Genomic DNA, 127,750 nt, shown 5'->3' with positions numbered 1-127,750 from the left:
TGCTTACACTGCCTTTCAAAGTCCAAAGGCTGATCTCTTCCCAGAGTGTGAACCACTGTTTGCCAGCCAAAGTCAGGTCAGCATGTCTAAACCAGAGCTAGAGTCATTCAATTCGATTGACTTCATTGAGAAAGATAGTTGGGATGATGAAATAATGTTAGTTTATGTTATTTTTTCATGCCCATACAAGTCCTCAGCCCACATGGACTTATAAGACACCAAAAATACAGTTGGAGTGGAAAAACATTACCATTATATTGCAAACAAATAACATAATCTTCTTTACAGAGACCTTTGGTGAAATTCTGCTTCACTTAAGGCTCTTTTCATCATTAACCAATATGTTTATGATTTAGGTCTGTACACAGTAGCACACCATATTCTATTATACATAAGATTATACATTGACCTCAGCATTATTAATATTATACTTATTTAGGCCATAGAATGTTAGCTTTGTTGCCCAACAGTAAGCAGTGTTTTTCTATTTCATAAGCTCAGCCCTTCCTGTAAGTTTGCATAATTTCCATGTTTATTTTGGTTTCTCTGCCCCCCCCCCCGCCATATTTTAGAAACAAAACACAGCTGGAGAATCTAAATTGCTCATAGGTATGAATTTGAGTGATCGTCTGGGAACCTGTTATGAGTGTTTCCCTGCCTCAAGCCAAGTGTAAGCTGGGACAATGTCCAGCTTTTCACAACTAAAAAACATTAAGCTAGAAATTAAATAAACAAATGACTGAACAGCAAATTAATATTAGAATTAGAAGAAACTCTATACTGATTTATCCTCCTCTCTTAGGCGCAAGTTGCTGGCAGAGCTGGTGGAGGATGAGAAGGTTGCCATGGAGATCGCCCGTCTAGAGGAGGAGTTTCGTCGTCTAACAGAGGAGAACCGCACCTTGATGACCGTCCACAACGAGCGCGCTCAGCAGCTGGAGAGGCTCTGCTTGACCAATCGAACGAGGCAGGACTCCTCGTGACCTCTGACCTCTGCGGAACCTGAGGCCTCCAGAAATCCAGCTGACGCTCAGGCCCGGACACCATGCAGAAATAAAGGCACAGCTAGTGTTCATTCTTCATAACAACAGTCAGTGAATCAGCTACAGAGAGGCGTTGTGTTTATTCATGTCTGAGTCATTTGTTTGAACCACAGACTTACTGTCATCATCTGTGTTCAGCTGTTGTAGGGATTCTACCAAGACCATGACACAAGGCCACTTTTCTGGGTTTTGCTATTACGTGATCTTGCAGAACATCCCCAGTCGCCATTGCAATACCTCACAGTATATATTTATACAATGTCAGCTGCCATGAATGACCAGATATTCTGATATCTGTCTCAGGTCCTGTAGAGACTCAGATCTTTTACCTGAGGTCTGTGGAGGGAGCCAAAGGTGGTATGATGTGGTCCAAATGTTGTAGTTTGAGGAGTGTTTCCCCTCCCTCTTTCTCTCTCTCAGCCCGTCACTTGCCTGTCAAGTTCCTGTTATGATAAAAAAGGAAATGAGACAAATGTTTAACAGAGTGTCAGGGATCGGGAAATTATAGCCATTTGTGAGGAACAGCAAAAGAAGAAGATATTTCACAATATCTGTTGCGACACAACACTGTCTGAGTTGTACATTTTTTTGATGTAGCGTCTCACACACATGTAGAAGGAGAAGTATACAACAAGATAAACTGTTGCTTATCATCCTCGTCTATTAATAAAATGCATTTAATTTAACACTAGCATCAGTTCCTTAGTTTCATTTCTCGCCATGCTTTTGTGTTTGTGCAGGCTTTATGACCATATTGTGGTGCTGACATGGAAAAAGGAACTAGTTTTTTTTTTTTTCATGAGGAGATTAGCTCAGTCTGGAATTCTGAAACAGTCATCTGATTGGCCAGTTTGACACTGGCAGCCTTCCCTCTTCCTCCTTCAAATCATGTGACATTTGACAACTGTGCTTTGTGGAAAAGCTTAGTCCACTTTGAAGGCGTGCTTTTCCTTTATAGAAAAATTGCTTGAAAGTTTATCATTAAACACATTTTCTGGCAGCGTTCCTGTGCCTCTATAGTCATCTTTATCATAGTATCACAGATATTTAACAACTAATACATGGTCCAAACTGCTGCTGACACCTCAAATGCCTATAAATATATGTTGAATATAAAGACAAATAATCACTTATCATAGTTGTGTACTCTTTTAAAGCCGTTAACTTATTGTGCCTCTGCCAGCAAAGCTCTCTCTCTCTCTCTCTCTCTCTCTCTCTCTCTCTCTCTCTCTCTCTCTCTCTGACATAAACAAACACATGACAAAGAAAACTGGAACTGAAAAAACAGAAAGGTATGCTGCCACCTGTAAAAAATAAAAACAAGATATGAGTCCTACTGAGAAATATTCATCTTCTGATTAACATAATAGCCTCAATTGTCTTGCAACAAGTTTAATTTTTCTTTGCACAACTTGTTCTCAAAATGCACTGCCTGTAATTAGTCAAGTAAGTCAAGACAACTCTAAAGACACAGACAATAGATAACATCCTGTTGGGTTTATATTCCCAACCATCATCTTAATCCCTGAATTGTGTTCGGGGTATTTCTATAAAGGGATTTTCTGGGAAAAGCCTGTTAGTTTACCAGACAAATGCAAGGGTGGGATTGGAGTGGACGGGAAAAACTGCTTGCTCATCCTATATCAGCAGCAGTCTATGAGTCAGCGCTCTGTTACACCCAGAGCTGTTGCAACACACACACACACACACACACACACACACACACACACACACACACACACACACAGACACACACCCACACACACTCTCACTCCCTCTATCTCTCCCTCCCTCTCACATACTCACACACAAGCCATATGACTGAGTCAAGCTCAGTTTTTAGTTTGTACCAGAGTTGAGATAAGGCTTTCTGGGAAACGTAGCCTGGTTGAACGGCATTCCATTTAGAAATAGCCATGTGTGCTCAGCAGCTGGGACTTTCTTTAACGCTCTAAGAAACGTGGATATATAAAGTCAGCCTTGTAAGGTAGGCAAGTTTTTGTTGTTATTTCTATGTATAACTTTTTAAGTATGTATAACCTGAAAGGGGAAATGTTACCTACAAGTTTGTATGTGCGTGTGTCTATGTTTATGTGTTTGTGCTTACATATAGATGTCCCTGATGGCCACATCTGCTCCCCGGTCATCTGTGTTTACATTTGAGTCTACAGTGCATTCCTCCCATGTGCTGCGCTGCCTGGATGAGCAGCGTCGCCAAGACACAATGTGTGATGTTACTGTTGTGGTGGAGGGTCAGAGTTTCAGAGCCCACCGCTCAATTCTCGCTTCCTGCAGCGAGTACTTTACGCAGAGGATCTCCTCCCTCACACAGCATGGAGCGGTCATCACTCTGCCACAAGAGGTGAGATGTCCCCTCACAACAGGTAGAAATTAGATACACACAAGCTGTGCTACCCAATAACAACAATGGGTAAAAATGAAGTGAGAAAAATGACTGAACGGTTGATTTCCTCAATAAGTGTTGATGGTACAGCTGTATGAGAGTTATTTGATGGTATCATTTTTTATGCTGTTTAGTCTAAAATCTATTTTTATTTAAATATTTTTGGCCTACAGTATTAGATGTTTGATTATCTGACAGAAAATATAGAAATTACCGATTGCAATCCTTGAGAATTAACTTGAGCATATAAAGTGCTCATTCATGTCACTTGTCCTTTTTTTCCAGGTGTCTGTGGCTGGTTTTGAACCCTTGCTGAAGTTTGCCTACACATCTAAACTTCTCTTTGAGAAAGACGATGTCTTAGAAATACGTAACTCCGCCTCCATTCTTGGTTTCAGAGACCTAGACAAGGCATGCTTTGATTTCCTGCTCCCTAAGTTCTTCTCCAGCAGCAAGAGCCCTGCCCCAGTTCCGAGAAAGACCTGTTGTAAGAAGAAATGTCAGAGGCGATTGTCAAAGGAAGACTGTGCCATTGACTCTGTTGATGTGTTGTTGGATGAGAAAGAAGTAAAACCAGTTGCTGACTCACCAACTCAGCAGGAAGTGGCTTGGCACTGTAACAAATCAGTGAAGAGCAAAATGGGAAGTCAGAACGGTGCAGGCACTCTTACACCTGTAGCTGAAGGGACAAATGGTCGTTTTATGCAGTGTCCTAAGTATCGCAAGTTCCAGCTGGCTTGTGGTAAGGAAACTTGTGTCACAGAGAAAAGTCTGAACAATCCCGTAACAGTAATCAAGAATGACTTTGATCTCCCCTGCTCCAGCAGTGTGAACAGCAAGAATGACATTGAATTCCCTGGTAATTCAACCTCTATTTCCACCAGGCAGAGCAAAAGAGGGGCTGATGAGCCATGGAAAACTGAAATACATGACAAGAAAAAAGGGGACGGCAGGGGAGGGGAGGTTGATATGATTGAGAAAGACACATATGAAAGGCAGAGAAAATGGAATAAGAAGGAAAGAGAGATGGAAATGGATGAAGACATCAGCTCTACAGACAGATCCAGTGTCAAGGTAGTCTCGTCAGGGCGGAGCACAGTGCTGAGTGAGATGTCATCAGGGTTAATGTTGCACCATTGCCCCCTGACGACCTTTGCAGAGCGCCCTGCAATCACTCGGTCACCGGGGCAAAAAAGGTCCGTCATGGACAGTACTGAGGGCAAGAAAACAAGGGACTCTGGTGCACTAGCGCCAGGGTCCATTCATCAAAAGGCAGATGATGAGATACATTCTGGCTGGCAAGAAAGACGACAAACTGGCAGCATGGAGAGAGCGGCCCTGTCGGTAAATAATGCCAGAGACAGGAGCGCCGTGGAAAGGGAGGTGGCCGAGCACCTGGTCAAGCAGCTAGGCTCTGACATGGGCTTATCTCAGCTGAATTTCCAGGACCCTGATGCAGGAAGTTCCTCTGATACAGGGAGCGGACGGGTACAGAGCACATCTTTAGAGTGGCTGAAATTCCATAACCTCAGCTCCACAAGCACAAGCTGTCCCTTTTACCAGGAGCTGGACCAAAGGAAATGTTTATGGAAGGGAGCAGAGCTGTCGGAGTGCGAGGGGGCATCGCAGTCAGGTGTGTCATCCCTCAACTCAGGGGAGGATGGAGACTCAGAAACGGAAACAGAAGGAGACAGTGAGTCCTACACAAGAGAGAGGGCCAGACAGGTGAGCAGTTAAAGCATGAAACAAGCCTGCTAAGGCCCTGCACATCTGTTTTGTTTGTTGATACGTCTGTCCTGCTGCCACCTAACTGTGAAGTTCATGTGCTGAAATAAATCTGTGTCAAAAAGGGTCAGCAAGCTCACACAACCTGTAGATTACTTTTCATTATGTTTGTTCAGAATCCCTTCAGTGCTAAGTTAATTATTCACCAAGTAGAAATGATGATGTGTGTGTGTGTACGTGTGTGTACGTGTGTGTTGCGACAGTGTGCATGTGTCTTGCTAATTAGTTCAGAGTCCAGTTCATCCGAAATTGACAGCTCAGCCCAATGAGTTAACAATAACTACAGGCGACTCAAACAACAGGTTTGAGGAACGTCTCATGTTACTGTTCAGAAGGTGTGAACAGTGCAGTGAGTGTGCAGACAAAGCGAAGGTCATTTCAGAGGAAAAACCGTGCTTTTATTTACTCTAGATAAAACCTTACATGATTGATACTGCTCCAGTAAACCAGTGAGTGTACATTTCCTGTCACACATTAGCAGCAGCAATAACCCAGCACCCAACCACCCTCCTCTTAGAGTTAGAGTTAATTATTAACAGCTTGGTAAAAATATAACTTGGTGTCTGAATTCCATATCCATTTTGACTTTTGCCTCACTTAACTGTGTTTTATTCAAATACAAAAAGCTCCACATGTTTTTTTGATAATTTCATATTTTTTTATTTTGTCTGACAAAAGATTCTATAGCAACTACCAACAACACAGAACACACTACATTTTGTTTTCCACAATTACTTTGTTTGTTCTACTGTTTGCAAATGTCAGCAAATGACTTACATTGATGCTCTTTGGTAACTCGGAATAGCTACTGTTAGTTACCAGGGAAAACAAAAGCACTATCCTCATCCTGTTTTGGATGCGCAGTGGGTGACAGACTTCCTTTGGACCTTCATTTTCCTAAGAGATGGTACCCGGTGGCAGACAAAATTGCTTAGTAAAAGCGAAGCTTATAGGGATCAAATCTAAATGTTGATGGTGTTGTTATTCTATTGCCATTACATTGTACAATCAATATTCATAATGATAAGTTATGCACAAATATGTGTCTGTTTGTTCTCATCTATATTTCTTATGATGTTCGGACAAGCAAATTAAACCTGTCTCTACAAGCCTGTTGATTTAAAGGTGTGTGTGTTCGTGTGTGTGTACTATAGTCACACTCCTATGTCATCTACAGCTTGACAGCATACAAAAAGACAAAAACATTTTTAATATATATATATATATATATATATATATATATATATTAAAGCATTGATTTTTGCTCCTTCAATGATGCTGATACCTTTGTTACCTTTATTTTCTGTTTGGGCGTCCATAGGTGAAGCTGCCTTTCTCTGTAGAGTGGATTGTGGATCTGAGCAGGAATGACTTCCAACAGCTGCTGAAGCAACAGGTTTTTACGCGGGAACAGCTGGAGTTTGTCCATGATATAAGACGGCGCAGCAAAAATCGCCTCGCAGCTCAGCGTTGCCGCAAGAGGAAACTAGACTGCATACATGATCTGCAGTGTGAAATCAATAAGCTGGTAAAAAAAAACACATGTTTTTTTCAAATCAGTAAACTTTTATTAAGCACTTCTTGTTTACAGACATGTTAATCATGGTGTCTGTACTGTGTTTCACAGAAGACAGAGAGGGAGAAACTAATGATGGAGAAGAGCCATTTGAGCCAGCTGAGGTCAAAAACATATCACAGTGTCTCTGCATTATGCCAGAGGGTCTACAACGAAGCCAACCTGCAGCCAGAGCAGCTCCAGGTGTTGGCCCAATACACCTCCCCGAACTGCCCTCTGTCCTCTTTCTTTCCTCACAAAGATGCACTCATTTCACAGCCTGAGTTGCTACTCCAGCCTGAGGCTTCTATCTCGGCCTGTTTTGTCGGCCTTGATAAGTCTGAGGAGGCTTCGTCCAGCTCAAAAACAGATACAGTCACAGGTGATGGTCAACATTCACTTTAGATACACACTCAGCGCACATACATGCAACACATTACTAGTTATTAAACGGTTCCCACTCTATCATACAATATTTAAAGACATTGCCACAGATTATGGACTAAGTACAGGCTGCATAGTAAGGTAGTGGTATACTTGTGATACATTTATAATGGGAAGGCCATAATCAGCACATATTCTCATTAATTCCTGCTAACTTTTCAATTTAAAACATACAACTTAAATTAAGAGGTCAGGAATATATTCCAGGTGTCCAAAACCATTAATTTACGTTTCCACCAATTATAAGTCTCTGATGACCTTCTGTAGCAATTTTTTCACACTTTGCAAATGGATTTTTAGACTTGACTTGACTTGTCAGCCACGGTGCATGATGAGAATGTTAAAATTGTAACACTGAGACAATCACAACTTTAATCAGAAATCAAAGGGTACAATGGTCTCGTTATTTATAATGTGCTTCACTGCTTAATTACCTCAGGATAACTCTCACACGCAACATATGTACTTTAATTGTTTAACATTTATATAAAGGTTCTCAGGTGTTAATAGGAACATTCAGCATACAATACCTCTTGCAGACAGTGCTGGTTCTCTCTTTAGAGTGCAACACAAACCAGCATTTTGCACTAAAGCCATACAACACAACAAACATAATGTGGCATGTTTACCTTCTGGTCATATGTCTGACAAAGATATTTCAGACCGTCATTGTGGTCGTCTGACCACAATGACACAGCTCTCCTTGGTTGCACACCGTTCTCTGAGCTTGGCCTTGACTCACTTAAACAGACCTCACGAATTTGCCTAAAATGTTTAAAGTGCTGTCTAAAGAAAGTGCACCTTAGCAGAGCTTTTATGCTGAACATGGACAAAGCAGCAACACTTTTAGGAGAAAAAGCTGCCTCACTCAGTGTGATGAAAATCATTCCCATAATGTGTCCCACATTATGTGTCTGCCCTGTATTGTGGCAGGTATTGGACTCTTTTTATATATGCTATGGAAATATTGTGTGTTACCCAGCACAACTTGATTATCTTTAACACCCTTAATTAAATTACTGTCAAGTGAACTATGTAGCATTACCATGCAGTACAACCATATTGATGTGTCCTGTACTATCAACACCACAGTTATGTTTATTAATTATTTACTCCATGTTGTGTAGTTCTTTTGACTTTCACCTTTAACCTTTCACCTAGTTTATCCCTGCTTATGGTAGATCTTTGACACTCAGGACTCATTACAGAAAACCAGTTTGCAACCTCCTCATGATCAAGTTTCACTGTATTATATATGCATATATTTATAGATTTCTTTACAGCCATGATAATCACAACTGTGCAGCTGGTCTTACATTATTTGTGTAAATATGAAAATCTGTTATACATTGATTTTATGAGGAAATGTTGAGTAACCACATTGTATTTTTAAGGACAGTGGGGTTTGAGGGTGTTATTGATGGTTAATGACATAAGAAGTTGTTTTTTTCTCCCACCAAGCTGATTGCAGACTGCTCAGGTAAAGTGCAATGCATGATAAAGCGGGTGCTTATTGCCCTCTAGTGGCAGTGCCTGTGCAGTCACTAGACTGAGAGCTGTATAGACGTGTACTACGGTGTGTCTGCAGCACACATTGCTCTACGACCGCGTTCCTTTATTTTTATTGCATAAAAAGGGCTGTATCTTTCTATCATAATGTCAAAATGGATTACTGAATTTTTTTAAGCAAAAGTGAAAAAGAACTGACATTAAACATTGAACATTAAAAACAGAAAATAAAATGCTCCAAACAGTAAAAGATGTTTACTATCATCCCTCAGTTGTGAAGATGATTCTTAGTGCAATGCATTATGCAATATTATTTAAAAAAGAAAATGAAACACAACAGTAAGGTTAATGAGATGTAAAATCAGTCAGTGTTCAGTTTGCAGGATAGCTCAGCTCATAAGGCTTTCAGAAAACTCATCTTTCAACTAGGACAGATATATTAATGATTGAATACTGCACTTAGTCTTTCATGTTTCTCCTGAATCTCAGTCACCCTCTCCCACTTAGTCTCATCTCTGTTACCTTTAAGTTTCTCTTTCTTTTCACTATTTCTTCAGTCCTCCTCTCCCCCTGTCTGTCTCAGGAGGCTATTTTAGTTATATAGAGACTGCAATTTCATCTCTCAATTTTTTTTTATGTGAGCAAACATAACGTAATAGCTCCCCAGATGATTATACTAAGATCTGTGAATCACAGTAATGCTGGTCATTCTCACTTGCTATTCATGAACTTATCATAAAGAGAGAGGTCAAGCAGGTGAACTTGGCCTAATAGATTTTGGCACTGGGGAGTGGGAACCAAGAGTCGCTGAGGTCCCAGGGCTTAAGGATGAGAAAGTCACCCTAATAAAGGTAATTTGCTTGGGAAAGCATGCATGTTCCCACGCTGTAATTAAGTCTCAAATCCAGTCATTCTCAAGTGGTTGCACTTCATTTTAAGACATGTGTGTGAGTCTGTTTCTACAGCTAAATCCAACAGCGTTTATATTTGTTGTTTTTTTGTAGAAATGAGACATCTTGGGAAACACACTATATGAGTCATGTCTTAGGCCATACAAGTCCAGTTAATATGATTGATGTGAAAAGTAAAGGAGTGTGCATTGCCTGCGCTGTTACTAATGTGACAACAGATGGCACCACATGAGCAGTTACTGATGTTGAGGGCAGGGCAAAAGACTCTTGATCAGATCAGATCAGGTCAGATTAGGTTTCTTCTGTTATCTTCTTGTCGCTGCGTTACGTAAATTGCCTCATGGTCTCCACGTGATTAAGTCGGCTGAATGTGTTTTGATCTTATAGAGTTATCATTTTTGATACCTGGGAATTCTGTCTGGAAAATATTTAAAAGGAAGTCGAATGTGACCTGTTTAATGTGTTTCCTTCTGTTTACCTGCTTGCACCTTTTGTTGAGCTGCCTGTCTTATGTTGCTGTAAGATTTGAGTATTGCATTTCTCCCATCTCATTTTCTTCTCTTGCTAACTGCTTCTCCTCGTCTCTCTCTCTCTCTCTCCCTCTGAGAGAATATGTGGGTGTTTTCTGTAGGTGGTTCTCTGGCAAAGCCTGAGCACTAAAGAGAACACAATATGCTGGGCTAGTAATCCAAGTAATGAATAGCTAGATCTGTGCCAGCTGTTGTCATGGGAAGAGTTAATGGACGAAAACTTTGAGAATATTGTTCCAAATTTAAATTAATTGTTTCAATTTGTTTAATTGTAGTGTTTTGTTTTTAATTGCATCAATGACACCCACTCTCACAACAACAGCTTGTTTCGTAAAGGAGTGTGTAGGATTTTTAGGAATCTAGCGGTGAGGTTACAGATTGCATCCAACTAGTACCCCTCCGCTCACCCCTCCCTTTCCAAGCGTGTTTGAGAACTACGGTGGCCTTCAGGTAACGTAAAAACTCGAAAGGCTCTCGCTAAAGCCAGTGTTTGGTTGGTCCGTTCTGGGCTACTGTAGAAACACGTCGGTACAACATGGCGTATTCCATGAAGAGGACCTGTTCCCTGTGTAGATATGAAGGGGTGATTCTGAACTAATGATAACGTAACCATTCTTAGTTTCAGGTCTTTATAAACTAATGAAAACAACTATGAATATTATGTTCACTTCCTGCCAATACATCCCCCTAAATCCTACACACTGTTATTTTGTGTTGAGTTATTTATGTCGTTTAGATGAATTCAGAAGACAACATTCTTTTCTTCCAAAGTGGATATATGTCGCTTTTGGATCAGTTGATGGATTTCTGGTGGTGATGTTTTTAACATGAGCCAAGAGCAGACAACCAAATCTAATCCCTCAGGCAGAGAATAATCCACGCAGTCATGTGGCTTCCTAATGAGAACCTGTGGGTCCTTGATCAGTGAGGAGACGCACACACACACACACACACACACACACACACACACACACACACACACACACACACACACACACACACAACTACAGCATGTATGAACTGTAAGATTAAATGGCAAGAGTACACATTGTGGTCACATTATTGTGTGACAAAAACAGAGACCTGTGATATGATTTAATTTATTTTTTAGTACTTTACACTAAATATTGAAAAGAACAATGCACAAAAGGCATAATCAGCAGTTTGTCTCAGTTCATTTGTGAGACAAAACATTCTATTGTTGTGCTACACAGAATGTATGTGTGCATGCAGTTCTTTCTAGGATAGTGTAACATCATGCTGATATCCAACGACGTCACACACCCTCATGATAAGCCCAACTAACAATGTGAAATTGTAATCCTGTGCAGAGGTCATTGTTCAGTCCCGTCAGGGCCTAATGTGCATGCTGTAAATGACCACCAAGAACTCACACAAGAACACATGACACTGTTGTGATCAGGCGTATAAATACTGTGCAAGCACTGCAGACAAACAGCAGCCGGAGGACACAATGTAGCATACGTCATTAAACATTTCCTGCATATTTGTCTCAATGGCAACAGTCCACATAATGCAATTGATTTTATACAGGTCTGGCACATTGGACACCCAGGGACTTGAGTACATGTATAAACTTTAGTTTATCTAAAGTTGCAAACACAAAACTTCACTGTCTTAAGTTACACTAAGAAAAAAAGACAACATTGAGCAAAGTGGGTTCAATTACCTTTGACATAGTACCAAGTAAAACAGAGGTGCAAGGTCACTAAAAAGAGGAAAACAACTTTGTCGTAAGATCAATAAAAATACAACATCTCTGGGTGTGTAGTCGAGCCTGTGTGGGTTTATATAATAATGCTGCAAATACTTTAGGCTATGTGAATCAGATAATGAGAGAAATAGGCAGAAGAGGGGCTGGGGACATATACCGCTAAAGAAAGACACTGAAAGCAGCCACATTTCGAGAGGACAGAGAATTTTTCAGGATACAAAACAATAAGGATGGAGTGTAGTGGGAGAGGAGAAAAAAGATACAAGGACATGGAGGGAGAGTGTGTGGGTATGGGTGTGTGTGCTTGTGCCTGTATGGGAATAGCTTCTCACGGATGTTGAGGATAACCATGAAAAATGATCTAGTTACCATGGATACACAGGGTTAGGCTTTGGCAAGTGAACTCATGAGAAACTCCAGTTTACAACCAGACAATCACCATTTTCCTTCTGATGAAAAAAAACAAAAAACAGACGCACACATAAACAAATTAATCTTAACTTTGGTTAAATGTTACAGACAGATATAGTGGTTATGGAGGTGAACTTTGTGCAGAAGGACAGCCACTCTCTTCCATTAACAAACAATCATGTCTAACAAACCTTTGATCACCTCAACCTGAACTACTCCAGTGGAACTAGGAGAAGACTAGTAACACTAGACAAGCTCCAGGCTGTGTGTGTTTTCAACTGTCGTCCTTTCTTTGCCTCCGACCAAGTTGTTGCTATAAATACCAATGTGTTGCGACTTTCTCAGTAGTAGGACAAGTTTTACACATAATACATTAACTAGCATTACTCTCATAAAAGCATGTAAATAACTTAAACTCATAATAATAAACCATGTATGTGCAAAATTCACATAATTACACTGTCAATATTGCTTTCTTTGGCTCTTGCAGAATAAACTGTAAAGGAAGCCTGTACGTCAACCACACTGTTTTTTGCACCGAGTTAAGGTGGAGGTAAATAGAGAGAGAACAGCATCACAATCACAGTTGCTTGAAATAGTGAGGAACCAAAAACACAACTCCTGTTTGTCTTTGGGCGTGTTGCATGAGGCACATTGGGAGCATTTAGTCTGTTTGTTCTGTTTGGTCCAGCACGTTGAGTGCCACTTGCCAGAACTTCTCCAACTGAACTTAGAAGAGCGTGTAATCTTGAGCAGCTGAAAAGAACAGCTCCTGTTTTATACATTTAATAACCATGCCAAAGAGTATAGAAAAGGGCTGAAGTTATACTTGTGTGTCTGCCAAAAGAACTTTTAACTCACAGTATGAGTCACTAAAAGTCGCGCTTCTTACTTCTTAGTCCATGTGATTTTAGTTTACAAACTCTGTTTCTCTTGTAATTGGGCTCTGAGAACACAAACAAACCACAAACACTCACTGAAATAAAATCTTCAACCCTGGTTTGGACCAAAAAGGCCGATCTGTACTGTGTGTGCTTAGATTTCCTTAGAAAGTCTGGGTGGTGTGCCTGTCCCTCTTTGTTCTACTGTCTTTCCATTCTGTTCTGTCTCCTATCCTTATTTAAAGCAGCCAGAGCAGCTCATTTGCCTGTCGGAGTGAAGCTGAGGTGAGATGGTGTCTGGTACCACGCTTTTCAGGATGTCGTTCTCTGTGGCCATGATGTGCTTTACCAGGAGGTTTGCAGCTTCAACAATATTGAGATTATCCTAAACGAGAGAGAAAACTGTCAGGCATGGGTCTATAATTTGTATTTACTTCTCTTTTATAGTCTGTCGAGTTTAGGTATTGTTTCATAGTCGTATTTCCTTAATTATATATCCTGTTTGACATTTTGATTGGTTATATTTGTATATGACAAAAGAGAATAAAAAAACATCTATGATCCCGATACAAAATTGTGTCAAGTAAACAAAGTAAACTACAATTTATGGACTATTGGAAAAAAAGGATTTTAATGGATCTGTTTGGGATCCAAAACAATCATCTCAGCTATGTCAGTAAAGCACAATGTTCCAGCTTCAGCTGCTGTACCGCTAGTATGCATTCTGTGCAAGCGTTAACCTACAGCATGTTCTAAATGTGGGTAACTAGCATGCTATCATTTTCATGTAATTAACACCATGTGTGCACCTTAATGTGTCTCAAACTATTTCAAATGAATGCTGCAAACATTTTTTTGTAACTGCTACCAAAGAAGAACGTGAATGTCTGTTTGCATAGCCTACTTCTGACATTTCTGGCTGAACCTGCACCTTATAACCTTTCAGAATGTTGAGTCTTGATGCCACAAGAATAGCAACGCACTTATGCAGCTCCAGCCTTCAACACATTAGTGTCAACAGAGGATGTGTGAATGAAAATGATTTTTGTAGAATATATAGCTATAGAGTTTTTGGATTAGTATGTGGAACGAGGGTAATTCAAATTGTCATGGATTACAGAAACGTATGTTTTGTTTAGAATATTTGGCAGCTCCGTCCTTACAAACATATACTATACAAAAATAAATTGTTCATATATAAATGTTTGAAATTCTAGTCAAGCATGTCCTATATCATAAATACCATAATATATACTTTATGTGATGCACAAAATACCCAGAATTTTCTATTGATTAACTATTTTTTCTTTGCTTGGAAGCAGATCTCTTTTTTGAACACCAGGCAGATAAATCAGTTAACAGTCCTCTAACACTTTTAACTAAAATAACTTGTTTTGACCCTGCTTTTCAAATTCCTCTTGCAGAGCCACTTTCCATGAGGATATGAAATTCCAGTTGGCTCTGTGGGGATGTTTTTCACTGACAGTAGAGATCATCTCCCAATTAGGTCACTTCAGAGTGTCAGCCGCTCACTGCAAGGGCCTACCATCTGGCCCATTCATTAACATGTTGATGAATAGAGCAATACTTTGATGTTTTGGGAAACCCATTCATTTGCATTCTTTAATTATATGAAAAGATCGACACTCTCATGTCAAATATGAAGCTAAAGCCTTAGGCCAGTTAGCTTAGCTTAGGATACAGTCTAGAAACACGGGAAAACAGCTAGCCTGGCTCTGTCTGAAGGTAAGGTAATCTGCAAACCAGCACCTCTAAAGCCCAGCCAAGGAAAATACCTGCTCATAATCACCCATAAAAACGAAATTTTTTGTTGTTATAACACTTGATGATGCACCTGAGCAGCAGTTGTTGCTAAGTTTGGGGCTAACACCTTCACCCTAATCAGCAGGAGGCAAGAAACACATGGGAACTGAGCTTGGGTATAGAGGAATTGTAACATTTCTAAATAGCATAAACTGAACACATTGCACTGCTACGTTCTTACGTGCCCAAAGGCATGTACTTTGAGTATAACACGTTATATGAGTTTTTATGACATTTTTCTAACATACTAAATAGTACTATGACTATTTACTTGCATACTTTATATGATGTTTTTATTTAAAACATTTCATCACTTACTATACAGTGACTTTTCTAATTACTTTTTTATGATTTTTTTCAGGCATACTATACGGCATTTTTATGATGTGCGGCCGATGCTTATGCCCGCCTGTGAGTCAACTTAAGCCTGGCGTGCCGCTAGGCTTGCAATTCACTGGCCGAAACCCTGCAGTTTGTAGGCAGGGTTACCTTTAGACAGAACCAGGCTAGCTGTTTCGCTTCCAGTCATTATGCTAAGCTAAGCTAAGCATCTTCCTGCTCCAGGTTCACGTTTACAGACAGATATAAGATATAAGAATACCTCAGCCCTGGTCTCACCTTAGCCGAGGTCTCAAACCAACCGACAAAGCCATGGTCCTTGCAGAACTGGTCCATTTTGATGCCATTGTTGGTCAACTCCCTGCCCTGGTCGCACTTGTTAGCCAGGAGCACAGTGGCAATGCTCTGTCCATTAGTCAGCAGTAGTTTGGAGTCCAGGTCCTCTTTCCACTTGATGACGGCCTCAAAGGTTGTGGACCGTGTCACATCAAACACTATGAAGGCTCCCATGGCTTCACGGTAGTACACTCGTGTCATGTTTCCAAAACGTTCCTGACCTGTGATGAACAAACACACGCACACAGGGAGCTTCATTCAATAGTGTGGCAACACTGTTTTTACGTCAGCCATCAGTTTGATAAGAGCCTCTCATTGTTTTGCAGCACAATAGCTAATGCAGCTGGCATTTAGCTGTTTTAGACCTAATGAAACAGCACATTCCTGTGGTCTTACTGTCACGTTGCACTTAACTAGATGGTCAATGCAACTGCTTGTTCCTGCTGATAATAGGCCTACTTAAATTACACCTGTAATGCCCGACGTGTTGTGAAAATAAACTTTTGTCCCAGACGGAAGCGGTATTCTTACAATAAAATATAACCATGTAAAATGTCTGTGTCCAGCTATGCATGTATGTGTGTTCATCCATGCTTGAGTATTGTGCAGGGAATAGAAATTAGGTGCTTGAGGTGCAAGTTAGAACAGCTGTCAACAAGACATTCCCCTGGGGGAGCTCTGCCGTCTAATGGGAGTACTTGTTGTGCCGTGTAGGTGTGTACATCCTGCTTGTTTTACATACCATGCCCTCTCAGCAGAAAATGTACATGGTTAATAAATATTAACTTATGAGAGTCCATTCTGGCTTTGCTAGAAACACGACAAAATGCTGCCTCATGAGTAAGAGGAAACAGAAAATCGGACAGGACATGGATGGGTAACTTCCCCCTTTCGTGCAAGAGAATGTATGACTTTCATTGCTCACAAGAAAACCTCATGTGCAGACAGACACACGCATCACACATGTCACTTGACACGCTGTCATTCAGTAAATTTATGGTGCAATCTCCAGCTTTACATTACTTCAAAGTACAACATGTGAAATGTACAAGAAACCAGAATTCCTCAGCCTCTACTTAGTCTATTCCTGCTCCTCCTCACAAGTATATGAGACTAAATCAGATGTGACATATAATTGCATTTGACCGCTTGAAGCATGTGTCTGCATCTGTGTGCGTGTGAGTCACTAATGATGTTTAGATTTTTATTTTGGCTACAATGACACCCATGTGACTGGCCTTAAAATCTCCCTCACATGGGCCTAATCACATGAAGCAGCATCATACCTTGAATGAATGACTGAATGACAGTGTGCTGGTCTTCCCTAAGCACCATTGGCATTGTGAGCATGTACCTCAACTCACCACCAAATCACTTACACAGTAACTAAGGATCGTATAGAGTTCAAAAGTATCCTCTCAATAAAGATCTGGCCAGAAAGCCAGATGTTTGTGTGTATGTGTGTGTGTGTGTGTGTGTGTGTGTGTGTGTGTGTGTGTGTGTGTGTGTGAGAGAGAGAGAAAATACTGCTCTTCACAATGACAGTGCGTCTTCGAGTTGTGAATGTTTCAAAAGTTTACAAAAATCATGTCTCACTGTCATTTTGACGATAAGTCTTATCTTCCCAAACCATCAACTTTTCAGGAACTATGACAAACTGCTTTTCAAAACATGTTTACTTTGTTTCCAATGAGAATATGAAGCGGTCCCTTAGTTCTTGCACATATTTGACATATTTAACACGAAAATATACTTTAAGCTTTAAATAGTGTGCAATTAAAATGCATCGTATCAATCAATGAGGCTGACCCTAGCTGCAGAACTTAAAGTTTGAATTATTGAAGTGACAGCAGGAGACAACTGTTCATACCCAGCAAATAAAAGACAATTCAACTTCCTATTCTACTTCTTCACTGCCCCACCTGCAATGTCCCAGAGCTGGAGCCGGACCGTGTCAGAGTCCCAGTTCAACACCTTCAGGGCGAAGTCCACACCGATGGTGGCCCGGTAGTTGGTGGAGTAGGTCTGATGGACGTAGCGCCTGATGATGGAAGTCTTCCCAACCCCCAGGTCTCCGATAACCAGCACCTTGTACAGGTACTCCTTCCGGAGGCTCTGCATGCCGTTGCTGTGCTGATTGGTCATCTCACTTGTTGGATCTCAGGCGCAGCAGCTTCCACAAACTTTGACTCGATATGAGCGCAGTTTGGGGCTTCGTCCCCTCTTCCTGTCCCGTGTGTCTCCCTCTGGTGGGAGTAGGAGACGTGTGATCAGCTTAGGGGTTGTGCTTGAGAACTTGTGACCTCGGAGACGTGCACACGGTTTATTAAAGGCGCTGCACAGTTCCTCTCCGCAGCGCAATATACTGCAACTTTATGTGACTTTCTCAAATGTTAACCCTTTATGTGCTGCGTAATAGTTGCTTTCTTGTTTGAGTTAGCCGAAACAACAATACGCTTTACACTGCAAAGGAGAGCAGGAAAGGGTGATACATCCTGGCCTTGTCTTTTTTGTAGCCTACAAGGTGTCCTCAATGCTAAATGTAGCTACACTCCCCATAGGTTGCCATGCCCCTATCGTCTGGCCAAAGAGGGAATGAGCTCCTTAAATGTATGTGTAGATGCAGTTAGAAAAGCAGTGGTAATGCAATTAATGCAGTCATGTCAGTTAGTCATCGCCATGTAAAACTGCTCCGATTCTTGCAATGCAACTAGCAGGAGAAAGCACACAGTAATTGTTAGATACGAGTGCTCCCATTTTAGACTTTGTTAAAAGGCATTTCAGGTATGTAAAAATCTTTATCCAATATACGTATTCACCATACTGCAACACTGGATCAGGCATGTCAAACACAACAAAACATGCCGTTGCAGGTTGACATATACAGATTGGCATGCTTCTCTCACAGACCTGGTACTATTTGCCATATCTCCTAACTGGAATACACAGAGTTTCAGTCCATTCACATAGACAGACAGATGCAAAGAGGAGAGCAGACTCTTCACTCAGTCTGTAGCTTCAGCAAAGTTTGCACTCTTGTTTGATTTATATATTTAAGGAGGACTTTAATCAGAGAGGCAACAAAGAGACCCCATGCCTTCAAGCTTGTAAACCAAGACAGAAATGTATAGCACGCAATAGTCTTTGTTGTGTGACTCTAAAGTACTCTGTAGGAGTGAGAGAAATCATGGTTATGGTTGTTTTTAGGCTGTGAGTTGTGCAGTTGAATTATTACATGCTATTGACAATGTGCCTATATTTTTTTTTCATTCCATTTATATCAGTGAGGGTAGACTACAGTATGTAACAGCATACCACCATCAGATTTCAAGGAAAAACAACGAGTTGGTCCATTGAGGCCTTGATACCTCCCTGGGCTCTTCAAAGCTATTACGCTCTAATGATACACTTTGCCCACCATCTTCTGAATGTTAATTTCACTGAACAATTTTGGTCCACAATGCACTGCATAAGATATTATAATACGTTATTTAATAAAGAGTGCCCCAGAAACCCTATTTCTTGTTAGGTCTATTAATTATCGCCTATTTGACACAATTATCTTCTTATTTAGAGAAAGTGTATAAGTAAAATCGGCTTAGGGGGTGTATAAATAACTACGGCTCCACATGATCCAGTTTCTTAAAAAGAAATGTGACTCTTTAAAACACAACAGCATAGAAAATTCGATTTTTAAGTGTCATTCAAAAGTAATTTTGAGACATTCTCTTCCAGTAAATTACACTTTTGATTTTTTAATAACTGATGAAAAATTCCTACAATGTAAATAAAGAGCATTTACAGAGAATTACAAATAATTGTAAGAAACTGCATTGCATTTGGATGGAAACCTTTAATGCAGCACAAGTTTAAATAGTAAATTCTGGTTATTTGAAAGGCAGATGAAGAGATAAGATGAACAAATGTCTTCTGTAGATTATATCAGTGAATTATTGACATAAAGCATATACACCTGCAAAATTGGCACAAACCTGCATGCAAATATGGCAATTGTCTATGGTGATTTTTACATCAACAGAACAGTAGAAAAACAGTGCACATAAAAAAGAAAAAAACCTGAATACATTCCTGCCTGTGTAAACATACAGAATAAATAGGGATTGAAGGACAGATAAACAAGCATAAACTAGCTCCACTTGAACATCATCATCTGCTAGCCTTTCAACCCCTACTGTCATTCATCTACATCCTCAGAGAGGCCAAAATGCAGATACAAAAAAAGTATATTCATTGAATATTTTCAAGCATAATAAATAACATAGTCAAAATGTCATGAATATTATAAAAAAATAATATATCCTTCTTATAATACCTGAAACATGAGCCCATCTATAGAAACACAATGTCATTTACTGCAAGAAGACATTGGCACATATGTAGTTAAAAAGCCAGGCTAGAAACTGCTGTTTTTCAACAGATGTCAGAAAAATCTGGCACACGTTCTGTTTGCTTTTCTCCTCCTAAAACTAATCTTAAAAACACATCAATATACACACACTGATAGTATCATTATTTTGCTACTGTAGCTATTCATCTTATTGGTTTCACATTTACAATATCAAAAAGTAATTTATTACAAATATAACTTAAATAGTGCAACCAAATCTTGACATCATGCAAACTGGAAACATTTTGAGCCAACAGATGACAGCAGTTGTTCAGTAGGTAGGAGTTGAATCAGAAAGTATTTCGGTTCAGACACATCCTGAGGTGGTAGATCATTTTGGTCCACTTCAAATTACAACTTATCATACATTCAGATAATTCACATCTAAAAGAAAGAATTAAAGAAGTCCATAATATCTTTAAAACACCTGATGGTGTCTTTTGTTCTCAGGATGGTTTCATTCTCAGTACAATATTCTTTCCAAGAAAAGGGAAGGCTGTTGAGAACACTCCATTCAGAAAAACCTGCTTCCTGATTTGCATACAATAATGCAGCATCTATACACTTTCTATTCTAGCATCAGGATACAAAATGCTTGCTTATGTCGTCCAGGATTGACAACAATTTAGAGGGCAAGAAAAATGTGTCACACTTGACCTTTTGATTTCAGACAAAGTTATTTGAGCTATTTTCTTCTGGACAGATGCCTTCATGCTGATACAATCTGCATCCACCCAGGTCTCAAAATATAAAAAAATTTGTCAACAGCAATTATATACAGTAAGCAATTAAAACTAATTGGTTTATGGTAATTTGAGATGCAAAATATACAACTTAAATACAACTATATTGAGTGTTACAATACCTGCACTTACCTAAACAATTCAAATGCCATTTTGAGAGTCCACGTATGAGCCATTTTGGCATAATACAAAGAAATACTGAACATGAATATTTGGTAAATTTCCCCGCTTAAGATTGATAACCATTATATAATGAAATAAAAATGCAAAAGGCAATTTTACATATGCTTTCTCAGCTTATCAGTATTTTCTTTGAGATTTGAAAAGTCAGATACCTGTGTCAAGCATAGCATCTAAAAGTCTGTAAAATGCCCATAAGTGTGTTTCAGTTTGTCAACTTTTTTACTCACTTGGAGACAAATGATGAAGCACTGACAATGCTCAGCTTAATTTCAGCATTTAGAATTTGTAGTCTTGCCAATGGTATTTCTCCAATATGTGAGTGACTTCAAGCCAATCTGAAAATGAAATTTTAAAAAACAGCTAAAATATTCAGAATATCCACATATAGAAAGGCATCCAAGAGTCTGGTCCGGTCTGAAGCATTTTCTTTAAAAAGAAATACTCCATATAGAGTAAAAACAAGGAGAAAAAATGTATAGTGAGAGCAGGTTTAGAGAGAGGAGGAGCTCTGGCTGTAGTGTCTCAGCAGCAGCTGGTCATACTCGGCCTCAGAGGCTGGAGACAGCGAGGGCGGTGAGCTGCCGCTGGAGCTCAGAGATGAGTCTCTAAACGGGGAGGGAGGCGTCAGCGCGACCAGCTCCTCCATATCCTTGGCTCGCCTGCTACTCACGCAAGTCCCGGCCAGGTGCTCATAAATCTTACCCGCTGGTCGATTCTCGCAGAGATTGGAGACGACCGCAACCTCGGCATATGTGGTGACAGTGGAGGTGGCCTGCCTGCTTCTGGATGTGAGGTACTGAGGTGGGCAGGGGGCGGCATCTGCAGCTGCAGGCAGAGCGGTGGTAGGTGAGGGGTTGGCGGGGACTCCCCCTGGCAGCATCATGGTGTTCAGCTCGCTGATGTTGGCAGTGAAACGATTAACCACACAGCTGATTTGGTCCATGATAGTGGTGCCCTGAGCCTGGCCACCAATCATCCCTATGCCGATGTCACCCACGCCTATGACACTAATGTCCCCACAGTCCACCATACCAACACCCTGGCTGTTGTCCCCACCTCTTCTCCTGACCCCAGCTGGGTTCTCAGTCTCGTAGGTGGGTAAGGCTTGTCCATCCTCTACATCATCTCCTCCCTGGAAACCCCTTGCTGATGGAGAGGGGGAGCAGCTGAAGGGTTGAGACACCTGTTGCTCTTCAAACTGCTCTTTGACACCTGTATCCACAGGTGCATCTCCTCCTTTAGAGAAAGGCTTGATGATGGCTGTCTGGTTCGTCTCGACTACCTCCTTTTTCTTGACATGGAATGACATCCTCTTCCATATGTTTGGTCTGTAGTTGTGCTCATTCTGCGCCCATGTCACCGATTTCCCATTGGAACTGCAAAACACAATTTTGTGTAATTACATTACACAAAATTACATTTGATGGAAGATTATTATAAATATGACACATTCAGCGTGTAATACTGCATATAAGACATTATTTGTAAACATGTACTGTATATTACTATCATTCCAGGGAAACTTTGTTCAAGTTCTACTTCTTTCTACCATTTCTACCATCCCCCGTTCTATCTTTTGCTGTCTGAGTAATTTTACATCTCCCTCCATTTTGGTTTTTATCTTCCCTAGAAAGAGAAATCCTTAAAGGCAGTGCGTCACCACTGGGAAAACTTAACCCAAATGAGGTAGCCTTTTCTCAGCTCAGGGAGCAGTTTTTTTTCTTGGCATATCAAGCCTGTTGTAGTGGATTCAGCTCTGATTTCCCAAAGACAGTTTAAGAAGGAACAGGGATCGTTGTTTTCTTGGAAATGTCTCAGCAGAGTTTTAATCTGTATACATGGACTCATGGACAGAAACACCTTAAATATATGGGTGTCAGTTTAGTACTTCAGATTATGGGTACTATAGTTTCTCTGCCATGTCACTACACACCTGCAGCTTTTCCCTCTTAGCTGTCATCTTAGCTGGACCATCCTTTTGGACCCTAGACCATTACTGAAAAAAGTCCTGAGATGAGGTAAAATGCTGAGTGATTGCAATGCAAACTCATCCAATTTAATGGAGTGATTAAGGCAAAAACTAATAATATAATTTATAGGATTTTGACCCTCTCTCAACAATCTTTTGCTACATTTTATATAATTATCAATGGCAAAAAAAGAAGAAGGTGACATTATACAAATACTGGGGATATACAGGAGAAAACATTATTTAAGAGTTTCAAAATGCAGCATATATAACATACAATATACACTTTGTTTTGCTATAGAAAGTTAATGAGAATTACTTTAAGGAAATTCTTCTTTATGCAACTGAGCAAAGGTATTTTAGACACTAGAGGAGTTAATTTATTCATTGCTTAATACCCACTCAGGTCCCCCATATACCTGATGTTGTCCTGCACAGAACCACGGCGTCGAAACAAGTTGGCCATGCTGCTAGAGGATTTGCCAGTCTTGGTCACTTTCTTGGCATCACCTACATGCATGCGCACCACTGTGGATGTTGTAAAAGCACTTCGGACATTTTTCTCAGGCTTGGCGAGCATGATGTACACCTGAACACAAAAATTAATATCAAAAAAACTATTAGCATAAAAATGAAAAAGAAAGATTGACAATGAGTAGATTCTGAGAATTTGAGTTTCTATTTCTTACCTTTGGGACAAACATGCAACAGAGAGCCACTGTGGCACTGAGGCTGACACTAAAGCACATGGTTATGATCTTGTAGTTAGAGCCAAAGTAAATAGGAACAAAGGCCAGCCAGATGATGCACGTGGTGTACATGGTAAAGGCAATATACTTGGCCTCATTAAAATTAGCCGGAACATTTCGAGTCTGTAAGAGAAAGGGAAGAAAGGACATTTTAAAGCAGTTTAAATTGAAGTAGAAACAACAGGATACAAGGGGAAGAAAAATGAGAAAAGGTCTGAGTGCAAACAAAGAACATTATGAGCCTGATAGAGAAAGTACAATGAGAAGTCCTGTGTGTTATTAACTACTGTTGTGCTGAGGTACCTTGAAGGCGTAGAAGGTGCAGCTCAGGATAAGCAGGCCATTGTAGCCCAGCGGCGCCACCACCCCCAGAGTGGTCAGATTGCAGATCAAGTGCACCTCACGGATACTGGGGTAGTCATAGATCACCTTAGAGAAGAGAATGGGAGAGGTCACTGTAGCTGTATAAGTAAATGTAATTGAACATCCCCCACACTGTAAAACACACACAAACTCGCACACAAACCTCTGGTGGCTCTATGATAAAAAGTGCCACAATAATCCCAAGCTGCAGCAGTATGAGTAGGAAGGCGATGACCAATTGTGCGCAGGCGGACATAAAGCGTGGCTTCTTGGTGCAGATCTTCTTCTTGCTGCCTGCCAAGATCCTTGCTATACGGTTGGTCTGGATCAAAAATAGATCAAATGGTTATGCAGGCTTCACTTACATCTACTGTGGATAAAAACGCTTGTGATTCATAACAATAATCCCCTTTTCAGTTTCCAGATCTTAAACATCAACCTCTGCCCACACACAGATACACTTCTACCTTACCTCCCTTACAACTGTCCAACTTCCAGTCTCTGGAAGTAGCTATGTTGCTCCAGTGCTTATCCTTAGATGCCTTTCTATTATTGCTAAAAAAACAAAAAACCTTTGGATTGCGATAGTGTACAAGTTGTATGATCAAATTTAATTTCACATGGAAGGGTGTCACAAAATGGAAGAAAACAAGAATCTTAAATCTCAAAGCCATTTAATTTAATCTTTGATTCGAGGCCGTCAAGATAACTTTTTACGGTATGGAATAGTTTGATACGCTGTAGAGTTCGATCGAACAATCAAAATCGGCTAAGTGTGGTACCTTTGGGCTTTAACTCACAAAGTTTGACAGAAAGTGAATCATGATACTAACTTGTACTACTTACACTGGGTTACTTCATGGCAGCAAAACAGAAAAGAAAGTACCTTGGTGACCAGCGCGGAGTAGCTCATGGCAGGGGATAGGCCGATTCCCAGCCGCTGGAGGTAGCAGTAGACTATGTGGGGCTTGGCGATAAGGCTGAAGGTGCACAGATAGCCCAGACATATTCCAACCAGGATGATGTAGCAGAGCTCACGACTGGATGACTTGACCACTGGAGTGTCCCAAAATCTACAGATGGATCAAAATATATCTAGGTTCACAAAATTGTTAAAAGGCAGATGGAGCAGTAAAGGTGTTACTTTTTAACCCATTACTGCGTTGGTTCATGTTATTGCTATTGAAGTTGGATCAATTTTGACACATTGATTTTTACTGTGTATGTACATGACTAATAAAGCTGTAGGATTTAATTACTTGATGAAGACAGAAGTAACAAAAAGTGTAGCCATAAGGCCCAGGCAGGAGAAGACCACTGCAGCAATGGGCTCTGGATCTCCCCAACGCACATACTGCACAGGGATTGGCTCACAACCTGCAGGACACAAAGGGATCATAGGTAGCAAGAAAACAAGACACAGACAAGTTTGATTTGTCTAGAAGAGTGATAGTATAAGGATGTTTGTTCATGTATTTGTATGTAACAGCTTCAGAGCTTATAGTGGATGCAGAGAAAGAGATTCACTCATACTGAACAACAATTAAGTTGTTATGTGTAAAATATTCAGTTTATGATGCAGTAGTCATGAGAGCTGTGAAAAATTAAAGTGATCTGTAAAGGAGAGATGAGGGATCATAAAGAGATAGATCAGAGGGATGACAGGTTAAGCACACAGCTGTTCTCCTCAGGAAGATCAACATGAAAACTGTCTTTATTTGTTTTATAAATCTACAGAGGAACAGGATCGGTAAACAATAATTGATTACAAGAGGGTGAGAAAAGGGTTTGAAAGTGTTTTTACAGACTTTGGAGTTAAGAAATTTGGCTGCAGCCAAATCCCAAAAGTATTTGTGTTGATTTCTGTGTCAGAATGTTTGCCAGTTTGTGGTAGGGGATTTTGGGTGCATCATGAGTGCATGACCCAAATTCAAGGCTCTTCTGGTCTGTTTGGAAATCTTCTATGGGCGAGTAACAGACACACAAACAAAGTACATTCACCAGTGAGGTCATCAGTGGGCCAGAAGCCAAGGACACAGGCTCGACAAGTGTACTCATCAAACACAAACTCGTTCTCCTTGCAGGGGGTGCAAGTCCAACAGCAGCTCACCTCTCCTTTACGGATCACCTGGACACGCACACACACACACACACACACACACACACACACACACACACACACACACACACACACACACACACACACACACACACCAGTATGAGAAGGGCGGAAAGGTCTCAAAGCTCCAGGATTTGAAATGAGGATTTCTCTGTCAGGGGATCAAAGGAAGAAAAAAAGAGAGATGTGTGGAATATATTTATCCTCATTATTAAACATTTTTTTTTATCTTTGTCTTATCAGCCCTTCAGTGTGAAAATAAGCTGAGGAGAGAGGAGGCATGGTGGGTCAGTGGTTCATGCTTTCACTTGCAGAAAGTTCTGGGTTCATATCTCTTTGTGGAACTTGCATGTTTGCCTGGGGTTCCCTTGGGTGCTCCATTTTCCTCTCACTGTCTAAAGACATGGAGGTCAGGAGATCTGGTAACTGCTCTTGAGTGTGAACATTTTACATGTTACTGTAGTTCTATGATAGGAATCTGGGACAGGCTTTGTGGACGGGTAAAAAGGAATAGTTTAGTGAGCAGAACTCTGAGAGAATGTGTGAGGTATTTTTTCTTTAGAGAAATACATTGCCGATCTGATAGGAGCTAGGGAATGACTGCTATCTTTTGTCAAGCTCAGCACAGGTCAGAGAGAGACAAGCAGTTGGTAGATCGCAAAGCTAGGAACGTGGGCTGTGGTGTAAGGTCTGAAGGTGTGAACAAGCAGATCTTCAAAGCATTTGTCAGGAGTTTTGAATTCCCTACAAGCTGCCACATTATCTGGGAGTCAGTGTAGAGTGTGTAGGAAGGGTTTAATGTTAGAGACTTTTTGGGATAATTAAGAGGAGACAGACTGCATTGTTCTCCATGATTTGGAGAAGCTGCAGGGAGTTACAGAAACCCAGATGGGACATGATTAAAGCTTGAACAAAGAGCTTTGCTGAGTCCCTGGTGGGGTGTTGGAGGATGTGATTGGATTGATTTTGCAGATTGCAAACCTGTGGTCGCCGGCTATGGCTGCTGTGTGGGTCTTTTCTTCAGTAATATTATTATACTGTGTGTTCTCTGGTCTATAGTGAATATTGCTTGAAGAGGTTGATAAATACTCTCCTGCACGCATGCAAAAAAAGGTAGATACAGTTACAACATTTGTAGTTACTTAATAAAAATGTGTTGAAATTTTAAGAAATTAAACAAATGTCAGACTGTGTGTTGGAGTGGTGCATACCTTGATCTGTGCCTTCTGGCAGGGCTCAGAGCAGACTGACTGGATGATGTCACTGTTGTTACTCCAGATTTCCTCATCGTTCATCTTTAGGCCACCCTGATCCCAGCTTCCCACATGGATGTAAGAGTACTCATCCTCGCCTGTGCGCTTGAAGTTCATGATTTCATACCTGAGGCACATATACTGTGAGCATGAAACAGCAATATACTGTATATGTGTATATATATATAACATTTCTTTCTACTTTTTCATTTCCCTCTTTCCTTCCCCAACATAATCCTTACCTGCCAGGTGAGTCTCCATTCTGGTCAAAGTGGATGGTCTCCCCAGACACACCAGTAAAGTTGGTTCTCATCAGGAATTCCAGCAGCTTGCGGCCATCAATGGGTCGCATGATCTCACACAAACCCTGTCATCAGGGGAGGAGCGAACACGGTCAATACTGTCAAGCCCAATGTGAAAGTATAAATGTGCACATTGTTCATTATGGTACCTTATATCCTGGACAGAGGGATTGCTGCATGGCGTGCAGACCGTAAGCCATAGAATAGATGGCATTTATGACGAAGCCCATCTTGGTGTCTTGGGCATACTGATGGCGCAGAGACTCTCTCCCTGTGGAGAACAGAGACCTGCTCATAAGAACAAACCTAGTCACTGTAATCTAAACTGATGTTGAAACATTTAGGGATGTGAATACAGTGAGACGGTGTGTAGAACGTGATGTTGTACTAACAGGTGCAGGTGCGGTTGTACATGCTGCTCTCCTGCGGATGCCCCCTCAACCTGCACTGGAAGCGATGTTGCCAGAACTCGGGGAACCAGGGGTTTCTCAGGTTGGCGTCAGGCTTCAGGTTCAGGTAATAATCGTCGAACCATGTCACATATGCCGACTTTAACTTTATCGTGATTCCACCAGCTGCCTCCCTCTGGTAGCCATCTGTCACATCAGACCTGTCTGCCCAGCCATCACTGGACAGGAGGAGGAGAAAGAGGGAGACAGACAAGGTACAGCACGTTGTTAGTTAGAATAAGGATCGGTCTACAAGACTAAATATATATTTATTTTTTTCCGTTTTACTGGGTTTTTTTCTTTTTTAATTCCATCTAAGATTTTTGTTTTTTCTCTAAGGCCATTGATAAAAAAATGTAAATTGAAATGTTGAGATATATAGTAAATGCAGACATCAATCACATATTTTTCTATAGAATATCTTTCTTACACAGAAACTATTCACTTACATATACAGCACATTGAGTACCATTTTAGCATCCTGCTAACTTTTTCTCAATATTGCAACCCACACCAAGATTTGACGGTTGATTCAGCACCATCACTCAGCAAGACTTGACTCAGGAATACCTGTTATTGTCTGTTATCTGTAAGGAACCGGTAAACCTGACACAAATTTAAAGGCACAAATTCTATTGTCCATTACAAGGGAGACCTCTCTGTAACATCTGTCCTCTTATTTCATACTAAAGTACATTGCAGCATTCTGATTATGACATTGATGCTGAAGAATAGCTCCAACCCTAACCAACACTATACTGGGGTTCTTCTATTAGCCTTGAACCTGGTTCACAACTACACCGTAACAAACTGGTTTCATCAACAGAAGAATAGCAGGGTGGCTGACATCTTGAAATAGCCCATCTCAGCATTCCAGGATGCAAATCTTACAGAAATACCCAACATTAGCTCATATTAAACAAGTTGAAGTGAAATATCTCAGAAATCAAGGATTTACCAAAATAGAGGATTAGGATACAACAGGTTATGTAGTCTATGATGTTTTAATAAAGAGGTACATGATAGCAGTGCATTTTCAATGTAGCCTGCTTTGAAAGGCTTTAGTTAGTGCCTAAGTGTTACACAGATTGAAAGAGACAGGTGGTGCGTCGCAAAATGAACCTAATGAATGCTCTGCAGAGAGTTACAGTAAAATTAAATATTTATTATGATGACTCAGATGTACCAACACAAGACTCACTGGGTGATACAAATAAAAAGTATTTGCTCACATTGTGAAGTGTCTTTTTAAAATGTTCATGTGCAAAGATTACTTGAAATAAACATCAAGGGATCAAAGGTTGATGGTGCTGGCAGGACTTGGCTATGCCGTTTTGTGTTGTATTGTTTTATATGTATTACTTCCATGGTCACATATTTTTGTTAGCAAAGTTTGCGTCCATTAATAAGATCTCTATGGGCTCATTAGCTGTGTCTCCAAATACATCGAGACACACTTAACACACGTAATAAGGATCATACTGATTTTCTTGACTTTAACAACCCTAGGAGGCCTGCATTGCAGAAACATGTGATTTCTGTGAACCAAACTGCAGAGCATATATTGATTTATAACTTGGAAATGTTATGCAAAGTATTCATTATTTGTTTCATTCTAAAGGCAGTTTGGTACAACACCTTCTTACTATAATTACAAAAAAGACCTGATGCTCAATGAATTTCAAACACCAGACATACACCATCAGACTGCAGCGTTTGCAAACACATCTGATCTGTTATTTATTCAAAAACACTGTGGGCTTGGCCTAAAAAAGCTGTCTTGTCAGTGAACTGAATAGGTTTCTACTCCGTCTATTATCATTCCTCCCACTAGACGCTTGTCTACGATCAACAAAGACAGAGGGCTGATGATTACACCTCCACACACGTGCATAAATGGGAACACTCATACCTCGCTGACACAAAGAAATGCACCCATCTCCTTCTAACTGGCAAGAAAAGCAAAGGAAGTCATTTTTGAAACTGCGCTAACCAAGCTCGAGTTATACAACAGTAGTGTGGGTGTTTTTTTATTTTTTTTATGATGCTTGGTTCTCTAGGTGAGGTAGGAGATAATTTTATAACACATCCTTAGAGAAGCGAGCACAGAAATGATACACTGGTATAAAAAGGATAGGAATGGAAATGAAAAGCATGGATGGCTTTGACTCTGGATTGTTTGAATCACTCTTGAACGAGAGCTCTGAAACCCACACAGCGACCTTGGAGGGCAATATGCTGTATGCAGCGTGTTGCTACACCACCTACAAGCTCGAAGACACACACAAGTGTGTGCTCACACATACACACACTTACTCACACGTTGTGCTATTTTTTCACCTCATACAACATAATACTGGTCAACTATCCAGCCGTATATTTTCTGAGTGGATACTTTGCATGGTAGTGGTACGAACTTGAAGCTGGAAATGGGTCCATTTCTAAAATTAGATGTGAAAGACAAAGTGAAACAGCTGTCTGAAGCAACCGTGCCAATTTCATTTTAACATAGTATAGTTTAGTATAGTATAATTTTTTAGTATAGTACGTCACAAAAAAGTAATAGTACCGTTTAACGTCATCAAAAATCATAGTTTATTTTGCCATAAAAAGTCACAGCCGCTTTCCTAAGCTTTTCAGTGGGAAGCACACGCAGTGACACAAAGCTACTGGTCAGAGGACAGATGCCACAGGGTAGTCAAAACCTTTTACAAGTCAAAATAACTGTAGGTTACAGTAGCCTATGGACTGTCAGAAAATGCTAAATCATGCACATATGACTCGAAGCAACCAATACTTAGAAGACTTTCTTCTCAAAATATTACAACTTTTTCAATGTTCCTGCCCTAAGACTGCGTCATTGACAAGGATCAATGGAATCAGAATCAATGGAGATTATTTGGAATTGAATTAGCAGATATGTGGAAGTGCATAATAAGAGTAAAGCATAATAAAGTTCCCCCTGCTTCCTCAAATTGATAGAAAATGCCCAATTGATAAATTTAAAAAGATTTGAAACATTTTAGCAAGACAAACCCAATATGTGACACATGGATTAAACTCTAATAAAAAATGTTTCTATGATTAAAATAGTTTCTACTTTGATATGAAAGACCTGTTCGAAATTGTGTGAATTTTTGTGGCAATAAACTAGGGAGTTACACCAAATGTATAACAAGATGAAGAGTGTACAGACATACTAACAGATCTTTGAGGCCTTACTTAGGCTCAGCTGTGAGCTACATGCGGACAATGACAATGCTAACATGCTGATGCTTAGCAGGTAATGTGTACCATGCCCACCATCTTAGTTTAGCATGTTAGCAGCATGCTAACATTTGCTAATTAGCAGACACAAAATACAGCTGAGGGTGATGGGAATGTAATTAGCTTTGCAGTTTTGTGAAAGTTGAAAGTGTCCAGTACATGTACAAACAAATCTTAAACATCAAATATTGAAACTGAATTGATTACACTGAATCCTCATCATCGTTGAAGAGAAATCGGTAGCTGTTGGCAGTGGACAGCTTAGTTTACAAATACCAGAGTCAGTAACTACAAACCTTTGACTTTAACTCAACTGTACGGGATGATTTAAATCAGCAAAGTGCTTCGCGATTTACACCTCTTAACATACAGTGTATCAAAAAACGTATTGGACCAGTTTGAATTTTTGACCTGATGGTAGGGCTTGATGAAAAGTTAAGGGATCACCAAAGTTACTAAAATTCATCTTGAGTGCGACATAAATGTGTGTCAAATTGAATGGCAATATACCCTATAGTTGTGCAGATTTCGCCATTGATTTCTGTACAAACAATCTAAAGACAGACAGTGGCTTGGATACAACGGTTCAAAAGCAGTGCTGGCTACAAAACAGCAACCAAAAAAAAGAGATAATTATCTGCTCCTTATCTGCAGTCTCTCTCTTTCTATAAATGGAAGTATGAATGCACTGCACACACACGCACAAAGACCTGGTGACAAATCCTCCAGGCTATCATCAAAAGGATAGTTTGTGAGGGTAACAATTTACCACCTTAACAATACATTTTGTATCTAATCACCAACAAAACAGAACAGCAAGGAGAAAAATCTTAACAAGTTAACTATGATCTTTAATAACGAACAGATGACACCTGTCTGGAAGCCCTGTGTGGTAATATGGATGAGAGAGCATGATGTTTAGCAATATGTAGTTCAAGGTTATTTTATGTTTCCTGCTGTCAGATTTGAGCGACAGCCTACATATGTGGCTCCTAATGAGGGAAGGCATTTTTAGAACACGAGGGACAAGACTGAGCTAGAGAGCTAACCCTTAAAATAAAACACGTTATTCTCGGAGAGAGTGAAACCTCCTGCTAAATCAACCCCTTCTTTCACACAAATCTTTCTTCCACTTGTGTTTTTAATTGCATATTGTCTCTCCTGCATCGTATGCCCAGTCTTCTGTTCTGCCTAAATTAACCTTTGAATGAACCATTTGAAGTTGTAATATATCCATAAAAGAAAATTGGAAAACCATCACCATGCCTCATCTATTCATTTGTCTATTTAGGTGGCCTCTTTTAATAAGAAATCCCTGATATGCTGACTTTATTTGACCCCCAGCTCTAGCTCTTTTTTGTTGTACTTTTGTGACAATGAACATAACAATATTATACTATTTAATATTGATTTATGATTATTTTACTGCATTTCTCTATATGGATTGTAGGGCTGAAGGATGGTCTTACTTAGAATTATTATTTGGAATGGTAAATAAAAACAAAGCAGGCTTGGTTAGCCTTTCTTAATGATAGCAACAAGTGCATCGATACGGACCGAATCAAATTTGAAGATAAACATACATTTGCATATTACTAGTGTGATACAAGTCTGTGTCACAGTGTCACTGTCATGGAATCACAAAAAAAGTTTATTAAAAATACCTTGACCATCCCAGACCACCATGAAGTTGATGGATGCGATGAAGATGATACTAAGAATGACGATGAGAGGACAAAGATGGCCCCAGTGAAAACAAACACATCTTGTCTGATGATGCTTGACATGAAAAGAGTCTGGATTGGAAATGAACAAAAAAAAACCTGAAACACAAAAACTTCAGTCAATTCTTTTAGCCTCTAATTGAAGCAAAAACACGTCAGAAATTCTACAATTCTCCACTCACCTTCCAACAAGCAGAAACTCTCCCACCAGACGTTGTCGTCTCATGGCCATCAATATGCCTCGGACCGTCATGCCCTCACAAAAACAGGCCACAACCCTGGCTTTGGGCAAGTGGGCTCGTAGTTTCTGCAGTAGCTTATCAAAGCTCTGTTCCCCAGCGTTGCTGTATATCTTATCAGAGTGGGCAATGCAGATCCCCTCCTTTGCTGCCATGTCTTTAAATGCTTCCATACCACTCTCACCATAATTACCTATGGAAGGGAATACATGAAAATAATTTACTGCACACACAAAATCTGTGATTTGTTACCCAATTAAAGCAATCAAACCACCAGGATTCTTTAAGAAAGCAGTTTAGACATTTGGCAGTTGCTTTTTTTATTTTTTGCATTATCAAATCCTTCTATACTATATTATACTTATTTTACAGTGCTATGTTCTGTAAACATTTATGTTTGTTTTTGTTTTTTGTTTTTTGTGCTCCACTCTTTCACTCTGGCACAAATGCTCTCTTGTGATTTTGTGAGACACACACAGGCGCACGCTAACACAGGGTACACGATCAAATACACTGGTGTAATGCCAGCACAACACTTGGGAATCGAGTAAATTTGTCCCCATTATGGCAGCTGTCAGGGGTTACATTCTCCTGTTTTTGCTGGAAATGAGGTCATCTACTCTCTGTTGCTAAGCAAGTGTACTATCACTCTGGGCATGACACTGTTTGAGGCATCCTTCTCATTAATACTACGAGTATGTTTTACTCCCATGCGTGGCATGCCTCCTGGAGTGATAACATCTTTTATATGTTTTACTGTACTTTCACCTCAATTCAACTCTCTGTTAATGTGGCTGATGATGTTGCCATTTCTGTTTGAATTATAATTATTTTGTTTTCTTCTTTGATGTTTCTTTCCTTTCTAGGTCTAGGACTTTTTTAACCTTCTATGCAGTCAACATTGTAAATAAGAACACGTTTGTTGTCTACAGGTAAAGGCAAAATGTAATGCAAAATAAGATGAGCGGTACGGTGTTTGATAACCACAACCATAACCACTGGGTTAGTCTGCATCATAAAAATTAAAACTAGGGCTTTTCTTACAATGAGAACTACTTAAGACTTAAGGTTTTATCCTGGAAGAGAACATTTGGCATGCAAAAGACCTTTTTTTTTTTAATCCTCCTCTGCAACGGTTTGGTATCTACAGTTTAAGGAATAAACTGGAACGATCCAGTCAGGATTTAGCACTCATTCTTATCAAGTGGGATTTATTTCATAAACATATGGCCTTGAGACATTAATAGATTAAAAAAGAAGCAATAAATTGAGCGAATTAAGAGCATTCAAAATATTTTGGTATTTGATATTGACAATGATGCCAAAACAATATATTTTGTTTCTGAATAGGTGGGATTAGTGATTCAAGGGCTGGGTCTTTTGAATTTGTGATAACCCTGTGTGTTGATGTTGCCTAGATGTCTACAGCAAGGGGGTGGGGTTGCTTTGGGGTAAGAAGTGGTGATCAGCCTTAACTGCACTACAAAATATCATATTCACTTGTGGTGACAAAAAAAGAAAATGTTCTTTTGTATTGTAATCATCCATCATTCCGTCCTTAAAGGACAACAATAGAGATGCAACTTTCTCCGCCTCTTTTCATATGTTTTTTTTTTCTCTTAAAGCATCTATACTTTTTACTGAATCAAAAAGTAACATATAGATAGGGAAAAAAATAAAATATAATGCAAATCTGATAATAAGTAACTGTTGTGAGAATGTGATCAGTGGCTTAAGCCTTACTGAAATCAGTGGACAGAGCACCATGATAACCAGAGAGTTCAAAGCCCTTGGCAGATGTTCCCTGGGAAGCTTTGCCAATGATGAACAGGATTACAGAGAATATATAATCACAGCTAATTTCACATGGATTTCTTATTCATCCCATAGATATAATGGCCTCCACTGTACAGCAGAAACAACGAGTAGCATGGTATGCGTGGCACTGCCTACAATAATACACATACATTGTTTTTCCATTTCTGGCCCAATAGAGATTATTATAAGCTTCACATTGTATAAAACTAAAAAAGATTGAACAGATGCAACTGATAAACAGGCAGCTCATGAGTGTAAACATCATAAATGTTGTTTAATACATGTGTAAATAATGATGAGATAGGGAGATGAAAGGAGAATGATAGAAATGACAAATGTAAGGAGGTAACACACATGCATGCACAGTCTTACCCTCTGTGTGTATTGCGGACACGAAGCTCCAGTTGTATTTTTTGACAATGTCCACCATGGCTTTGGCCTGTTGCATATCTGATGGCACCACCCTCATGAAATATTTAAACAGGCTCTGTTGGAAGGAATTTACATGTTCACAAGTCTGGCAGTATTCTTGACAGCATGTCTACCAGTTACACATAATAAACCCAATTACAAACCCCATTCCATTTTAGATGGATGATGGATGATGTTTAGAGCAAAGGAAAATGGTGATGTTTTAGCAGGATACTGCACACAAATCTGGTATACGCATCCTGTCTAATGTTACATTCTTTAATATATTCTATCTGGCCTTCAATCATCAGCTTTCCTTCTATTATGATGCGAAAATTGTCCTTGAGATAGGCAAGGAAATATCTGCTTTTGTTGTTGTCAATGGCTACATTATCGTCATCATACAACACAGTTATTTATTTATTGGTTTATTTGATGAGAGACAGTGCACATTAATAAAAACACAGACATCTTCTGTAGTCCCAAGAGGCAGATGTTACAAAATAAACCTAAAAACAGAATATAAGATTAAATTTACAAGGTTATATAATATTGACGCTTTACAAAATGTGCACAAACAATGAAAGACGTGAGAGTATTAATATACGTACTATCATCATTCAGGAGACTCTTATACATTGTCAAGTACTAACAAGACATGCAACACAGAGGCTCTCAAATTCAACACACACAAAGCAAATAAAATGAGGGATAATTATGTTAAAATAGAAACATGGACTAAAGACAATATTATGCTGCATTGTTAGAAACTAAAAAACATCCATGTTAGAGTTCAACACGGACAGATTGCATGTCAGGTTACTTTGTAAAGTCTACACTGAACTTAACAATGTAAAAAGCAGACTTAAAGTATCTTCAAGATGATTTCCATCAAACCAGTAACTACCCAGAAAGAATACAAATATCAACGTTTGACATTTTTGCTTGTAATTCAATGTGAAGGTTTGAAGTTTTCTCAACTTTGATGTCATTGTTTTTATTAATTGGTCTTACCTTGTCACTGAGATCCATGCTGGTGGCCGAGTAAGCGATCTGTGGGATGTTGAAAAGCTGGAGGAGATTTTGCACCTGGATGGCCACAGAGCTGGATCCTGGTCCAATCAGTCCCACAATGGGCTTCTTCGACTGCAGCAGCATGCTCCCTGCCTCGGCAGTACACCTGCCCTGGCTCTCCTCCTCTTCGTTGAACACTAGTGTGTCCCGAATGAACTCAATGCTCTGCTCCAGGGCCACTGCAGAGTGCCAGCATGAGTCCCTGGTATAGACAGATGGAGTTCAATGTTGTTTAGGCAAGCAGAATGGGAATAAGGAGATGGCTTGGAGGAGCCAGTTGGATGCTTTTTAAGAACATAGTCTGCACCTCATGCTTTTGAAAAAAAATGAATCAATTTTTAGAGCAGTGAGAAATCTGCAATCCAAAGTTCAGCCAAAGCTAATATGAGCTTTCAGCAGTCTGAGTCAGTCAAATCAATCCTCCAAATCTTTTTTTAGTACAAATTTGTCTTTCTTTGTTTCCTTGCTGAGATGCAATGGTGAGATACTTCCTGGTAGTCACATGTAAGTCAACATCAAATCAACCATCAATCAGCCTCTTATTGGTTTCAGCTGAACTTTAAAGGTATTGTTGTGCTGTGGATTCTGTCCCTCATTTTTTACAGTGTAGTTGCGCTTGGAAGGGTTCACTTCACAGCCTTATGGGGGTGGAGGAATGATTGAGGCAACTAACTCCTTCAACATTCATATGACATTTGAGTGGTGTAGTACCTTTAATTTGAAATAATCTTCACCTATCCTTTGAATTTAAGACAATATCTCCAACCTGTTGACTTTTTGTCAACAGGTCAGATTGCCCTGTTTGTGTGACCTGTGGGTCTTAATACCTGAAATTCTGGATGCCTGACTCTGTCTGGTTTATCTCATTGCTTACACTCATAAGTTATAACCTAATTCCTCCAGCCACTGTTCACCTGTGTGTTAGCCAGCCCTCCTCAGTTACCTACAGTCTCCTGGAAGTTAGTCTCCAACTGACTTGATCCCTGCTCATCTAAAGTCCTACAAAAGGTATTTTAAAGGAATAACAGTTTTATGCCAAACCTCTGGGTATTATCCCACTCATTGTGTGATATATTATATGTTTAAATTAAGTAATAAAGTTAAGCTTCAGGAAGATTGCTATCTTACTCTTGCTATTCTGTGTAAGATGTACTTTGTTGTCTTTCTGGTCTCTCTCTCAGACAAATTTATCACAATTCTTCATTGTGTCAACACATGGTCCTCTCATAATTCAACATTATAGGTCCTTAACAACAACAACAACATCAGCATGTTTGTGTATGGTTTCTGACCTGATCTCGCAGCCCAGGGTGATATTCGGTAGAATAGCGGGGTCTGCGTTGATTCGATCCAGAGTGTGCAGCATGGCCTCCACTCTCTGGATCCCATACTGCTCACGCACCGCACCACACTTTCGCTCATGAACCTGAACAACGTTTTACACAACTGAGATTACTAACATTTATCCCATATATACAGGTGGAGAAAGTGAGCACATACACAGAAACACACAGAGCATGTACCTTGTCTGCAGGTGGTTGGTGGTGGACGGAGAACAGAGCTCCTATGATGATGTCACCAGGGATGTGTGTCAAAATCCTTCTCTCAGTGTTCTGAGCATTGACCCCACCCTGCTCTTTCAGGCCCAGCCAGCTCAGATCAGCTCCCAGTAACACACTCACTGCTACCAGCCTCACATATAACCCTAATCTATTTCCCATCCCTGTGTTCCTCCTTGCACCTCCTGTCATCCTCTGTCCTCTTAGAGCTGACGTTCAGATGAATGTGCTGTCTTTGGCATGGTGCTTGTAGTGCCTGGGGTAAAGGTTGGATTCCTGAAGAAAATTATAGGGATTGGTAGTAATTGAACTCAGTATGTAGACAAGTGTAAATGTAAACAGACAATACACTAAGATTTTTTTGTATAGACTTACTCAGTCGAGGCGCACATGTATTTTAAAGGGACGGTTCCATGTAAGACATTTGGTTGAAAGAAAACAGTTCCTACCAGAAACACCTCACGACAAAGTCTGTGGATCATTTTGAGTAACCACGTCATGGTTTCTGGAAATAGACATTGCTGTTGAGTTTTTCAAATGTATTTTTATTTTTTTTGCACTTTAAGCACAAAAAGCCGAGTGCCATGTTGTCGAGAAAGGGCAGACATCTCTACAGCCGATATCTCCAAAACTAGGCAACTCACAACAAAATAAATAAATAACACTTCAGGTAAAAAAAAATATAATTTTGATTTTGGGAGGAACTGTCCCTTTAATTTTTTTCCTTTGTCCCTTTTGTACAGTTATCATGTGGAGCAAAGAAAAGTAGGTTTGGCTATTGAATCACAAATCATAGCTTATGTAAACTTTTCCCTTCATACAGCCCTAACAATGTCATCAAGTTGCTGTCCATGGTGCTGGAATTATGTTGGCAGTGACAACAAAAAACGGACATTTTGACTACTCGTCCAATGAAGAATTAACAACCTGTGTAAAACTCAGTCTCAATGAATTAATTATGCGAACAGCATACCCAAACTATACAGACAACTTCAGCCTACCTGTTTTCTGTCAGCAGCCTTGCAGATGCCATTCCTTTTGAGATCGTTTCCATCACAGACGAGCAATAAGAAACGCGTTGCAGGTTTCTGCTCAAGCTGAGCCTGCCGCCTGGTTACAGGAAACTGCAAATAGCAGCAGATAATATAGACCGTTATTGGAACATGTTTGACTTACTGACGCACACGGCGCGCCCCCCCTCCTTCTCCACCTCCTCCTCCTCCTACTCCAAAACAGTGGAGCGCATGGAGCATCAACAGTGACTAAATGAGCATAACTGTAGAAAGCTAAGGGAGGCGAGGCTCATATGAAGGATGAACGTTAAAGATTCACATCCTTAACAAATACAAGTTAAAGCACCAACAGTGGCGTTTTTTATGGAACGTGATCATCGGCGATTGGGACCCAGTTCTCTTTCTCTTAAACTTGTAGTTCTTGATGACACCAATCCCTCTCGTTTTCACCGTTTTAGTGTAACTGTGGTAACCGACTCGACATGATCAATTAATAATCAATCAGACACTGAAACAGGATGATTCTCTTTAACTGGAAAGTTACATTTAACATTTCAGGATTCTTCTCCCGTCACTTTTAAAAATCGTTGATAAAGATACAAAAAACAGCGGCCATATTCGATGTCTACAGGTTGGTATGAATGGCTTTGTTTTGTGGCTGACCTTATGGTGCCTAAGTTCAGTTTGAAATTGTATTTTATTATATTCTCCTTAATGCTTTATGACTTTTCTTTCAATATTCAGTTAGTCATTAAAGTCTGTTCAAAGAGACATGATTGGGGTTCTTCTGAATGGAAAATGATAGCGTCCGGGACAGAAAAGATCCTTTAATGCACTTCCACTGAAGCCCTTTCCCTTTCTTCCCTCAGGTCAGAATGACTCCAAACATAACTAAAGGTCCCTTTGTATAATACAAAGTGTATTTCTCAAACACTTCAATAGCCTGCTTCTTTAAAGATCGGGACCCAGTTCTTGAATCAAAGTAATTTAAATGGAAAAATAATCAGTGTTACCAAACCAGAAGGTCTTTGTTGTTAGAGAGGGAATAATATTGGTTTGATAAAGAGGTCAATTACGAATAGGTGAGATACAAAGTATCCTCTCAAACTAACATGCAATTAAATTATAAAACGATGTTTTGTGACACTTCGCTTCATATGTAGTGGAAAACCAGGAAATAATCTGAACATAGCAAATCACACAATTGACATGTAGCTTCAGCATGGTGACAACAGTGAGTGAAAAATGTTGTATCTTCATTTGATACCACTAACTAACAAATCATGACCAGGTTAGGGAATGCAGCAAGCATTAGTGGTCCAGATGATGAAACATCCTTAGAAAGGCTACACCACACGAGAAAACACATTGATCTATGCAGTTTGGGTACAATGACATATGAGGAACTCACAGTAACTCATTTATATAGCTTCATCTGACATGTGAACAATCCAGTGGTTTCTGGTGTAAGATGCATGCATCATCAGGGCTTTCAGCAGGCTACCAGCTAAATAACGTAGTTTAAAGTCACAGTTAATTAGCACAGGGGAAATGAAGTGTGAATAAGCTAAGATGTGTGACGCATATTCAATAACGACAATCTTTACAGAGGATGTTTTGAAAATCAAAGGGAGCTCAAATGTGTGATTGAAGATGTTGCTACATGTCGATTCATTACCAGGAGCCAAATTAATGATTTATTTTCCTGCAAAAGTCTGGTTTGTTTCGTTGCCTGTGGAGACAGAGAAAGAGAAGATGGTGAGCGGTCATTTCGATAGAGAAATGGGTATTGGAATTAGTCGCATGGCGCCATCTGGTGGGGATTTGTCTGCTGTTATCGACGTTCCTGCTCTACAAATATCACTTTTCAAAGAGTTCCAGAAATATTAGACTACAAGTTTTACTACGAGGGCACACAGCGGCTATGGTCTTAGGTGTAGAAGACCATGTGAGCAAGTATACTGAGAAGCTCAAAAGTCATCAAAGTTGTCTTCACAGAAAGCGTACAAATATAAACCACATATTCTTGCTTTAGGCAATAACTTGCTTTTATCATACTTTGCTTGTTCTCAGTGAATCCCTTGTTTTAGGTTCCTGCATTAGTTTACGCCGAAGGTAATAATTTCCGGTTTTGTGGGGTCATATGACCACACAGTCAAAAAAAATCCACTAACGTGATTTGATGAAAGGGATCGTTGGAAACACTTTGCGTGTGACAAAACACCAAAAATATTACAGTTTTAGTTTTTGACAAATGTGCAATTAAAACTACCTTCTTTTATATGTTTTTCAAAGCGTTTAAAAAGCTCTTTGAATTCAAACTGGGGCTTATTATTCATTAGCCCACTTGACTGCAGTGTGTAAATATGTTGGCCCCTTAGAAGTTTAATTGTTCATTTGTGGATGGCCACTGGTGATTTGACTCTATTACGTGTATTTTATTTCTCTCCTCGTCCTCTGTCTCTCTCACTCTGTGGTTCCAGTATTGACGTGGGGATTTAATTCCAAGAATAACAGTTTACTTTATTTGAAGCATCATGTGTTTGTGGAGACATCATGAGGTCCGCCTGTGTTGCAATGACTCGTCTAATAAACCAGACCGCGATCCCCAGCATACAACCACTGTAAAATCATTGTAACAACACAATATGGGCTTATATTAGGACCCTCAGTTATTGATATTATAGGCCTTCACATGCCCCTATATGACAATCAGGGATTCTTGTTTTGAGTGATATCTTTTAGTTCTATCATTATATAATTTAAGTGGAAAGTGAACGCTTTAGGCCTTTAAAAAAAATCCCTATTTAGAAATGCTATACTCAATATACGTCACAGTAATTCCTTTTTTTCTCTCTGGAAAGAGTTGGCTGCAGTCTTCGGATGTTTGTATTTCTACTGATTGCGCCCCTCATGGGGTAAGCTTCACCCTAAGGGTTAAGCGGCATGTGACTCGCTCAACAAAAAGGAGGGGTTGCCCGGAGAAAACTCCAAAGAAGTATTTAAGCCCTTTCAATTCAACAACTTGGGCCTTACCGACTTTGTGCATTCGTGACTACTTGCCGCCTCCGAAGTAGGCGACAACATTGCTGTAATGTGGCAACTTACAGTCATTTATTTCGTGCTGTGTTTTGTACCCTCCTATCAACAATTCCCCCGTCTATGTGCCACCCGTGAGGTCTTGCGCACAAAGGAGTGCTGCCCGTCATGGGAGGGAGACGGTTCGCCCTGCGGGGCCAGCTCGGGTCGGGGCTTCTGCAACGATGTGGAGGTGCCGGACAAGCCCGACGGACCGCAGTACCCCTTCTCCGGGTTGGACGACAGGGAGAAGTGGCCCTTGGTTTTCTACAACCGGACTTGCCAGTGCACAGGCAACTTTATGGGTTTCAGCTGCGCGGACTGTAAGTTTGGCTACTTTGGGGTGAACTGCAATGAGAGGAGGGAGTCTCTGAGGAGGAACATATTTCACCTTTCCAGAGCCGAGAGGATCAGGCTTGTGTCTTACCTGAACTTGGCCAAGCAGACGATCAGCAGGGACTACGTTGTGGCCACCGGGACTTACCAGGAGATGGAGAACGGCTCCAACCCGATGTTCGCGGAAGTGTCTTCGTACGACGTGTTTGTGTGGATGCATTACTATGTGTCCCGGGACGCACTGTTGGGCGGGCCGGGCAATGTGTGGACCGATGTGGACTTTGCCCACTGGGCGCCTGCGTTCCTCCCGTGGCACCGCGTATACCTGCTGCACTGGGAGCACGAGATCAGGAAGCTGACCGGAGACATGAGCTTCACCATCCCGTACTGGGACTGGAGGGATGCCCAGGGGTGTGACGTGTGCACGGACGAGCTGATGGGGGACCGGAGCCCCCATGATCCCAGTCTTCTCAGTCCGGGCTCGGTCTTCTCTTCTTGGAGGGTAAACACAATCAAGTAAAACTAAAAGTGGTGATCCCTGCCCTTTAGCTTTTCTTTTCTTATGACATGCAGTAATAGGCCTATGTATGTGTAGAGGAATGACTTTTCACGTACACTATTGAAGTCGAATTCAGTCCTAATGTCTTGCTTATTCTCTACACATTCAGACATTTTACTTAAAATATAATACAAATAAAGAGCAATTCAAATTGATATCAATGCTGGCTCATGGTATCCTAATTTTAAATGAATACATGTATAAAACATTTTTTCAGGGCATTTACAGCTTTTAAAGCTGCTTGAGTAAAACCATATGATTTGATCAAGAGGATTGTAATGAATTCACCTAACACAGTAATAGCAGGGCCATTTTCAAACTCAGTGTAACCTATTTCAAGCAACAAGAAATACTTTGCAAACAACCAACTGACTTTATTTCTGTGATTTGTTGTGGTGCCTTAATGTGCTGTATTGCTGTGCGCCTCCATCAACAGGTACTGTGCTCCCGAGCAGTGGAGTACAGTGACAGAGGTATGTTGTGTGATGCTCGGGGAGAAGGCCCATTGCGTCGCAACCCTGGAAACCACAACCGTAACGTGGTTGAACGATTACCAACTTCAGCAGAGGTGGAGTTCACTCTCAGTCTGACCAACTATGACACCGGAGCTATGGACCGCGGCGCCAACATGAGCTTCAGGAACACTCTGGAAGGTCAGATAAGCTTGACTATAAATGCACACACACACACACACACACACACACACACACACACACACACACACACACACACACACACACACACACACACTGCTCCATCCTAAATTATATACAGAGCTTCACTGCACAGCTGCTCTCACCGTGTTCAAATTCTGTCTGTCTAGTCCTTGTAATGTGCTCGGTGTGTATACTACTCTGTATGCTGCTCTTTACTTTTGTAATTACTTTTTCATACAACAGGGCATTTATACAACATGTATGTGTTTTTTTATGTCATACAATACTATGACTCTAATGCCATTTAAAATAAAAAAATTACAATATCTCATTTTACAGCAAAAGCTTCTGTTGTCCTAACAACTACATGCTGCTGCCACCTTTGTCAATTCTAATTAAATACTTCTCATTTTCCAGGATTCGGGGATCCTCAGACTGGGTTAGGAAACAGTTCTCACATGGGCATGCATGCTGCTCTTCACGTGTTCATGAATGGATCCATGTCCTCAGTGCAGGGCTCAGCAAATGACCCCATATTCCTTCTTCACCACGCTTTTGTTGACAGGTGAGGCACACACACACACGCACACACACACACACACACACACACACACACACACACACACACACACACACACACACACACACATTATATAATCTGAGTGAACTCACACACTTGCTTTACATTGTTTTCCTTCTCTATGAAAGCATTTATGAGCAGTGGCTCAGGAGGCATAGACCGTCTCCATCACAGTATCCAGACTCTGATGCTCCCATAGGGCACAACAGCGAATACCACATGGTGCCCTTCCTGCCCCTCCACAGAAACAGAGAATTCTTCATCTCCAGCAAAGACCTGGGATATGAATATTCATATCTGCTGGATGCTAGTAAGTTCTATCTAAATGTAGCTTTTTTTTTCTCCTATTTTCTACATTGATTGGCATTTGAAAAATCTCTGTCTGTTTTCATTCTCTCTGCATTTTCAGAACTCTATCTGTTGAATCTATTTAAAACTAAAGTGCATTAAAACTCAAAAGGATATCACACTCAGATTTAGGTTGTACACTATCTTGTTTGACTCAAGTAATCGCAAACATTTTACGTAATTTCCTGTGATCACTTCCATCTTTTTTCCAGACCAGAGGCTAGCAGAATCCATGCGTCCTTACCTGGAGGAATTGCAGGGCGTGTGGCCCTGGCTTCTGATTGCAGGGCTTTGTGGAGGAATTGCAGCAGCGACCATAGCTGCTGCCGTCCTAACTGCAAAACGGCGATACGGAGGGTCGCCTTGGCTGCGTGTGAACAAGTGGAAAAACTTATTTGCTCTCCCAGAGAGACAGCCACTTATCTGCAGCAGTGACACAGAGGAAACCAAACACTGTAACTACCAAACAACTATCTGAAGGCACAGCCAGCTCTGTGTAGTGACGCACTCATCTATGAATTTTAACATCAAAGCACTGTGAATTATACATTATTAACTAATTGAAATTAGTCTATAATCTTTGTTTTTGACAATGTATTTAAACTGTAATAAAAGAGTAAGAAACTGTGCATGGAGGACATTTTAAAATGGGTTAAGAGATGTTAAACTTCGATCATGTTCCACCCACAACTTGTAAATTCTTGCTCACTTCAGACTTAGTGTCTGCTACATTCATGCTTTCTGTCATGGAAATATCTCACAATGCCTTTTCACAGTTATTCTCTATAGTTAACATGGATTTAGCTGATTACCTTCAAAATAAGGCTCTGCAGTTTGTTGCATCAGTCATGTATGCAGCCATTTATTATTGAAGAAACATGCATCCAATTGCCATTCAGTCAGAAACACAAACTCTTCAGATGAATTCACCAAAGCCTTGGGGGACTTTCTTTTATTATCTTTGTGTGGGAGTTAGACTGCACCACGTTTTAATTAACATTTAAATTGATTAATGTTTGTGGTGTGAGGCGTGCTTCTGGAAAGAGAAAAAGGTGATAGTGTCTGCATAGATGTCAAGGTCTGAGACATCTCCGCGGCATTGGGGACGTACTTCAATATTCTAACCTTAAAGTTATGTCATATAGTTTTAACAACTTTATGACATTTGCAAAAGTCACTGCAATTCCCAAAGATGCATATGGATCAAAATCTTCCCTTGAAAGGTCACACCTTCTTTAATTCAAGAGGTGTTTCGTTTCACCGGGTCACAACTGTTGGAAGAGTCTGGCCTGAATACCACTCTAACAAAACTTGGTTGCATATACTGTGTGTGAGAAATATCCGCAGTATACCTCACCCCAGTTTTAAAGGTTCAACACAAACGTTTATTTTTAGTAAGATAAATTGGTTCCCAAATCATCATTTTACCCGGACGTCATGATGTCATTCATCCAAATTGAATTCATACATTCATAGCCTTTGAAGCATGCTGTCTAGCACAGTAGTTCTCAACCTGGACGCAAGATAATTATCGCTGGTCACCAAATGGTTGTGGAGGAAATAACATTAATACATTTTCATTTTAGACAGGGGAATGGTTTTGACTTTACATTGCCTGTAGCAGTGATATAATTTGCATTTGAATATATTTTATTGAGTGTGGTTAAGAAAGGCAAAGTGTGTGTGCGTGCACATGAGTAACTTGAGGAGGGTCAGCGAGAGAAAATGTCACAAAATGCATCAAAGACGCCTAGGGGTCGCGAACACCAACCTGATAACTCTGCGAGGGTGCGACTCGAGAAGGTGGAGAACCACTGATCCAGCATGACCTTTTATAACACAGTAGGCCTACTTTGCTGAAAAATACATTGTATTCAATTGGAATTCTCAGATATTACAGTACATTCTCATTACAAAATTGCGCTAGGTTGCTTTGACAAGAAATGAGGAGATAAATACAGCGGTGATTGTTTAGAGACAACATTTGTAAAAAATTAATTAGGATTATTAGGTATAATCATGTAAAAAAACTAATTTGGAACAAAAAAGGTGGGGTAGTCGGAGAACATGTTTAAGAGTCTCAAGGAACTGTTGTATTTCTTATAACAATTTATTCAGAATAAATCCGTATACAGGTGTGGACATCTTAGAGATCCAAATTTCTTACTCAAACTAGATAGAGCAGCTTCATTGTCACACACACAGAAATATATATATATATATATATATATATATATATATATATAAAATTGCAACATTCAGTCTGATGTGATAATGATGGATGATCAATGCAATCATTTAAACAATTTATGAAATTGCAGGACGGAATGAATCTTTTCCCAAACATCGTGGATACAAAGGATGGTCACAGTTGTGGTCCATTACAATGACTTGATGTGAGCAGTCCACGTAAAAGGCTTTATGAGTCTGAGTTTAAGCATGGTCCCACCTGACTCCTATCTTATTGTGTAGTTTTATTGCAATTAACAAGTGTCATCATCTGACTTGATGAAAAATCTGCTAAATGTCAATGTTTACCCAGTTAATCATTCAATACTTCAGTGAAAAACTGTAATTGTGATTTTTGAGCATTCAAAGATATATAATGACTAATAAAAGAACCAAAATCAAAAAAGTTGACAAAACAGAATGAAAGGGGAAACACTGTAATGTTCAAGAGTAGAGGCCAAAGTTCCAAGAGAGCAAAAGAAGGCGACTCTTTGAAGAGGTAAGGAATGGACTGTATGGCCTTTGATTCAGCTGAAAATACACACTATGTTTGTAATTCTTCATCATTCATCTTCATCCTCGCTGTCAGTCTCCTCTTTTTCCTGCTCCGTCTCCTTGGGCGGGGGCGGGGGAGGAAGGTCCAGACGAGCCCATGACATGGGCTCAGACTTATTCATGGCTATCTCGATCTTGGCGGCCATCATGTTTATTATGCTTTTACTCACATCTATCACCTGCAAGGGAAAGTGAAAGTGACAAATACGGCTTAGTTCCTTTCCCATTTAAGCTGGTCTGGAAAACAAGAGTGAGTTATGAACAGTTTCAAGTAATGTTGAACTAGTGGTGTATATTCAGATTAGGGGTGGGCGATATATCAAATATACTCAACGTATTGCGGCTCGTTCCATGTGGGATGTTGCAAATAACATTGAGTACAAATATTAATTGTTGCGTCATTTTTTTTAGGCCGCCAGCACGAGACTTGCTTTGGCGTTTTGCTTCTCTCTCTCTCCCTCTCACAATCATACTCTCCTGGGCGAGTGTGTGTGGCGTATGAGCATAGGTGTGCGTATGGAGTGTGTGTTTTTATATCTGGAGGGGAAAAGGGAACAAGGAAAGGGCCTGAAGAGAGCAAAAGAAGTGAGATCAAAAATGGGAACAAAAGCATGCATTTTTAAAGACCAATCTTACTTCAAAATGACAGTACACCACCTCAGGGTGTTTAAATTATTTCGCAAGAATGATCACGTTGTCATGATCAACGGGTTAAATCCAACAGTTTTGTTATTTTAGAAAAAAATATGAAAATATTGAGATATATACATTGTATATCGCAGCAGCCTAACAATATGGACATATGATTTATAAGCCATATCGGCCCTAATTCAGGTGGAAATGGTTACTGTCATATTGAATTATAACTGCAAAGACCCCCGTGAAGATCAGCAACAAATCAAATATTAAGACCTATTATCGACCATGAAAGTATGCTGTATTGCAGTGTCTGGAATGCTGTACAAAATAAATACATGTATTAAAACCGGCATGTAGCAAGACTGACTTAACATCAGTGTAAAAGTGATGCTCTACTTACTCCCCACAAGCTGATTTTTTGAGCAAATTCCTTCTCTCCCTCAAATATAACACGGATGTCGAGCTGAAGGGAGAAAAGAGAAATAAAACATTAGGTTGAGGAGAACACAATCCAGAACTAAGCAGTTTAGATATGGACAGAAATCATCTGACAGACTGATATATCCCTCACCGTGGTGCTGTTTGCCTCCACGTAGCATAGCTCTGGGACAGCGTTCTTGGCGTAGATAGAGACGATGACCTGCGCCCCCGTCTGGTGCCAGTCGAACCGACATGGAACCACTTTCTTACCCTGCGTGGAGATTGTTTGGTTATTTGAGACACAGATTCATAATTCAGCCATTCAGTCTCCACCACAAAGCATCGTCTCCTCTCTGTGCCAGTGTTTAGAGCTGAGGCACACGTAGATAATCACTAGCTGTCAAACCTACCGTGTCTTTTTTCCTCCATAGATGTGTTCCCTTGGTACAGCCCTCTTGAGAGAGGAAGGTGTTAAAGTCGGAGGTTTTCCTCTTACAGCAGCTCCAGTATTTCATCCTGGAGATGCAGGAAAGACATTCACTTGCTGGATTTCTTTAGCAGTCAATAACGTGTCACTCAAGAGAAGCAGTGAACAAGACTAACAGGAAAATACTAGTGTCACTCATCACACTTCTTTTACAGTTTCCAGAGCATATCTGCTATTTCATGTCAATACCGAGAAACGCAGTATTTTTCCATATTACTAACCCTTCATGGAAGATAGGAAATCCAGAGTGGTACAAGCACACATCCGAATCACTTGCAGGTCCATCAAAACTCTGAAGATGACAGCAAAAGGTGTGGTTCAAAAGATTGAAGTAGATTGTTTTTGTGAGCAAAAATACAAATACGGCTTTATTGTATAGCACACATTTATGAGAATGAATAACGACTAATATCTTGTTCTCCTTGACTTTGGAAGAAGTTTAAAGAGACCAATTTAGACTCCACCAAGACTTTAACTGATTAATCAACCGAAAAGCAGGCAGCCCGTGAGAGAATATCCCATGCTTTCAATCACATCAGTTGAAGTGATTTACATAATTGTTTTAAATGATTTAAGTCCCACTCCAAGCTTCTACAAAACCCGCCAATGCAAATTTTCTTTACAATTTATGTTCTAATCTGTGAGTTTCTGCTCTGACAGGCCCGATTAGCTTGAGCAAGAAATGTAGCATTGCATCCGTCTCAGAGCAAACATGGAGGAGGAAAAACCAGCTGCATCTGTTTCACCTTACCCAGAGCGTCGAGCTCTTTTGGGGCGGTATCGTGATTTGTTTATGTTTTCATTTAATGACATCTGTCATAGATTTCTTGAAATACGTCAATTGAAATTGGCTTACAAAAAGCGGAGAAGGCGGTGAAATTTATATGGCGGAATCCACAAATTCAGCATGAATTTAAAGTAAATAAATTAAAACATTTCAGCTGCTATTGCCAAAGCCCTACAGAGGTATGGATAAAAATGGATAAAGTTCAACACCATGAGAATCTATTTCAGCATGTTTTCCCAAATATACAGGCACACATTCACCTACTTTAGTACATCCTCCATTTTTACAGGATGTTCCAATCTTGATCTCGTCAGTATCTTCCTCTAGAAAAAAAGGAGAGACAGAAATGAAGAAAAAAAAAAAACTGACTCGGATGTTCGGATCTAAAAAATGCATCCGCAGCTATGATGTGTTGTCCCGTCCCTGCCATCTTTAACTCAAACGCCATGAACTCCCAGAGGCCATCCATTAACTTCCCCCTGTCAACATGACCTTCCTGTCTGCTGTAACAAGAAGAAGATGGTAATGGATGGTAGACAGTCTATGATAAAGAGGTCTAAAAACATGGAAGAGACACGAGGAGAAAGACGGGGAAGATAACGCTCTGCTATCACCTTTCTTCTCTGACGGATTTTCAGAAAGCTTCAGTCTCTCCAGAGCCTGCTTCAGAGAAGTAGAGACCTTTTGCTGCAATCTCACCATCGGCTCATCAGCACTGCAACAGTAACACATCTATTAGAATCGAAACATTAAGAAAGGAAGGGAGAAAATGTATTTGTTTGTAATTAATTTGTTAATTACAAACTAATTAAAAGGGTATTCTGAATTTTAAACTTTAAGTAAGGAATACATTGTTGGCAACATCAGTTCAGAATGAGGTCTGTTGTACGCAGCCAGGCTAAGAGCCATACACTGCTTGAAAGGAGTTTCCCTATTCAGTAGTAATCGCTTCATCAGGCGCTTGTCCGTGTTCTTTTGAACTCTGTTGGGAAGCATCCAGAGTAAAAGACGAGAGAACACCTCCCACTAGCCTGTGGATCCTCAGTATTCAGGCTGATTTAATACCTCGGATAATGCAGCTATCCTTTTATGCATTTCATACTGAACCACAATAACTCAGAGCAGAATGTAATATGTGGGATAATAAGGATATATAGTTTTAAACTGAAAGTCCTGTTGATGTGCTGAATGGAAAAAGTGTTATTTTTGTTTGTTTCCTTTAAATGTGATCTGGTAAAATTGTTGGATTACATATGTTATATACAATTTTTTTGCTTTACTTTAAAAGTAATGAGAGCTTAGGGTATTCCTCTGGTATTGATTAAAATATATATAAAAAAAAACTGTACAACCTTGGTCTGCGTATCGCTTCCTGAGGCATCGGTGCCGAGATGATGTACTCGTTAAACTTTGGTTTTTGGTCATCTGCGTCTTTCTTTTCTACCGATGACGTCACATCTGGTTTCACCGGCTCAGGTGGCTTCTCCTTGTTGTGGGGACCTTTAGTGCAGCCCTGCGGAGGAGAAAGTCACCGTGTTAGACTCTCAAACGATGAGCGCTCAGGCCGACATGGCCAAAGCAAAAGTGGCAGTCGATGCCTATGAAAACAATAGACAATGGAAACATGACCTCGGAGGATTTAAAAGTATGGATTAAAACAGAAACTGAAACTTACAACAATGCTGAGGAAGTCGGAGAAGTCGGTAGTTCTTCTCTTGCAGCAGGACCATCCCTGTAGAAAGACAGATGGACATTAACTTTGACCAGATAACAAGACAATGAGCTCACTGTGCTTTTTCAGGCATCTTACCTTCAATGCATCGTGGAATACTGGGACTCCTGGATGATAGGTGCAGCCATCTGTGAAAAATGAACAACTTTGATTCATTTATAGGAAATATATGTGGTGAACCCCGTCACCTACACCAGCATAGAACAACACGGAAACCGTTTATAGACTTGCAGCTTTTCGGGTCTCAATAACGACACAAAAATTTCAACTTCCAAAGTACACTTTAAAATGATTTTACAGAATGATGAGTAGAGTTATAGAAAAGTAGTTTCTGAATGTGGCAGACATTTTGAGAATCAACAACTACAAATAATTTAGAGTAATTTAAAACTGTGGCGGGCACCAAGCCCTTCTTGTTGAAACACTAAAACGTCATGATGTCTTGTCTTCATTTCCTTTTATGTGGTAAACTTATCAAACAAGTTGGGTCAGCCATGTCTGATGCTGCCTCCATGTCAAAATGACTCGAGGTGCTCATGGTTAGAGTTTGAAGTCATTTTAGAAAGTTAACAGGAAAAAGTTAGACTCATCCGACAATGTGCTCTGAGTTGGTAGCTGTATTATTCCAAGAACCACTTGATAGCTGTACAGGCCATGTGTGTCTCCTAACAGTATTTACCCTTATCGTTTCTATTAAAAATGTTTATTCTCTTTCTGAAGGCAATTCAGTAGTTAACAGGAAACGAGTAAGTAAGAAACAGTACGATCATCATTGGTGTTTCGAACAAGAACTGATCATCAGTCCAAAAGTGACATTGATAAAGAATAATTTGTAGACAAAACAGTGGACAGATGTAGCAAACTAAAAACACAAAAGATATGTTTTTGATACTCAGTATAAAAATTCAGTTTGATCAAGAATTAGACAACAATTTCCACAACCTCTGATATAAAACTTAAATGATCTCCATTGTGTCCTTGTGAAGTGCAACACACAAAATACATACCCTTATGGTCTGGATTTATGACACCCATCAGACAGTTTGACAAATCTTCATTTAAGATTTACCTCATTTGAAAAGTACAGCATGATTTTTTTTAAATGTCCTCTTTTTTGGAACCGCCCTACAAGATAAATGGCCGCTGAATGAAGGAAGAAAAAGTTGGCTGGGTGACGCCATAAATCAAGAATGTTCCTTACAGTACAGCACAGCCTGAGCCTTAACCCTTCTATGCTGTTGCCTTATACACTTCCTACATACCCCTAAAAGTAATGATTATATACTGCATTGTTATGAGAAGAAGCACCCGATTTAGAAATTGACTTTTTTTGTATTGCCAGACACTCAATGTTATATTACTTGAAGACAAAGGAGGACATTTCTTACGAAAGGAACTAAGTGACTCACTGAGGTCTGTTACCACCTGGAATGTTCAATTACATTTAAATGAGTGTCTTCACATAAACATTGGTTTCTTATACATACAACCGAACAATATACGCTATAAATGTGTGGCACACCTGTAAACACCAAATCAACTATTGCCTCAAACATGACAAAAGACAATGAGATGGGAATAATTAGCTTTGCTCATGATGATTTTTTTTTTTTTTTTTTTTTTTTTATACAGATGTTTGTCAGATGTTCTGATTTTGGAGACCCCTGGTTATTGTGGACACTGTTGATATTTACAGTGTGGGTTCAAAATATATTTGGGCTTTCCTCAGGCATAAGCCAGCTTGGTACTGTACTAAGGAAAATGACTATCTTATGATCTTATCCTACTTCTTATGATCTTATCCTACTTCTACACAATATGCTCCTAGTTTTGCATCACTGCATGCTGAGGTGCAGGTATGCTAAAATATAACGTTTGTAATTACAAACCTACAGCTTATTGGTGGTCCCACGGTATGGTATAACTTTGCAGTATTTATGTCTCATTCATTACAAGTGGAACTGAACGTTGCTTGACATGTGAAAGTGGCAGAAAACAAGCAATTTGATTAGCATTCAATCATGAACACAGACGTAACGTTACTTCCCTTAACAGCTGAACCTCACTGTTGACCGTCTTTTCAAGTTGAAACTAAAATCTTTTCGCAATACCACTGACATAAAGATCATGGGAAAAGAATGAGGAACTAGTAATAAGGTTGAATTACGTGTTTCTGAAACTTTAAACCGGCGTACTGTGTGTCCTGTACGGGACAATGGTCCTGCAAAGTCTAACGTTACCGACTAACTTCACCTGCTAATCACAGGAGCTTAACATGCTAACAACATGGTGATAAGTCCACAAGGCGTGCCATTAGCTTCCTGAATGATCAGCTACAGCGGTGTTGGTGAATGAAGTTGTTACTGTGTTGGGTCCAGTCAGCTACAGTTATATCAGGTTAGCTACATGGGCCCAGCAGGCCTGCTCGCTGCAGAACATTCTAGATGATCATCAGAGGTTAACGTTAGCTTGCTAACACACTGGCGCGGGGCACAGCGGTAGTTAACGTTAGCTAACTGAGGTACTACTCACCGCCTGGGTTCTGTTCGGGATCAAATCGCTGTCCACATCCCTTATTGTAACACAACACGGACATGATGAAGGCTGAAACAAGTTTAACTGGTGGCCAGATGTGTGACTAACCCCTAAAAGCTCGTGTGTATGAGTATGTGTGTATGTGTGTGTGTGAGATAGAGAGCGGTAGCTGCAGACTGCTGCACACACACTTCCGGATGTTGTCGGCTACACTCGGCAACAATCGGAGCTTAACCAGCCCGCCTCCTCCATCCTGTGAGCGCTCAGTGGTCCCACTGAACCGACAACTGATGCTGACCGCTTCCTAACTTCAACGACATGTTCTTAATACCATATCTCGGACTTAAAACCTTAATCAGCAAGTGTCACCTATCTGTTTCAACGACAGTTTTGGGAGAACTATTGCAGATAAAGTCGAAGTAGCCCACTGCACTCAGGGTTACATTAGTTAGGTGCAGGGAACTGGGGCAATAGCTTCTTAGTTTTACGAGGATCACTGCAGCCTAGTAGACAACTGCCCGTCGGGATATGTGCACATGAATTGTCCGTTTCACCACCGACTTCTGCGCGATTGTTTCGTGCGTTATGCTTTGCTTTTTTTCGGACTGTCGGAGAGGGGATGGAAAAGGATTTACTTTCACTGATTGCAGCTGTTTCGTGTAAAGGTAGGACACGCTCTGATGTGTGAGTAAGGTCTGTGTGCAATAGAGTTAATTAAGCTACATATTGTTGCTACAGACTGTGGGTTAATTAACTCGTGGATTTTGCACGGAGGCGAGCTCCATAGCATCTGCATCAACATGGGAGACGAGAAATGCACCTCAAAATCTCCCGGGACAGTCACCTTCTAGGGAATGTTAATTGTGACTCGCTAGATTCTGACAGCCTATTTGGTGCTATTATTTATCTATACTACAGTGTAAGCGGGCAGATTTCATATAATCATTTTAAATATACATAGCACACACACACACAAACACACACACACACACACACACACACACACACACACACACACACACACACGGTGGTATTAACAATTCTACCGTGTAAGTAAAATAATACAAATACAAGTTAAAGTCCTGCATTCAGAATTTTACTTAAAAGCAAAAGTAGACTTCGAAAGTAGCATCAGAATATGCTTATAAATGAAAGTCCAGTGCGAAATGGCCAACTGGATTACAATTAGTGATACATTCATGTTTAGGCATCCCTATTGTTACAGAAGGTGTCCCTAATTTCAGCTATTTTATTTACTGCTGGGTAGCTTATTCATTAGTAATTAATTATCATTTATTAGATGATATATATTTTGTATTAATAATCTGAATCTGCAAAATAACTAGTAAAATATGTTGTCACATAAATGTAGGAGAGTAGAGGTATGAAATTGCATAAAATAGAAATAATAATAGAAATATATAATAGTAACGCATGAGTACCTTAAAATTTCATTCTACTTTTACAGTACAGTACTACAGTTCTAAAGTAAATGATGATTGTACTTAGCTACATCCCACCACAGATGCAAACTTGTTTCAGAAAGTGTTTGCGCACCTAATTTCTTAAATATATATTTTTAGAAATTGTGTCCAATGATGTTTCTCAGACCATGGCTGTCTTTTTGTCCCATACATTTTCACTTGTGAAAATACCGTACCCTGGTTGTCACTTGCTGAAGAATAGCAAGCCCTTGTGTCTTTTAGGCACTCTGTAATACAGTAAAAGTGATTGCTCCTGATCCCCGGTATTTTATCTGGTGACATGATGTGTTTCACTGAGGTTGTGTAAGTGCGCTGTACTTTGATGTGGATTGTTTAAAGAGATGTCAGTTCTGCTTCTGAGCCTTTTGGGGTGCAATATTCTGTGTTTGAATGCAAACTGTTGAAGCGCAACATTTAATATGCTATCATATCCTTGTAGTGATAAGCAGTACCCCTGAAATGTCTTTTTAACTTTTGTCTCAGTTCTCTGTCAAATTTTTAGCATGCATGTCTTTAACAACTCACCAACTGAATCAGATCTGTTTTTCTTTGTTATTCTTTCCAAATATAGGGTGACTGGGTGATGGAATAGTGATGAAGCGTAATCGGTGGGGAAATATGGTTCTTCTACCCAACCTTTCTCTTCTTTTCCACTGTATATGCTGCTTCTTTCTCCTCGGTTTTCCCTCAACCCATGCCCAGTTCCCGACAGAACTAAGGGCAGGACATGGTCTGCTGCTCTTTACCCAGCCTGCCTATAATACTTCCATCTTCGAGAACTCTGCGGCAAGAACCTATACAAGTAGTGATGTCAAAATAGGCATCATTCTTGGGCCACCTCGGTCTTTAAACATTAAATATACTGTTGAATCTGGAGACAGTGAGGGAATCTTCCAGGCAGAGGAGTTTGTAATGGGAGATTTTTGTTTTCTCCGTATACGCACTAACGGAGGCAGTGGTGCAACATTGAACCGGGAAGTACAGGACAATTACACACTGACAGTTAAGGCATCTGCCCATGGAGGCCTAGAGGCCTTAGCCACCGTTTATATCAAGGTCTTGGATACCAATGATCTCCGACCTCTCTTCTCCCCTACCTCCTATTCATTCATTGTCTCTGAGAGTGCCCCTCTGGGTGCCAGCATAGGACGTGTAACAGCCACAGATGCTGATGTGGGCTCCAACGGGGAGTTCTACTACTTCTTCAAGAACAGAATTGAACTCTTTGCTGTTCATCCGACCAGTGGGGTCATCACCCTGACAGGTCGGCCCAGATTGGAGAAACAAGACAGATTTGAGCTGGAGGTGCAGGTGGTCGACAGAGGAATGAAACTCTATGGGAACAATGGTATCAGCAGCACTGCTAGGCTGGTCCTAACTGTGGAGCGGGTTAATGAATTTGCTCCTGTTCTCAAAGCAGTTGCTGTCGTTCCATCGTGGGAGGACAAGGACCCAGTCTATGCCATAATGACTGTGAAGGACAAAGACGAAGGGGCATCTGGGGATATAGAGTGGGTGTCCATCATCGAGGGTGACCCCCTTGAACAATTTGTAATTGATCGATCTCCTGTCGGGAATGAGTATCGGGTTAAAACATCAGAATTGTTTGACTGGGATACATTCCCCCATGGCTGCAACTTAACCTTCCAAGCTAAAGACAGGGGTATACCTCCAAAGTTTTCTAATACTCAAGTTGTTCAGTTGTTGGTTACAAAGCCAGACCCAGTGTTGGCGAATTTTGAGAAAGATGTTTATGTAGTCAAGCTGAGTGAAATAGCTCCTCCAGGCACTATTGTAGAGGTGGTGAAAATCTCCCCAGCTCCTCTGAGTGTCAATTACAGCTTCAGCGGCCCCTCAGATCAAATGTACTTTGATATAAACCCTTTGACTGGAGTTATTATGACCAAGAGGCAGCTGACAAGGATATCACAGGATTTCATAGAGATGGAGGTGGTTGATATTATCAGTCAGCAGCAAGCAAGGGTTCAAATCACCATAGATGATGCTAATGACAACTTTCCAGTGTTCAACAGGCCATTCTATGATATTGCAATCAACGAGAGCTTACCTGTAGGCACTGTTGCTCTTGTAGTGTCTGCTGTTGATGCTGATAAAGGAGAGAATGGTTATGTAACCCACACAATAAGTGGCGACCAGAATCTTCCATTTACAATAGACCAGGACACAGGGGAGGTGAGGATCACAAGAGACCTAGACTTTGAGTCATCAGATGATATCTATACTTTTGCAGTACGGGCCTCTGATTGGGGTTCACCCTACAGAAGGGAGAACGAAGTTAATGTCACCATTCGTCTGATAAATATAAATGACAACCAGCCTCTCTTTGAGAGAGTGTCCTGCAAGGGGATGATAAGCCGAGATTTTCCTGTCAGTCAGACTATTGTCACCTTGTCAGCTGTGGACATGGACGAGCTAGAAATGGTGACCTACAAGATACTGTCTGGGAACGAGTTAGACTATTTTAACTTAAATCCAGGCTCCGGGGCTTTGTCATTGAAAAGATCGTTTGGAGTGGCTAATTTAAAAAGTGGAATATTCAACCTGAAAATAGTTGCAACAGATGGTGAGATGTGCTCTGATCCTACATTTGTGAATGTATCTGTGGTGAGGGGTAGGATGCCACCCATGGGGTTCAATTGCAAGGAGACCAGGGTAGCCCAGCTGTTGGCAGAAAAAATGGTCTCGAAAGTGTCTGCTATGGCTAGACTAAGACCAGATGACAGCTATACAGACTTTTTCTCTACAAACCAACGCACTCCACAGTTTGAGGCCTTACCTACCAGTATTCTAGTGAGAGAAGACCTTGCTGCTGGTGCCAGTGTATTTCAGGTGAGAGCACGAGATGGCGACACAGGCTTCAATGGCCGTGTTCTCTTTTCCATATCTGATGGTAACAAAGAAAACTGCTTCAACATCAACATGGAGAACGGGTTGATAACTGTGTTGCAGCCACTTGACCGCGAGCGAATGGATCGGTACTTCCTTAATATCACCATCTACGATCAGGGCGTTCCTCAGATGTGCAGTTGGAGACTACTGACTGTGATCATTGAGGACGCAAATGATAATGACCCCCAGTTTTATCAGGACAGCTTCTCTGCTCTTGTTGCAGAAAACGCGGCCATTGGAATTGAAGTTATTACCATGACTGCATTTGACAGAGACATGGGTCAAAATGGACAGCTTTCCTACGTAATGCTGACCGTTGTCCCTCAGTTTGGTATTGACAGCGAAACTGGAAGTGTATTTGTTTCTAGCCACTTAGACAGAGAAACCATCCCAATGTTCACATTGAAGATTGAAGTGAGAGACAAGGCAGAAAGAGGCACTCGTAGGTCATCAGTGACTACTCTCACTATAATAGTGGAGGATGTCAATGATTGCGCCCCAGCTTTCATCCCTAGCAGCTATAGTGCTCGAGTACTGGAGGACCTGCCTCCAGGGACTGTGATTACCTGGGTGCAGGCTCTGGACCCAGACATGGGCCCCAGTGGACAGGTCCGATACTCCTTGATTAATGACTTCAATGGCACTTTTGAGGTAGGTGATGTCACTATTTTTATTGTCTATGCTGTTGCATATGCTGATCCTATTTTTATTGACAGTTTATGATGTATGGGATTATGCTTTGTTATATGCTTTGTGCAGATCGATGCTGTGAGTGGAGTTTTGAGGATTAGGAAGGAGCTGGACTTTGAGAAACAACAGTTTTTCAACCTGACATTGCTTGCTGAGGACAGAGGAGTACCCAACCTCACCAGTCAGACATTTGTGGAGGTGGAGGTGTGTAACATACACATACACACAAATTTGTATTGAAACAAATTCAAAGTCAAAACCAGTTTCATCAATTAAGCATTGACATTTATAGTTTTGTTTGTTCATTTCCAACTTCAAATGTTGATACGACCCGCCAACATTTGCATGTTTTTGTTAATGCTCCCCCTATTTTTATTCTCAGGAAAAAAAGAAAATCAATTACATTATATTTCAATCCATTTTATTTCATGAAAAAGACCATTTAGGATACACTAGCAAAGTAAATAAATGATTTACCAAAATGATTACTTCATAAATAGCTGCTAGCCGTAATGTAATTAAAGGCAATAATGATAATTAGTTTGAATTCTATATTGTACATTGTACAATATAGATTGTGTGGTTGTACAATGTACAACCACAAAATGCTTATATACAACATTTTTTAAAATTGCAGTCAAAATTAAAGCCATAACATTTTTTTCAGGTGGTGGATGTCAATGAGAATTTGTATGCACCCTACTTTCCTGACTTTGCGCTGAGAGGCTCAGTGAAGGAGAACTCTCGTGCAGGCACAAGTGTCCTGACAGTCAACGCTAAGGACGACGACAAGGGGCGAGATGGGGTGCTGAGGTACTCTGTCAGAGGTGGCAGCGGACTGGGCACTTTCACCATTGACGAAGACACAGGTGCGACACAAGATCAATTCTGAAGCCTATTTATGTAAAGTGGAAATCCAATAACTTACAAGGCCATGTGTGGAATATCAACACTCAAATGTGTTGTTAATCATTGCGTATTATAGGAAATCTCACTATTTCTGTGCCATTGCTGATGACTTTGCTGTAGTTGTTTCTCAAATTCCTTATTTTATGTATCTGTCCCATTGTGGATTGCATTGCATGTGAGAAAGCATCCCCACTTGATATGTGTGTATTTGAGGGAGAGAGGTGAAGAGAGTGTGAGGTACAGTCAGAGTCCGTGTGGTGATGGGGCTTCACGTGGGAGCTGTGCACTGGGAGATCATTACTGTAATGAGGGCAGCATGGCAGCTACACAGGCTGGGCCTCAGGCCGCTCAGTACAACTGATCCAGTGCTCTGTGGATAACATTGATCAAGGCTGTCCTGTGCAGCACCACCATCCTTTCCAAGAGTGAAATCACTGTGACTTATTAAAAGAGGCCTGACCCAAAAAAAAAAAAAAAAGCGTGGAGTTGTCTCCAACTTTCCTGCAGTGTCAAAGCACAGCTGAAATCATGTTGGTCCAAACAAGAGGCCTTGACGCACTCACCCAGGGATAAAATGAATCAAATATCCAGTATGAAAATAGGACAGTTCATATAAGTTCATATTGGCACAGGAAAGGCCAACTCTCTCCCTATCTCTCATATCTATATCTATCTATCTATCTATCTATCTATCTATCTATCTATCTATCTATCTATCTATCTATCTATCTCTATATATATATATATATATATATATATATATATATATATATATATATATATATCTATATGTATATATGTATATGTATATCTATATATATATATATATATGTATATGTATACACACACATCTATATATCTATATAAACTGTATACACACACAAATCTATATACATATACATACATAATATATTTACATAAAACCATTAAGATATGCTTGAATGTCATTGTTAACACTGAACATTATTAGAATAACTTTAATAGAAGGAATATATATTTTAATCAAACTCTTCTTACAAAGCCCAGTGGACCATGCAGGCCCCCTCAAGAAAGTTAAATTCCACCAAATTCAAAAGACATTCATACAATATTATAATTTGAACAGCCGGATAAGATTTTGGCATGTGCTATATTTCCATCTGAGAAATAGAACTCATGTCTGCATAGTTGATATTTCAACACAAGTGGGTGTCAGTGAGAACTCTTTCTTTCCCATCAAGGCTTATTGTTACAGTGTTCTGTGTCCGTCCACAGTGCGGAAGCTTTTAAACCTACCGGTGAGCTTTCTCAGTCTCTCTCCATGGTGCTGAAACATTCAAACTCCAAGCTCCAAAATCAGTGCCTCATTCACTCATCCTCCAGGGTACTCCGTAGTGAGTAGTGCTTCATAATTACCCCTGATGCCAAGTCTTACCGCTAACAGATCCTATATTGCGTATAAGCATGCAAATTGTATGAAGTCTCTACTTTCCTGTATAAAAGAAAGAATTCATTAGTATAGGACTATTCTGCCTGCAGTCTCTATTGATGTAATATTGAATGTAACCAGATACACCACTTCACAGCAACATAATAAGTCCTATGATTTAATTACCACATATCCAAACCAGTTTTACTCAATTTGTTACTTGAAAGTTTTTAAAAATTAATTAATTCATTTTATTGCATTTGATACCACCCAGATCTTCATTTTGTCTAGTAAAACCTAAGTTATTGTATTTCACATTGCTAATCATTATATTTAGATTAAAAAAAAATAATTTCATAAATAAAATGCACATTTTTAAATAAACCATCATTTCTGACAGTCAAGTAGCGGAGGAATAATACGATGTAAAGTAGGAAAAGGGGATAATAGATTGTTATTAACCAATGCATGCTAACTAACAGGTGAGCAATTATTATAATGAGACTTTCTAGTGACTCATGAAAAACTGTGGAGACTAAAAAAATAAAGATACGTCATGAAAAACATTTTACTAGTTGATACAACTTGGGAAAAATGTAAAATTAGTATCTAAACCCAAATTTGTCACTAGTACTTATATGATTCGAACAATGGTATATAAAACAGCAACCAATGAAATCAATTGTCACTACTTGGCTGAAAAACAAATAAGTAGAAGTGGTTAGTTATAGCCAGTAGAGTATATTTTAGCTCTTATTTTTAAGAGCCAAATGATAGTGTTCCATTTCTGGCCTCTTTCTTCACCTCTTGTCACTCTGGTCCCTACTGTACATGACTTGCACTGGAGGCCTGTATTGACCTTTAACTAGGCTAATTAGTATTGACTGTAGTTGAGAGAGAAAGTGAGAGAGAAACAGATGGACAAATGGAGAGATTGTCTCTTGCCCTCACTCTCTCTCTCTCTGTGTTCACACATATAACTATGTATACATAATTACATATGCTTCGTGTATACACTGCACTCATAGACAGAACACTGTTACAGTACACAGACAGATCCCCACAGTCTTCTGTTAGTACTTGGTGCTGTTATTTACTTTAGAATTAAAATCTCAGTAAGGCGCATGGTAGCCAGTGAGAAAGTTTATTGAGTGCAGATTTTCCAGGGGAAATCGGAGAGCTTGTTAGAGCAGAAAGTGGAGGGAGAGGGGAGTGGAAGTGAAGCGAAGAGAGGAAGGAAGAGGATGCAGGGGAGTCTGGAGTACATAAAAAGTGTCAGAAAAAAAATACTGCTTTCTTCCTCCCAGGCCCTTTTATATATATTTTCTTTCCTTTTTCTTTTCTTTCTGTAACTTTGTTTTCAAGTTGCAGCTTTTGTTGTATATCATAGGCAAGAGAAAAGTCACTGGCTCTTTTTGGTATCAGATGAGACGATCAGAAGTTATCCCTCATCAAATGTTTCATTTCATCTTGTAGCTTCTAGAAGTCAGTGTTGTCAGGAGTGGACAGAGTAGCACCGCTCGGTCTTGCCACCACGCATTTGGCTGCCATGTTGAGTGGCTCAGAACAGCTCTGACTGCTTGTCAATCTGTGGCTCTTAGTGCCTGAACTCAGCAAAGATAGAGTGAGACAGACAGCGAGAGTGAGTAAAAGGGACAGAGAGAATCAGATATTGTGTGATAAATCCATTTTGTTAGGCCTGTCTTGACATGTGCATTCCCCCCTTCTGTAGTTGGCTCTATGATGCATCTTCTGTAGCCCATGACACCCCTATTGTCTATCTTTTTTATTTGGGACTGTTTATGAATTTCCTACGTTTGACACTTAAGATGACTCATCCCTATATGGGTGGAAAGTAGCCTACAGGGGCGTTCTATCAGAAAAAAAGTAGGATCTTCTATGGCTTAAATCCTTAGCACTCCTGTACTTTGAACAAAAATTTGTATTCTTGTCATTGGTTAAGGGTAAAGCAAGCCCTGCAATTTCTCATTGGGCGGCTGTCAGAAGCCACTGCTCCTCTATTAGTGAGTTTGCAAGCGCCAGGATTGTCACAGCCAGGATAAAGCAGTCTTTCAGTTATAGGCAAACACACTTTTAAAAAGGCAATCCATCTTGCATTTGTTAAAAATGAACAGGCTGTACTTTTGATGGCTTCTTTTCTGCCACACACAGAGCTATTCAGCTGTGCCTCAAGATGCAGAGAAATACACATTTTCTCATCAAACTCGGGATTGATTATTTTATACGGTAGCATTCATTACCAAACCGGTTTCTCAAGAATGAAGAAGTTAATAGGACACAACACATGGATGTAAACCCCAGCGTACTGTTAACTTCTAGATTTGAAAATGTGCCATGACCCATCAATTTATTTTCACCCTTTGAAGTGTGTTACTTATGGTAAAAATGGATGCTGTCAAGTCGGATTTATATTGAATTCACTGAATAGCGCCTGTCGGTCTTAAAGTTCAAAGAGCTTTTGAAAGAGCCAGCTCTGTTTTCCTCGCCTCTTTCGGTCGAGTTATCCGACAGAGATGAGATGTGGTTTGAAAAGGACATGGTCAAGGACGACAGAGCAAAGATGTGTTTTAACAAACACTTTTACTATGCATTTTGTATGCTCTGGGGCCCGCTGCTTTGTCACAATCTGACATATACACACACTTTCTGGTAATAAGATAACACCTTTGCTGTGCGGAAGAGGAGGCTACAAGAAGAGAGAAAAAAAGGCCACACAGTCGCACCTTTAGTCACTGATTTGTGTGCTTGTGTGATGTAACCTGGGCATGTAGGGTTGAGGGTTGTGGATGAGTGAAAGGCCTCAAAGTTAGAGAACAGCAGACATCTGCTGTATGAAAATGATTGTAAGAATACTAATCAAATGTTTTAATTATCTATTTAGAGATGATCACTGATGTTCTCAAGGTCTCTGGTTAGATGATTTTCTCTGAACAACATATTTTTATGATCGTTCAGACGATTTATTTTTTTATTAAGGGTGACTGAGGTTTGGCATGGAATCAAGCAGTGCCACTGAGCATGTTTATCCCTGGGGTGTGGTGTCCGGGCGGGCTGGACAGTCTTGGCCTCCCCTGGAGTCATAGACCTTCATATATATATATATATATATATATATATATATATATATAAAATTAAAGGATTTGGTCTTCTCTTTTCACTGCATGGCTCGATTTTTGATAGAAATTAGTAGCCTTTCTATCTATGTTGGTGCTCTTACTTGTCAAGTGAAACGATAAAAATAGCAGACAATGATGTTTACTTTCCTCACTAGTTTGTCCATTTGTCACGCAACAGTGTGGTTACATTAAAAACTAAGGCAAATATGAAGTTTATGTTTAATAATATGAATTTAAGCCATCCAACCAACACCAAATACTACTCCTTCTACCACTACTTCTAAAACGTATTCTAATGGTAATACTAACACATTGTATTTCTTTGCATGTAAGACTCATAAACTCTCTAACATCATCAACTTCTTTAATGATAAGAAGTGAAATAGAAGCGTGGAGGTTTAGGTAAGCACACAAGAGCCAAAGTAAATATAAACTCTCTCCCATGTCTCAGCTCTGCCTAGCATCTTGTTGGGGCTAATTGCTTGTGAACTGAACACAGACTTTGCGAGCATTGACAAACGCATGCAGCACGTCTTACCGAGACTCATGCTGGCTTTTAGAAGTTTGTGTGCACTGAGCAGAAATGCATCAACTGCTCCCTTTGCCCTTATGATGGGTTCAGTCTATTTATTCTGAGCTGACATGTGTTATTTTATGTCAACATATGATGCAATTAGATCAATATGGTTGTTTTTTTATCTTAACTTAAGGTTCCCTTGTTTAAATTAACCACATGTGACACTCACAACCCTGCATCACTGGGCTTCAGCGCTCTTGACAATATATACAAATGATATGAGTGAACCCTAAAACCTAGAGTGTGAGTATGTGTGTCATTTTTTTGGTGTTTACACGGACAGTCCTGCATGACTTATTTTAGGCACCCAAGTGTCATCCATTGTGAGTGTTCTCTTTGTCCCTCAAGAGGTCACCAAAGCTGTCAGCTACTCGTCTCCCTAAGGCCACTAAACACACGCCAGTCAATATGCGTGAGTGTCTGCGAGTGTGTCTGTATTGGTGTAGAGTAGTTCAGGGTACGTTTAGCACTAAGCAAATTGCAGCTGAGAGCAGTTTGGTCAGCTGTGATTAGCTGTAGAGGAGCTGAAACATTGAAGGTGACTACAGCGGCGCCGCTAATGCCTGTGAATGTCACTGAAGCCAGGACACAAAGTTTTCTCTAAATTTCTGTCTTTGCCTCTGTAAAGTAAGTATTCAAAAACTTTCCCCATGAGATCTTTTAGGGATATATTCTGTGGATGACACCCACACTATCCCCAGAAATAAACCCAGTAGATATGTATTCTCAAGGCCAAGGAACAACTGCATTAATCTTTCTCTCTGCTTCAACAGGGGTGATCTACACTGCCGGTATCCTGGACTGTGAGACAAAAGACTCCTACTGGCTTACAGTCTATGCCACAGACAGAGGGGTTACACCCCTGTCAGCATCTATTGAAGTCTTCATTCAGGTACCCACATTCTGCTGCCAATATTCATCTTGTACTGTGCATACATAAGAGGATATATACAGAGGAAATTACCTTTGTTTAGTTGTTTTCAAAGAGATAGGCATACATTTGAAGTGCCCAAACAAGTACTTCACATTGGTGTTGTTTTTAGTAAAACAGTGGAACCATAATCGATTACAAAAAAAACAACTTCAATCTTTATATATTTAATTCTTTTTAGTTCTATTTAGTTCTTTTTTTTAATGAATGGCAGGACGTTTGTTCCAAATTAAAAACAGCTAATCGACATTGAATAGCGAATTGACGCTTGTACACCAAGTCACACCAGTTTGTCCAGCAGCTTCTCATCCATCACACTGATAACGCCTACAGAGGAGAAATGTCTCATATTTGAAAATATAGTTTGGGTGGACCACCATATCCAGCCAACCAAAAGATTCAGTTTTATGTTCTATCGGCTTTTACTCTATGTTCATTATATATATACACACCATATTTTATACATCCAGCACTCCAGATGTTATGCAATTTTCAAACATACAACTCATCTAACATCTTTCCACCCTAAAGTTATGTCCATGACTGTATGAAAGGGTGCTGTTAACAAACTAGCTTCTTTGTTTGTATCCGGTATTGTTAAAAGTCTTACAGCCTGCAAACATAACTGAAGGCTAATTTTTAGGCTTTCACTGCATATCATTGTGGAGTGTTGGCTCCAAAGTAACAGTATGAAGCTAAACAACAATCAGAGTGCCTCTCTCTAAAATGCTAATGGCGCTCAGTGCAGTGGATAACTATAGCAGTGCTCAGTCTGTGAGAAAGAGATACACACCGGAGGGAAGTCTCTGCTTCAGCTTCTATTTTATTTGGCACTAAGTAATCCACTGTCTAAACACTCATATATACACACATCACTGCTCACCCTTTGGGGAAGAGTTCAGCAGTGTATGAACACCCCCCCCCCTGCATTTTCTGGCTTCGGGATATTCAGGTGTGCGGTGTGATCGGGTGCTTTACTCCGAGCCTGTTCAAAAATAGGGAGATTAATCAGGCACAGGTGCTCCTCATTCACTGGCTGAAAAATCTTGGCTCTCTGTACCTCGCAGCAAACACTCAATCAACGCTTGTTTGCCATAAATATTCTAGATCTATGCTGTAGTAAGGGAAATTAATTTGCTGTACATTTTAACAGTGACATCCATGGCATTTTCTGGTAAATACATTTCCATTTTGTGATTGATGACGGATCCACCTGGCCCAAGTCCATGCTGCATTTCATAAGTTGTTAATTAACAAAGATACCAAATGCATGCTGATTTAGAAGGTTGTGTTTTATCAACACATCCATTGTCAACTCAGATCCAACTCAGATAACAAAGACAGCTAAAGTAGAAACAAATTACACAGCTTACTCCTGTCCTTTACTCAATCCCTTCCTTCTCTCCCTCTCTCCACTTTGTCTCTCTCTCTCTTCCTGTATTTTTTTGATCCTGCCTCTCTCTCTCTCTCTCTCTCAGGTAGAAGATGTCAATGATAATGCTCCTCTCACCTCGGATCCTATCTACCATCCAATCATTATGGAGAACTCTCCAAAGGATGTGTCAGTCATCCGTATCCAGGCGCAGGACCCTGACCTCACTGCCACCCCCAGTCGTCTGAGTTATCGCATCACAGCTGGCAACCCGCAGAATTTCTTCTCCATCCACCCCAAAACAGGTGAGACTAACAGACAGACGCACAATTTTGAATACATGTCTGGTAATATAATTGACAGTATAATGTGCGAGACTAATGGCATAATTAGTAATGTAGCCTTATAAAAAAAAAGAAATTACACCATATTTACATGCCTCTGAAATTATGAGATTTTTTTTCATCACCCATCTCCTACTCCACATTCATCCAATAAAAGGCTTTAGTTCCCACACAACAAATTAAAAAGACTTTTGTACCCACACAGTCAAACATCTAGGACACTGATGAGCCGCCCGCCCAGGCAATGTTTACTACGCTCTTGCCTCAATATTGCTTCCAGTCTTGTTGAGCGAAAGCTCTTTGCAATGTATTCAAAGAAAAATAGTTAGTCATATAGTAAGCCAGCTGTGGGTGAATATCCTCTAGTCATGAAGGAGTTTACATAAGTTAAAGCAATCTTTCCCATTGCTTTTGTTATCTGAAGGAGGAACAAATAGTATTATTTCAATGCATTATGTGATATATAGTAACATGAATAAAAACAGGCTTTTCTCAGAAAGTTATAATGAAGTCAAAAAGGGATAACCAAAGTTGGTAAAAGGTTTCAGGAGTATAATCTTGGATTTGGAATTAGATTTTCATTAAAAACATACTGCCAACCACCATATGCGTTCACCATAAGCCCTTTATCATGGGATCAAGACTCTTAAACAGTCTGAGCTTCTGAAATGATGCTCAGACAGCCTGTGGCTGTATATTACCTCTTTTGAGCTTGTGGGAAAATACTGCATGAGAAATTAAAGTCTGTGAGTGTGAAAAAAACATTTGTGGAGAAAGCTAAGTTTTGCACCCTGTTCCTGTTCCTGTCCTGTCCAATTTAACTTTAATGTGCAAATGCAAAAATACCTGTAATTCCGTGAATGTAGCCTGATAGGGCGGTAAAACCTGCCTTCTGATTTACATAATAGTCAGTAGGTAGTTCTATTTTGTCTAGTTGGATTAGGCTGTATAGATGGGACCAGAAATTGTAAGTGTATAATTCAGTACTTCACCGATTTAGCATTGCACTGCTATAACATTATCGGATTCAAGATGCACAGTTTAAAAAGTTTTTCACATATACAATAGTTCTCCCCAAGAGCAGACTTTGATGTGTAAAATTTGAGGAGGAAGGCAAGGCAAGTTTATTTGTATAGCATATTTCAACAACAAGGCAATTCAAAGTGCTTCACATAAAACCATTAAACGCATCAAAACATAATGCAAAAGAAAAGGAGATTTACAAACAATTAAGAACATTCATTGAAATATTAAAAACAGTCATTAAAACACTAAAAAGCTAAAAACAGTGCCTTTAAATGTCAGACATTTTTTTGTGCAACCATATTGTTGAGATAGGTTGTGCACAAATTTATTTTATACATTCTCCAAATGTTTCTAGAACCACAAATCTTTCCTACACCTGTGAATTGTATGTGCTTGCAAAATCTTTCATCCCTCATGCACTATAACAGGCCCATAAATAGATAGATATAATAGATAATTTAGAACTTCAGCTTGTTTTATTTATTTATTCATTTTACCTTTATTTAACCAGATGAGACAATTGAGAACCAGTTCTCATTTACAATGAAGATCTGGCCAAAAAGGCAGCATCAGGAGGCAAGTCGTTACAAACAAACAAAACATAGAAACATCTCAATCAATCTCATACAAAAATTACAACATCATAATATGTACAATGTATAAAAAAACAAAAAGTGTTCCTGGAGAAGCAAACTCAGAAATAGTTGTAATGAGTTATTGAAGGAGGATAATTGAATGAGGGTGTGGAGTTTTGGGCTTATTTTGCAACTCATTCCAGTCACTTTGAGCAGCAAACTGGAATGAGAAACGGCTGAAGGAGGTGCGGACTTTTGGAATGACCATGTTGATGAAGCTGCTAGAGCAGAAGTCTTCAACAGGGGGCCCGTGACCCCTAAGGGGTCCGTGGAGGTACTGCACTGGGTCTGCGAAATTTTTGGTTGATTAGACAATTTTTATTCCTTTTATTTTAATTTTTTTCCAAACATGAATTTGTCCATTATTTTAATAGTTCAGTATTGTATGCAAGCTAACATGTATGTTTATGCATGGCAGTGGTACTAATAGGCCAACACTCATTTTCGTTTCCACATTTATGTTTAAAATAAAAACGTTAATTTGAATAGCTTGTGTGCATGATTATCATACAAGGTATGTTTCTAAATGGCAGTGGCATGGCCACCCTCACTGTACCTTGCACATGTTTAAAATACAATAACACAATAACAAGGTATGTTTATACATGGCACTAGGCCCAGTTTAATATAAAACACAATTGTATACAATATATATAGTAGGGGGTCCCTGCTCCATCTCTCTATCAGTTTGGGGGTCCTTGGCCTGAAAAAACGTTGAAGACCCCTGTGCTAGAGCGTAAATTGCGGTTACTGTTGAACATGATGAGTAGGAGATATGTTTTTTTGTTTTACCAATGATAGTTTTATAGATGAACTGATACCAGTGGATTAATCAGCGGGTATGGAGTGAGGGCCAATTGACTAAAGAGTACACAGTGATGAGTGTTGAAAAGAGCACCGGCGGTACAGTCGATGAAATCTAGTTTATTCAGAAGATTTCTGCAGGCGGACTTGTAGATTAAGTCACCATCGTCTAAGATGGGAAGGACTGTCATTTTAACCAGGGTGTGCTTTGCAGAGTGGGTAAAGGAGACTTTGTTACGGTACAGAAAACCAAATTTATGATCCGAATTCGGAAAGCAGTGAGTTGAAATGCATGTTAAAGGTGAGCGAACTGTCTCGCCAGATACCCAAGTACTTATAGGAATCCACAAATTGGAGTTCTGATCCATCCAGGTAGGAGATTTCAAGAAGGCAGGCAGTTTGTGGTAAGTGTCTACTTGTGAACTGAATTTAATCCCACAACATTATGCCTGAACATCAGTTCAAAACTCAGAATCTTGTAGACCCTGTAACAAAGACAGGAACCCTGTCAGGGCCTGCATTGATCCTATACTTTTCACAGTCTTTGTACGCTATCAAAAGATAAAAAAAATATTTGTTTGTTTTGTTCTGATTTATTAACATTATATCTGTAGAGAATACAAATATTGTGTTTCAACGTGTTTCAGTTTTGACTGCCAAGTTTGAAGTCTAGGGAGGTCCCAATGCATTCTCAGTACAAGCTTTGCTTGAAGCTTCCATTAAAGAATTATTGAAGAGGTGAAATGTTTTATTCAAATCTCGAGAAAACAAAAATTGTGAAGCCTTTGCTGTCTCTGACCTAGATTAAGTGTCTGAGTGTTTTGGCAAACAACAAAAGGCATATTTCAGCTGTTACAGGAACCTGTATTCTCATTCAAAGAAATGTCAACGTAATGATCATGATCAAAAACCGATGGCCTATAACTTGTCAGTTATCAAGCTATTATAGAAGGTGTGATGTTGCTCTGTTTGTAAATCAAAGAGGGTGTTTCCATTTCTCTTCTTCTAATCCTCTTTGAATGTGCTTTTATTCATTACAGCATCATGAATATAAAAGTGAACCAGAGTGAAAAGGCTAATATTGACCCCACCAGAGACATACTGTTTCTCACACACTCATCAATATGTAAACTGTAGCCAACACACAGACACACTTACTCTTGACCCTTTAGAATCTTCGAGAGTAGAATATGATTCATGTCATATATCGCTTAGCTGTGCTAATGAGTTACTGTCCTTGTGCTGGTCCGTGCATCAGATGTGGCATTGTCATTAACACGGATGCAAAATCACACTGAGTTGATTTGTTCTTGAGCAGATTACACAAACTGTTAAAACATCCAACAGCTCTGTATGAATCGTGTGTGTGTGTGTGTGTGGCAAATTAAACAAGTGATTAATTGGTTACAGCAGTGTGCTAGAGACAGCAGCTCCATTGGAATGAGTCGATGAGAATGATGCACCATGAAACTCACATGCGAGTGTGTATCCACATGTGTCTGTGTCTCTGTGTGAACCCCACACCCAACAGCTGTATAAAGATAATTTGTGTGTGTTTTTGTGCCACAGGGGAGAGTGTTTAGCCATCTGAGCCCTGCTGTCTGTCTCTGTCAACGACACACAGTATTTTGCTATCTGTTACTCCTTCATTTCATACAAGGGAACTCATATTAATGACTCTCTTGTTCATACTGTGATAATTAAACTGTCACTGCAATTCTGAGCATGAGATGTGTAATCTTTCATGCGGAGGTTATGCTATTGGTTTGTTTCCATCAGCTTATTGAAGCCCAATAAATAACCTTTGACATTGTCAATGTTTTTCTCTTTTGCATATAGTATACAGTACTATTCTGCAGTTTTAGAAAGGCACAACCATTCATTTGAATACATAATTTTCACAATAACGTGCATGACAATTTCAGTCTATTAGTTTGTTAATTAGACATGGATGAGCAAAAGATGCATTCAATAGGAATCACTCCTCACTGTTTACCCAGTCAAAAAGTTTCCATGTACCACATTGATTTCATTGGATAAATTAATAAACAAAACCTAGCTGATTGATTTGCTTTCATGAAGTGGCTGTCAGCAGTACTATGACCTGAGCTGCTGCAAAACTCTTCAAGTTTCAAATTGTTTTTCCAAACTAGGTTTGCCGTGGCTTAAAGTAATACATTTTTCAAGTTCACTCTGGAACTGTCAAACTGATGGGTTTGAGGTACTGCAACAATTCCCAAAATGAATTGAAGTCAAACTTTAAATGAGTGTAAAGTGTGTAAATGTGCTGTGACAGCTTCCTGAGCTGTCTGTTTGTCTCTTGGTGTGTGAGTGAAGCCTACCTCCTTTGGGGGTGAAAACAGAACAGATAAGTGTTGACACAGGGTGTTGGAAGAAGGACTGCTTCTTTTAAAAGCATGCATGTTTGCAGAGATATGTCGTGATGTCATGATGACCATGGTGGTGTCTGTGTGACCTTTTCTGCAATCCACTATTAGATTGTATTGGTTATGTTGTACCAGGATATTAACCAATCAATTGTAATTGTTTGAGTCTAAAGTATGAATTTTGAAATCTCAAGTTCCTATTTTTATTGATGCTCCAGTTGGACAGCTATTCCCCTTTCATGGTGAAGAAGTAGGCTATAAATTGACGTTACTGACAGTATTTTTTGTGAATCCTTATTTGCTACTGACAGTATTCGTATTCTATAGGAAGGAGGAGTCTAACGATTTGAAATAGGCCATTGGACCATTACATAAATCTTGTGTGTGCAAAGGTGTGGGTGGGTAATTTTTTATTATTTTTACTCACATCCAATTAAAACAGAGCGTTGCCCAACTGCAGATGTGCTGCATGCTGTAGATCATTGATTTTGTTCAGAGTCGTTACTCGCTCCGTGTTCTGCTGAACAAGCCCCACCTCCCCCCTCCACTCCTACGCCTACAGCTTGTGACCGCTGCTCTAGATTTACTTCTAATTTGCTTAATTGAAGTTAGCCTGCATAGCAAGCTCAAGGTGACACTGTGACTTGTGCAAGCACGAAAATGTGTGTGTGTGTGTGTGTGTGTGCACCATGGTTTTAGTCTATCCATTGACTGCACAGATATTTTAAGCAACCAAAATAATCCCACTATTGCAACGCTTCATTACACTGAAACAAACACATTATCGCCATTCAAGCGCATTCAGTGTAATCGTTCCACATAAAATCCACACAGAAATAAATTCAGAAAATATATGAATGAATGTGGTTATTTTTGCATGCACCCATGTGTGTGTCTAGATGTCTTTATTTGCACATGCATGTAGTACTGTAAATTAAAATAACAATGCTCCAACAGACATGTATTCTTTTTCTAAAACAGCAACAAAATAATAGTATTTCAGCTTGTATCAGTGTTTTTTTTTCTTCTGTGTATTGTTATTGATTAATTGTTAGGATAAAATAGATCCAGGTTGTGCCCAATTCACTGTGTTTGGATGCTCTCATGAGATGTTGAATTGTTCAAGGATTGTGATCAAATAAACTAATTTATTCTAAAAAACAAAAGTCAGTACAATATTGTAAAACTGTCATATAGTGGGGCTGAATCTATGGATCAATGCCTGCATTTTATATATATATACATATGTGTGTGTACTGTTATTGTAACTGTACACTGACAGTGAGCTAGAAAATAAATTAAAAAAATAAGAAAACACTGAAATAAAAATCAAAACAACTAAAGATGTCAGAGGAAAAATGGCTGCCGTATTCTGTGATCTGCAATGCAGCCTGCTAGCGTTTGTCAAACCGTCTCACCATCATCGGAATAATCTGGTTCGATCAAAGCTGTTATCAATAGCCTCGCTCCTTTCCGTCTGTCCTGGTGGCATGCTGGCCAACTGAATGACCCTCAGCTATACAGTGTCATATGAACATGTGCCAAATGCTGTCGTCTCTGCCAGGGCTGCAGGCTGTAGTTTTTTATGTGTGTATGAGTGCACATTCACACACACTCATTCTTAAGTAGAAGACTTTCTAATTAGATTATAGGGTTTGTAAACTTATGAAGAGATATGATGAATCTTTTATGAAACTTGTATTCACTTGAAATGATGAAGAGACGCCATTTGTAAGCTTGTATTGTATTTGTTATCATCCATCGGTGTTCATATAATCTAAAGTTGCTCTTTTACGATTTTTAGGGCTGATCGCGACAACTGCGAGGAAACTGGACAGAGAACAACAGGCAGAGCACTTCTTAGAGGTACAGAATAATCTGAACAGTGTGCATTGGTTCATAGTGTTATTATTTATCTGGCCCTGCCACCTGCCACAGCCCACTATTAACAGAGACTGGGTGGAGGACAACCCTGGCAGGCTCTCAAGGCTCCATACACTGTGATAAATGGCTCTAGTTTTGGGCCCCAGGTTTAGGAATTTCTAAATGTAATCATTCATCATTGGTTATCTTCTCTACTCAGGACGGGAATAAGGAGGAGAGGAGTTGGTCTGCCCGACATTTGATAAGCGCAGACACTGGGCATACAGATAGCTCTGTGATTACCATTTCTGTTGCTTCTGCTGCTCTGCATGCAGATGAACCTGATAATCAGAGATATTCAACTTCAGAGGCACAAGGAAACTTCCACTAACCCCAGACTTCTATTACAATTTAGTAAATGCTGTTGAACGTACAAGAACTTTGCCCTTCTGCAAAATGGAATGAAATAACCCACAGCTGACCCACAGTATTGTAGCTGGTGTTTTGTTTCTGTATTGCCAATTGACTTGTCTAGACTCAATAACTTTTTGTGCTGCTTTGTTCAGCTCCAGTATGTAATAAGAACCCAGTGTATGAAAACTCACTACAAAATGAAAACAGCGAAAGATGCAGAAGGACGCTTGCATCTAACAGCATGATATACTTCACACCTAAAGGGAGTTTGAAATTGGGGGCACAGAAGTCTTTGTTGTTACATCGTTCTGTCCTGTCCTGTCTTGTGATTTCAATAGGCTTGCCAGTCTATGCTGCCTGTTTGTAATTAATAGTCTAGTGAGCAGTCAGTCTGGCAGAAATGGTGGTCACCCTGATCTGATCCAATTGATCAGTGATCAGACCTCTGCCTCCAGGGGATCAATAATACAAAGAGATTTCCCATGAGCTCAGCCACACAGCGGGAGCCAAGATTAAAAATGTTAATAAATGTATGCTAATCCTGCATATATGACAAAACATGTTCGAGAGACTTTGATGCATCTTTATGACTACTACTTTTTTGGTTTGTGTGATCGTACATGTCCTCAGGTAACAGTTATCGACGGCCCAGTCACCACCCGCCAGTCTACTGTGTGGGTCATAGTTCACATTGAGGACGAAAACGACAACCCGCCTACCTTCCCGGAGGTCACCTACCGCATCAGCTTGATTGAACGAGACCGCAACAAACGTGGCGAACAGGTGTACCGTGTCTTCGCTTATGACCGGGACCTTGGAGCCAATGGCAACATCACCTACAGCATTGTTGATGGTAATGCGGATGAAAAGTTCAGTATTGACCCCAGGACTGCCATGGTGTCATCAAAGAAGATGGTGACAGCGGGAAGCTATAATATCCTCACTGTGAGTTTCATACACCAGGTTTGGTTTTTTAGAATTGATCTTTATTTAAGTGCTCTTTGGTCTAAAGTAGGCCAGTGACATTTTTCAGTGAAAACACAGCACTCATAGCAGACAATAAATCCATAGTTTGAATTACAGACTGCCTATTGTCTAACTAGTGATAAGACCCCGTTCAGACACAATACTCCTCTCTTTCCACTTCCTGAGTGCTGCTGTTCCAATTTCTGTTTCCTGTCTTGCTACAACTAAATCCATAGTCACTTGGGGCTCCATTAGGTTATATTGCTCAGCTGTCATGCAGTTAGTAGAATCAATCACAGTCACACTGTTCATTTTTCATTGGGCACAAGTCCAGGTATTTGAGCTTGTGGTTTGTTTTGCTATTTTGCATGGCCAATGAACTCCAACATGCCACGGTAGGTGGAGCGGCACAGCTGAAGTTGTGTTTATTCACATCAGGTGACACAGAGGGTTTATGATACTCTGGCATGAAATGCCTTTCCTCTCCTCGAGCACAAGCACAAATTACAGTTTTTGTAGCTTTATTTGTGTACCTAATTATTCATTCTAACAATGTATTCTTTGAGCTCCATCCCCGTTTATGTGCTGCAGACACCAGATTTTATTATGCATCTGGCTCGCTGATCAGTCGGTCAGGCCCATGTGACCTATGAGCTTGTGCTCAGTTTTAGTGGAAAAGAGCTCATGTGTGACATAAGAGCGTCATAGACAACAAACACATCAATGTTTCTTCATTCTTGGGATAACTCTGTTGTTGTTCTCGAAGCAAAGAATAGTTTAACTAATGTATTTGGCTCACAGGCTCTGGCCTTAAATGAGCACCACTTATAACAGCATATTTTACAATTACCTCTCCATAGGTTTCTCCAAAGAGGTAGTTGATATATCGTGGTTAATGCTTTTCCCATCTAATGTGAGAAAGGCAGAGCGAGCGATTTGAAGTCAGGCAAGGACAGCCATCCTATTAAACTGTAATTGCTGGAATCAATTTTGAGGTTAGAAAAACTATTATTTATAAATGGGAGGTTGTTGCTGAGGTGTAGGTGTAAGTAAATGTAGTTGCCGTGACTGAAGATAAGCATAGTGCTCATACGTATACAGTTTTGACAATCTGTGGCCATAATTGTAATACCTTCTCGATGTTTGCCTGCTCCGAATACATACATACTAACATAACACCAAATCCAGTGTAGTGGGAAATTAATGTCATGAATCATTGGCTGAATGTCTGGTTTCTCAGTATTGTTTCCGTCTCTCAGATAAAAGCGGAGGACAGCGGTGATCCCCCATTATGGTCTACTGTCAAACTTCATGTAGAGTGGATTCGCAAACCCGTCCCCTCGCCTGTAGCCCTACTATTCACCCAGAGGTACTACAATTTCTCTGTTTCGGAGACAGCTGCTGTAGCTCAGCCGGTGGGAGTAATCGCTGTCAGCCAGTCAAGCGCACCTGTCTGGTTCAATATCATCGGTAAGAAAATTAATGTGTGATACTAAACTAACGGACCAGAGCATAATGCATAATTTTCTTGTGCTGTCATGTTCATTCAAATGCATTTATTCAGGATTTCTAGCCACACTATCAAAAAGGAACTAAATGATTCTTTTCATGTATTTTATTAAAATTGATTTTGATTTATATATTAAAAGAGGACATTTGGTTTTCCTCAGATTTTTGACCACTTAAACTCGACCACCAACTCTAATTGAGGTATCAAGGGATGAGGGATGAATAAAGTAGTTTGAACAGAATTGATATATCATCTGCATGTTGGAGTATCATGATAATGCTTTGGAGAGATGCTTTTTGGGTCAGACCTGACCTGGAGGGGCCAGAACCAACACACTGGAGGCGATGCATTTCACACCATGCAATGTAAACAATCACAAAAGTTACATTTCTTGATTCAAACTGCAGGCTTCCTCACAGACCACCATAACAGCTTTGCTGTAACTTGGACATATTTCACTTTAAATGTATCTCACTGCTGGAGAGGTACTGCTCACAATCCAAATTAGCTTGTTAAAATCAAAAGGCTTATGACACAATCTGTAGATAATTAATTGTACAAAGGCAAACGTGAATTTTCTTTATAAAACTATATAAAATATAAAAATAAAAAGGATGGCTTCTGCTGCTGCTCTAGCTCTGGTGGCAACCATGAATCTTTTCTGGAGCGTACTGGTTCTATACCTGTCTGCTTGTTTAAAACTGGTGAGCTCTATCTTGCCCCTTGATTCAAACCTTTGAAAGGGTAATTAGTGAATAGCTCATTATTGACTGCTGCAAACCAAATTATCTTTATAGAGACCCAGGTCCCTGGATGGTAATATGAAGGTGAGTTGATGATTAGTTGATCATTCTTTTGCAGTCACAAACATCAAAGATACAGAAAATGCGATGAAAATGTGGCGTTTTGTTCATGTTCCACTCTTACTGTTGATATCAGTGGAGTAATTGTGCAGGAAAATGTCATTAAAAAAATAAATGCATGATGGTCATCTTTTTCTCTCAAACTTCAAGAACTGGACTTGAATATCATCCCTGATTGAATCACATTATCCCAGGTTGACTTTGCAGAGTGCTATATATACTGTAGATGATGCAGACCTTTGATCACAAGAATATCCTTGACTCCCTAAATATTCATAATGTCTTTTTTCTTTCCTTCTCCCTCTCTCTACCGTTAAGGCGGACGGCTCGCCAGAGAAACGTTCTACATTCCTCAGAATGCCTGTGGAAGAAACTGCTCACTTGACACAGGTCTGGTCAAAGCTAATTTTGCCACATCCCTTCCTCAAATGGCCCAGGTCTGGAGAAATTCTGACACAGTTGGCCTGTAACTGTAGTGTTTTTTTGTCCTCAAAGAGACTTCTCCGAATGGAAATCTCTTTGAAATAATACCAGAGTATGTTGGGATATTACTGCCCTTGACCACTTATGTTTCATTATGAGTCCGTCTGATGATCTTTCTGTAGTAACAGACAAACCAAACATATTTTGTTACAATAGGGGATGTATGGTTCTCTCTGTCACAGATGTTTTTACAATAGTTCTTTCACTTCTCCGAGGGGCTCAGTATGTATGTATTGTGTGGGTTGTCCTTCATGTGTGTCATAGCATTTACATGGGCTCTTGTGCTGGTAGAATGTGGGACCCATTAAAAAAAATCTGCTTATCTGCTGACAGCAATTAAGGCTGTTATCTTAAAATCAGATGGAAAGAAGGCGAGTAATTAGAATAATGTGTCAAACATTTCTGTCCAAACGTTTCAAATCCAAGTTGTAATTTGTCGACTCCTACTAATTTGTTCTGCATACATATATTGTATAACCACCTGTTCAGATATTGTATTGCTGTTTGTAAAAGATGCATAAAAGACCCCCTAGAGGCACCTCTTACATACAGGAAAGAAACTGTGTACTTATCTATATTTAGAGACTACAGACTCTGATTTCAGTTTTTGTTAATGCTGTGAGATCATAGTGTAATATTGACCAACCTCACACCCTGAAAAAAAGCCAATCCCTTTGGTTTGCTGCGACTCACTACGCATCAGTGCTTCTGTGAAAAATGCCCAATCAGTATTCATATGCTGAGGAGAGCTCAAGCTCCCAGATATCTCGGGAGAGAAGCTGGAATGAGACGAAGGATGGTGCTGAATACCTAACACATATCAATCCTCTCCCTCACTATAATCAAACATTAAGCCTCTAAACTGTACACTCAACGCCCGTGGAAAAGACCCGGCTGCAGGTTTTTGATCCCCGAGATGGGTTGTGTTTTGGACTGATAAGACAGATGTTTGTGTGGCTGTTAACAGCTCTCTGACTGCCAAGTGGGTTCGGCGCTACATTGCATTGCTTTTCAGTTCATTTTATTTCACGGACCCTCCAGCTCCAGACGCAGGCACCTGGCCAAAACAATTACACAGTAATAACTTAGAGCACCTGAGTTTAGCACGCCACGTGAATACTGAATGACTGAAACTGTGTGTGTGTGTGTGTGTGTGTGATTCCAGGGAGCTTTGACATGCAGTTTGACCTTCAAGTGGGGGTGGGAACTCTAGTTGTGGCCAAGCCCCTGGATGCAGAGGCACAATCTGTGTTCAACATGACTGTACAGGTGACCGATGGGACAAACTTTGCCACAGCACAGGTACGCACACTTGTGATATGTAATGCTTTGGCACTGCTTCTTACACACTCCAGACCCACATCACATTAAATTATTGCTACCCCCTTTCCTGGGGGAGCTTTTTTTCTGTCAGCTTTCGTCCTTCCTACGCTTGTGCTCCCTTTTTTTCTCGAATTATCTCTCGCTGACTATGAAATTTGCTTTTTGTTGCTCTCTCGTTGACATTTCCTCTGCTCCTGCTGTCTTGGCTGGCATACTAGGTCTGCCTTGTAAGGGAAATCCTTGATATCAGTGGATTAATGGGATTAGCCTGTGCAAATAAAGGTCAAGTGTTTGTATGCGAAAAAAAATGCAGCACAATTACATCCCTCTGGGAAAAAACTTTGTCCAGCTAGAAAAAATAGTATTACTATTGCTTTGACTTAAAAGATTTAGTGTAAATACTGCTGGTATCTCCACCTTGCAAATATAAAATTCAAGGGGTATCACTACCTATGACTGTGTCAGATATTATCAGACACCAAAGGAAGCTCTACACCAGTGTTTGTATCTATTATACTGAGCACACTTCTACTTTGTACCTACCTCAATGAATCTCTCTCCGTCACTTTGTCACTCAGGTGTTCATCCGAATACTGGACAGCAACGACAACCCTCCGGTCTTCTCACAGCCAGCCTATGATGTCAGTGTCTCAGAGGACGCACCGCTCGACATGGAGCTACTGCGGGTTAGAGCATCAGACATGGACGAGCGTGCTCGTTTGAGCTTCTCCATCTATGGCAGTGTAGACCCAGTCAGTATGAGACTGTTCAGGGTCAATCCTGGTACGGGAGTTGTCTACACTGCAGACAGTTTGGACTATGAGGCCAGAACACAGCACATCCTCACGATTATGGTGAGGAAGAAAAATGTGCTTCTGTGTGCGCCTGGTTGGCTGTTGCGATAAATCTGTATGTTTACTGTATGTGTGATTCTCCTCTTGGCTACTGTGCCTGCCTTACTTCATTTTGGCTGATTTCTTTCATTTATGTTCTCTTACAACGCTATCCGTATTCATCTCTCATTTCACTCCAGGTCAAGGATCAGGAGTTTCCATTTAACCGTGACCTGGCTCGTATACTGGTGGCGGTGGAGGACTCCAATGATAACATCCCCTACTTTACCAGCACCGTATATGATGCTGTGGCCTATGAGTCATCTCCCATAAGCACTTCTGTATTACAAGTGACAGCCTTAGACAAAGACAATGGGATTAACGGGCAACTCACTTATACTATGGAAGCAGGTGGGGATTGGATGTTTAATGCTTTGTCAGAGGAAAACAAATTGGGATTTAAATGAGTTTTTTCGTATTTACTAGTAATGTTGCCTGTAACCTTTACGCTACTTTCAGGGAACACCGGTGGTGTGTTTGGAATTGATAATGCCACAGGCCTAATCTTCATTGCCAGGGATCTGGACATCACCTCTGTGGGCTTTTACACCCTCACTGTGCGTGTCACAGACAGTGGATTTCCTCCGTTAATGGCCACCGCTTCAGCCCGCATCTCCTTGATACTCTCCGACTTCTCCCAACCCAAATTCTCTCAGAATGAGTATCAGGCTGAGGTAAAGAGAGAGATGGCTGACTTAAAGGATGGGTGCATAGGGGAGGGAAGGGAGAGATAGATGAAATAAAGAAAGTCTGGGAGGGATGGATGGTAAATCTCTGGCGAGTTATGTGCACAATGTCAGCGATAATATTTACCTACTGTATATCTGTCTAAAGTGCCTAAAATGTTATAACTGATGTCTTTGCATTTACAGATAATGGAGAACAGCACTATTGGAACACATGTGACCACTGTTAGCGCCCTCAGTCGTTCAGCACTCATATACGATATCAGCAGGGGCAACGAGGAGCACTGCTTCTTCATCAACCATCATACTGGTGTAATCAGCACACGTAGACTTCTTGACTTTGAGGTAATGCACGTGTTTCAACTAGAAAGTGTATAAGAGCATACCATTTGCCAAAGTTCAGTGTTGACAGAAAGAGTGACACACAGAATTTTAAGATAGCACTTTTACTCTCTGCATAATTTTGTTTTGGCAGCAAACAACGTCCTACTTTCTGGTGGTGCATGCCCTGAGCATGGCTGGAGTGGAGGCCAGCACCACTGTCATCGTCCAGGTGGGGGATGTCAATGATAGCCCACCAGTCTTCCAACAAATCAGGTATCATTGGTTGTCAAAAGAGATGAGCTTTTGCATTGACATTCTCCTCTGCTGTTTGCTAAGCCGTGTTGGGGCCTGACATGTAATTTTTCTGAAGTGTATTTAAGTATAGCTTTTACAGCAGTGTCCTCTTTTTTTCTGAACAGTTATGTGGGCGCAATCAGTGAGGCTGCTCCAGTCAACAGCGTGGTCGTGGGAGAGGATGGTAACCCTCTGGTCATTCAGGCGACCGACAGAGACCGCAATCACAACGCCCTGTTAGTGTTCCAGATCGTCGACGAGACCGCTCGTATGTTTTTTAGCGTGGACTCTGGGACTGGATCAATTCGGTTGGTGACATATAAAAACCAGCCCAACTGCAACACTATTGAGGATGTCTGATTCACCTGCTTACAAACTGATATATCTCATACTTTTGGATCTTCTTCTTATTTGAATGTTTCTTAAATTTTAGAACAATTGCCAGTCTGGACTATGAGACCTTCTCAGAGTTCCTCTTCCGGGTTCATGTTAGAGACAGTGGTCAGCCTCCGCAGAGTGCTGACAGCCCAGCAGAGGTTGTTATAAAGGTAAGTAACTGGCATATGAATCAGCTTTCACTGCTTCATGAACCATTCTTGACTCACTTTGATTCTCGTATTCCATTTGTGGACATTATTTTCACTCTGGGTACGACATCCTAGGTGATCAACATCAATGACTCGCCTCCAAAGATGTTGCAGGATACTTACGAGACAGTACTCCTCCTGCCAACCTACGTGGGTGTCGAGGTCCTTACGGTGGAGGCTTTTGACCCCGATATGATCTCTGACCTCACCCTGAATCTTGACAAGGCTATGCCCTCTAAGCTAGCTTACTCTCTGGTGGACAGCAATGTGGAGCACTTCTCTGTGGAGCGCTACACCGGAGTTGTGACTGTCATCAATCAAAACCTCAGCAAAGACCGTTACCGCTTTAATGTGAAGGTAAGCGATTGGCTACTGGTGTTCAGTAGACATGACACATAAATATAATTTGCATGTGTCCTGTTAAGCTTAGATAAACAGCATGAAGTGGGCTTTGACTTGATTACATAAAAATGTTTTCCAAAGGGAGGTCGGAGCACTGGGTCATATGCAGAATTGTGTTCTGAGTTCATAGGTTTTCAGTGTCTTGATGTAGAATACTTCAGCGAGTTGGGTTTCTGCCCAGGCAGATAAGTTATCTCCAGGTATCCATGCCCCAGGGTTGTTTTGTCATTTTTGCTGAGAAAGGAAAGGGCAATGCATGCAAAGTCTTATTGAATACACATGAAAACCCCAGCATTACAAGTAAGCTGTCAAATAAATGCAAATAATGCTTTCCCACTAAGTACTGAGGGCCCAACAAGGCACTCTTACCCTTTTGTATTTGTTTGTTTTAAAAGGTATGGGACGGCCGTTTCTCCAGCTTGGCAACAGTTACAGTGCTTGTCCGAGAAGCTATAGACAGCGGCCTTCTCTTCACCTTCCCAGTCTACTCCGCCTCCATCCCAGAGAACATACCCAATGTCACTTTAGTGACTGTTGTCAACACAGTCGGCCACCGCCTCAACGAACCACTGAAGTACACTCTGCTGAACCCCAGCGGACGTTTCACCATCCGGCCGACCTGTGGGGTGGTGCTCACCACTGGTGTGCCTTTTGACCGGGAGGATAAGGAGAGTTACGAGTTGGTGGTGGAGGTCAGCAGAGAAGATGAGGTACTGAGAGTAGCGAGAGTGACTGTGCGAGTTCAGGTGGGTGTCTCTTTTTTTTTTTTACTTTCTTTACACTGACCCCTTTGGATTTTCCTAAAATAATCGTTCTGTCTCCAGGTGGAGGATGTAAACGACAATGCTCCAGAGTTTGTGAACCTCCCCTACTACGCTGCAGTGCAGGTGGAAGCAGAGCCAGCGTCAGCTATTTTCAGGGTATCAGCCATTGATCAAGACTACGGTCTGAATGGAGAAGTGACATATAGCCTGAAGGACGAGCATAGAAACTTTATGGTAATTTGACATGGCTATTAAATGTCTTCTAACTCTTAAATGATGGACTATCCATTTCAAATTCCATGGATTCGTACATTGTTATGCTCTTCATGTTACAAACATGTATTTATGTATTTCATGCAGGTGAACCCTGTGACAGGAGAGCTGACCTTAAAGAGGGCCTTTGAGGCAGACTTATCCAATGCAGAGTACAAGGTGGTCCTTGTGGCCACTGATCGTGGCTTCCCCCCTCTGTCCAGTGAGGTGGAGCTGCCTGTTACTGTAGTAAATAAAGCCATGCCGGTGTTTGACAAGCCCTTCTATGGTGTCACTGTCAGAGAGGATGTGGCCGTCTCCACCTCTGTCCTGTGCATCAATGCCACCAGTCCTGAAGGCCAGAGCGTCATCTTCACTATCACAGATGGAGACCCTTCCCTGCAATTTGACATTGGCTTTGACACAGGAATCATCAGTGTGATCTACCTGTTAGACTATGAGACCACGCAGTACTACCGGTTAACGGTGAAGGCTACAGACACTCTGTCTGGAGCAAGGTCTGAGGTCGACGTGGACATTGTCGTGCTGGATGTGAATGATAACCCACCACTGTTTCAGAACACCTCATACTCCACTCTGCTCACTGAGAACTCCATGATCGGAACGGCCGTGTTACAGGTGTGTGTGCGTCCTGTGTTAATTGAGTGAGTCCACTGTGTACTCTTACTAAATAATTGTTTACACTTAAGACTCACTTTAGCAGTCTTGGAGCAGCACATGAATACTAGATGCCAAATCATTTACTTCTGAAAAGATAGCGTGATATTTACCTAGAAATTTCCCACTGGAAGCTCTTGGCCTTTTGCGAATAATAGACCAGCGTTGTTGTTGCACTGAGGAAAATGTTTGCACAAGATGATTCTAAATTATTGAGTTAATTGGTTTGAGGTAGAAACATCAAAATAGGTTAATGGCCTTATTTGACCTTATTGTTGAAATCTAGCAACAATCAGGAGGCAATCTATGAATAAATGGATATTTTTGGTTTCCGGCTTCTGGCCTATCATCACTCAGTACCACTGAGGGACTTATCATTTAACTAAAGTAACTTTGTGTTTGTGTTAAAGTGAGGAAAACATAATTATGAAAAAACGTTTTATGTTGTTACTGCAATTCAAAACAACGGATCAAACCAACTTACTCCCTCTACCTCACATTAATATCACACTATTGGAATTCATTTCATTAAAGTATTGCACTTCAACAAAATGATCATGCCGGATACTGGACAATATGTTGCTGTAGTTTTAGATGCAGTATCTCAGCAAAACACAGAACTTTATTTCCTTTTTTATATTTGGTCTCAGTGTGGGTAGCTATACAGTATGTCGGGGTGAACAAATCAGACCATATTCTGAATAATGCATGAGGGAGTGCAAAATTTGATGTTACTTTCCCTGTAGGTGTTTGCACAGGACCAAGATTCTGAGAAGAACGCCCTGGTGAGTTACCAGATTCTATCTGACATCTACAACAGCACCAACTACTTCCACATTGACAGTAACAACGGATTGGTATTCACGGCACGCCTACTCGACTATGAGCTCATCCAACGCTACAACTTCATTGTCAGAGCAACGGACAGTGGAGACCCTGCCCTCAGTAGTGATGTTAGTGTCACTGTGACTGTTTCTGACACAAACGACAACCCACCTAATTTCAGCCAAGCGCTGTACGAGGCCTTTGTCAGCGAGCTGGCTCCCAGAGGGCACTTTGTGACTTGTGTTCAGGCGTCGGATGCTGACATTTGTGATGCTCATAGGCTGAGGTAAAATAAGCTTTATACAGTTGTGGTTGTGTTGTTTTCTCTATAAATTGATGACTAAACCTTTCATTATGTTTAGAAAAGCTTATTTTCTTATAGGCAATCTTGTTTTTGTGTTTCACTCCATGTTCTATTTGCCTCTTTCTCAAGCACAAGCAACAAAAGGGGATATTGTCTGTTTCCAGCAGCCTCTGAGCAAAATATTATAGTACATTCTAAACACCATTGCACTCTTTTTTGATTTGCTTTCAGATACAGTATTCTCTCTGGGAATGAGAAAATGACTTTTATGATGGAGCCAGATACAGGGATGCTCAGTCTGTCTAACAAGAGGAGACAAGGCATGAAACTGTCGTATCAACTCAATGTGTCTGTGTCAGATGGAGTCTTCACCAACACTGCTCAGGTGAGACAACTTACGATTTAGTTCTATCAACGGTTTTGCTCTTTTTTTAAACCTTTGCAGTGTTTATACGTAGCAAAGCTGAGTAACCTTTTATAGCAACCCATCGCTTCAAATTTATCACCAACACTCCCAGCTGTCCAGTACGGCTGTTTACCACTGGCTGCTGAGCAGCTCTGCAGTTGGAGGTTAATGTGTGTTCATGTCAAATCTGATTTACTGTGAGAATGAGCTGCCAACTGGAAAAAAATTTCACATCTGTCTCGTAGTGGTAATTACAAGTGGGCTCTGGTATCCCACATCTCTGGTAGTCTACATCAGATGTCGTCTCAATGACATGACACCCCATTCTTTTTCTGACATGATGTGAACACATCGTACCTCCAAAGTTAGTGTTTACATCTGTATCAATCACCTCATTTGGTGTCAAGCCTGACTGATTCTCTTACTTTTGCTGTGCATGCTTTGTTGATGTGATCATGTTTGACAAATCAGCCATTGATGATTTTTGAGATGGCATCAACAAAATGTCAGCAGACATGGGTATGATGATGGGATTTGGATTATAATGATGATGGTGATTCCCAGGTGATTGTACGTGTCCTGGGAGCCAACCTGTACAGCCCAGTGTTCAGCCAGAGGTTCTACCTGGCTGAAGTCCAGGAAAATACCCCTCCAGGGTTTAAGGTCATTCAGGTAAGTTATCCGTCTTACTACTCACTCAGTATTGTGTCCATCAGGAAACTCCCTACAAGGATGATGTTGTAGAACCTTGCAATGACCATTCTGACCTTATTTTCTGTACGGACCTCTAGGTTCGTGCAACAGATGAGGACTCCGGGCTGTTTGGCCAGATCACCTACTCCTTCATCAATGACCTGGGGAAAACTCAGTTCACTATTGATGCAGATGGAGTCATATCCACCGCTCAGAAATTAGACAGAGAAAATCCTCTTAACAAGGACATGGTGCTGACCATTATGGCCCTGGATGGTGGAGGTATTATTTTTTACACCGAATAGACTTAAACTGATACCCTGATAAATGCAATCTTCACGTCAGCCAACATAAGACAATACACAAATGCACAAAAGTCCTACCTCTAAATCTGGCAGACCAAAGCTAACGTTAATGCATGAGTGGTCACTGTTCTTGCACTGTAGGTGTCGCCTGTAAGATGATAGCTTTTGTATAATAAGATTCCACACTGAGAATTCATGAATATTTAAGCATATTCACATTACAGATGTGAATACATTTTGATTACATTTTATGAATTACAGTGAATGAAACTCATTTATGTCCGTATTATAATATACATTTGATAAAAGCATACGCAGACATTTATGTTTATTGCTATTTTTCCAGGCCGTGCATCGTTTTGCACAGTTCGAGTGGTTCTGGCTGATGAGAATGACAATGCCCCTCGGTTCAGAGCTGTTGAGTACCGTATGAGCATTAAAGCAAATGTTGCCAAAGGCTCCCTGGTCACACAGATCCAAGCCACTGACAATGATGCTGGCTCGAATGGGAGGATCACCTACTCCCTTTACAGCGAGGCACGCCTTTCACTGGTTGATGTACTGGAGGTCAGTGCATTTTGCTCTTTAACTTTATACTTTATGTTGCCGTATTTTATAAAAACATAGTTGTGCTAGATAGCTGTTTGCTTACTTTTACTAGAGCTGCACACATATTTTCAGTTCACTCAAGGAAAAACCCAAAGTCTAACCAGATCCAAACCTTGAGTAAACCATATTAATCATAATTTATGCTATAACCCTGATTTTCAATTAAGAGATGTTCTCTTACACACGCTCCCCAATTCATTGGATTAACAACCATCTGTTACTGTAATTATGCATTTTTACTCATCAAATCAAAATCATGTTACATTAAGATTGATGCCTCGGTCAGTGTTGGCTATTCCAAAGGGAAACATAATTACAAGCAACGAGTAAATAAACAACTATAAGTAACTATTATGTAAATTAAGCAAAAAACTGTAGTCTAAAAGGCTAATATAATATGAATGCATATAAAGAAGGTATCAGTAGCATATACATATTAATAGATACCAAGTGCAAGCTCAAATAACATTGTTTAACATGCGCTGATTTGTGGAAATAAAAGATAGATAAAAGATAGATAAAAGATAAAACATAATTCTAACCAGTTCAAGTCATTAAGAGAGAAAAAGAGGAAATGACATCAGGAACCTGTTGGCTCATAACAGTTGACTTCAGGCTGAGAGACAAAGAAAGCTCAAGGATTATTGTCTCTAAAGTTGATCTAAATGACTTTTGCTGGTGGACAGGTGGAGCCAGACAGCGGTTGGATGATGACTAAAAGCACCGTGGACCACCTCCAGGGGACTGTGCTGTCCTTCTTTGTCAAAGCCACAGACTGCGGTTCTCCTGCCAAACACTCGCTGGTGTCCGCCTTCATCCACGTCGTCCCACCAGATGCTTTTGTTCCCTCCTTCAGTCAGCCTCAGTACTCCTTCACCATCCCCGAGGACACAGCAGCAGGAACAGCTCTGGGGTCAGTGTACATGGCCCCTGGACAGACAGGGTTCTTCACTGTAGTCGGAGGAGAGACGCTCGACAGTAACCAGGGAGGGACCTTCCTGGTGGAGAGGGAAACCGGTCTGATCCGTCTGATCAAGCCGCTAGACTATGAACTCATCAGCATCTTCCGCTTTAAGGTTGCGGCAACAACAAGACGAGACCTGATCGAATCTGTCTCCACTGTAGACCTGGAGGTTAAGGTTGGTGATACAGTTAAACATTGAGTCCACTAGCCTTTTTTTCCTATTTTTTCATTTAACTTGAATTGGATCTTATTTTAGCATATAAATTCAATAAAATAGAAAAATGTATCGCGAAGGGATTGTTTTAGTGACCACACATGGCTCATACAAAAATATGATCACGGATGTTTTAACACTGAGAAGAGCAACACACGTTTCCAAAACATGAGAGCAAGGACAATCTCAAAGAAACGTGCATCTGTAAATACTTGAAACAAATTTGTTAAAGCTTTTGTTGTAGTTGATTCAAAATGTGAAATACAATTTGAAAATGATTAAAAACAATGTAATTTAATGCAATTTAAATGCCATATTCATGAAAAGAAAATTTGTGAATTTTAATTCCGTCTTGCATTCTTTTTTTCAGTATAATTTAGACTTTGTTGGACTGATTCAGTGAAGATTTGTCATTTTGCAGGTGCTAGATGTGAATGACAACAAGCCAGTGTTTGAGACTAACACCTACGTAGCCACAGTGATGGAGGGGATGCCGGTAGGGACAAGAGTGATTCAAGTGCGTGCACTTGATCCAGACTGGGGCTCTAATGGACAGGTGTGTGACTGCTAGGTTCAGCTGAGTATTATCTTCTTGGGTTTTTGCTCTGCAGTTTGTTGTAGATGCTTTCTAAAAGCTACTTCATGTGTCTTTTCTTAAAATTGCAGGTAACATACAGCCTCGGATCTCTGCTCACCTCCAACGTGGACTTGACAAAAGACGCTCGTTCCTTCAGCGGCCCCATCACTACGGGTTCTGTCTTTGCTATTGACAGTAAAACAGGCTGGATCACCACAGTGAGTCAGATGGACCACGAGGCCTGCTCCAGCTACAGCTTTGAAGTAGTAGCCTCTGATCTGGGAGAGTTACAGTCGCTGTCCTCCACCACGGTGGTAACCATCACTGTGTCAGACGTTAATGACAACCCGCCGCGGTTTGAGAGGGAGCTGTACCGGGGTGCAGTAAAGGAGAGCGATCCTCTCGGTGAGGTGATAGCTGTTCTAAAAACCAAAGATCGAGATGGCACAGATCAAAACCGCCTCATCAACTTCTACATAACTGGTGAGGAAATTAAGTAGAATACTGACATAATATAATTCAACGCATTCTGCTGCAGTAATTGTACCTCATGCAGTGAGATGAAGTGGCGTTGCATATAAATTATTCTCTGGCCTAATGGGGTTGCTATTATTAAAAGGTCAACAATTTAAATTAATTTCAACTCAAATGTCAAGCTCAACTAAACATTTAGTTTTTGTGTTTTCTTTTGATTTTAATAATTAAAAAGGTATGCATGATACAACAACCATTTAAAGCTAGGCAGACAAACCCTGTATATTCACGTTGTTATTTCTCAATATAGGTGGAAGAAAAATGCTTCATAACAAAGTATTGTTTACTTGATATATTGTTAAGTAGAGCCAACCAGCACTAGGAAGCTATGCTTTAAATCATTCTTGCAAAGTATGCAAAGTTAGTATAATAGATGGATTTCCCAAAATAAGAAGTGGTCTTTCACAAACTCACACATGACTTTGCGTGGTCACTCCTTTTTTATGGAAGTAATCAAAAGAATTGCGAGGACTCGCACCTCTCGTGTCACCTTGACACTGAGCTTGATGTTTATCATTCACATAACACTGTCTTATAACTAAGGATGATGTATTGTGGCCTTGTGTTTTGGCATTTCAAAACACTGATTGGCCTAATGGAAGTGTTCAAATAAAAGGTCAATTTTTTGGAAACTTTGAAAGGCCATTGCTGCTACGCCACCAGCCTGGTTTACGTTAAGATGACAGATGTTTGTTGATTATGCCAAAGGGTACCTGCATCATTTGTGTGTGTGTGTGTGTGTGTGTGTGTGTGTGTGTGTGTGTGTGTGTGTGTGTGTAGGTGGGTGGGGAGCTGATGCTTATTCATCTTGTGAATGAATGAGACTTCCAGTTTGTTCAGTTGTTTACAATGCATCTTCAACTCTGTCTTTGCCGTGATGTGTCAGCGTTATAATCCTTCATCTGTTTAATCTCCAGGGGGAAACCCGCGGGGCGTGTTTGGCCTGGCTCTTGTGCACGGAGAGTGGAAGGTTTACGTGAGTGGTCTGCTGGATCGTGAGCAGCAGGACTGGTATCTGCTCAACATCACAGCCAGCGATGGCCTATATGTCGCTCGCACTGCTGTGGAAGTTACCGTCATCGACGCCAACGACAACAGTCCCATCTGCAACCAGGTCAGGGATACAGACAAATTGAGATGGGTAAAAAAAAAAAGTCAAAACAAACAAATATGGAGCAGACTGTGGAATATAGGACGATAAACTATTATTTTGCATGTTTATGATTCAAGAATCACAATCACAATCATTTATTGCCAAGGTATATTGCACATACAAGGAATTTGACATGGTGGGTGGTGCATAACATTAAACAATCAACAACAATCAACACGTAGACAACAGAAAGTAGAAACATATTACATTTTACAGGAAAATATAAAATAATGTAAAATATAAAATAAAGTGCACAAACAAACAGATAACAGTACTATAAACAAGTGAGATGTAAGTGTAGTGTAAAAGTGTCAAGTGTATTTAAATAAGAAACATAGAAGTGATGTGCAGGGGAGTAACCGGTAGGAAATTGTCCTGGGGGATGACAGAGTCAGTGGGGGTCCCGGGCTTTGTTGATGAGCCCAACTGAAGACGGGAAAAAACTGTTCATGTGGCGTGAGGTCTTGGTCCTGATGGACCGCAGCCTCCTGCCAGATGGAAGGGGCTCGAACAGTTTCTGTCCAGGGTGAGAGGGGTCGGCTACAATCTTTTTTGCTCGCTTCAGGGTCCTTCAGGGGAGTCACAGGGTGATGGGGGGGGGGGGGGGGGGCTACGTTCTTCCGGAAATCCTCCACTGTCTCCACTCTCCACTGATAGACTAATTGCCTTTATCCGCTGTTTGTGTCCAGGCTAACCACATTCCAATTAAAGTTTTGTCTCAAAATAGAAAGAAAACATCCCCTTTGAATAAATGATATGATAAAACAGTCAATGTGTAGTAAATGTTAGTGAAAGGGAAAGTTATTGTGGTTACAGTCAATTGGCTTCATTGTGGACAAATATATTTAAAGTAAATTAAAAAAAAATTGCATGCAAAAGCTGAGGGCAACAAACAGTAACTGCACATTTTTTTAAATACTGTTATAATGTTCATTTGCATAATACGTACATGATTATGTAAAACAGCCATAATCTGGAGATGTAGCAGAACAGGATTTGTTCAGTAAAAGTATTGATTCTCTGTTCTACAGTATACCAAAGTACAAATTTAATGTAGATTAATTAAAACTGTGTATCCTTCTACTATATTTCAGGAACTTTATTGTAATTTGAGTATAACTGGGTTTTACATAGCTTTTATATAGCATATAAAATTATTATATTTATTGAAATACTCAAAATGATCTTGAAATTAAATAAATGACACGAATAAATGAAATGAATCAGTGATAAAAACTTTGCTCAGCATGACAATTTCTACCTTGCGACTTTAAGACTCATACTAAAATGAGCGTTAATGCTGTGGCAAAAAGCTGATATATAAAGGGAAAATCTCTGTGAAAAGGGAAGACAATTGGGTTGCATGGTCTTCTGGGAAAATCCCTTTTCATTTAGTAAAACTTTTTAAATTCTTCAATTTCATTCAATTAGTTGAAGACTTTTCTTTCTCCCTATAAACTCTCACTAGTTCTCTTTTGAAATCCCCTGTTCTCCTCTTATATTCTCTTTGTTCATAGACAGGTTAGGCCTGTGTAACTACAAAGTGGTTACTGCAAGTAGCAGCATCAAATGTATCAAAAGACATACAAACTCACACTATACCATCTTATAACATTGTTATCATGTTTTTTTTAATTATGAAATGCTTGTAGTATCAGTAGAAGTAGTACCTGTTACTCCAGTAGTAACAATTGAAGCAATTGCATTTCTACTTGAAGCAGTGATGGTAACAGTCAGTTGTAAAAGTGGAAGTAGCAGTAATGGCAGTAAAAGTACATGTACTACTGCCACGTCTGCTACTAGCCACAGTGTTAGGCATGCTTGATGCAGTACAGGAAATATTACAGATAATTATGTTGGTAATAGGAGTACTAGTATTGGTGGTAGCCATAGTAGTGCCAATAGTTCTAGTACTAGCAATATTAAGTATTCTAGTTCCAAGCAGTATTTTCAGCAATTGTAGCAGTAATTGTTTGATGGCCATTATTTGATTAGTTTTAGAGATGCAACTCAAGCTTATTGATTATTTTCATCCTCAATTAATCCGCCAGTTTTTTTGTTTTTTTGCTTGAATGATTATCAATCATAATAGTCACAGATTAATTTTCTGTCGATTGACTAATCAGTTAATTGACTTATCATTTCAGCTCTAAGTGCGTATGCGGCACAAAAGCTGCAGGGTAGGATATACAGTACTGCAGTAGTTTTCCCATTGTGCTGGTCTGTGATGTAGTGAGGTCACAAAGTTAATTTCTAGAGGCAGAGTGAAGGCAGGGTCAGAAAAGGGCACTAAACTCTTTTGTGCTCATTCTATCAGCAGGGATAATGAATACAGCGCCCAACAGTTGAATGTGCTTTTTGATCTGTTCAACAGAACTTTTCTTTTGTTTTCAGACACTTTGGTTTTACTTTGTTCTTGTATATCTTTGTGTGTTGTCCCAGGCGGTGTATAGTGCCTCTTTTTCTGAGGACATTCCCACCAACAAGGGCATTCTTGCGGTCGGTGCAACAGACGCTGACTCAGGCTCCAGCGCTGAGATCCAATATTCACTGTTTGGCATCGGGGTCGAAGATTTCTACATGGATGCAAACACTGGTACATTCAATTATTTCTTCCTTCAGGTTTTTTGTACGATCAAAACATATACTTTACATATAAATCATCCTTTCTACAGCTTCATAACCCTCTCCATTTGTGTCATAAGGTGAGCTGCGTACGGCCACAGTCATGGACCGAGAAATGACGTCCACCTACAAACTCATTGCCCAGGCAACTGATGGAGGAGGGCTGTTCTGCCGCTCTGACATTTCTCTCAAAGTGTTGGATGTAAACGACAATGCCCCGTCTTTCTCCTCTACTCATTACCTGGCCAGTGTGTATGAGAATGCCGCCCCCAAGGCCTTGCTTACCCGTTTGCAAGCCAGTGACCCTGATGAAGGTGAGCTAATTTGATGTTATAAGCTGGATTTGTAATATGTTACACTGAATGCAGGTTGAAACCACTACGCCACCAAGCATTCAAACTGCTGACTTGTCCTTGAGAAACTTATTAGAAACTAATTATTCTTACCAAAGACATGTCCTACAGCTGTTTAAGGAAAACAGACACATAGTCACAGACATTTTGTACATGTATCTAAAATGACCTTGTAATAGAAAAAAAGATCAGTAAGAAGAACATTTTGACATGATTAATAAGTCTGGGTGTGCATGAATTTGTTTTCTATTCTCTCCAGGTCTTAATCGTACAGTGGTCTATTCTCTGGTGGATTCAGTCAACGGATTATTTTCCATTGATCCGGTATCTGGGATGGTAATTCTGGAGAAATCTCTGGACCGAGAGAGCCAAGACTCCTATCGTGTCCGTGTACACGCCACTGACCAAGTTGGCCAGCAGGGGGCGCTGTCCTCACAGGTTGGTGGTTTATTATTCCAAAAGATATTCACAATCCCCCCAAAAACTGGCTTCTCCCTGAAATAATTGCTAGCTGGGAAAAAACAGTACTTGTGAACTTTATTGAAAATCTCCACATTTATATTTTAGGTGATATAATCATGGTTTTCTTAGTACTCAAATCAGATACAGAGTAATTGGCATAGATACTTAGTATTGCACTAATCACATACCAATTACAATCATTTAAAAAAACAGAAATAGATATTATTTTGTGATTAAACCGTAATACCACAATAATACAATTATAATTTATACATCATTTAAGAGCCGCATTAGTCAGCTATGGAGTCATCCATCTTGGGATGTGCAATCTGTATTTCAGTCCATACACATGAATAAGAAAATTCAATGAATAAAAACATGTTGTTTACTGAAGAGATCAGATAAAGAACCTATTAGATTTAATCAAGATAAATCGTCATGAGATTGTGCAGTGGTGGGATGGGAAAGACGGGGAAGGTGATAGTTGCAAACACAGAGTCAATGCAGCAAAAGACTCGCTAGGTTTCCCTTTTCTTGGGTCCTTTTGAGACTGCCAGAACAAGCCAAAAGCTGAAAATATACACCAGGCAAAAAAGAGGTCAGACGTGGTTGTTTTGCACGAATATTGTTCCAGCAGGTATCATGACCGCTGTGAATACAAAGAGCAATAGCTTTAGCTGTAATAGCAGCAATAGCAGTGGTAGTAATAATAGTGATTTCAGGAGTTGTAGCAGTATTTGCATCAGGCACATTAATATAATAGCAGTAATACTGTGGCATCCCACTTGCAGTAAGTGGAACTGGGATCAAGTGTGTCTCTTTCATGACTCAGTAACATATGCTGCTTGTGTATGCCAGGAAAGACTAGTGGGGTTAATGTGATGAAGGTCTGATGACGAGACTAATGCAGATAGAAAGCAGCTGGCCCTGTTATCCATCTAAGCACCTTTCCATTGACCCATTCCTTATACCAGCCAATTCATATTTCTAACTTCGAATAGAGTCAACCATCTGAACAAATACTAAGATTTAACCATTTTTAAACTTACACTCAATCGTAGTTATTTCTAACATAAATCAAAAGACACTAACCCAAACAAAAATTAAATTACACAAAACTAAAAAACACAAACAGCCTCATATCAACAAACCTACCCCATATATTACAGGGCGAACATGTTTGAATAATTCAAAGTAACACAATATAGAAAAACAACTTTCAAGATGTTTTTAGGTTTCTTAGTTTTATTTGCAATATTTCTTTCTGAGATAAAATTCAAAGAATTCACTCAATAATAAGGTAATATAACTTTGTTTCCCTAACATCATAGCTTTGGTTTTTGTACCTCCCTCCAAAAGGCAAAGACAAAATGACCGTACCAGAAAAAGTGAACCGTTGACTCCGATTCAAGAGAGCAAAAGCAGCATTTATTCAACTCAGTAATGCTACAAACATTTATCTAGCAGCCAAGAAATTATCTTTGGGGCTTTGGTGGACACAGACTTCAATTCATTTTTTCATCTTAATTGCCTTTAATGGGAGAAAGTATCTTTTCTCCCATTAATGTCCATGTCTGTGGTGCTGAAACTGAACTCTGAGGGCTGGGAGCAAAGCAGACAAATGAGTTGGTGTCTTCCTCAGGTTGATTTGACCATTTTGGTGCTGGATGTGAATGACAATGCCCCAGTCTTCCAGAGGAGGGACTATGCTGTTACTGTCCCCGAGGATGTAGCCGTGGGTACCGAGGTGCTGCGAGTGTTGGCGTCGAGCGTTGACATTGGACCGAACGCTGAGATCACCTACAATATCCGGTCGGGCAACGAGTTAAGAAAGTTCACCATAAACAGAAACCTGGGTGAGCAAATGTGCTAGTTACATTCAGGCCTGAATGCAAAACTAAAACTCAGCGGAACGTCTTAAATCGAATCCTATATAAGTGCTGTACTATGTGTATGTTTTAGGCTCTATTTCTGTGGCTGATGATTTGGACTTTGAGGTGTGTAAGGACTACTACCTCACCGTTGAGGCCTGGGACAGCGGGAACCCTCCTCTCAGCACAGCTACCATGGTAATTATTGAACTCATGGATGTCAACGACAACGCTCCAGCCTTCAGTCAGGGCATCTACAACGTTCTGGTCAGCGAGGATGCGTCTGTTGGGCAGACAATTACAAGGGTAACATTCAATTTGCTCTCCACCTTTATATTGGTCATTCTAAACTTTTTAGTGCTTTCATCAACTTTTCTTTCACTTTGTGTTTATTTTCTAGGTATTGGCAGAAGACTTGGACAGCCAGGTGAATGGGCGAATCACCTACTCTATCTTGAAAGGTGACCGTAGCAACCACTTCTGGATTGACCCTGTAACAGGACTGCTCAAAGTCAATAAGCTGCTCGACAGAGAACTCGTAAGGATGCATCCATAAGTACAATATCTCATAAACAATCAATAGTAATTTTCTGGTTCATGAGCAGAGAAAATACCAAGCCCGCTCAAGGTCAACACTCAATGAAGTCTGATATTATGCAAGCATAACAGTGCATGCCACATTGCCTGATACATACAGATGCTATGGCACTCTCATCCCCTCCCACTCCATCTAGGTATCCAGGTACTCTCTGTCGGTGCAGGCGTTCGACAGTGGCTCTCCTGCCATGTCCTCCACTGTCACCCTTAACATCGACATATCCGACGTTAACGACAACCCTCCTGTCTTCACTCCTCCCAACTCTACCGCCGTCATACAGGTAACAGTCTCTGTGTGTTTGCTTGTATTCATGTGTTTTTGTGCAAGGGTAATCTCACCTTCTCTCTCCCCATACTTACAGCTAAACCAAGCGGCTGGCACCACCCTGCTGAAGCTGTCAATCAGCGATAAAGACTCCCCTAGAAATGGCCCTCCCTTTGAGTTTCGCATCGTGTCAGGAAATGAGAGGAATTTCTTCTCCCTGGACCAGACTGGAACTCTGAGGGCCAACCGTGTGTTTGGCCCTGAAGCTCCGAGAGAGTTCACTCTTGAAACCCAGGTTGGCAACAGCTGTTTTTGTTAAAAACACTATGTATGCAGGAGAAGTTGACAGATAAATACACTGTGATAGCATGGTTAGACACAGTGTAAATGCAATTACCGTCTTATAACTATCTTTATCCTATCACCATTTTTTTACCTCTTCCCCAGTAAGAAATTCTACCCAAATTCACCCAGCAGTACATTTTTTTTTTTTTTTTTTACCTCTGTTTGCTTTTTTTTGTTAATGGAAATCTTACTGTATCTTTGTTTTTGTCTCTAAGGCAAGTGACTCTGGTAAGCCAAGTCTTACCTCTTCCTCCTGGATATTTATGCGAGTCATTGGGAACAGTCAGTATAAACCAACCGTCTACCCCCTGGAAATCTTCATCGTCATGGTAACGGATACCTTCCAGGGAGGCCCGATTGGTCAGATCTATGCAACCGACCGCGACCCCAACGACGTGCTGTCATTTACCCAGAAGCCTCAGCCCAAGAGCATGTTTAAGATAAACAGAAAGGATGGCAGCGTTTTGGCTCTGCCGGGCCTGGAACCTGGCAGGTACACACTAAACTAACACACAACTCACTCTCTAGCACACACACACGCACGCACGCACGCACGCACACACACACATAGAGGCTAAAAACTGGTTGATATGCAAAACAAAACTTTTGTCAAAACACAACACATTTCTTTTGCTCTCTCAGATACCAAATGAATGCCACAGTGAGTGACGGACGTTTCGCTGTGATAGCGGATGTGTCAGTCCAGGTCGAACAGGTGACAGATGTGCTGCTGCGTAGCGCCCTGACCTTACGTTTCAACTCCCTGTCCCCGGAAGACCTGCTTGGTCGCTACCTGAGCCAGATCAAACTAATATTGCGGGGACTAGCCGGCTGGAATTGGTCACCAGGCCAACAGGATCCCCTCCATATACTCGGCGTACAACCAGTGATGGGGACATCTGACATGGACGTGCTTCTAGCCATGGAGATGCCAGAGACAGGCAGCGGAAGGATGGGTGGGATCTACTCCCAGCAAGAGTTGTCTGCAAAGCTAGAGGATGCTGCGGCGAGTGGCCAGATTCGAGGTGTCCTTGCTGGGGCAGTGGTGGTGAGCAGCACTTGTTCTGGGGAGCTGGAGTGTGGGGACAGGGTGTGTGAACAGAGACTGGTGATGGAGGGTGACTCGCCTGTCACTTACAGCACAGAGAGGGTCAGCTTGGTGTCACAAAGGTTCAGCACTACAGAGACCTGCACCTGCCCTGGTGAGCACTGCACTCATTGACACACATGCAATCTAATTTAGACCAGCTCACAATGATAGTGTCCTGTATATCAATCACAGCTGCTTGTTATGTATGTGCCCATTTCCAAACAGGAGAGTCATGCCCCACTCCTGTGGAGCTTTGTGAAGGTCAGTCCTGTCCAGCAGACATGCAGTGTGTCCGTTCTGGTCCTACAGCGCCATCTGTCTGCCAGTGTCGGACTGAGAGACTAGACGAGTGTGCAGGTATGATTTGATCCTTCCTGTGCTTGAAATTTGGACCTGTGTATCTGATCCGGGTAGCCACATTTCAAGGATTTGATTATGTAAATTGAAGCCTTTCACCTCTAACTTTATCCTGTATGTATATCGATGTTTTGTGAATGTGCAGGCCAAACCTCTCTAAGTTTCTCTGGAAACAGTTACATCAAGTACAGAGTGACAGAGAGTGGCCAGAGTGGGGAGATGAGGCTCGGCCTGAGGATCAGGACACTTCAGAGAAGAGGAGTCATTATGTTCACACGTGTTAACCCTTGCACCATGCTCAAGGTAAACACATTAACATTCTAAGATACACTTCCCAATGCCAGATGTGCTCAGCAAAGGGTGTGCTGTATTTCAGTGGTTGTTCCTTTTCCTTCCATAGATTGAAGGGGGTCGACTCTGGTTCCAGTTGGACTGTGACAACACCCTTGGCATTATGGGTATCTCTGGCAGACCAATAAACGACGGCCTCTGGCATGCTGTTGTCTTGGAGCTGACTAGGAACTATACCCTACTGTCATTGGATGACAGCTATGTGGAGCGGCGGCGAGCAGCCCGAGCCCCTGTACGCCTTTGGCCTCTGGCCCCAGATTCATCCTTTTTCTTCGGGGCCCAAGTGAGGCCACCAAACGGGCAGGACGAGAGGCCAAGCGCAGGGCCATGGAGAGGCCAGGGTGGGCAAGAACCCGGGGAACGTGGAGCGAGGGCCCAGCCAAGAGCCCAGGATGGCTTCCAGGGATGCTTGGGCTCACTGATGCTGAACGGTAACGAGCTGCCACTCCAGAATAAGAGGAGCCGCTACGCTGAGATAGCCGGGCTGAGCGAGGTCAAGTTGGGCTGCGTGCTTTATCCAGATCCATGCGTCAGTCAGCCCTGCGTCAACGGAGCCATCTGCAGCAGCCTGCCCTCTGGAGGTCTGTGTAGATGTCAGTGTGAATGAGTGTGGGTTTGTCGTCTTGTTGTGTAAATAAATGACATAAATAACTGTTGCTTATGAAAAAGATTAAATTTGATGGCTTGTTTGTGCAGTATTGACCATCAACTTGTATTGTTTAAATACAATATATTAAACAATTTAAATATTAATTTAAATCAATATTTTAAATTAATATTTGCATTAATATTTAAATACAACAATACTATTGTATTGTTCAATATTTAGTCAGTTACTCATAAATACAACCACATGGTCTTAAGGGGAGACACCCCAGATTAGTTAGGGTAAAAAATGGACTTATAGATATCACCATGAATACAACAAGTGTTCTGAAAATGTATATTTAATATATGCAAATGAGGCATTATATTATCAAATGTGGGCTCTTTTGCAAACATTTCCAGAACAGAAATCTGAACTTTGGGTAAAGACAGGTTCAAAATTTAAGTAAATGGTTTTCACTGAGGGACTTTTAGATATATCGTTGTATCACTCCATGAATCAGAAATTACTGTCAACAGCCCAAAAAATATTTTCCCCATGTTTTTAGGAATAAAATATTGTATAAATCAGGCTATGAATGATATATTAACAAATCCCTCTAAAAAAAACTAAACATATTTTGGATGTTTTCTTTCCAAAGAAGCCATGTTAGGGAAGCAAAATAGCCCAAAATCTCAAAATTGACCAGTCCATGAGAATATTTTTTCCTGGGGTGTCTCCCATTAACAGAATGTGATATTATGTGTTATTATTTATGGTTATACACATTAGTATTTAACACATGTTTAATCTGTCTCCAACAGGCTTTGTGTGCAGTTGCAGTGCTGGCTTCACTGGGGGGCGCTGTGAAATGGAATTGACATCCTGCATGCCAAACCCATGCCAGAATGGTGTGGACTGTAAACTTGTGGGCAGTGCATTCCTCTGTGGCTGTCCTAGAGGACTCGGAGGACTTATGTAAGATAAAATAGTCTTCACCCACACTCTTACACTTTTAAGACACAATTACAGATTATAAAAACAGTGTTGATGAATGTATGTACTCAATGACAGTAAGGTTAGTGTTGATATAGACACATTAACATCTACATCTCTCTTCTCATATACACTCAAACATGAAAGAATATGTCTGTGACTCAGCAAACACACACACTCACTCATTAGCTCACATTAGCACCCAAACACCCACTGTGTTGTTTTACTTGTTATTGTGTGAGATAAATTAGTGTTTCTAATTGAATTCAGTATGATTTGGGTTGAAAAGCCTGTAATCATTATCTAGCTGGCTTTTTAATTACAGCTCAGTAATTGCCTTTGAAATAACCTCCCTACACGTGGTTGTTCAATGGAGCCACCACCAGAGAGCAGTTTTCCCTCATTGGAGAAAAATGGGTCTGCTCTTTTATGATTTTTAGAAAACTTTTTGATCAAGTTGAATTAAATTAAATGTAGCTGAATAATAAGGAAGATGGAAATTAAGATGTTTTCTCCAGGCAGCAGATTGTTCAAATCATCATCACTTAAGGGTAAATGGACTGTACTTGTATCGTGCTTTTCTAGTCTTCCGACCACTCAAAGTGCTTTAACACTACATGTCATCAGTCACCCATTCACACCCATTCATACACTGATGGCAGGGGCTACCATCCAAGCTGCCACCTGCTCATCAGGACTGACTGACATTCATACAACATTCACACACCGTAGGCTACAGGAGCAATTTAGAGTTAAGTGTCTTGCTCAAGGACACATTGACTAGCGGAGCCGGGGATCGAACCGCCGATCCTCTGATTGAAGGAGGACTCTGCTCTACTGAGCCACAGTTAATAATAAATACTGATTGAAACCATAAAGCAAACACTATATTCTGCCACAAGCAAACAACAATTGAGCGTAATTGGCTAAACAAATGTTTTTCTTGCAGATTGATAATTGATGTATCCATTTAAATAACAGTACAATATAGTATATTCAATTGGAAAATTCCCTAAAAAAGGTGAAAATGTCCCTTTAAAAGCTGACTCATGGAATTGGAAATACAAAGAAGCTTGCTAAATTCATGAAGTTTATAAATTAGGGTATTCAGTATTCATGAGCAGATACCACTGGCCAATATATCCAGGTCTTGTTTAGTAAACTATCAATCATTCCAAGCAAAACTTTGGTTAGTTTTACAAGAAAGCTCCCAGCAAACATTTAGAAATGCTTTTTCTTCTTACATCCGACCAACTCTTGTGAACTCTTTTGAAAATCTCATCAACAAAAAGTAATTGAAAAGAAAAAAAATCATTTTCTATCTCCATCACAGCAGGACACAATGTTGGAAATGTCAAGATTTGCAACTATGTGTGTGGAGGAAAATGTATTGTGTGACGTTCGGTTGTAATACATGTCTTTATCTAAGGGTATAAATGTGTGTGTGTGTGTGTGTGTGTGTGTGTGTGTGTGTGTGTGTGTGTGTGTGTGTGTGTGTGTGTGTGTGTGTGCGTTGTGTGTGTGTGTGTGTGTGTGTGTGTGCGTTGTGTGTTGTGTGTGTGTGTGTGGGGGTGTTGTATTCAAACATATTTCTTCAAGTCAGAACCATATAAATGAGGATAATAAGGAATAAGGAAAGATAATCGTTTGATTTAGCAAAAGATAGGTCCTCTGAAAAGATGATCTCCAAAGTGTTTTTTTCCGCTCTCTCTCTTTTTAACTCCCTGTCATGTTTTCATCTTTGATTCTTCTCTTTCACTTTGATACGGCTCCTTTTCACCACTCCCATGCATAGTAATGCATTTGTCTCTCCGCTTCTGCAGATGTGATGAGGATGTCAATGAGTGCGACCAGGATGGGTGTGGAAATGAAGGAGAGTGTGTCAACACGTTTGGGTCGTTCTACTGTAACTGTTCAGAGGGGTACGAGGGTCAGTCTTGTGATGATCAGACACCTGGTGAACCGGGGGATGACACGCAGGTATAGTATGAGCAACACTGACTTTATGTCGGAGTAAACCTTACAGAATATACTCTAGTGTCATCCAAAAGGTTCTGCACGTTTAGCTTGCTTCTTATTGGACTCGGCATACTAAGTGAAGTTGAGAATTTATATTGTGCATCGGATTCCCTGAGGATTTATTCACCAGCTTGGTATCTTTGCAGTAGATGAATGAAAGTGTGGTAATGGGGAAATCACAGTTTCCATTTGAAGTTGTCCCACTCTTGACTTTATACCTTATATAGAGACTGTAAGCCCAATTAATGTTTCACAGTGTGAGGAGGTGCTTTCATTATTCTCTAGAATACTGCAATTAGCAGAGAAGTAACCATAGTCGACAAAACCTATTAGGCTGTTTTCACAACAAATTGATACATTAGCTTTGTTTGTTGTGTTTAGAGACATTTAGACGGGTGTGAAAATAAAGCCTTTACTCCCGGAGCTTACTCCTCCCATATCCTATTAAAACACAAATAGATTAATAGATCTTTGGGATTAATCATTTCCTCCATTCTGCAAGACCAGACATGTGCTTGTGTCCTTTGCAGTTGTAAGTCGATTTAAAAAAATCCAATATATGTTACAAAAGTCTTATAACCAAAAACCTTACTGACATTTTGCTGGTGTAAAACAATTTGTAAGACTGAGTGGATAAATTATATTTCTTAGAAAAGGTTTCATCATCTCAACAGGTTTACTTACGAAGTTGGAAATATGTGTTTGTTCTTTATCTGAATGAAAGTGAATTCTATATAATAATCCCCATATTTCATTTTCATCATATTTTATTTACATTACATTTACGATTTTTCTCCTTGCATTACCCAGGCGGAGCCCCTGTCTTACGTTGGCCCAGGAGAGATAATTGGCATTGGGGTCCTTGCCTTTGTCATCATTTTCCTCCTCATACTCTTCATCGCCTTCAGGAAGAAAATAAAATTTAGGAAAGACTCAGACCCGGGCCCAGGGACTCAGGCTGTGATGGGTGTGTCAGCTATTTCCACAGAAACCAGCTACATGCTGCATAGGACTGGCATGGGGGCAGAAGGGATTGAGTTTAAGGCCGTGCGTGTGTCGGGATCTCCAGGGGCCACGAGCATCTATGGGGAGGTGGGAGGCAGCACCGTGGGCCCTCCCCAGGTCATGGTGCGACCGACTGCCCACTCCCCTCTACCAGGAGGACTCAGCAACCAGGGCATGAGGAGTGGAGATGGTGACAAGACTACCTTCAGTGAGGGCAGTCAGGTATGCTTGCAGGTTGTCTTTTTTTAACTCAAAGTAGAATGAAGCGATTTCGTGGTCATAATAACTTTTATGACCACGAAACATGAGGCCTTAAGATGATGTGGTCAAAGAGCTTAATGAAGAGGATGCTGTTTGTGTGGCGCAGCTTAACGCAGGGCTGAGCTGTAAGTGGAGCTGGGCCTGGATAAAGGTGTTCACTGTAATGACCACAGCCAGTGTACTAACAGTCCCAAGTTGCTCCCAAGGGCCCTGAAGTAATGAGAGAGGGTTAAGGAGCCTGTACCTTCATTTCAGCGGGTTGCTAATGCAGAGGTGTGTATAGATTGGAAGCTTGCAGTTAAATCACAGCTATTATTTTACTCTTGATAAGCTACTTTAGCCAGAGTAGATTATCGTTTTAATTTAAATAATTGAACTGGATTGAATGTATATTAAATGCAAATAGAGGCTACAATTCAGCTTTACAGTAACAGTGGGAGTCCATTAATATTAAGCCATATAGTAACAGGGTTCAAGAGCTGAAATACTGATTAATAACTGAATAATAAATCAGTTGTTTGCTTAAAGTAAATGTCTTATCACTTAATTTTCTTCTCAGAGTACATCAGAATGCTACATTTTAAAGCTGATATTAAAAATAAAATTCTCCTGGGGGAGCATGCAGGAGTGCAGGTTGCCCCATAATATCAATTTTGTATCAGCATATCTTCATGCTTCTTGCTTTGATGATGTTAAACTTCTGTATTTGTTTTATTATTTGAAAGACACCGAGTACATGTACCTCTAGTAACTTCCTCTATTACTCTTATTCTTACAAACAGCCATGGGACAAACAGTCATGGTGGGCTTAAGGAAAGGGTTCACTGTCCTCAGTCTACAAAAAAAGTGCTTCCATGGCATGAAGCAAGAAAGAGGAAATTTTAACTTGAATAAATATTAATATTGAAGATATGGTACGATGACATTTTAGTGATAATATAAAAAAAGAAATTTTTAAAGCTTTTAAAAGCCACCATGTGAATCATTTGAAAATTCATAGATCCTGCAATAGCATCAGTCATATCAGAAGTGGAGAGTTCATCTTCATCGAAAGATGAGAAAACAACAAGATGCTTTAAAATACATCTTAAGATGCTTTTCAGAATAAAAAGTTAAAGGATAAGGCTGCCGATATTCCCATAAAAGTCCAATTACATTTTTTTTATTAAAAAAAACATGTCTGACCAGTTGATGTCTCTCAGCCCTAACGTTAGACATACATCTTTAAAAATGGATCACAACTTTCATTTTTAAAACAGGCTGCTATGCTGTATAACAATGGATTAGTTTGTGACTATTTTAAGCCGTGCACTAGTGAGAATTAATGGAAGCAGAACAATGTATTAGAGATAGACTTGTCATTGGATTTGTTAGCAATACAAATTGCTACTAGACAAACCTTTTTTTGTGCATTGCTGTTTTCTTTTGTCTCTACAGATGAGCAGCTTCCTCTCAGACATATCTACCGTCCGAGGTGTGGCCAATAGGAGGGGCATCGCTGTGTGCAGCGTGGCACCCAATCTCCCTTCTGCATCAGCCTGCCGCTCAGAGCACAGTCCAGCCCACAAAGTGTCCTGGGAGGGAGAGGAAACGAGGGAGGAAGGGCTGGAGAGAGTGAGAGATGAAAGAGAGGAGGAATGGGGGCAGAGAGCTTTTGAGTTGGAAAGAACACAGAGGGATAACAGTCCACAGGGTAAGACTGCCATCATGTGCATGCACATTCACACACTCCCATGCACAAACAGTGCCTGACCTCTGATCAATAAGCCACAAAGTACACAGGCCATGAACTCATTGTGTTACACTCGTACCATCATCTCCACTGAGAGAGCTTATTTCACAGTGATCTATGCCTGTTGATCACACACACATCAAAGAAAGTGTTCAAGAATAAGCAAGAGTGGTTAATATTTTTTATTTTGCTATAATTTCATTTTAGTTTTCCAATTTACTTCCTGGGAGCCGTAAATGATAATATAACACACTTTGCTTTTACACTGCTCAAATTGGCAATTGTGTCCTCTTCTATCTGGATAACTCTCTTACATCTCCTGTGCACTTCTGTTTGAATGGGCAGGGTAATCAGCCAGAAGTGATCTCCTATGTTCTTGTCCTACTTTTTGCTCAAAAAAGTTAAGAGAAAATCAAAGTAGTTAGAACACTGCCACTCAAAGAAACTTTTCTGTCAAGTTTTCGACCATTTTCTTTCGTCCAAGTGTCCTTTGTCACCCGAAAGGACAACAAACTGAGGGTGAGTGGTGAGAAGTAGTTGTCAGGTAATTCCAGTCTGATATTTATCTGCCAATGCTGTCAACAGCAAGAGCACAGTTCATAGTTTGTTTTCCATTAGTGAAATAACCATGTTGCATCTCTTTGCTAAGGTAGACATCACACATTTCGATTCTCTGTCCAACCAGTTGCTTGAATAATACAGCCTGCGGCGGAAACTTCCTGCCTCTTAATTATTGATTCCTTCCTGTGGAAATGGGAAATAGGTTATTTTATTTTGTATGCTCCCCTGTTGAGTGTATGCACATTAAAAGAAAGGCATACGCCCCTTGGGGTCAAAGTTACATCACAGTCCATTAATTAAAATGTAATATTGCAAAATAATATTCATAGTATTGGTTGAATGACTCCAGTGTTAATCGACAGGTTACTTAATCAATTGGAAACAGTTTGGCTATTTATTTACACCACAGCAACCACAAACAAGTATAATGAATATTTCAATAGATATTGGTTGTTTTTCTGTCACTACTTGCTGGTCATGAATAAATCAAATGTCATAAATAATTAAATAACTGGAAAATACTTTAACAAATCTGGTCCAATGTTGCTCAGTTTTTGTTTTCGATACTCTCAAGTATAGGATGTCTAGGAATAATCATATTGATCTTCATTATGTTTTAAAAGAAAATAGTTCTAATAAAAGGTTCATGATTGAATGACTTTGACAACTACGGCCTCACAGAAACACCATGACATCATTTCCTCTAATAATGTAGATGGAGTGAAGGCTTTTCAGTTCAAAAGCTACAACTATTACTGTACCCATTACAGGACAAATTACAAGACACATGTGAAGCTGTTTCTGTCGAGTTCACTTAGACCTGTGTTGGGCTTAGTATTAGTGGTAATAATACATATTTCTAATTAAAAATAATGTAAACTGATGTGAATGGAAAAATTTGAAAAATAATGAAAAAAGTGAGCCTGATGGCTCTTACAATTACAACAAAAGTGGAGGGGATTTTAAAAGTTTGGGGCCAGAATGACAACGTGGTTTGGTCTGAGTGTTTGCAGTAGGATTAGAGGACGGGTTTGGGTCCGTAACCTCAGGCATGGCTGCCAAGGTTAGCACATGGTAATCACTGGCACAATGACAAATGAGTGTCCATGAGGAAGAACAATAAATGGAAAAAAGAGAAACTTAGAAATAATAATAAGAAGAATTACTTGAGTTGTCCCATCACCTGCATTAGACCAGCAGTTGTGGCGCTGCCTTCCTTATATAGTTTTATTGATGGTACTGCCTTACTGCTCACATTCCCACAGGAGCATTTGTCTTGTTCCATACGCACTGAACCGTGACCGCCTAGCTTGGGCTCAGAAAGCTAAAGTTGATGTCCAGACATCCTGGACCTCATGGACAAAGTTTTGATTATAAGATGGGCCAAGCCCTGACTGCTTGCTTGCAGACTGTCCATAAAACACGATTTTGACACAGACAAGGATGTTTTCAGAAGATGTGACAGACAAGGGTGACAAAGACATGCTGTGTTATGAGAGGCAAACACCAATCACAAAACCTCTCAAAACAATCCAAGGTAATCTAACAGATTGTTTATTGCTTTGCCAAACAGAAAAAGCGGTTTACTAATGGTTTTCATAAAAAAGTTGAAAGAGCTGGAAACCACAGCGGTTCAAGCTCACCTGTAACATTTCTACACAGGATTTCTGCGACCAGCATAATAGCACTGACTGTGGTTTTACATTTTTAAATGTAAAACTTAAGTTTTTGATAAAAAAGATGATTTTTATTTTCAGTACCTCAATTAAAAGAAGAGAGAAGAGTCTTTTTTTCCATATAACAAAATATGCCAAATGTCTCAATGCATGAGTATATACTGCTGTCTTCATATAAGTAGCTGAACAGGAACTTATAATCATAAAAACAAAAATTTCGATTCATGTGAGGAAATATTTTATCAAGACTAAGAATCTTGAGGATTCAATGCCAATCAAGGTGGCACTTTTACATGTATTGTTGCGGACATTTACGGAAAGATGACAAAATAATGATACAATACTAACTAATAAGCCTCTTTCAGGAACTGCTCTCCCCACCCATAGGGCACTAAGGGGTTAGACTCTCAATTTACCATGTGCCTGGACCAACTCAAGATAGACTCAAGTCACTACAATGTTTTATGACCCCATCTTTCTCGTTACGAACACACACGTTCCTGAGGAAACAGAAACACATTCAGTTGTAATAAACAACTTAAAGCAAGTTTTACTTGATGTGCTAGTCCTAGTCTTAGTAATCCTTGTATTTCATTTATATAGTTTTAATCTACCTCAGAGTAACAAACTCCCTGTATTTGTAAACCAATCACAAATTGACTCTTTTAACTGTTTGTTTGCATCTGTTCTTATCTTGTTCCGTTGTCATACAAAACTCATCTTAACTTACGGACTCACGATACACATTGTGTGTCTTCATACATTAATTGTGCAAGCTTGAAACATCTGAGTTCATAAAAGTTATGCATAGTTAGGGATCACCAACCGGTCTGCCTGCAACTGTGATATATTCCACATCTCTCAGACCAACAGAGGGGGGAAGGGACATTCTGGAAAGTTGAGTTTAATCCTATCCATTAATTTACTATACATATAGGTACACATGTATATCTACATATGTCTGTCTGTGTCATAATAACAATGTCTGTCTATGTTGTGTAATTGTTTAAGTCATTCAATCTTTAATTGATCAGGTATTATTCCGTGATTTATATCAAACTATTTGGTATCATTTTGCAGCTGAGATAGCACCGTGTTCAAATATGGAAGAATTAAAACGACTCTGTAAGTAACTAGTATTGATTCTGTAAAGTAAGTTTAAATTAAATAATCAAAACAGTTGTTAAGATGGGAGTGGTTTTGCTGTTCCCTCCATAAAACTGGCAGTTCTGTCCGTCTGCAGGCTCGAAGGCCCGCTGCGAGCAGGAACATCTCTGAGAGGACATCCAGCTGACCTGAGTAGCCAGAACCTGAAGAATTGCCTTCCTTCACCTGGTTTCTAATATGTTACAACAATGACAATCAATAACTTTGAATCCTGTACACCGGATCTCTCCCTCAAGGCTTTTTCGGTTACGCCTCTTCTCTAGCTTTGTGTTCCTGACCTGTAAACTACGGCCGTCCCGTGCCGTCTAATGTGCCATGCAGCTCCTACCTGCGATGCACCAACCTGCTGAAGATGTATCCCAGCAATTATTGAAGAGTCTTAAAGAAAAGACTCTAAGATGAAAGACATTTTATACTGGCAAAGGTGCCATAATGAGCCCTGCTGCTACGAAGGGGGTGATAAGATGACTCAGCATCCTGCTGAGAAAGATGGAGACAAGGCAGAATGGACCAAGCCGAACCTCAACGAAGAAGATGACCAGGTTCTGAAGATATCAGAGAAAGCCGAATTAACCACAGAGTAGTTCAACCAACTATGATCGTCCGACAACTTTCAAGATGAAGAGATGCCGAAGGAGGAACAGCGGTCCCCGCATACAACTTAACCTCCCATCTGCCCATCAGAGCTGTCAGGTGAAACAATAACATTTCCAAATGTAAATGAGTTTGATGTTCTAGGCCAAATCTTTTTAAGTCACATATTTAAAAAAATCTTACATAGAAATAACTTAGACCTAAAGATTATATTTAAATTAGAACTAACATAAATTGCTTCACAGTCTTCCCTGGTGCTTCTCAAACTCTCAGCTGCTGAACGGTGCATAAATGTTTTGAGCTAAATTTAAGGTATAAACGTCAAACGATGGATTTAATTGATAGACATCAATCAATGATAAGAGTCACTGATTCTACCTGGTCACATGTCATCCTTTTCATTTATTTGTGGTTCATCGGTATTCATTGTACTGTTCATCATATTCTTCATTCAATCCATTAATTTTGTTTATTTTATCGTTTATTCATTTATTTTCTGTTTAGTAGTTTAGTTGTGTAGTTATTCCAATAAATATTTCATTTATAAAGAACTTGATCGTTTAATTTGTGTGTATATGAAATAATAGGTCCCTGTACACCTTGAGAAGAACCCCGTAGCAACCCTGAGATTAATTCATTTTGAAGTTTTCCTATTTTTTTCAAAATTGTTTGGCGTTTGAATCTCATGTTAAATTCTGTTAGTTAAACTAATGGTGGCTTATGGCATAAGCTAAGTAGCATCATTCTTTTATACTAATTTATGGGTTTATAATTCATAATTTAATTATTTACAAGATACATGTTGATATTAATTCATTATTAGTTATTAAATCTGCTACCAGCGACAATGCTACAGTATAGAGATCCAGCAGAGGATGCAGTGAAATGTTTTCTCTTTCTGTTCTTTCCTATTTGTTCACCATAACATAAAGCCTCTTTAGTTTTGCCAAAAGTTACTTTTAATCACATCAGCAAAGCTGTCAGCTCTTATTTCCAAGCAGTTTTATACTCCAAATAGATTTCTTTTCAAAGCCCAGACCAGTGATTTCTGCTCTGTTGGTCTTGTGTATCACTTTCCCAATTTGAACACTAATGTGAAATCCGGCGTTTCATTGCTGCTAAATTAGATGACCTGGTAGAGCTACGTACCTGTCTCTTGGCTCAACAGACAGTCTTCACAGCAACACACCGTTATCTGAAGCCATTGTGACACATAAGCACCTGCTCTGCCCCTCTGGCAGTTGTTTGAAAAACAATCACTCAGAGGCAATTCTGACCCCGAAATAACAGCTCCACAAAGGAAAACTTTGTCAGGAATCCTGCCGACTTGTATTTATTTGAAATGTTGCCTCTAAAGTCATGCAGGTTACGGCTAACTGGAGACCCTAAGGCTGGCAGCTTTCTCCAAATATAATTCAATCTGACTTGTTCGCACAGACAAAATGTCAGGTTTGTGACTGTGACTCTACCTTTGATTATTGCAGTGTGAGCAGGCTGGCCACACCAACTATTTTATGTGATTGGTTGTACTCTGGGCTTCATTTTTCCAATGTACCTGCTGTTTAGAGGTGTTTGTGTTTCACATCTTCTACAGCAAACTACACCAGAACAAGTAACTCTGTGGTTCTTACTCTCAATGACTCCAGCTGGTTGAAAATGCTCCAGGCAGCCCTTGAGAACAGACCTGAATTAATTTTGAGTGCACTGCAACTTAACTTGTCTATAGGTGTGGATAGTTTGTATGTGTGTGAGTCTGGAGGGTTGGTGTCGATACTCCAAGCCTATATTACAATACAAACATGCACATACAGTTGTGGTCAAAAGTTTACATACACTTGTAAAGAACATAATGTCATGGCTCTCTTGAGTTTCCCAGTTATTTCTACAACTCTGATTTTTCTCTGATAGAGTGATTGGAACAGATACTTCTTTGTCACAAAAAACATTCATGAAGTTTGGTTCTTTCATGACTTTATTATGGGTTAACAGAAAAAGTGATCAAATCTGCTGGGTCAAAAATATACATACAGCAGTGCTAATATTTGGTTACATGTCCCTTGGCCATTTTCACTTCAATTAGGCGCTTTTGGTAGCCATCCACAAGCTTCTGGCAAGCTTCTCGTTGAATCTTTGACCACTCCTCTTGACAGAATTGGTGCAGTTCAGTTAAATTTGATGGCTTTTTGACATGGACTTGTTTCTTCAGCATTGTCCACATGTTCTCAATGGGATTTAAGTCAGGACTTTGGGAAGGCCATTCTAAAACCCTAATTCTAGCCTGATTTAGCCATTCCATTACCACTTTTGATGTGTGTTTGGGGTCATTGTCCTGTTGGAACACCCAACTGCGCCCAAGACCCAACCTTCGGGCTGATGATTTTAGGTTATCTTGAAGAATTTGAAGGTAATCCTCCTTCTTCATTATCCCATTTACTCTCTGTAAAGCAAAACACGCTTGACTGTGGACACTGACACCTGTGTTCCAGCAGCTTCAGATTCTTGGCAGATCTGCTTTTTGGTGGTTCTCGGTTGACTCTTCACCCTCCTGACCAATTTTCTCTCAGCAGCAGGTGATAGCTTGCGTTGTCTTCCAGATCGTGGCAGTGACAAAACAGTGCCATGCACTTTATACTTACAAACAATTGTTTGCACTGTTGCTCTTGGGACCTGCAGCTGCTTTGAAATGGCTCCAAGTGACTTTCCTGACTTGTTCAAGTCAATGATTCGCTTTTTCAGATCCATGCTGAGCTCCTTTGACTTTCCCATTGTAGCGTTTGTGGGCGTTTGTATCCAATGAGCCCTATTTAAATGGCCTCAGAGAAGTCACCAGTTGTAGTCACTCATAATCACTCACAAGAAGTTAAGAGGCCATGCTATGAAGCTCATTTCATTGACACAACTTTCTAAGTCACCAAAATTGCGAATTCATGTTGCTGTATGTATATTTTTGACCCAGCAGATTTTGTCACTTTTTCTGTTAACCCATAATAAAGTCATGAAAGAACCAAACTTCATGAATGTTTTTTGTGACAAAGAAGTATCTGTTCCAATCACTCTATCAGAGAAAAATCAGAGTTGTAGAAATAACTGGAAACTCAAGAGAGCCATGACATTATGTTCTTTACAAGTGTATGTAAACTTTTGACCACAACTGTATATACATTGAAAAGGGTTTTGGTTCCTGTAATACTTTCTCCTGTTCATGCTGAAGACATCCCTTCAGTGTGAGAGAAGGGAAAATCCACAGCTGTCACTTGGTACAGAAATGCCTTCCCACTCAGTCTGCATAGTGGAGTAGTGCCAAGAAGAATGATTACAGCATTCAATTGTTCCAAAAATGTACATATAGGCATGTCGGTATGAGATATTTAAGTATAAGATAGTTGGCTTAAATAATTGTATTTTTATTTTGAGTGGGACATGTTGATATGGCTCTTTGGTTATTTAGAGAAATGTTTCCAGGAAATTAAAATGTACCTGTGTTTTTTTGTGTGTGTTACATTAGAAGAGTCGGAGCTGGTGGACGAGGTGGCATGTCTCTCAGACTCCACCTCTGAGGAACACTCCCTCAGTTCCTACACTTCTGAGGCCTTTGATGACAACGGTAAGACTGTAATGCTAAAACAACCCAACATACTTTGCACTTTACTAGTTTACCACATGCTGTAAGGCTTCTAAAATATATTCAAAATAAGTGTCTCCAAGTAGACATTGCTGCACATTTAGGAGTTACATGCATAAAAGGCTGGGAAGCACTGCTGTCGATAAAATTCTCTGAATGTAAGAATGGTCCACTTTTTCACTTTTAGTCTAATGCATTAGCTGTATTAACATATTGAAAAGCAAGCTGAAAATCTTAAACCTTAGACCTTAAAAAATGCTTCATGAAAGTTACCTTAATGCAACCAAATCCATATGTTTCAAATGCATCAAAGGTTAATGCACTGGTCTTCAGTAGAAATGAAAATGGTGTCTTTTTCTTTCCCTGGTTTAAAGTTAGGCGGCCTAACACCTTAATGAGTGTGTGTGTGTGTGTGTGTGTGTGTGTGTGTGTGTGTGTGTGTGTGTGTGTGTGTGTGTGTGTGTGTGTGTGTGTGTGTGTGTGTGTGTGTGTGTTGTTCCGTTAAGGAACCCATGTAGATGCTTTGTTTCCTGTCTAATTACTGTAGCTGCAAGGACCTTGTGTCCCTCCCCACTTATGAGACACACATGCAACATGCATACAAGACAAACATGTTTCCTCTGTTCTCAACACGTGTACACACACATGCTTATGCACATTTTTCTCACCTCAGATACACCCATGACATTAAACCTTACCCTATTCACAAATGCACTGACATTGTCTCTGTTCTTCTGTTTCTGTATTCTGCCTAGCCTCCATAGTGACAGTCATACGTCTAGTCAATGATGCTGTTGATAATATTGAAAATGAAGGTATGAAAAATATCTTCTGTTAACTCCATCTCTTTTGTGTCTGTCTTCTGATACCAAAGTGTTTGTTCAGTGGTATAATGTTCTGAAAGCAGCCAAGCCTCAACTGTTCAATCCCCTTTCTATTCAGAATAAAACATCCTGCTTAAATTTCCAATATTTTTGTCAGTTTCTGACACTGGATCTCTCTGTGTTTCGATTTTCCCCTTTGGTTTTTGTGTTTGTCTGGGTCTGTCTCTGACTCTCTCTCTCCCTTTGTAGTGTCAAACATGGACAATGAACAGCGGCGGAACAGCCCTGGTGAGTGAGATGAAAAGCAACTTAAAAACATCTTTTAAACTTTCTATCCCTTTGGCCTTATTTCTCAAGCTGTGATCCCCAAACCCAGCCTTTTGTGTTCTTTACATTCTTTACTCGGAATAAGTTTATCATACCCTGTGCAGCACAGATTACCATTTCTGTTTATGCAAATGTTTTGTTAACCAGACTTGAATGTAAATTTAGGTTCCCAGTTTCTTCCGACAAACGGTTGGTTTAATAACCAAATATTGATGGATCCTCATCAAGGATGTCCGTTTATATTTTGGTTTTATGTAAAAAAATAAATGAAAAAAAAGCAGATTTAAATGGTCAACATCAGCATTGACTTAAAAAAATGCAGGATTAGTTGGGCTCTCTACACTTCCTACTTTCAAACACCTCTCTGCAATCATGACTGGATTAATAAGTAGCCAAACATCAGTGTTCTCCCATATAACATTCATAAATATCATATCAATATTGTGACCTTTATAGTTACCCCCATTATACATATTAATACGCTTGTGGAACATGTGTACTTAAGTAAGCTGGCGACACCGCTTATATCAATGTCAAATATGTATATTTAACATTTCATGTTTGCGTCAGCTCCACATTTTAGCAACAGTTTGGGATTGATATTAATATTGTTAATTACTAATTAAACTTCCACTAAAAACTGTGTTTTGGCTTTCCTAGCCAACAAACGCAGATAAATATCTTAATTGAATCTTGGTGTTGTAGTTATTTATGTCTTGTGGGCTTTATGAGGAATTTGAAAAGGATTCAGATTCTGCAGCGCATTTTTATCATAAGCTTTTGATCAAATAAAACATAAAGGCATGATTCAGTTGCACCTGATGTTTTTGTCAGTTGCTTGTGCTACAGTCCTAAAACCAATATTAACTGGCTCATAGTTAGTAAGTCTGTTTGTTCTCAGTTGCATGTAATTAACTGGGTCTACAAAGCATTGCATTACCCAGACTTACCCAGAGCAAGACTGCGTTCATGGCTCTGCCAGCAGAGTGAAGCACAAGAAGCTTTATTTCAGCCAGAGAGAATTAATTGATGAATGGAAATGTTGTCCAGTCTTTCGTTCCAAATAACCCAGTAGGCTCAGTGTACAAACATGTTTTCCAATTTTAGCTATGTGCTCATGTCAGTCAAGATAAGTGACAATGACCATACTGTACAAGCCAAATAGCTTACTGCCAAAACAACTGCATGAAAAGGACAAATATGCCAATATGATAAGAGAAAGACAAAATATTTATGTTTATTATTCTCCATTTGCCTTATCGGTAATCCTGCTTGCATGAGATAACGTGTTTGTGTTTACAATTACAATGTGCATGTATGTATCTATATTACGCGTTATCAATTTTGTTGGTGTGTGCATCTGTCTGTTTACATGTATCTGTGATGTGCTAAATGGCTCTCTGCCAGCCTCCCATTATCCGGTTGTCTTCCGTGTCATAATTCACCATGTCTTCCTGCATTCAGTCGTTTCTATGAGAAGAGCATTTCATCATCAAAGGCTTCCTTTCCCATACGATGTTTGTTTTGTTTTCCGCTTCACTAACAGCAAGTCGCCACCTGCAGAGCAAAGATGAGATTTGTGTAGAGTTCATCAAAGAGTACATTGTGGATTGTAAGAACATTCATTCATATTATATTAATTATTATTTTATCTTTTACCTTTCATTAGATCACATTTCAACCAGAGGTAGAGACATTTCAGCAGCATGGCATGCAGTAAGAACTCCCACATGGTGTGTGGTGTGTTAGCAGGGCAGTCTATTAGATATCTCTGTCCACACGTGTCATGTATTATATACCAGGAGCTGGCACTGCTTATGAAGTGTCCCACACAGACGATAACCCCCCTGGCTTCTCTCTCTCTTCATCAATATGATATTTTTTCACTCACAGCTCATTAACCCAGCTATGAATTATGCAACCTGCATGCTGTAGTTTGTAGGGAGTAGCGGATTAGTTGAGGGGTTGTGTGTGAGTCCATTTAACAGCATGAACTCAGCTGTAGGAAAAAAGGAATTTTGTTGACTGATTTTATTTGCACATTAATAAATTCTAATTGAGAAGCGGCGCAATTAAACAACGTAAACACGCAGTCCCAGACAACACATAGTAAACTCCATAGTGACACAGTAAGAATCAAAGACATTCACAAGCCTCCTGCTGCATCAGAGACACAAACAAACGTGCACGTACGTACTCTCAAACATGCAGCGCACATGTACAAACACACTCTCATACACGGAATTAACAACCAACACATTTCTATGAAAATAAAAAGAGATCAAGGGAGTAGATAATGAGCCGAGGGAAGGGAAAAGAGGAGAAACACAACAAGCCAGAGTATATGCACAAGCTATTCATTAATGTTGGGAACATTGGCTGATCTTTTTTTTCTTTTTAAAAAAGGCAGAATGAGGAGGATTTGGCTGTTGCAGTTTGTGAACAAGTCAAAGATGGCCCCTCCTCCCCAGCTCAAAGACACCAGAAGCGTTAGGTTTAGTGTGCTCGGGTGAAAGCCAACCCCAGATTCATTTTATATTGGAACAAGCTTTGTGCTGTTGGTTTTTCAGCCCTGTGTCCATTTTTGCAGTTTTCCCTCTAAGAGGCATACTTACAATCTGCAATTACAATTTTGCTTCCTTTTCATCAAGGATGTCCCAAAAACAGCAAAATAAGAAGAAGAAAAGTCTCTGCAGATACACACACACACTCCTAGAAAATGTCATAAGTGATGATTGAGAGGATAATTTCTGTATGAGTCTATACTTTTTTTTTTAAAGGCACCTTGTTTTCTACTCTTACAGTTAGCTGCTGTGGCTTAAGGAGGGCAGAGATGTAATCTGAGTGGTTTAAGTAATTGTGAACATCTTCAGATCAGTCCCTTTAGTAACTGAAAGCATATTCACTGCTGTCACCTCACCCACTTCCTGAAGATAAGATTGCCATGATACTGTTGTTTTACAGGTTAAGTGATTAATTGATGTGTCACCTTTCGCCGGCTGATCCTATTATATAGATGATCTCATTCCTTGCATTGCAGAAAGCCTGTTTGTAACGTAACACACACATTCAAGAGGGAACTACATACATCCAGTGATCCAGCAGTTGTTTGTTCAGGGAATAAAGCCGCAGGCTCCTAACAGTCTGTTAACTAAAAAACAAATCTTTTCTTAAGTCTCTTAAGTAGGTTGCCTCTACTTGTCGTTCCATTAAAGACATACTATTAATCACTGAAAGTCCTCCAAGCTATTCAAAAAGGTTTATTTTGTCATTTTCTTTTCAGCATACCGCTGGGAGTCTTCCAGTCAGACTTCGAGCTGGTTGTCACCATCACGCCTGCGTCCACCAGAGGTGGGATCCCATTACAACCTCAGCGAGACCCATCAAAACATCAGGCGAGGAGGCAGCACACGGTCCCTCCAGCTGGACTACAAAGTGATGGGCTATGGTGGTGACAGGGGCCGAGAGCGGGGACGGGAGAGCGGGAGGAGGAACTTCCAGTGGGAGAGGAATCAGTCGGGTGAGTGGGAAAGAAAACGCATTCTGGAAAGACAAGAAAAGAGAAGGAACAACGGGGAAGGAAAGGACACAGGCAACATGAGCAGAGACATGGGAGCCTTACAGGACCACAGAAACCAGCAGCAGGGGCACGGCCATGACAGTTGTGAAGACAGCTCCTCGCCTGTTTACGAGGAATACCGAGAGTCCTCCCATGACCCGGAGCAAGGCGAAGACACAGAGAGCCTTTATGACACTCTACCCCCAACGCGACGGGCCTACGAAGGTTACCCGTTAAGCCCCACGGGCATCAACCTGCACCCGGCTCAACTTCTGCCCCCCCTAAGGGCGTGGGACTCACAGACAGGGGAGTGGAGGGGATCGCAGGAGAATCGCGGTGGGCTCGGCTCCAGCAGTCTGGCAGGTTCTGGGGATGAGCTAGAGAGACTACTGAACTTGGTGTCCCTCAGAGCCAGGAGAGCCACACGAATAAACAGAGCCTCTACCCAATCTGAACCCACAACAGACTGGGATGAATTTAAATGAGCACATAAGACTGTTCAAAACAAATAGATTTAATATTTCTTAATAAATGAAAGAGAGGCAATGACCCACTGTGATTATACTTGACATTTATATTATTACACAGTTGGTCCACCACCTCAAAATAATTAAAAAGGTGAATATTACCATTTATACTTTGATCATCCCGCATTATTATCCCGCTGCAAGCAAACACTAATCCACCACCAATCCCCCGGCTCATTTATAAGCTGGAGGAATAAGAAGAAATATGTGTTCTCTAGATATCTTCACCTGTGCTGCGGGAGAGTTAGTGGAGATTGGCTGTGAATCAATGATATTGCATTTATTATTTATGGAACTACTGGAGCACTGCATTTATCAACATCAAAATATGAAAGAAACCTGTCTCTCTGTTTTAAGATGATACCAACGTATGAACATATGTTATCGTGCTTTTCATAATTTGTTCTTTTAAAAATCGCACACACACACACACACACACACACACACACACACACACACACACACACACACAATCATTTTGGTTGCTCAACCGTGTAATAGTTGATGCATTTATTATTTTATTGGCACATGCTGGGGGTTGTTTTGAAGAAAACTATTCGCCCACATCCCAGACATAGCCTCAGAGATGTTATTAAGATTACCAGACATTGATACCAGGAGATCTGTATTCAATAATTTCATTATTCTATATTTATTTATTAATTACGCTGTTTGGTTGCTTGGGACCGCCTTCATAAACACAAGCGTCAGGCTCATATAGCTATGATTAGAACTTTATGTAATATTACATATTTTCTGTTTTAATCATACAACACAGTACCTGCTCTGCAGTTATGAAAGATGGTAAGTGGAAATATACAGATTGACTTATGCACACAGATTCTGATGTATATATGTACCTTGTATATTTCCAAAGCTGAACTTTTAGCAGAATTTAAAATTAATCCCACTTTACTCTTGGTATTAACATGTGATAGGGATTTTGTGCTAAACGGCTTAGAGAACTATGTGGAAATGCATCCGTGAAGTACAGAATCCTTCACCCAAGACATACACACATGGTTGCCTCACCGATAAATGCTGCTGTGTTCCCATTTCATTCACACACAGGTAATGTAAACTCAATGTTAAACAACTTTGAAATGCAGGCAGAACAAACAGGTGGTAACTCAGAGAATTTAAGGATTAACATATTCATACCTGCAGTTCAGGACAGTTGTGGATTGTGAATGAGCCAGACTAAATGTCTGCTGTCAGAAACGGCTGCACTAATCTGCCTTCATCTCACACTTGAGATATATCCTCTGGTAAACATGACTCCTCATGTTTGATTTGAAAAGAGGGAAAAATTGGCAAAAACGCTCCTCTTAAGGTGGAGAGAAAAATATCTTACTTAATGATGTATTGATGTATGTTTTGAGCTCTTAATAAAAAGGACATAGAAGTTATTACCAGGTATGAATGCAAATCATCTTACAAAAAACACCATTAAACGAAAAAAAAATTAATTCAGAATCTTTGGTTATTAAAGTGAAATGTTAGCTAGACAGTCAGAGAAAATGGATCGATTTGTTAATGCAAGAATATAGTTTTATAAGAATAACTGTAGAAAATGTTATACCGAATGGTACTATATGGAGTAACTCTTTGGAAGTACTGTAACAACCAACACCAATAGTAACCAACATACCAACTAACGGGTCTTAACAAATTCATGATCAGGCTGAGTGTGACCTAATGTATTCATGCCTCACAGTATGGTGTCCATCCATCCATCAATCTATTCATCCTCTTCACCCGTTCCTTTTCAGGTTTACTCTGTAAGTTGGTTGCTGAAGCGTGTCTCACCTTGCATCAGGCAACAGACATAAAAACATCCTGGACAGGTCAGACTGACACAAAAAAAAAACAAAAAAAAAAAAAACATTCACACCTGTGGGTACTTTACAGTTTCCAGTTCACCTGGCCTGCATGTCTGTGGAAGGAAAATGGAGCACCGGAAGGAAACCCAAAGGAATACTGTGAGAACGTGCAGACTCTACACAGCACAAGCAAAACGAGCTATATCTCACCGCAGACTACGTGAGATAAATAACCCCCCAAAAAATATTTAATCGTATCAAGTCACACCTCTTATATGTATTTCTCTCCTTCCTGACTGGAATCCGGCAGATTTAACAGAGCTTACTGTCATGTGCCGGGAACACATGAAGGCATAAGAATGTCATCTGGAATGTTAAGTTCATAACCTGTATAATAAGAAAACAATACATTTCATTTTGAAATCATTTGAGATTATTTGGAAAGTGTGTTATGATCATGGCTAAAATTGCTTTGGCTGTCTACGCTGTCAACAGTTGAGCTGATTTCAGCGGTATCTTCTCATTATGCGCTTCCGTTTCCCGAAGGAACTATTTCTTTGCTGACTTGAATAGTATCCGGCTTATTTTGTGGCACTCTTTGTTCCGTTGACTTTATTTCTTTACTGATCCAGTATGGTCAAATTCTGCAGACCATGCATCTCTAAAAAGCACCTGTCTGTGAATACAATACTTTTGCTGTCTGTGCAGAAATGTGTTATGAGCTTGTTATCAGCCACACATGAAAAATGCAAACTGCATTCTACACCCTCACTACTTGTTTGTTTGATCGAACATGCATCTCTGCTCATAATCCACATTAAAGAAGCCTTAATTACTGAATGCTACAAGATCTGCTACAGGCATGTAAAGTGACATTTTGTAAACGCTTTTAGCAAATCCTTTAAAAAAAAAAAAGGTGACCAGTCAATAATTCTTTATTGGTGACAAAAGGTTGAAGGCAGGCACAGGTCAGTTTGCTCAGTGTCTACACTCAGCACTCACTCTGTGTGTAGCTAACAAGGAAACGCACCAAGGAACCTTTGTGGTTTTTGATTATTCCGCCCTCGTGGAGTTGACACACAAACTTTGTCCTTGTTATCATCCAACCCTCCTCGGATAAACATCACACGGTTGACTGTCTGCCAAAAAACATTCCCATGGCAACCAGACATTCCCCTGATCATGTTTGTTTTTTATTTTTCCCATCACACACACACACACACACACACACACACACACACACGTTTTGGCCAATTAAGTGGCAAGGAGGTGTATATGTGCTTGCACTATACGTGTGTTCAAGCATTTGCTGAAGCACAGATGTTTGTCTCTGCACGCTACTCAACGCGCGTGTGTGTGTGTGTGTGTGTGTGTGTGTGTGTGTGTGTGTGTGTGTGTGTGTGTGTGTGTGTGTGTGTGTGTGTGTGTGTGTGTGTGTGGGGGGGGGGGCATAGAATACATACCTGAAGATCTTAGGTTAGAGGGAAAAAATGAAACTTTAAAATGGTCCAGAAACATTTCAGGAATGTGTCATTACATCCTAAGTCATTTACTGTTTGCAGGGCACATTTTAAGAAAGCCAGCAGCTGCCGCAATAGCTGTATTTTCATGGCAGCAATCACTTTGTCAGAGTAAGTGTTACATTTTTTGAACAGTGGGTATCACTTTTGACTGAAACACTTCATATATCTTTTAGTGCATGCCAGTTTGTGTCAGTGCAATAGATGGAAATAGCTCATAGTCAAATGTTAGCTGGCTTGTTCCAGTTCTATTCTCTCTCTCTCCCTGCAGGAACCATGAACCACAAAAGACTCAAACATGGCAGGTACAGGGCAGAACCTGGAAGGAGATGAATCCTAAGTCCATGAAAAATAAATCATGCAGTGTTGTGTAAAATTCACGTAAAATTTGTCATTACATGAGACATTCTAAAACTCATTCCTACTTTATAGACAAAAATAATTAGGCTGCTTTGCTCCCCAATGTGATCACAACACCTAACCTAACTATGTTTCCTCCATTACCCCTGCCTGTCACAACAAGACACAGACCACACAGAATGAGATTTTGTATCATCAATTAGCATAATATGCTAAAGATGTCTCAAACGATAACAGCCAAAAGCCTCAAAAGGGGTGCAGGTGGCATGTCGGCTTTCTCTGAATCCAATTATTCATTCAGGTTTTCTTTTTTTTGTTTTCTTGTGTTTATCCTGCCTTCATTTTGGGTCTTTAGAGGGAGAAATAGAAGAGTTGTTACCAACAAGACATGCATCCTTACCGGCAAAACCTTATATAACATTACCTCCGCCTCCAGCCGTATGTGTGGTACACACAGATTCAACAACATTGTAAACACACTACAGGTAGAAATAGTCCTGCTGTCTGGTCAGGGGGATGGAAAAAAACTACAACCAATTTTTTCATCCAGTTTCACAGTTTATTGTATTATTCAGACAGTGATTATGCAACTTGCAAATAAGTTAGATGCTCTCTCTGGCACACTCTTGAAGTCCATCTTGCTTGTTTAATGTATTCCAAGCATGCTGGCTGTCCTAGTGACAGGCACAGGGTCAAACCAAAGGCAAATACGAGGGCGTCCGAGAAAAAAGAGAAACAGACAGAGAAAGAGAGCAATAAACAATGTGACTTTTCTTTTTTCATCATACATCAGAGGAAACTGATAAGGACCTGCATGTCCCTTTAGCTCTGCTGGCTTTTTATTGGACCATCTGGCATTTACACCATAGTGTCCGCTAAGCCACTTCAAACCTCTTTCCACGCCCCACCTCTCATTCTTCTCTGCTTTTTTCACCACGACATTCCTGCAGATCTGGCCAGACACAGCAAGGATGGGAAGGGATGGACAGAAGGTTGAATGGATTTTATATAAAAAGCAGTTGGGGAATTAAAGGATAGATCATGTAAGAAAGGCGTGAGATGTACAGAGAAGTGGAAAAAGTATACCATTCCCCAGTTTCTGCTCATTGAGGGGTAGCTGTGTGGGTGATTATAAAACCATGCTGTTCTCAGTAACACCAGGATTACACACACACACACACACACACACACACACACACACACTGCCAGACCTAATCTATGTGCCTAACATCTGCTTCTGATGACACACACACACACACACACACACACACCACATGACCATGGCGGTCACAAATGCAGTCCGCGTCTGAAGTAATTTCATCACATGTATTATTTACGAATATTTTAATCTTACGAGTATAATCAGACACAACATGCCTACACTGCTACGACAAGGAAACAGCGGGGGGGGGGGGGGGGGGCATATGTTGTCATTGTTTGACTGAGCAGAAGAAGCTGTGTACCAGCCCCACTCCATCAACCCCCGCTCCCTGCGGTTGTGACAGATTTATTACCTTCGCCAAAAAGGTTATGTTTTTGGTTCGGTTTGTTTGTCAGCAAGATCACAGAAAAACTTCTGGCCTGTTCTTCCCAAAAATTGGTAGGGTGAAGAATGGGCGATGGTAGAACCCATTACATTTTTGTAGGGGATACGAGGTCTGCGCTCTCCGAATACCCTTGCAATTCTCTGGCATATGTCTGCAAAACGACACAACGTACTTCACGTCCTTTATTGGATTTTCTGGTGTCATGAAAGTGCATAACTGGATTATGCCAAACCTCTCAACTGCTGGTGAACATTATCCCATTTATATAACATTAACACTAATTGTCTCACATTTTCTTTGGATGGAAAGAAGCTTTGTTCCATCATGGCCACTTTCTGCAAACTACACCAAGCAGCAAAGAAAAAGCTGAATTTCATGATCAGAGATATGTTTATTTTACCATCCATAACTCATGGCTTGAGCTCTGATATGTTGATTTGACAGGGGCCTTCAGTGTTATTGGACTTTATTACAACACTCCCCAATTTGTTCTGATCTTGTAAAGAAATGCTGCCTTAAACAGAGGTGAGGCAGAATGATGGATCAAAAATGCTGCTGCGATATTTGGCCGCATCATGGGCCTCAGAGCTCAGCTTGTTATCTGCTTTAGCTTTGAGGAATTGGTACACAGTCGCCCTCGAGATTGCTGAGATCTGATTTTGGTAAGATGGAGGTCTGCTCTATATTGTGCTTTGATCATCACAGTTTTTATGTTCACCAGCAGAATAATTAACTGGATTTGCTGGAGTTGCAACAACTGTACGATTTGTATAAGGTTTTGTTGAACTGTGTAAATGTGAAATGCCTGTGGGAGTAACCTTTACAGTCCATCTAACGACTCAAATGTAATAACAATCATTATGAACAAACACACCTAAAATGCAACTAGAGTACAAAACTGTGCCAAAAAAGAATTCTTGCTGTTACATCTAAATACACTATTCCAATTTTAAATGTCTTGACACTGCAGACATACTGCTGGATCAACAAAGGCTCTACCTCTGCACTCTAAGTCAGTTTCCTTGTTGTGATAAAATGATAAGCTATTGTCAGCAATTCCAAATTATTCTAAAATATCTTTGAACATGCCTTGGTTTAGGACCCATTTTGCACAAGATTCCATAGAGTATTTGAGATTTGGCACCAAACTGACCGACCAATATTATTACCAAGTTGTTAATGGCAACAGGTCATTTTTTAAACACATTTTGGTCAAATTACCAATATTAATACTACAAAATTGCTTTACTCTCATTGTCAATTTCAATTACAGTGCCTTCTAGTAGTCCACGGCCATACTAGCAGTGAGGATGTACATTGGAACAGTGGTGCTTCAGGCTAAAATTTAATCATTAAGATTCATCATCTGAGGACCATGAACGTCTACACAAAAGTCATCCAACAGTTGAGATATTTTAGTCTGACCGGGCTGACTGTCCAACAGATCGACATAACCATGTTAGTGGCTCAAGCACACCCACCTCAGTGCAACAACAACGAAGAGTAGAATTTTCTTCATCTCATCTAACAACTAATTTATAACAAAGATTCATCCACGTGGTTATCAGACAGTCCTCTCGCATCCACAAACCTTTGATAAACATATTTGGATAATTTGGGTTATATTATAATGCGCTACAATATTATCACATGCTGTATCCATACGGAATGCTACTCAAAACTGCAACATATTTCTCCTTCAAACCGGTCATCCCAGTGAGTGTGTTGCTTTTATGCATGACTGCAGTACAAATATGGTTACAGGTGTTACACTACTGCAATATATACTGGCAAAAAGATAGACACCTACAGTATAATATTGCCAACCTATTTTTCCTTTCAGACATTTGTTTTGGTGGCACCATCTGGTCATTCAACAAAACTCTTTGTGCAGAAAATTGGCTCAGAGTGAGCCAACAAAGACTCAGCAATATTGATAAAGTCATGCTGTCCTGTAGAGAACAAAGAACACGGCCATAAGGGACAGGTATGCTACCGGTTCTTGCAGAGGACAGTGTTGATGCCCAGTTGTTGTGGCCAGTTTGTCGGGACATCATTCATCCACTTCCCTGTTTCTGCTTGAATATTAACAACAATATGATTCACTGCCATGAGTGAGCATGCTTAAGATTATTGAAGGTTCTTTCAGAGCGAGCAAGCACAGTAATCACATTGGTTATAGATACAGAAGTCTTTGAAGCATGTCCACCATACACACAGCATAATCAGGACTCTGCAGTTTTCATATAGCTGATTTATTTTGTGTACATCATGCCATTGGATTTCTTGATGTGTGATATTGTATTGTGTTCGGCCCCTGCTATTGGCTTTGTCTCCATATTCAAAGTATATGTGTGTCAATCTGGCTGTGAGGTCAGCCAGAGCTGTCGGTCGCCTGGCCATCACATCACCCTGCTTTGAGGCTGTCAGTGGGCTGCTCTAATCTGTGCCTGCTGCTGTGCTTGAGGGCATCTGCTGCAGCCAGTCGCACAGTATTGAGGAGTTAAACAAGTCAATGGCGCTCGCCTCAGTGTGTCATCACAGGCACTGACAGTATTGAGGACATATGAATCTACTGGATCTGATGGAGAGTTTGACTGCACTGTTGCCCCCAGATAAGCCTGCCACCTCCACTTGCTCTGGCTGCACTGTGCAAAAAGTGAATCCAATTCACCCTGGTGGATGCATTAATCGGTTATATGATATTGGTTAAAACAATAGTGTATTGTGTTCGCAATTGAAAGACTTAGCGCCAGCAGCGTTTAATATTGTAATCATTTTGTGTTTTTTAATGAAAATGTTATTGGGTAACAGGTTTTAATAGCCCTAATCAATCATAAAATGTATACATATATACAAATCAGTTTAAAACCGAATGAAAAAACATTGTCTGCTTTTAAGTTTAAAAACTGTCTCGCGCTCATCTGCGGCAAATGC

The 127,750-nt window shown here is 40.3% G+C and overlaps 7 protein-coding genes across 8 annotated transcripts in view; 4 read left to right on the top strand and 3 right to left on the bottom strand.

Moving 5' to 3' along the window:
- map3k7cl (map3k7 C-terminal like) overlaps positions 1-2,048 on the top strand; it is a 10,529-nt gene extending 8,481 nt beyond the window's left edge. For both annotated transcript variants that reach the window (XM_068716504.1, XM_068716505.1), the window contains exon 5: positions 803-2,048. In XM_068716504.1, coding sequence (XP_068572605.1) covers positions 803-983 — 181 coding nt within the window. In that variant the 3' untranslated portion in view covers positions 984-2,048. The remainder of the gene's footprint in view (positions 1-802) is intronic.
- A 773-nt stretch (positions 2,049-2,821) lies between these two features.
- bach1b (BTB and CNC homology 1, basic leucine zipper transcription factor 1 b) lies at positions 2,822-9,008 on the top strand. The gene is made up of 5 exons (XM_068715930.1): positions 2,822-3,030; positions 3,157-3,405; positions 3,733-5,172; positions 6,554-6,760; positions 6,860-9,008. Exons 2-5 carry the CDS (start codon positions 3,157-3,159, stop codon positions 7,190-7,192), a joined length of 2,229 nt encoding a protein of 742 aa, XP_068572031.1. The 5' UTR covers positions 2,822-3,030; the 3' UTR covers positions 7,193-9,008.
- Positions 9,009-11,265: 2,257 nt separating this feature from the next.
- On the bottom strand, positions 11,266-17,901 carry rab38b (RAB38b, member of RAS oncogene family). The gene is made up of 3 exons (XM_068716503.1): positions 17,630-17,901; positions 15,651-15,928; positions 11,266-13,593 (listed from the first exon to the last, which is right to left on the bottom strand). The coding sequence occupies exons 1-3, from the start codon at positions 17,850-17,852 to the stop codon at positions 13,444-13,446; spliced, it is 651 nt and encodes a 216-aa protein (XP_068572604.1). The 5' UTR covers positions 17,853-17,901; the 3' UTR covers positions 11,266-13,443.
- Positions 17,902-19,540: 1,639 nt separating this feature from the next.
- grm5a (glutamate receptor, metabotropic 5a) lies at positions 19,541-39,513 on the bottom strand. The gene is made up of 18 exons (XM_068715928.1): positions 39,339-39,513; positions 38,302-38,613; positions 38,071-38,204; positions 36,719-36,980; positions 35,666-35,780; positions 33,419-33,668; positions 28,189-28,424; positions 27,946-28,067; positions 27,737-27,861; positions 27,453-27,621; positions 26,124-26,250; positions 25,382-25,499; positions 25,009-25,195; positions 24,286-24,444; positions 24,063-24,188; positions 23,700-23,882; positions 23,430-23,599; positions 19,541-22,417 (listed from the first exon to the last, which is right to left on the bottom strand). The coding sequence occupies exons 2-18, from the start codon at positions 38,527-38,529 to the stop codon at positions 21,532-21,534; spliced, it is 3,597 nt and encodes a 1,198-aa protein (XP_068572029.1). The 5' UTR covers positions 38,530-38,613; positions 39,339-39,513; the 3' UTR covers positions 19,541-21,531.
- A 2,816-nt stretch (positions 39,514-42,329) lies between these two features.
- On the top strand, positions 42,330-45,492 carry LOC137876404 (tyrosinase-like). Its single transcript, XM_068715929.1, has 5 exons — positions 42,330-43,266; positions 43,760-43,976; positions 44,397-44,544; positions 44,688-44,869; positions 45,120-45,492. Exons 1-5 carry the CDS (start codon positions 42,445-42,447, stop codon positions 45,383-45,385), a joined length of 1,635 nt encoding a protein of 544 aa, XP_068572030.1. The 5' UTR covers positions 42,330-42,444; the 3' UTR covers positions 45,386-45,492.
- Positions 45,493-45,753: 261 nt separating this feature from the next.
- chordc1b (cysteine and histidine-rich domain (CHORD) containing 1b) lies at positions 45,754-54,491 on the bottom strand. The gene is made up of 11 exons (XM_068715927.1): positions 54,289-54,491; positions 51,835-51,884; positions 51,700-51,756; positions 51,377-51,537; positions 50,639-50,739; positions 50,289-50,347; positions 49,459-49,529; positions 49,161-49,266; positions 48,902-49,021; positions 48,731-48,793; positions 45,754-47,870 (listed from the first exon to the last, which is right to left on the bottom strand). Exons 1-11 carry the CDS (start codon positions 54,350-54,352, stop codon positions 47,700-47,702), a joined length of 1,023 nt encoding a protein of 340 aa, XP_068572028.1. The 5' UTR covers positions 54,353-54,491; the 3' UTR covers positions 45,754-47,699.
- A 1,878-nt stretch (positions 54,492-56,369) lies between these two features.
- Positions 56,370-119,574, top strand: LOC137876400 (protocadherin Fat 3). Its single transcript, XM_068715924.1, has 51 exons — positions 56,370-59,336; positions 59,445-59,579; positions 60,043-60,244; positions 66,180-66,298; positions 67,816-68,014; positions 74,710-74,771; positions 75,813-76,127; positions 77,408-77,618; positions 78,840-78,911; positions 80,170-80,306; positions 80,906-81,181; positions 81,361-81,571; positions 81,680-81,894; positions 82,093-82,251; positions 82,382-82,503; positions 82,650-82,832; positions 82,958-83,072; positions 83,187-83,468; positions 83,909-84,259; positions 84,338-84,511; positions 84,638-85,168; positions 85,954-86,318; positions 86,568-86,721; positions 87,307-87,414; positions 87,534-87,717; positions 88,087-88,307; positions 89,036-89,488; positions 89,949-90,083; positions 90,194-90,587; positions 91,556-91,752; positions 94,234-94,387; positions 94,497-94,730; positions 95,029-95,207; positions 96,874-97,087; positions 97,194-97,408; positions 97,503-97,640; positions 97,837-97,980; positions 98,062-98,259; positions 98,525-98,802; positions 98,952-99,511; positions 99,625-99,756; positions 99,902-100,059; positions 100,157-100,688; positions 101,518-101,671; positions 103,513-103,669; positions 104,519-104,935; positions 106,412-106,667; positions 114,210-114,308; positions 115,082-115,141; positions 115,400-115,438; positions 118,761-119,574. The coding sequence occupies exons 1-51, from the start codon at positions 56,370-56,372 to the stop codon at positions 119,519-119,521; spliced, it is 14,328 nt and encodes a 4,775-aa protein (XP_068572025.1). The 3' UTR covers positions 119,522-119,574.
- Positions 119,575-127,750: the final 8,176 nt, after the last annotated feature.

The sequence above is a fragment of the Cebidichthys violaceus genome, unplaced genomic scaffold, assembly GCF_023349555.1.
Source record: "Cebidichthys violaceus isolate CVI_PGR_0920_01 unplaced genomic scaffold, fCebVio1.0.p SCAF_20, whole genome shotgun sequence".
In the NCBI taxonomy this organism is placed as follows: domain Eukaryota; kingdom Metazoa; phylum Chordata; class Actinopteri; order Perciformes; family Stichaeidae; genus Cebidichthys; species Cebidichthys violaceus.
Note: the sequence above shows the minus strand (reverse complement) of the source record. Positions and strands in the feature narration are given on the sequence as shown.

What these genes read in the sequence shown, in the direction of transcription:
- bach1b (XM_068715930.1), top strand. Translation starts at nt 3,157, where the DNA reads ATGTCCCTGATGGCCACATCTGCTCCCCGGTCATCTGTGTTTACATTT. An exon ending in CAAGAGAGAGGGCCAGACAG is followed by an intron (nt 5,173 to 6,553) that starts GTGAGCAGTTAA and finishes GGGCGTCCATAG; the next exon opens with GTGAAGCTGCCTTTCTCTGT. An exon ending in AGTGTGAAATCAATAAGCTG is followed by an intron (nt 6,761 to 6,859) that starts GTAAAAAAAAAC and finishes TGTGTTTCACAG; the next exon opens with AAGACAGAGAGGGAGAAACT.
- rab38b (XM_068716503.1), bottom strand. Translation starts at nt 17,852, where the DNA reads ATGACCAATCAGCACAGCAACGGCATGCAGAGCCTCCGGAAGGAGTAC. An exon ending in CCAGCTCTGGGACATTGCAG is followed by an intron (nt 15,929 to 17,629) that starts GTGGGGCAGTGA and finishes TGTTCATCACAG; the next exon opens with GTCAGGAACGTTTTGGAAAC. An exon ending in GGTTTGAGACCTCGGCTAAG is followed by an intron (nt 13,594 to 15,650) that starts GTGAGACCAGGG and finishes TCTCTCGTTTAG; the next exon opens with GATAATCTCAATATTGTTGA.
- grm5a (XM_068715928.1), bottom strand. Translation starts at nt 38,529, where the DNA reads ATGACAGGAGGTGCAAGGAGGAACACAGGGATGGGAAATAGATTAGGG. An exon ending in GAGTTTCTGCTTGTTGGAAG is followed by an intron (nt 28,425 to 33,418) that starts GTGAGTGGAGAA and finishes CCTCCTGTCCAG; the next exon opens with TGATGGCTGGGCAGACAGGT. An exon ending in TCTGTGCAGGACAACATCAG is followed by an intron (nt 22,418 to 23,429) that starts GTATATGGGGGA and finishes TGTGTTTTGCAG; the next exon opens with TTCCAATGGGAAATCGGTGA.
- LOC137876404 (XM_068715929.1), top strand. Translation starts at nt 42,445, where the DNA reads ATGTGGCAACTTACAGTCATTTATTTCGTGCTGTGTTTTGTACCCTCC. An exon ending in CGGTCTTCTCTTCTTGGAGG is followed by an intron (nt 43,267 to 43,759) that starts GTAAACACAATC and finishes CTCCATCAACAG; the next exon opens with GTACTGTGCTCCCGAGCAGT. An exon ending in TTCATATCTGCTGGATGCTA is followed by an intron (nt 44,870 to 45,119) that starts GTAAGTTCTATC and finishes TCTTTTTTCCAG; the next exon opens with ACCAGAGGCTAGCAGAATCC.
- chordc1b (XM_068715927.1), bottom strand. Translation starts at nt 54,352, where the DNA reads ATGTCCGTGTTGTGTTACAATAAGGGATGTGGACAGCGATTTGATCCC. An exon ending in AAATCCGTCAGAGAAGAAAG is followed by an intron (nt 50,348 to 50,638) that starts GTGATAGCAGAG and finishes CTTTTTTTCTAG; the next exon opens with AGGAAGATACTGACGAGATC. An exon ending in TTTCCTATCTTCCATGAAGG is followed by an intron (nt 49,267 to 49,458) that starts GTTAGTAATATG and finishes CTGCATCTCCAG; the next exon opens with GATGAAATACTGGAGCTGCT.
- LOC137876400 (XM_068715924.1), top strand. Translation starts at nt 56,370, where the DNA reads ATGAAGCGTAATCGGTGGGGAAATATGGTTCTTCTACCCAACCTTTCT. An exon ending in GTTACCGCTTTAATGTGAAG is followed by an intron (nt 83,469 to 83,908) that starts GTAAGCGATTGG and finishes TTGTTTTAAAAG; the next exon opens with GTATGGGACGGCCGTTTCTC. An exon ending in ACGAGCATAGAAACTTTATG is followed by an intron (nt 84,512 to 84,637) that starts GTAATTTGACAT and finishes TATTTCATGCAG; the next exon opens with GTGAACCCTGTGACAGGAGA.